Below are 144,179 nucleotides of genomic sequence, written 5' to 3'. Positions count from 1 at the left end.
ATCTATCTTCACTATGTGCCAACATCTGTAGTGCCTTTCTGCACAGAATATTTACTTCCCAGTCCATGGACAAGGCAGCAAACTCCAAGGAAACATTCAATAGGTCTGAAGGACTCCTTTCCTCATAGAACTATTACTATTCTCCAGATTGCTTATTTGGTTTTAGCCAAATACTAAATTCTCTTAAATATTTCAAGGGTCTGAGAGATCTCCACAATTATATACCTCCTCACTTTAAAGGGATGGGTTTGTGGATAGATGCAAAATTAAGTGTTAAATTATATTATATACAGAAGACTTATTAAAGAACCAATCAGTAGGCGATAATTTCTGACAATCACTCCATTATTTTTACATTTCTACAATCTAAAATTAAACTTTTACTTTGAGCCATAACTTCCTGACACAGATGGTTTGTCATATTAACAATTTCTTAAAAACAGAAAATTGTAACTTTATATATGAGCTCATCAGAGATCTTAGAATTAAGTAGCGATGTTGAGGACAGGATATCCTTTTATCAATAAAGTAAGCAATGCCCTGAGGATACTGATATTAATAAAATTATTCTTCCCTTCTGATTGAATCCGAAAACCATGCTGTTTTTCATGAGGTGAATGCACGTCATAAGGCCATAAGGTCTTAAGTGATAGGAGTAGAATTAGGCCATTCAGCCCATCAAGTCTACTTCAATCATGGCTGATCTACCTCTCCGTGCTAACCCCATTCTCCTGCCTTCTCCCCATAACCTCTGACACCTGTACTAATGAACTGCAGCCCCTCCACATCTTTTTGGCTAAACATGTTTCAATGTCACCGGCTTTGGACGAGGCGCTGCTGTGCTCTGAGAAACCTGGTCGTGGGTGTTGGAGAGCCGGGGCGGAGGGGGGGATGGCAGCAGAAGCAGCGGCAGGGGCAGATGCGGATGGGGAGCTGGGACTGGCGAGTATTTGCCGGGCTGGCGAGTCGCTCGCTACAGCTCCGGCCATGGAGCAGCCTCAGTGCAAGAGTCCCGGGCTGTAGGAGGCGGCGGAAGCGTTGCACCGCTGCCGTGAGAATCTCTGCGCCAAATTCGGCCTGGTGACCGCCATAATTCCTGACACCAGTACTAATTAAGAATCTATCAATCTCCACTTTAAAAATATCCATTGACTTGGGCTCCACAGCCTTCTGTGGCACTGAATTCCACAGATTCAAGAGAGAGTCAAGAGTCAAGAGTCAAGAGTCAATTTAATTGTCATTTGGACCCCTGGAGGTCCAAACTAAATGCCGTTTCTGCAGCCATACATTACACACAAATAGACCCCAGACACAACATAATTACATTTAACATAAACATCCATCACATAGCTGTGATGGAAGGCCAAATAAATAAACTTCTCTCTCCACTGCACTCTCCCCCCCCCGATGTCAGAGTCAAAGTCATAGCCCCCGGCTGGCGATGGCGATTGTCCCGCGGCCATTAAAGCCACGCCGGGTGGTGCGAGGTCGCACACCGGGTCTTGGTGTTGGAGCCCCCCATGTGCGCTCGCAGAGTCCGCGGCCATTCCAGCCGCGCGGGGCAGTGGTGTCAGGCCCCGCTCCAGGAGCTCTTCGACCCCGCAACTCGGGCGGGAGAAGTCGCCGCCGCAGAAGCCCCGAAAAGCGGTCTCCCCCCAGGGAGCCGTGGGCTCCCGGCGCCGTCGTCCACAGACCTGTAGAGAGCCTCCGACTCTCCGGCAGCAGCAGCAGCAGCAGCAGCAGCAGCAGCAGCATCAGCAGCAGCAGCAGCAGCAGCAGCAACAGCATCAGCAGCAGCAGCGCTCCTCCACCGCTCCGGACTCGGCCAGCTCCGCGACGGCAACGGTGAGTCGACACCTGAGTCCCTGGTCTCTTCCTGTTGGAGGCCGCTCCTCGTTGCGGCCTCAACGACGACTGAGACCCGACGAGAAAAGGTCGGGTCTCCAGAGCAGGGAGAGATTCAAAAAGTTCCCCCCCCGCACTCCCACCCCACCCCCGCCCCCCCACACACACACCCCAACATAAAATAACAAACACTACATAAAAACACAGACAAAAATAATAAAAACGCGGACAGGCTGCAGAGGCCGCTGCTGACCAGAGCCGCGCCGCCTACAATGTATGGGTGGATAGAAACAAAGAACTGCAGATGCTAGTTTATACCAAAGATTGACACAAAGTGCTGGAGTAACCAAGCAGGTCAGGCAGCATCTCTGGAGAAAAAAGATAAGTGGCCCTGTCCTTTTTCTCCAGACATGATGCCTGACCCGCTGAGTTATGCCTTTGTGTCTATCTCATATATAGGTGTGTGGTAGATTCTAAGGCGAGTTAATGGGAATGTGAAGAGAACAAAATGGGATTAGTGTGGAAATGATGTGGAATGGATGCTTGATGGTAGACATGGACTTCAGTGTGCCAAAGAGCAGGTTTTAAAGAAAATGCTGATGGCACAGTGGTGTAGCTAGTAACCTAGCAACTCCAGTGACCTGGGTTGAATCCTGATCTTCAGTTTTGTCTGTAAGGTGCATGCACATTTTCCCTATGATATGACGGGTTTCCATTCAGTAGTCTGGGTTTCCTCCCATATCCCAAAGATATGTAGGCTAGTCGGCGTATTGGCCAGTTTAGATTGTTTCCTAGATAGCTAGGTGGTAGAATCTGCGGGAGTTGATGTGTACAGTTATGGGGAAAATTAGTGGGGGAATGGGGTAGCTCTGTGAGCCAGGATTGCCTTGGTGGTCCTGCATCACGAGGAAGTATAGATATCAGGACATTACTGAATGTAAACACAATCAAGTGAAACTCAAGTACAATAGGTAGAGAAAAGAGTGGAGCGATTGTATCGGATGATCATGGAAACTCCCCTGGGAAGAACACGCAAAGAATGGTCGCTATCTTCATATATATCTTCAGAATCTATGAATCCTGAAATTACAGTGATCAATGAGCTTAAAGATTATGATACGATACGATACGATCTGATACGATAGAATTTTATTTATCCCAGGAGGGAAATTGATCTGTCAACAGTCATAAAACACAAAATACATGATACATGAAATTAAAGTGACGCGTGGAAAGGATTGGAGTAGTGCAAAGATTGGGGGGGGGGGGGGGGGGGGTTAGTTCATGACATAAGGGGGAGGTGTTGTTCAGTTTGATAGCCACAGGGAAGAAGGATCTAAAATTCATCTGTAGATGGCCATAATGAATTAAAATAATATGTCAGTCTCCAATGCAATCATCACAAAGTTATCCTTCACGGCCAAGTGCCAGTTTGGAAGCTAACTACAGTGTATGTTTTCAGCGGAAACAAAATAAAAGCTAAATGTCAAAGTGTTCAGCAGGTTGGGTACATGTCGCTTATCGGTGAAGCTGTGGGAATATCTAATTTGCATCCAATAGATTCGGGAAGCCAAATCATCTTCCAATTATAGATAAAACACAAAGTGTTGGAGGAACTCAGCGGGACTGGCAGAATCTGCGCAGGGAATGGATAGGTGATGTTTCATGTCGGGACCCATCTTCAGAAACGACCTATCCATGTTGACCTGTTGAGTTACCCTTGCACTATGTGCCTTGCTCGAGATTCCAGCATCTGCATTTTCTTGTGTCTCAAATTATAGGAAGGGAACTAATATTGCATGAAATGAGGATCTAACAAAGGCTTTCTCTCTCAAGGTATTAAGTCCTTGGTGTTTGAGGAAGGGATTCCTACACCTTGACCAAGGGTTTATTAAGGACCATTCTTTACAAAATGACATTTGAATGGTTGTCATATTATTATTTATTCGAATGCCTTTGAGTATTTAGAATTTAGAAAATAGGTGCAGGAGGAGGCCATTTGGCCCTTTGAGCCTGCATCGCCATTCATTGTGATCATGGCTGATCATCTACAATCAGTAACCCATGCCTACCTTCTCCCCATATCCCTTGATTGCACAAATTCACAACTCTCTGAGTGAAAACGTTTTTTACTCATCTCAGTTTTAAATGGCCTCTCCTTTATTCTTAGACTGTGGACCCTGGTTCTGGAGTCCCCCAACATTGGGAAAAAATTTACTGCATCTAGCTTGTCAAGTCCTTTAATAATTTTATACGTTTCTATAAGATCCCCTCTTATCCTTCTAAATTCCAGTGAATACAAGCCTAGTCTTTCCAATCTTTCATCTTGTGACAGTCCCACCATCCCGGGGATTAACCTCATGAAATAACGTTGCACTGCCTCAATAGCAAGGATGTCCTTCCTCAAATTTTGAGACCAAACCTGCACACATTACTCCAGATGTAGTCTCACGAGGGCCCTGTACAATTGCAGGACCTCTTTACTCCTATACTCAAATCCTCTCATTATGAAGGCCAACATGCCATTATCTTTCTTCACTGCCTGCTGTACCTGCATGTTTAATTTCTGTGACTGGTGTACGACACTCAAGTCTCGTTACAATTCCCTTTTTTCTAATCTGACACCATTGAGATAATAATTTGCCTCTTTGTTCTTGCCGTTAAAAGTGGGTAACCTCACATTTATCTACATTATATTGCATCCACCATGCATCTACCCACTCACTCAACCTGTCCAAGTCACCCTGCAACCTCCTAGCATCCTCCTCGCAGTTCACACTGCCACCTAGCTTTGTGTCATCTGCAAATTTGCTAGTTTTACTTTTAATTCAATCATCTAAATCATTAATATATATTGTAAATAGTTGCGGCCCAAGCACCGAGCCTTGCAGCACTCCACTCGCCACTGCCTGCCATTCTAACAGGGACTCGTTTATTCCTACTCTTTGTTTCCTGTCTGTCAACCAATTCTCTATCCATGTCAATACCCTACCCCCAATACCATGCCTTCTTCAAAACGAATTAGATGCTGACAGAGATTAGATATTTTTATGGGGTTTTAGAGAACGTCAATACTGAGCCACTTACAACAGTGCTTTTGTTAGTCAGTCCAGCTGTCATATATAGTTTAACAGGTGCCAGTGCTTGGATCAGGAGGTAAACATTTCTCACACAGAGAGTGGTGAATCTCTGGAATTCTTTGCCACAGAAGGTAGTTAAGGCCAGTTCATTGGCTATATTTAAGAGGGAGTTAGATGTGGCCCTTGTGGCTAAAGGGATCAGAGGGTATGGAGAGAAGGCAGGTACAGGATACTGAGTTGGATGATCAGCCATGATCATATTGAATGGTGGTGCAGGCTCGAAGGGCCGAATGGCCTACTCCTGCACCTATTTTCTATGTTTCTATGTTTCTATGTATTACTATGAGAGCCTATGTTTGTTCTTCAGGATGTTCATGATGACATAACCATGCTCCAAACACTTTGCAAGGAGTGGCAGCCTGTTGGAGTTGGCCTCCTCTTCTCATTCCACGCTGATCGTGCCTTGCCAGAGGGTTGCACCTCCTCCTATCTCGACATTGAAATTGCCCAGGAGATTTAGCTTGTCTCCCTGCAGGATGCAGACCAGGATTTTTTTTCTGAGTTTGAAGTCCACCTTGGCCTCATCGGTAGTTACTGGCAAAGATCCTAGAGGAGCAAGATAGACCACTCCTTCGAAATCCAATGGACTGGCGTGTAGTACGTGACGGAACGTCACGGCCGCCATTTTTCAATGCGACACGCGACTTCCGGTATGCCACCCGCTGTGATCCAAAGCAAAGATTATAGAGCTCCGCTATAATCTTTGATCCAAAGCAAAGATCCTCGAGTATCTTGTAGCGGGAACAGCCCCCTCCTTTGCGTAGTTTCCCTTGCATTGTATTGCTTTAACACACACTGCACAAAATTAAATTTAACGTATACATATTATATATATTTATATGAATGTGTGTCTGTGTGTGAGAGGCAAGTTAGAGATAGTTAAGTTTATTCTCATGGATCAGAAGCAACTTTGATTTAAATAATCACTATTAATTTATTTGTCTTGTAAGATGATATACATAAACCATAAAGGCAATTATATATATAATTATATAGTAATAATATATATATGCATATATATATATATTTATACACACATATATACACATACATATATACACACATACATATATACACATACAAACATACGTATACACATACATATGCACACATACAAATACACACATACATATGGATACATTTATATGCATACATACACATATAAACATATATATACATACATATATACACACATATACATATACATGCATATATACACATACATGCATATATATACACATACATATATATTTATACATATGATTAACATGTAGAGGAACCAACGAGAGAGCAGGCTATTTTAGACTGGGTATTGAGTAATGAGGAAGGGTTAGTTAGCAATCTTGTTGCACGTGCCCCCTTGGGCAAGAGTGACCATAATATGGTTGAGTTCTTCATTAGGCAGGCAGTGACTAGTGGGGTACTGCAAGGCTCAGTGCTGGGACCCCAGCTATTTACAATATATATTAATGATCTGGATGAGGGAATTGAAGGCAATATCTCCAAGTTTGCGGATGACACTAAGCTGGGGGGGGGCAGTGTTAGCTGTGAGGAGGATGCTAGGAGACTGCAAGGTGACTTGGATAGGTTGGGTGAGTGGGCAAATGTTTGGCAGATGCAGTATAATGTGGATAAATGTGAGGTTATCCATTTTGGTGGCAAAAACAGGAAAGCAGACTATTATCTAAATGGCGGCCGACTAGGAAAAGGGGAGATGCAGCGAGACCTGGGTGTCATGGTACACCAGTCATTGAAAGTAGGCATGCAGGTGCAGCAGGCAGTGAAGAAAGCGAATGGTATGTTAGCTTTCATAGCGAAAGGATTTGAGTATAGGAGCAGGGAGGTTCTACTGCAGTTGTACAGGGTCTTGGTGAGACCACACCTGGAGTATTGCGTACAGTTTTGGTCTCCAAATCTGAGGAAGGACATTATTGCCATAGAGGGAGTGCAGAGAAGGTTCACCAGACTGATTCCTGGGATGTCAGGACTGTCTTATGAAGAAAGACTGGATACATTTGGTTTATACTCGCTAGAATTTAGGAGATTGAGAGGGGATCTTATAGAAACTTACAAAATTCTTAAGGGGTTGGACAGACTAGATGCAGGAAGATTGGTCCCGATGTTGGGGAAGTCCAGGACAAGGGGTCACAGCTTAAGGATAAGGGGGAAATCCTTTAAAACTGAGATGAGAAGAACCTTTTTCACACAGAGAGTGGTGAATCTCTGGAACTCTCTGCCGCAGAGGGTAGTCGAGGCCAGTTCATTGGCTATATTTAAGAGGGAGTTAGATGTGGCCCTTGTGGCTAAGGGGATCAGAGGGTATGGAGAGAAGGCAGGTACGGGATACTGAGTTGGATGATCAGCCATGATCATATTGAATGGCGGTGCAGGCTCGAAGGGCCGAATGGCCTACTCCTGCAGCTAATTTCTATGTTTCTATGTTTCTATTATTTTCCAACGATCAATAGATTTACGATCAGTTCCTGTGGATTGGAGGATAGCTAATGCTATCCCACTTTTCAAGAAAGGAGCGAGAGAGAAAACGGGGAATTACAGACCAGTTTGCCTGACTTTGGTGGTGTGAAAGATGCTGGAGTCACTTATTAAAGATGTAATAATGGGGCATTTGGATAGCAGTAAAAGGATTAGTCCAAGTCAACATGGATTTATGATTTTACAATGCATTTAAGCCTCTCCCATTTTTATGAGATGAATTCCTGGAATATGTAGGAAGTTTATTGTAACCTAGTGCTATTTGCCTGAACAATGGATGATATATCACTTAAATGCAATTGTTTTCAGTTGTGTGGAGAGACCTGTATATTGAAAATGCGTTTTGTCTCTAATATGTCAATTTACCTTAAATGTAGAAGAGCTTATTAAAATCTTCTTACAAAGACCATTAAGTATTTTCTATCTATCCTCTTTTGGACCCAAGGCATAGCAGAGCTGCCAACTCTCACGAAGAGGTAAGGGAGGGAGAGATGGAAGGGAGGGAGAGAGGGAAGGGAGGGAGATCGCGAAGAGAGGGGAGAGAGAGAGAGAGAGAGATCGAGAGAAGAGAGGGGAGCGAGAGATCGAGAGGAGGGGAGAGAGAGATCGAGAGAAGAGAGGGAGAAGGGGGGAGAGGGAGAAGGGGGAGGGAGAAGGGGAGAAGGGGGAGGGAGAAGGGGAAAGGGGGGGGGAGAGGGAGAAGGGGGAGGGAGAAGGGGGACAGGGAGAAGGGGGAGAGGGAGAGTGGAACGATAGCACATTATAACGCGCAGCCGTCCCATTCCGACCAAAGATTATAGAGCAGAGCTCCACTAGCATCTTTGATTGCGGCCGCCGCCACCGAACCCCCCGACCCACCATTGCACCCAAAGATGATAGAGCAGAGTTATATAATATTTGATTGCACCCTTCTTCACGGCGGGCTTGTGATCTTTGCTTGTGATGTCTTGTATGTATGTGAGTGTTGTTTGCTATGTCCCTATGTTCGAGGAATATAATGGGTAACAGCCGCCCATTCTCGGACTTGAATCTGAGCTCGAAAAATCTCCTGGTCACTGGACCTAATGTGTCCGCGGGCCATATTGTGGAGACCAATCCCTTACAAAACAAAACCAAAAACGTACAGAAGTGCTAAAATTGTCTTTATTATTGTGGTGAGTAAAGAACTATTAAAAATAAGTCTAATAACTTTCTAATGTACCGACAAACCCAGTTTCCCAATGGCCGTTGATGGGAGAACAGAAAATAACATTTTCACGACAGAATATCGACTGAAAATAATAAAAATATTTTCTCACCTTTCTTTTTTATTGGGGAACCTAAAGAATGACAGGTTGGGTCGTTTAGATTTACGATTAGAATACTTGATAGCAGAGCAGTGAGATGAAATTTAGATAAGGACGCCATGACAGTGTGGGGGAAGCCCAATAAATGCCTCGAAAAATGGCGTCGACGATCACACACGTCATACTACGCGTTTTTCGAGGAGTGGTCTATCTTGCTTCTCTAGGATCTTTAGTTACTGGAGTGGGGGCAATATGCACTGATAATCTTCATCAATTCATTTTTTGTTACGTCTTTCTAAAAGTAATACCAATAACTAGACCAAGGTACATATAGCTATCATATTCAACCATTGCTGCTTTATGCCATTCACATTCTCTGACAATATTCAAAAGCCATTTGCTGGTCAAAAATGATTTACATTTTGCTCCTCTCTTAAAATGTGGGGAAGGTTGAAAAATTCAGTTGATTTGCCAAATGCATGGATTCACGTTAATTCGAAGGCAAAACTGATTACTAGCGGGCATCTCTCATCTTTTTTTGGGAACACCAAACAATAATGAAATGGTTTTGGAACACATTTTTATTAAGACACGTTGTTCTTCTGGCTCTTTAAGGGCTCTGAGGATATCAGATATTCCCCAGTGATCTTGAAAAGCCAATGTTTCTAGCCTTTTAACCAAACTGTATTAAGTGAATGAGGTGCAATGTTCCCTTTGCCACATTGATTTGGGTGTCAATGCAGGAAAGGTGGTTACTTATGTGATGATATTGAGTGTAACCCTTCTAAGATTCTAAGATTGTCAAAAAGCTAAGCCTTATCTGTTGTATCTACAAATGGTCCTCACTTTAGGGAGATTATATAGTATCATCCTATATGTCAAAGACTAATTTACTTTACCACCTTGGTCTCTTTTCCAAATGGGTTTAACTGTTAAAAATTGTTATTTTGAGTGGTGGGCCCCCAATCCCATCTAGGGTGGAGGAGGAGGCACTTCCAGCTAACAAAGCAGTTTCAACACAGTTATACTTTCATATAAAGCGCGTTTAATTTTGAGGAGTAATTGCCACAGTTATAAACACCAGTACATTCCATATAAATTGGAAAGGAATACCAATGAGTTGCACCTATTTTCTATGTTTCTATGATCCTATTTCTATTAGTTACAGGCGCAACTTCTTCAAGTAACATTACTGGCTAATTTGGGGGCAATATTCTGGTACTCGTTAATTAAGCACCAGCAGACAGTATCCTGGTTAGATGGTGTGAATATTCTGCCCATTCTGTCGGCAGCAATAGATCCCTTACTGGTGTGCATTTAATTGATGGAGTTCCTTAGGTGCGCTCTCTGAGCTGCGGTGAAAACATGGGTGTAGTTTTGAATCCAGTTAATGTACGCTTAATCGAGGATACCACTGCAAAATTTAGAGTCATTTGCAATAGTTTATTTTGATGCTGTTCAATCCAACCTTTGTAATAATTTTCTAACCTCTAATTAGCTTTCTCATGGTCAGTGCATTCAGGTTTACCATATGCAGATCAACTGCTTCCAGACTTTTGCCAGAGTCTGTTCAAATTGGGGACTGGACAAACAGCTACTGCCAGTCCCTTCTTTTGACTTTAAGCATGGCTCAGTTTTTCTCCACTTCTAGAAACATAGAAAACATAGGAACAGAGAAAAATAGATGCAGGAGTAGGCCATTCGGCCCTTCGAGCCAACACCACCATTCAATATGATCATGGCTGATCATCTAAAATCAGTACCCCATTTCTGCTTTTCTCCTTATCCCTTGATTCCTTTAGCCCAGTGGTTCCCAACCTTTTTTTGGCCATGCCCCACCTAATCACCTCTAAAATCCTGATGCCCCCCCCCCCCCCCCCCCATGTGGTGATATATAATTCTTATAATTTAAAAAGTGAACTCCGTTTCAGCTGAAGAAGCTTAAAACGCCAATACCTTGGTTTAAACAAGCTTCAAAAGAACATGGCATCCATGAAAAAGAAACATGAAATAAACAAAAGACAGTTAAAGTTCTGAGCAAGAAATTACTAAAAAATTGTAAAAAAAAAAAAGAAAAAAACATTAGGTGGAAATTGCCCCCCTTAAAAATCAAATTTCCCCCCTGTGGGGCGTACGCCCCACGTTGGGAACCACTGCTTTAGCCCTAAGAGCTAACTCTAAATTTGTTCCAAAACACCACATGAAGTTCTTAAAAGTTGAATATTTCAACACATAAATACTTAAATACATATAGATGCATTTGGTGTTGTTCATTTATGTACAAATAGTGCCAAAGTAAACAAATTTGCAGAACAGGACATGCTCTGGTTTGGCAACATGGATTAACAACTGCAAATAAAATGACTGAAAAGTACTTGCAGTGAAAATCTAGATGATTCATTCATGACCTTCAGAGGTGGCATAGTGAGCTTTTGAAATCTTTGGCCTATCTTGTACTTGCCTTGCACTATCTAGTTCTCTCTTACCGCTGAAGTCCTCCAAATAGCAAATCATTCTGGGAATGGAAGAATTTTTTTCAGAATTACACAGGATCTTTGCATTCTTGGAGCTCTGCAGTGGCTTTGTCTTTCCATATAAACATCCCAATGGAATCGTTATATTTAACTTTAAACTTGTTGGCTCTACAGTGGGTGCATGAGAGGGGTCAATCGAGGGAACCCAGCTCAGCAATCCAACAAAGCGCAAGGATGTTCAGAGAACATTTGAAAAATAGTTATTTTTCTTAGTTGATGGATGGTCAAATAGACAGCCTGTCCAGGTACAAGGCAGGGAACCTTCAATGGCTGTGAACCCTGAGAGCAATCCTTTAAAACTCTACCTCTTTCCCAATTGCAATCAGTACTGGGGTTCAGATGAAGGATTTGGGGAATGTGGCTATCTTCAAGTCAAGTCGGGTTTATTGTCAGACGCACAACCGTAAGGGAGTAGTATTGCAGACACATGGACTCAGAAAACAAATAAAAACATAAACATAGAAACATAGACCATAGGTGCAGGAGTAGGCCATTCGACCCTTCGAGCCTGCACCGCCATTCAATATGATCATGGCTGATCATCCAACTCAGTACCCCGTACCTGCCTTCTCTCCATACCCCCTGTTCCCTTTAGCCACAAGGGCCACATCTAACTCCCTCTTAAATATAGCCAATGAACTGGCCTCAACTAACTTCTGTGGCAGAGAGTTCCAGAGATTCACCACTCTCTGTGTGAAAAATGTTTATCTTTATAACAAATTATACATGAATTGCACAAAAATTCTGCAAGAGAATGAAACGAAAGTGACTGTGTAAAACAGGGGTCGGCAACATGAACACGTTTAAGAGAGAACTGCAGATGCTGGAAAAATCGAAGGTGGGCAAAAAATGCTGGAGAAACTCAGCGGGCGAGACATACAAGGATTGCATGAGGCTGCCTCACCCGCTGAGTTTCTCCAGCATTTCTGTCTACCTTCTGTGAACACGTGATTCGATGCCTGCCATCCGGGGTGGGGTGGGGGCGGGATCCATGTATACACATGATAGATGTGGCCCGCCATCCGCTCACAGACATGCGTCCTGGCCCCAATGCAGAGTAAGGTAGCCGACCCCTGGTGTAAAACAAGACGTGCAAAATGACACAATGAGCAAACAAGTTCATGTAGTGCAGGAGATGGTTCGTCGTGTTCCATTGCTGAGGTAGGATGAAGGTTGTGCAGGTCTGGTCAAGAACCTGATAGTGGTAGACCTTTGAACTATCTTTAATTGGATTTTCACAGACTTTATCTAGCACCAAATTTTGTTCCCATTATTTTTTATTTGTGCACTGTAGATGGCTTGATTTTAATCACGTATGGTCTTTTCTTTGACTGGATGGCACACAAATAAAAGCTTCTCACTGAACCTTGGTGAGAGTGACAATAATAAATTAAACTATTGTTTGATACTTTATTATCACATTGGAAATGTCACAGTGAAATTCATTGTTTAGCATACCATACACAAGGTATGTAATAGTCGCCATGTATAGGGAGCCGACAAAGATACAAAGTATTCATTTTAGTCCCCAATGGTCCCTCTTTGTTCTTGATGCCCCCCCCCCCCCCCCCCCCCCCCCCCCCCCCCCCCCCGCGCCAGGTCCCTCTTTGATCTGAGCTAAAGTAGCTGTTCCTGGACCTGGTTGTGTGGAACCTCAGGCTTCTGCCCAACAATAACAGTGAGAAGAGGGCATGGTCCATACCTTGTCATGATATTGGGCTGTTCTGAAATGCTGCTGGTTTTGTCGTTATGGTGATTTTTACACTTTCCCTGATTCAAAGTATATCTGGACTTTTCACTGTCTAGCCCGACAGCAAGACAAGCAAACTCTAGAGAAACTTTAAAGGTTTAGTTTATCTTTTCCTCAGAGGGAATAAACAATATTATGGTGTTGTCATCAGAAAATTTCAAGGGCTTGTTCCAGCTCCAGTTCCATCTACGGCTGTCATCTGCATTGAATTTTTACCAAAAGGTCCTACACTAAATTTAAAGGTAACTCTAGTTCTCGATTCCCCCACTAGGAAAAATACTTTTTCTAGCTATCTATTCTCCTAATGATTTTATACACCTCTATAAAATCACCCCTCAGTTTTCTTGCTATATCTGTGACTCAAACACCCTCAGCCAGCACTAACACCGGCTGTGTCATTCAGTATCTCTTGGCCTCCCCACGACACAAGTTTTTTCTTTTCTCTAAACCTCTTACCCTTCTGTCCCAGGTGAAAATCCAGTGTCCCAATTCCAGATATTCTATTTTTGAACTGCCAATTATGGAATGAATGCATGCTATCACAATTCAGATATTTTTAGGGAATGCCATTTGGTCTTTAAGATCATTTGTTATAAATCTCTTAACACATCTGCTCTGCTGTGAGAAATCATGGCTTCAGCTTCCAAGACTAAACTTTTGATTTCCCATTTAGTTATACCTAATGAAAATAAACCTGCCAAAAAAATCCAACAGCCCATATGGGCTTTCACCTACAAATATGCAGATAATCAAACCCAGAGGTTTTATATCCTACCACCTGAGAAAAATCTTCCTGTACTGTTCAACTCTATGACTAATTTGTCTGTGTTTCTCGCTCTTCATACTGAAGCTAAGAAAATGGAGGAGCAAAGGGAAATTTCAATGTTACAAAAAATCAACCGTGAGAAAGAAATTATCAGCATCCTTCGATACCTGATAAGACTGGGATCATCAATAAGGTCATGTTGACATCAACTATTGCAGTACGAGACTTGTAAACAAGAGTAATACATTGAATAAGAAATGCAATGCACATGCAAAGGATGTGCTTCCTCTCAAGGGTATTAAATAACGTTAGGCAAAATAACACCTTCCTTAATTAATCTGAATCTTGTTTTAATGTGCAAAGTAAATGCTGTCAATTTATTATTATTTTTGAACCATTTTTGTGCAACAGGGAGGCTGCTGAGAGAGCCAAGAAATACAGTGTAAAAGGCATTCTCATTGAGAACTCTACCATCATTTGACTTATTTGTTGCAGCTAAACACAGTTCTACCTGCATGAGGAATAGCCTCTGACCAGAGCAGTAATCAAGGTGTGAAAAGTGTAGGTAGTTCAAGTGGTAAAATAAGCCAAGGCTAATTTATTAAGTGAACTACACTTAGAGTTATACAGCATGGAAACGGGTGCTTCAGCCCAACTTGCACATGCCAACCAAGATGCCGCATCGAAACTAGTCCCACCAGCCCATGTTTGGCCCATGTGCCCTAAACCTTTCCTTACAAATGTACCTGTTCAAATGCCTTTTAAATCCAATTTTAGTAGGGTACTGCCAAATGGACAATTTGCCCAGAAAGGTTATCTTAGGAGCACGGAATTCTGCAAGGTAACAAATTCCAGATTCATGTAGTTTCTTCCCAGCTGTTATTCGGCAACTGAATGGTCCTCTCATCAGCTAGTGTGCGGTCCTGACCTCCCATCTACCTCATACACTGGTATTTCTGGTGTTTCTGAATTAAGGCCAGGAGAGATGACCTGAAGAGTACATGTCTGGTCAATGGGACCTGTTTCTAGGAAATAAGCTACGCAAAATGAAACAAGTATCAACAGGAGAAAATCTAGTGGTCATAATGCCATGCATTTAACATGGACATAGAAAATTCCAGAACAAAATAATTAAATGGAGGAGACACAAGAAACTGCAGATGCTAGAATCTTGAGCAAAGAACAAGGTCCTGGAGGAACTCAACCGCTGAGGCAGCATCTGTGGAAGGAATGGACGAATTATGTTTTTTCGGATTGGGACCCCTGTTCAAACTTAAGGGTCTGAATCCGAAATGTCATCAGTGCATTCCCTCCATAAATGCTGCCAGTCCTGCAAAGTTCCTCCATACTTTTGTTTAATTGTAGAAGGGTCAGTTTCAATGGGGTAAGAACAAGTTTGGTCTGAATAAATTGGAATCAAATCTTGCTGCTGTAACAGTAATTAAACAATGGGAGTCCTTTAAGATGAATATCTTACAATTAGAGTTTAGTTACATTCCCATGAAGAAACATTTCCCTGATTCAATATCGGCTTAGGCCAAAAACTTCTCGGAGAGGACTTGATTGATGCAGTGATAATGTTATCATGAAGGGGGGTAACATTTGGAACAACTTATTGTGGCCTATTTTGTATTGAGCAAGGAATAAAAATAGAAAATGTTGTTAATACTGGGGCAGCACAGTGGTGCAGCAGTAGAATTGTTTTCTTTAGAGCACAAGAGACAAGGGTTCAATCCTGACTACGTGTGCTGTCTGTGCAGAGTTGTATGTTGGCTTGTACAGAATTGCTCCTAGTACGTAGGAAGTAGATGAGAAACTGGGATAACATAGAACTGGTGTATGGATGATCGATGGGCAGTGTGGACTCGGTGAGCCAAAGGGCCTGTTTCCACGGTGTTGCCCTAAGCATAAACATAAATGAATAAGAAAGCATAAGAAAAGCAAACATAAAAGTTAACCCCAAAATATTTTGTGGACATGTGAACAGATTGATTGTTGTAAGAGAAGAGATGGGATTAATCTAAATCTAAATACTTACTAGGCATTGACATGGTGGTGGTACTACATGAATATGTTGACAGCCTATTCTTCCTCTGTAAGATTAATATAGAACTGCAGTAGAGGAAGATGCAGTTGAGATTCCAGTGGGCTAAACATTGATAAAGAGGATGTAACCAAGGGTGTACCTTCACATACCAATCAAGTTTTTGTTTGAATGCACCATTTAAGTGTAGTCTTCCAGTTATATTTTAATTATTCATGAGCATTTAAATCAGTAGAACAGCCAACATTTCATGTCCATCATTAATTGCTCATTGAACTGAATGGTTCTGGGTTGTTTAAGAGGGCAATTGAAAGTCAACGCCAACATGGTTTGGAGTTACAAATGAGCCAGATCAGGTAATGATTTTTCTCAAAACTATAAGTAAAATAGATGAGTGCAATGTGCTTGATTGTTTGACCACAAGTTCCTCGGTTACTTTGGTAGGATTCAAAACCATGTCTCTTGGACAATAAAACTTTAAAGAGAACTACATTGCCCCAAAACATTCAAAATAAATATGCTCTGTAGAGAAGAATTTGAAGGTCAAATTTTATTTGGCCTCTTTAGTAATTTGTGCCTAATCTATTCTAAATTTCTCTGCAATGTTTATTTTGCACAGAAAATATTGCAGTTATCTGCATAAAAATAATGAAATACCAAAGATCAGCAAGTGAATGTAAAGCAAAAATAACATCAAAGCAACTGGAAAAAAGACAGGCCTGAAAATATATGGTAAGAATTAACATCAAAGTGGGATGTAAGTTGACTGCCACCTGGGGGACATTCTTCATTCTGCAGCTACAACTTTTAAAGAATGACTGGTAATTCCACACCATGTAAAAGGACCGATCCTGACTGAATCATTGATGTCTGCCTTCTCTGAGAGGCGGCTTCCCAGATGCAAGAAGTGGTCCATGTTCTCCTTGTGAACCTTTATTAGCTTAGTTTAGTTTAGTTTAGATTTACAGTGTGGAAATAGGTCCATCGGCCCACCGAGTGTAAAAACAGGCCCTTCAGCCCAACTTGCCCACACCAGCTATCATGTCCCAGCTACATTAGTCCCACCTGCCAGCATTTGGTCCATATCCCTCCAAACCTGTCCTATCCGTATACTCTGTGTAAAATCATTTTTTACACAGAGAGTGGTGAATCTGTGGAATTCTCTGCCACAGAAGGTAGTTGAGGCCAGTTCATTGGCTATATTTAAGAGGGAGTTAGATGTGGCCCTTGTGGCTAAAGGGATCAGGGGGTATGGAGAGAAGGCAGGGATGGGATACTGAGTTGGATGATCAGCAATGATCATATCGAATGGCGGTGCAGGCTCGAAGGGCCGAATGGCCTACTCCTGCACCTAATTTCTATGTTTCTATGTTTACCTGTCTAATTGCTTCTTAAATGTTGGGATAGTCCCAGCCTCAACTACCACTTCTGGCAGCTTGTTCCATAAATCCACCACTCTTTGTGTGAAAGAGTTACTCCTCAGATTCCTATTAAATCTTTTCCCTTTCACCTGTTTATTGTGTCCTCTGTATCCTCTGATCCTTGATTCACCTGTATTTTAATTTTAATTGTTATTTATTTTGTAACGAAAATTGAATGGACACTGGTTGAGAAACGTTTTTTTGTTTCCTCTGAGTATGCGAATACTCAGGAAATGACAATAAAGATTTACAATTACAATTACCTACTCTGAGCAAGAGACTCTGTGCATCTACCAGATCTATTCCTCTCATGATTTTGTACACCTATATAAGATCACCCCCTCATCCTCCTGCGCTCCAAGGTATAGAGTCCTAGCCTACTCAACCTCTGCTTATAACTCAGACCCTCTAGTATTTGATTTTTCCATCCTAGGATTTATGCCATTGCTAATCAAGAACCTATCAATCTTCACTTAAAAAATATCCAATGACTTGGCCTCCACAGCCTTCTGTGGCAATAAATTCCACAGATTCACCACCCTCTGGCTAAAGAAATTGCTCCTTATCTACATTCCAAAGGATTGCCCTTTTATTCTGTGGTTATGCTCCCTGGTCCTAGACTCTTCCACTACTGGAAACATCCTTTCCCCATCCACTCTATCCAGGCCTTTCATCAGTTAAGAGTTAACAGTCAAGAGGGTTTTCTCATCATACAATGCGTCCTAAAATGAATACACTGCATAAATCACCTTATCACTGTAACACCATCACTGGATACACCATTACCAAATCCTTGAACAGCTGCCAGAGGTTCCATCTGTTCTATGTTCTATATTCAAATTATGGCCTGTTAATTGACATTCTGTTTAATATTAACTCCAGGATTTGACTCTGGTGTATCCACTGAAGGTGATGCAGTGGCATTTCAAGACAAGTTTTTAGTATCTCTCTTAATATTCAATGTCATTTGTAGCCAATTATCTGCCCATGTCTGAATTATCTAAGTCTTGCTGGAGAAGTGATTAATTAATTCTCTGGGGAGTTGTGAATGAAATTGAAATTGTTCAATCATAGATGAAGCTACTATAGATGATTGGGCTTATAACACTCTCCCGGGGATTTCCTGCGGTAATGTCCTAGGATTGAGATGTTTGACCAGTAGCCACAACCATCTCTCATTGTGGGACGTATGACTTTCCACCATTGAAGTATTTACTCCTTGATGCCCAGTGTCTTTAGATTTACAAGGGCTCTTGGGTGGCACATTCGGCCAAATGCTTACTTGGCGTCACTCTCACTTCACCTCTTCACCAATTCAACTCATATTCATGTCCATGTTTGGACACTGGCTGTGAAGGGATCTGAAACCAGATGATCCTGTTGAAGCTCAAACTGGATATTCATAGGGCAGCTCCTGTGTGGCAACAGTGTTTTTGCGTATCATGGGGTGGACAAATGGTATAGGGGCAACAAAATTTGCTTACAAAATGGCCAAAAAACCTTGAAGACAGCTCAACTATTTCCCCAGTTTAAGCTAACTGCTAACAAACTTTCCAAGAACCTTGAATGTCTTTGGAATTTTCTGACAATCAAAATGTTCAAATGATAGCACTATCAAGGACACCTTATGTCACGTTTCTGATGATTGAAAGTGGACTGATTGGGTGGTAGTTAGCCAGATTAGGTTTTCCCTTCTTATCCAGTTCTTTATAACCAACATTACCCTTCTCTGAAGGGCCAGGCAATGCAGCAAAATGATAATAACATTATAAATAACTATCGAAATGAGGCATCTAGCAAATGTGCCATGAAAATAGTAATAAAAAGATGAGGGAAACAGATAGGTCTGAAAGATGGAAATTACACAAAAATATATGTTTTGTTCTGTTCAGAGTTCTGCTCTAATTCTTTCTTTATTATTAGATCTGTAGACCACTTTCACAAAATGCCCAATAATCTGGTCCACAAGAATTTCAATGGCCAGACAGTAGAAAAGACAACAGCAGAATGGTGCGAGATTGTATTGCAAACTAATATTAAAGTGCAATAACAGTACAGTACAACACAGGAATGCATAATGCCTATGCTGAACATCATGCCAAAATAAAATAATCTAATCTGTTTGCACATGATCCATATTCTCCCATTCCCCGCATATCCATTTGCCTATTTTAAAATCCTCTTAATGCCATTATCCTCTCTGTCTCTATAAAAAGATTAACTGAGATAGAGCTAAGTGCAAAAGCATGTGGCAGCACCTCCAGAAGGGGGCGTCGAAGAGGTGATTGATTCCAGTGTTGGATTGCAGTGAGGAAGAAACTTTTATTAACACAAAAAACTGGATTAATTCAGCGGGACAGGCAGCATCTCTGGAGAGAAGGAACAGGAGCCGTTTTGGGACTAGACCAGTCTGAAGAAGGATGTTGACCCGAAACGTCACTCATTCCTTCTCTCCAAAGATGCTGCCTGTCCCACTGAGTTACTCCAGCTTTTTGGGTCTATCTTCGGTTTAAACCAGCATCTGCAGTTCCTTCCTACAAAAGCTTTTATTAACTTTGGATGCATGAGCTTTCAAATCACTGTATCGTCTCCCATAAGGTGGAAGAGGGAAAAAGGAGCAGCCAGGGTGACAGCATTTTTGATGATTTTTCCAGTCTTTTTTTTAATTTTTTTTATAATCAAAAATATTTATTCAAATATTAAAATAGTATTTACAATACAATAAAACAAAACACCACCATAATACAAGACAAAAAAATATACTAAGCAACTGCTAAACAACTATATTGCAATCCTTGTCCAGGATACATTCAACCCCCCTCGGTGCCCAGCGGTCACGGAACTCCCTCAGGGTGCCCGTAGACAGGGCGTATTCCCTTTCCATCCACACCCGGGCACGGACGTATCCCCGGAAAAGGGGCAGGCAGCCAGCTCGGGTAGAGCCCTCCACCGTCTAGCGCCTTGACTCGCGGATGGCCAGCTTGGCCAGGCCCAGGAGCAACCCAACCAGGACATCTTCAGCCCTACCCTCTCCCCTATGCACAGGGTGTCCAAAGATGAGGATGGTGGGTGAAAAATGCAGCCAGAAGGCAAGGAGCAGCCCCTTTAGGTATTCAAACAGTGGCTGCAGCCTCCAATCTTCTTGGTGTAATGCACCATGTAGATAGACTGGACAAAGTGAAGCAATGAGCCTGTAATGGACTGGGCTGTGTTCACCACTCTCAGTAGGTCAGGCAGTCAAGGGTAGAGCAGTTGCCATACCAGGTTGAAATACATCCCTTCACATTTTCTATTGTTTGAGAGAATTTTCTTGGACATTACACATTTTTTTAGGCACATAAGAAAGTAAATATATTGATTTGCTTTCTGGATCACTACATCAGTGTGAAGGACCAGGTTAGGTTGCTGTTGATATAAATGCCTCGGAACTTGAAGCTGTCAACTATATCCACAGCAGCTCCATTAATGAGGACACAGATGTGTCATTAATTGGATGACGTTTCTGGTCGAGACCCTTCTTCAGACTCGAAGGTCTCGACCTGAAACGTCACCCATTCCTTCTCTCCAGATATGCTCCCTGTGTGTTCATCTCCTTACTTCCTAAGATCATCAACCAACTTTAACCAACCAACTGCTTTGCTGGTGTTAAAGGGTTGGTTAGGTTTAGATTTATGTTTAATGTTGTCACATGCACTGAGGTAGTGAAAACGTTACCAAAAGCTTATCCAAACATATACCGGGTGGCACACTGGTGCAGCGGTAGAGTTGCTACCTTCCAGTGCCAGAGACTCGGGTTCGATCCTGACGACAGGTGCTGCCTGTACATAGAAACATAGAAACATAGAAATTAGGTGCAGGAGTAGGCCATTTGGCCCTTCGAGCCTGCACCGCCATTCAATATGATCATGGCTGATCATCCAACTCAGTATCCCGTACCTGCCTTCTCTCCATACCCCCTGATCCCCTTAGCCACAAGGGCCACATCTAACTCCCTCTTAAATATAGCCAATGAACTGGCCTCAACTACCCTCTGCGGCAGAGAGTTCAAGAGATTCACCACTCTCTGTGTGAAAAAAGTTCTTCTCATCTCGGTTTTAAAGGATTTCCCCCTTATCCTTAAGCTGTGACCCCTTGTCCTAGACTTCCCCAACATCGGGAACAATCTTCCTGCATCTAGCCTGTCCAACCCCTTAAGAATTTTGTAAGTTTCTATAAGATCCCCTCTCAATCTCCTAAATTCTAGAGAGTATAAACCAAGTCTATCCAGTCTTCTTCATAAGACAGTCCTGACATCCCAGGAATCAGTCTGGTGAACCTTCTCTGCACTCCCTCTATGACAGAGAGAATGTACGGAGTTTGTACATTCTCTCTGTGACCACGTGGGTTTTCTCTGGGTGCTCTGGTTTCCTCCCACACTCCAAAGCCGTGCAGGTTTGTAAGTTAATTGGCTTCAGTAAGTTGTAAAATTGTCCCCAGTGTATAGGATAGTGTTACTGTATGGAGTGATTGCTGGTCAATGCGGACTCGGTGAGCCAATGGGCCTGTTTCTGCGTTTAAACAACAAGTCTAAACAAAAGGAACTCTAAAAAGTAAAGATCAGAGAATACCATACATAAATACAACCAAGCAAAACTGACGTACAATAAATAGAGAAAAGGGGAAGATATGAAGTGCAGAATATAGTTCTCAGCATTAAAGCATTGTATAAATAAGCTGCATTTTGAGACATTTCTTGTTTGTACAAATCCCATGCAAAACATCATTTAAAATGAGTTTTGGTGGAATGTCTTCAAACTGAAATCTAAACACTATTTAAAAATGAGCTGCTTGACCTGGTGAATATTCCCAGCCATTTCTGTTCTGTTCATACCTCAGTTACACCAAAAGAGTCCACAGGTTGTCTCTAGACAGGCATTGATACAGACTTTGGAGTCACTGGAAAACCTTGGTTATCCCGTTCAGTCCTTAGGAACGATATCCTCTCTCAAATATGATTTTTACTCACTTTTCAATAATCGTCTGTGCATCTTGCAACACTTCAATTCTCTGGAGAGAAGGAATGGGAGCCGTTTCGGGGTTGGGCTTTCAATTCCATCAGGTTACTCGCATATACGGCACCAAAACATTCAATTCTTCAGCACCAAAAGAAGCTTTCATATGTGGCTCTGTCATAACCTCATCTATGAGAAGCAGTTAAAGCTAGGGCTATATTGTGATCGGATACAATGCTCCCATCTGAGATAAAAAGTTCTCAGGGGTCATCGCTTGTGATAGAGATAGTGTAGAATTGAGCACACTTTGTGACATTAAATAGAACACCAGTTGCAACAATTTGCTTCATTGGGTGACAATGTTTGGTGCAAATATGGAACTGGTAACAGTGGCTGTAAGGAAAATAATTAAATTTTAAGGCTGTTTATTAGAAAATCTTAGTGGGAATATTGTTATCAGATGTACCTCCAACATCAGTTCGCTGAAGGTTCTGTTGTACTCTCAAATTAGGAATGAAGCAGGAACTGCTTGGAGGGATTTCTCAATTATACCTTCTTATAAAAGGAAATGAAACTGAAGAAAAGGAGAAATAAGAGCCTGAATTCTCTGCCTGTGATGACCCATATCTTTGTTGTATGGAATGAATACAGACCAACCTCCTCCAGACCTGCCTTTTTCATTTTCTTGCAAAGTGCCTGAGTGATACTCAATTGCAAGCCCCCTGCTTGTAAATATCCTTGTGAGATACTGGCAGTTGTATTGGGGGCAGTAAGTTCTCACCTAAAATGCCTGAAAAAGCCACAAAAGCAAGCTAAGTAATTTCCCCAGCTTAGCTGTTACCTTGCCTGTCAATATCAAATGACTATGAATGTATCTGACAATCTAACTAGATGCAGGCCAAATGCAGGCAAATGGGATTGATCAACTTGGTTGGCATGGTGGGCTGAAGGGCCTGTTTCTTTCCTGCATTTTTTAAATGATTATAAGTGTTTACACAGAAGGTGGGGGGGTGCGTGGAACATACTGCCAGGGGTTGTGGTGGAGGCAGATACTATAGTGGCATGTGAAGATTGTTGCTAGTCACATGGAGAGAATGGAGGGATATGGATCACTTGTAGGGAGATGAGTTTGGTTTAACTTGGCATCATATCCGGTAGAGGTATTGTGGGATGAAGGTCCTGTTCTGTAATGTTCTGTGTTCTATATTGTATGACTCTGTGATGCAGTGAGGATTTTTATTTTGGAAGATGATCCTTTCTCTGTCTACTCCCAGACTGCTAATTGGCCTTGTCTAAAGAATATTGTCTCTCCTTCTGTTGACAGCTATCACCACATCCCCACATTACTGGTCTTATCTTGTATGGAAATGTCCACGTTCCTATTAAAGGGCCTGTCCCACTATACGAGTTTACCTAAGAGCTCTCCTGAGTTTAAAAAAAAATCAAACTCGTGGTTATTGCGTAGAATGTACATAGTGGGTACGTCGGAGCTCGGGACGTCTCTTAGCGGCTCGTAATGCTAACGGCAGGTAGTCGTGAAACACGGTAAGCTCGGGAAGATTTTTCAAGAGTGCGGAGAGTGTCCACGAGAGTCCCCGAGTACCTACGAACGGCTATTACCGTAATTATCCGAGTTCGAATCAGGTGAAACTCGGGAGAACTCTTGAATTACCTCGTACAGTGGGAGAGGTACTAACAGGACTATACCTTTTCAAGTGATCGTCTTGCTCTGTAAAGTGGTGAAACAAATGTTTAAAATAAATCAAATGTAACATTTGTACAGACGTGACTATTCTTACCTTCAACCAATGAATTTCAAGATCCTTTTCTAAAGAGGAATAGTTGCATCTTTAAAAGTACAATTATAATGTATTGACTGTTCATTTATTTATGCCTTATGCATATCTTTATGTATCTAATACATTTAAATGGAAAGTAAAATGGAAAGCCTGCCAGTAAATGCTGCATCACGAGGAGAGATCTTGGGTTTTGTTACGTTGGGTTGTCATGTTGGCATCATTTATGTTATTACCATTGTAAAGGAGACACCAATTATAAACTGGCCTTGTTGTGTTCTAAATTTAATCAGGTTTTGTTTCAATCAATGTTTTTCCCTTTTGGCAAATTTCCACACTCCTGATTCAAGGTCGGCTGAGGCCAAACACTCTTTGGAGGGGACTCGACTGATGCAGTAATAATATTGTCCTGAAGAGTAATAACATTAGGAACAACTCATTACGTCCCATTTTTACAATGGTGTCAGATTAGGAAAAAGGGAAGTGCAGCGAGACCTGGGTATCCTTGTACACCAGTCACTGAAAGTTAACATGCTTGGCAGTGAAGAAAGCTAATGGCATGTTGGCCTTCACAACGAGAGGATTTGAGTATAGGAGTAAAGAGGTCCTTCTGCAGTTGTGCAGGGCCCTGGTTGACCATATCTGGAGTACTGTGTGCAGTTTTGGTCTCCTAATTTGAGGAAGGACATACTTGTGATTGAGGCAGTGCAGCGTAGGTTCTCGAGATTAATCCCTGGATGGGGCTGTCATATGAGGAAAGATTAGAAAGACAGGGCTTGTATTCACTGTAATTGAAATTGAAGGATGAGGGGGGATTTTATAGAAATGTATAAAATTATTAAAGGACTGGACAAGCTAGATGCAGGATAAATGTTCCCAATGTTGGGGGAGTCCCGCACCAGGGGCCACAGTCTAAGGATAAAGGGGAGGCCATTTAAAACTGAGATGAGAAAAAAAACCTTTTCATCCAGAGAGTTGTGAATTTGTGGAATTCTCTGTCACAGAAGGCAGTTGAGGCCAATTCACTGGATGAATTTAAAACAGAGTTTGATAGAGCTCCAGGGGCTAGCAGAATCAAGGGATATGGGGAGAAGGCAGGCACACGTTACTGATTGTGGATGATCAGCCATGATCACAAGGAATGGCAGTGCAGGCTCGAAGAGCCAAATCGCCTCCTCCTGCACCTATTTTCTATGTTTCTATTTTGTATTGTGCAAGGAATAAAAATAGAAAATGTTATTAATAGCGGGGCGGCACAGTGGCACAGCAATAGAGTCGCGGCCCTTCAGCGCCAGAGACCCAGGTTCAATCCTGACTACGGGTGCTGTCTGTACAGAGTTTGTACGTTCTCCCTGTGACTGCGTCAATTTTCTCTGGGTGTTCTGGTTTCCTCTCGCAATCCAAGGACGTGTAGGTTTGTATCCGTATTTCTCTTCGTTATCACCTCTTCCACAGCTAACAACAGACCATTGTGGGTTTCACCTTTCATTGGTCATCGATGCCGGTTCTGATTTGTTTTGAACCTTTTCCTCCCCCAGACTCTCTGTCTGAAGAAGGGGTTCGACCCAAAACATCACCTATTCCTAATCTCCAGAGATGCTGCATGACCTGCTGAGTTACTCCAGCATATTGTGTCTATCCGGAGGTTTGTAGGTTAATTTTATTCTGTAAAAATTGTTCCTAGTGTGTAGGATAAACATAGAATACAGGTACTCTCTGTAGAGACAGCACCTGTAGTCAGGATCAAACCTGGGTCTCTGGCACTGCACGGCAACAACTCTACCGCTGCACAACTGTGCCGCCCAAAAATGTTGTAGTTGACCACAGTTGTTAAAACTTAGATTAAAGTGTAGGGACCCAAAATGTTGATTCTGTTTCGCTTTTCAGAATTTTGGTATCTTCTGCTTTATTATTTCAATGCGTTTATGTTATTGTGGAAACCTGTGGGAGGGAATCCAAGCAAATAATTCTGTAATGAATTTGTAGAATATTCAAGGAGAAAAGAGAGAGCTTGGAGATGCAGCAGTAGTTTGGAGGATTGAAATGTTAGTTTTGGAGGATTGAAATGTGAGTTTCTCTGCAGAAGGGTTCATTGACAGTTTTGATCAAGGTTCTTAAAGAGAAAGTATCAAAATGCGATAACATGGGAGCCAACAAAGGAAATAAGGTGGCAGCAATTTATTGGAAATATGGTCTTCACTGAATCCTGGGAATCTTTGGCCATCCCTGTTCAAGTGGAGAAGGAGCATGTGAGATGATATTGAGGACTTGATTCTACATGTTCTGAGTGAATGGCTAAACTAGTCGCCCACATCCCACAAAATAATTGAAGGATTATCAGCTGATAACTTTATTGGTGGGTTTCTTGTTAGGTACAAACTGACAACCCTGTCCCTATATTGGAACAGTAAGTAAACTTTAATAACAGATTTAATTTGCTGCAAGTATTTTAGCATGGCTTGTGATAAAACTATGAGATTGACATAGGACAGAAAATCCTAAAATTTGCCCTTGATAATTAAGCCCATTATTTTGCATGGAATTGAAGATTATTTTTGCTGAATAATTTGGTGTAGAAATAATGGAATGTTAAAACACTAAATTATCACGGTTTTTAGATAACAGCAACTGACATATCTCACATTTCAGTGGCTGGACACCATCTGGATCTTTTGTTCAAATCTGTTCTTTTCATGAAGGTCAGGGGACTAATATAGAGATCCCCTAATAAAATCACTTTTTTTTCACCCAAATTAACCCTCCTTTAGGTGAAAACAGCGTGCTTTGTCCACCAATACACACTTCCAGCACAATTACAAACATCTTCTGAGATGTCTGTCCTGCAGAAGGACACTTTAATGAGAGCACGTGTCATTTGGTAACCAATCTTTGTGTTTTGCCCACACATAATCAGTTGTCCTAACCTCTATGCTCCATGCCTTATGTTTTAAATTACTATTTATTTTCTATCTGTTCTTCTCTTGAAACCGTATCTTAGCTTTAAGATTTCAATAGATTCTGTAGATTCATAAAATATGAGGTGAAATAATCTTCTCACTGTCCTATATCTTATAAATTGGATCACATATCCATGCCTCTAGCCATATACCTCTCTATCTATTCCAAATTACTACTTGTTCATTTTAGTTTGGTCTAATTTAGACACGCGACATAGAAACAGGCCCTTTGGCCCACTGAGTTGATGCCGACCATAGTTTTTATGTTATCCCACTTTCTCATCCAGCCCCTTATACATTAGGGCCAATTTCAGAAGCCAATCAATCTGCAAACTCTGTTGGATGTGGGAGAAAACCACAGCATCTGCTGTAAATCAATGTGGTCACAGGGTGAACGTGCCAACTCCACACAGACAGCACCCGAGGTCAGGATCGAACCCTATCTCTGGCGCTATGAGATAGCTGCTCTAGCAGCTGCACCACTGTGCCACTACAATTTTTGTAAAATTATCCTGACAAACACAAATGTAAGGTTTTAAAGGCATCTTCACGTTTGTTTTTCATTAAGATAGATGGCACTTGGCTCTGCAGAGAATCTTCCATTTCTAAATCAGAACATTGTTGGGCAGCTGAATGTTAAATTCAATCACACCAGTAATGAGTCTCGATGCACAATAAACCTACATTGATTCGATCTGGTGCATCAACACGAGAAGTTTGAACAACCTGCTAATTATCATAAATTCAGTATCTGCCCATTGCTGTCAGTAATGAGCAAATTACTTTTGTCTACCTTTGATTTTCCAGCATCTGCAGTTCCTTCTTAAACACGTACAGTGAGGTACAGGTACAACAAAAGTCTTGTTGTCAGGCACAAGACTTAGACAACACGCAAGATTCTGTCGATGGCTCGATTGTAATCACGTATAGTCTTTTCACTAACTGGTTAAGCACACAACAAAAGCTTTTCACTTTACCTCAGTACATGTGACAATAAACTAAACTAAACTAAAACCATAAATTACATATTATACATAAATTACACATCAATTCTATTCGATAGTAAAGAGAAATAACAGTCTGCTCCAGAGCAATCCAGGCAGCAATCATTGTTTGTACACGCCATTAGTCTCTTTTTAAATCAAATTTCGCCTGTCAACATAGCATTCAATAAAGCGTATAGGAAGTGTGCAGATGCTGGTTTAAACAGAAAATTGACACAAAAAGCTGGAGTAACATTTGTTTTTTATCCCTCCACGTCACTGTCTTTAGGGGCTGTCCCACTGCAGCGACTTAATCCGCGAGTTTAGAAGAGTTTGCCCTCGACTCAAACTCGCAGCATGGTTGACATGAGGTCCTAGGAGGTCTTATGAGGTCACTGGAACTCCCCTTCATGCTCAAGGGAAGTTCCCGCATACTCGCAGCACCAGCATGGTCGCGGAAAATGTTTCAGCATGTTGAAAAATTTCCTGCGAGTAAAATTTGGTCGGCTTGGTTCTTTTTAACTCGTTGTGCAGTGGAGTGGGGTCGCTATTTAGTTACAGGCAGTTGAGGGCAGCCGTAGGCAATCTCCTTCGCTGACTGGGCATTTTGATTGGCTCATTGGAGTTTTCAGGACCAGGGAAAACCGGCCGGTAGGTAAAATGCCCGCTAAACTTTATTATACTTCTTAAAAGTGTCTCCACTGCTTCTCCCCCCCTTCTTCCTCCCTTCTTCCCCCATTCTCTCCCCTCCTCTCCACTTCTCTCTCCTTCTCTCTCCTTTTCTTCCCCTCTCCCCCCTTCTCTCCTCTCCCCTTCCCCCCTCCGCGCTCTCAAAAGGACTTACCGTACACTGTGGCAGCCGTCTTTTACCTTTCCCTTCATCGCGGGTGTGAATTTCAGACAGCGCTCCCCTGCTTTCCCTGGCCCCCGCCTTTGCTCTGTGTGTGTGTGTGTGTGTGTGTGTGTGTGTGTGTGTGTGTGTGTGTGTGTGTGTGTGTGTGTGTGTGTGTGTGTGTGTGTGTGTGTGTGTGTGTGTGTGTGTGTGTGTGTGTGTGTGTGTGTGTGTGTGTGTGTGTGTGTGTGTGTGTGTGTGTGTGTGTGTGTGTGTGTGTGTGGCCGGCCCCCCCTCACCTCGCAACCATGCGTCGAGGGAACAGACCCAACGGATCTGCAATTTGTCTAGTATACTTTTAAAACTCTGTGTGTGTGTGTGTGTGTGTGTGGGAGTGTGGGTGTGTCATTTAGCATGTGAAACGCATCTCCTCTAAAACAAGATGCCGAAACAGGGACATAGAAACATAGAAATTAGGTGCAGGAGTAGGCCATTCGGCCCTTCGAGCCTGCACCGCCATTCAATATGATCATGGCTGATCATCCAACTCAGTATCCCGTACCTGCCTTCTCTCCATACCCTCTGATCCCCTTAGCCACAAGGGCCACATCTAACTCCCTCTTAAATATAGCCAATGAACTGGCCTCGACTACCCTCTGCGGCAGAGAGTTCCAGAGATTCACCACTCTCTGTGTGAAAAAAGTTCTTCTCATCTCGGTTTTAAAGGATTTCCCCCTTATCCTTAAGCTGTGACCCCTTGTCCTGGACTTCCCCAACATTGGGAGCAATCTTCCTGCATCTAGCCTGTCCAACCCCTTAAGAATTTTGTAAGTTTCTATAAAATCCCCTCTCAATCTCCTAAATTCTAGAGAGTATAAACCAAGTCTATCCAGTCTTTCTTCATAAGACAGTCCTGACATCCCAGGAATCAGTCTGGTGAACCTTCTCTGCACTCCCTCTATGGCAATAATGTCCTTCCTCAGATTTGGAGACCAAAACTGTATGCAATACTCCAGGTGTGGTCTCACCAAGACCCTGTACAACTGCAGTAGAACCTCCCTGCTCCTATACTCAAATCCTTTTGCTATGAAAGCTAACATACCATTCGCTTTCTTCACTGCCTGCTGCACCTCCATGACTACTTTCAATGACTGGTGTACCATGACACCCAGGTCTCGCTGCATCTCCCCTTTTCCTAGTCGGCCACCATTTAGATAATAGTCTGCTTTCCTGCTTTTGCCACCAAAATGGATAACCTCACATTTATCCACATTATACTGCATCTGCCAAACATTTGCCCACTCACCCAGCCTATCCAAGTCACCTTGCAGTCTCCTAGCATCCTCCTCACAGCTAACACTGCCCCCCAGCTTAGTGTCATCCGCAAACTTGGACATATTGCCTTCAATTCCCTCATCCAGATCATTAATATATATTGTAAATAGCTGGGGTCCCAGCACTGAGCCTTGCGGTACCCCACTAGTCACTGCCTGCCATTGTGAAAAGGACCCATTTACTCCTACTCTTTGCTTCCTGTTTGCCAGCCAGTTCTCTATCCACATCAATACTGAACCCCCAATGCCGTGTATTTTAAGTTTGTATACTAATCTCTTATGTGGGACCTTGTCGAAAGCCTTCTGGAAGTCCAGATACACCACATCCACTGGTTCTCCCCTATCCACGCTACTAGTTACATCCTCGAAAAATTCTATAAGATTCATCAGACATGATTTACCTTTCGTAAATCCATGCTGACTTTGTCCAATGATTTCACCACTTTCCAAATGTGCTGCTATCCCATCTTTAATAACTGACTCTAGCAGTTTCCCCACTACCGATGTTAGACTAACTGGTCTGTAATTCCCCGTTTTCTCTCTTCCTCCCTTCTTAAAAAGTGGGGTTACGTTTGCTACCCGCCAATCCTCAGGAACTACTCCAGAATCTAAAGAGTTTTGAAAGATTATTACTAATGCATCCACTATTTCTGGAGCTACTTCCTTAAGTACTCTGGGATGCAGCCTATCTGGCCCTGGGGATTTATCGGCCTTTAATCCATTCAATTTACCCCACACCACTTCCCGGCTAACCTGGATTTCACTCAATTCCTCCAACTCCTTTGACCCGCGGTCCCCTGCTATTTCCGGCAAATTATTTATGTCTTCCTTAGTGAAGACGGAACCAAAGTAGTTATTCAATTGGTCCGCCATATCCTTGTTCCCCATGATCAACTCACCTGTTTCTGACTGCAAGGGACCTACATTTGTTTTAACTAATCTCTTTCTTTTCACATATCTATAAAAACTTTTGCAGTCAGTTTTTATGTTCCCTGCCAGTTTTCTTTCATAATCTATTTTTCCTTTCCTAATTAAGCCCTTTGTCCTCCTCTGCTGGTCTCTGAATTTCTCCCAGTCCTCCGGTATGCTGCTTTTTCTGGCTAATTTGTACGCATCATCCTTCGCTTTGATACTATCCCTGATTTCCCTTGTTATCCACGGATGTACTACCTTCCCTGATTTATTCTTTTGCCAAACTGGGATGAACAATTTTTGTAGTTCATCCATGCAGTCTTTAAATGTCTTCCATTGCATATCCACCGTCAACCCTTTTAGAATTAATTGCCAGTCAATCTTGGCCAATTCTCGTCTCATACCCTCAAAGTTACCTTTCTTTAAGTTCAGAACCATTGTTTCTGAATTAACAATGTCACTCTCCATCCTAATGAAGAACTCAACCATATTATGGTCACTCTTGCCCAAGGGGGCACGTACAACAAGATTGCTAACTAACCCTTCCTCATTACTCAATACCCAGTCTAAAATAGCCTGCTCTCTCGTTGGTTCCTCTACATGTTGATTTAGATAACTATCCCGCATACATTCCAAGAAATCCTCTTCCTCAGCACCCCTGCCAATTTGATTCACCCAATCTATATGTAGATTGAAGTCACCCATTATAACTGTTTTGCATATTTCAGTAGAGATTTTCCTTGTGAGTTTAGAAATCCACTCCTCTGTACCTTTGGTACATTATTTTCCTGACTTTTTTAATTAAAATTGTTGACCAATCTGACTTTTTTTTAAATCTGACCACTGCCCAGCGGCTGACATTAGAATAACAGAGACATTTTTACATTTTCTGGTAGAAATTTTCCTTATGATTTAAAAAATCCAAAAGTGTGTTTTAAATGTAGTTATAAATGTACCTACCACAATTACTTCCCTTGGCACATATACTTCCTCATTTCATATACCCACCACCTTGTGTGAAAAGGTTGCCACTCAGATTCCTATCGAGTCATCCACCTCACTGGAACCTATGCCTCTAGTTCATGTCAAAGGAGCAGAATTAGTCCATTCAGCCCATCGAGTCTACTATGTCATTCAAACATGGCTGATCTGTCTTTTCCTCTCAACCCCATTCTCCTGCCTTCTCCCCATAACCTTTTTTTCCTTTGACACCCATACTACTCAAGAATCTATCAATCTCTGTTTTAAAATTCTGATTGACTTGGCCTCCACAGATGAATGCCGCAATGAATTCTACAGATTCACCGCCTTCTAACTAATGAAATTCCTCGTCATCTCCTTACTAAAAGTACGTCCCTTTATTCTTTAGATCTATCGCCAACTAGAAACTAATTATTACACTTTCTGTCATAGTTCTGGGCCACTGGTCCAGAGATGTGAGTTCGAATCCCACTACAGCAAAAAGGGATTTAAATTTAAATAATTAAATAAATCTGGAATTTAAGCAATATGAAAGTTTCTGAAAGCTTCTTGTAACAACCATATGTTTTACTAAGTGGAAGGAAATCTGCCACTGTGTTGCTGGTTTTATGTGATTCCAAACCCAACGATGTCTTTGACTTTCACCAGCCTTCTACATGGGCCATTAAAGATGAACTGTAAATACCGGTTTTACCAGTGATGTCCACATCATCTGAATGAATAAATTAAAAATAAATATTACAATGCAGGTGGCCAATTGAGTGCAGGTGTGGCACCTGAATTTGTCGTGCAGAAATCATTGTGCTTCTCTAGTTGTGAATCCCATTTATAGTCCAGTGTTGGAAGGCATAAACTCAGCAATAAAATGTAGGAAGGATAGGATTACATTAGTCTTCAGTCTTTAGAGATACAGCACGGAAACAGGCCATTCAGCCCACAGATTCCCCATAGAGAACCCACGCAGTCACAGAGAGAACAGACACACTCCGTACAGACAGCACCCATAGTCAGGATCAAACCTGAGTCTCTAGTGCTGGAAGATAGCAACTCTACCGCTGCACCACTGTGTCACCCATGATTAGATACCATGCAAAACAAAGCTTTTCACTGTACCTTGAAGTGAAGTGAATTGAATTGAATACATTTTATTAGCTAAGTATGTATATATCCACCGGGTGACGCCCGCAATGACTGCCTCACCAACAGTCTGTCTTGTCCTTTTCCTTCTTTGCTGTTTTTTAGTATGTGTTAAATGTTTTTTGTGTTCTTTAGCTTGTTTTATGTGGGGCTGGGGGTTGAGGGAAACTATTTTTAATCTCTTACCTCAACGGAGATGCAACTTTTTCCGTGTAATATCTCTATCCGCACTGCGGCCTAACATTGAGGAGCTGGTGACCTCTGCTGGGGACCGAGCTTGGGAACTCCAAACGCGGGAGCCTGCAGGACAACATCGTGGAGCTGGCGGCCCCTGTTGGTGATCGACCACGGAAGCTCCAACTGCGGGAGCCTGCAGGCTTTAATATCATGGAGCTCGCGGTCCCTTGGGACCGACTTAGGGAGCTCCAAGCTGCAGGAGCTTTGACCACCCCGATCGCGGGAGCTTCAATCGCTCTGACGGGGGAGAATCGATCGCCGGCTGCGGGAGCTTCGATCACCCCGACTGCAGATGGTTTGACTCCCCCGACCGCGGGAGAATAAAGAGGGAAGAAGACTAGGCTTTATTGCCTTCCATCACAGTGAGGAATGTGGAATCCGCTGTGGTGGATGTTTACGTTAACTTTTATGTAGTTGGGTGTCTTGGTGCTTATTTTAGTATGGCTGTATGGTAATCGAGTTTCACTGTATCTTAAATCGTGCAGTGACAGTAAACAGACCTTGAAACCTGGACTTTGTCGGTGCTTTGCTTATCGCAAGGATAACAACAAGTGCGATATACAGTAGACAATAAAATGGTAAAAACTGTGACTTCCTAGTGTATAGAATAGAAGTGAAATTAGTGTGGGGGTGATCACAACCTGGTCGGCACAAACTCAGTGGGCCAAAGGGTCTGTTTCCATGTTGTATCACTAAAATCTAAAGTCCAAGTGTGGTTTCATCGTCATCTTGTACAATATTGTTATTGACTGATTTTCTCCATTTCAATGTTAACTGGGTGTGTCAAGTATAACAAGGACAAGTGTATGCCATGTGAGATGTGATCAAGCTTGTATTTCTAGGTGCACCTGCACTTCAACTACATTGCCTGAGGTAAGAGTCCTTCCACAGCAGAAAACATTGCATTAAAGCAGAGAAGGACATTCTATCAGCAGAAGTAATAATCCAAATCTGGTCAGAAAGTATTTTTGTTGAATGCTGCTTCAAGTCAAAAGCATCCACCTCTCTTGCCTCCAGAAGCTCCTTCTCAGTTTATTTAACATGAATGAGGTTGATGTGGATAGTAAGAGTGCTTCAAGTTTCAGATAAATCCTCCGCAATAATGACATTAATAAAACTTTAGATTTAGATGAGTTTATTGTTATATACACTGGAGTGCTATAAAATTCCCGATTCACTCAAAGTTGAGAGAGCAAAGAATAAATATAATATGTACATAATTAATACAACGATTAATTCAAGAACAGCAAAATGTTGCAAAGATTCAAGTGCAAACTGAAGTATTTCAAAGAGGAACTAAAGTATAATAGTGGAAAACTGAATGAGGTAGAGTAAAGGGCCTGTCCCACTTGGGCGACCTAATCTGCGAGTTTAGAAGAGTGTCTTTGACCTTCAAAGTTGCAACATGGTCGACACGAGGTCCTATGTGGTCGCTGGAACTCTCCTTCATGCTCAAGGGAAGTTCCCGAATACTCGTAGCCTCAGCTAGGTCGTGGAAACATTTTCAGCATGTTGAAAAGTTTACCGCAAGTAAAATTTGGTCGGCATGGGTCTTTTTAACTCGTAGTGCAGTGGAGTGGGGTCGCTATGTAGTTACAGGCAGTCGAGGGCAGCCGTAGGCAATCTCCTTTGCCGATAGGGCATTGGAGTTTCAGGACCAAGGAAGACCTACCCCTGTAGGTAAAATGCCCGCGAAACTTTATGGAACGTTCTCCACTCCTTCTCTCCCCCCCTTCTCTCCCCTCCTCTAGCCTTCTCCCCCCCCTTCTCCCCGTTCTCTCCCCCCTTCTCTCTCCTTCTCTCTCCTTCTCTCTCCCCTTAGGTGACCCAAGTGAGACGGGCCCTTTAAGAGTGAGAGTACGTGGCAGCACCTGGGAAAGTTGGGCCTAGGGCCTATTTCCACACTGTATCACTCTGAAGGAGGTGACTAGTTCAGAAGCCTGATAGCAATGGGGAGGCTAACCTTGAATTCCTCTTGGTTAGATGCCGACCGTTCTATCTGCCCAGAGAGTTCACCTCCACTGTTGTGACTGCAGTCTATATCCCTCCTGATGCTAATGCCAAGCTTGCAATGAAAGAGCTGCATACTGCCATTAGCAAACAACAGACGCACAACCCCGAGGCAGCCTTCATTGTTGCGGGTGACTTCAATCACTCCAACCTGAAGACTGTACTCCCCAAATTCCACCAACATGTATCCTTCCCCACTAGAGTAGACAAGACACTGGACAAAGTCTACACCAATATGGCTGACGCTTACAAAGCCATCCCCCTCCCCCACCTTGGTCAGTCTGATCACGTCTCATTGTTCCTGCTCCCTAAGTACTACCCACTCATCAGACGGGTTAAACCAACTGTAAGGACAGTTAAAGTCTGGTCAGAGGAAGCGGACTTCACACTTCAGCAGTGTTTTGGAAACACTGACTGGAAGGCGTTTGCAGCCCAGGCCACCCTTGACTCTCACACGGACATTGATTCCTATACATCCTCTGTTCTGGACTTTATAAACTCCACCATCAATAGTGTCACCTCCCTCAAACAGGTGACCATATACCCGAATCAGAAGCCATGGATGAACAGCGAGGTCAGGCTACTGCTGAAAGCACGGGACACCGCTTTCAGGTCAGGCGATGCTCGAGCCTACAGTTCATCCAGGGCTAACCTGAAGAGGGGCATCAGGAAGGCCAAGCACTGCCATAAGCTCAGGATTGAGGAGCACTTCAACAACAACTCCGACCCCCGACGCATGTGGCAAGGCATCCAGGCCATCACGGACTACAGACCCTCCAACATCACCCCCACATCCAGCGACGCCTCCTTCCTTGAGGAGCTTAATCACTTCTATGGCCGCTTCGACAAGGACAATCTAGAGACAGCCATCAAGGCTGTGCTACCTGCCGATCACCAACCCCTCACACTCACCCCCTACGACGTGTACGTGGCACTGAGTAGGACTAACGCACGTAAGGCTGCTGGCCCTGACGGCATCCCCGGGCGCGTGCTCAGTGCCTGTGCTGCGCAGCTGACAGACGTCTGGACTGACATCTTCAACCTGTCACTTGCCCAAGCAGTTGTCCCCACTTGCCTTAAAGCCACCTCCATCGTGCCAGTGCCAAAACACTCCACTGCGGCAAGCCTCAACGACTTCCGCCCAGTTGCACTTACCCCCATCATCACCAACCCTCACCCTGAACACCGGCGTTCCTCAGGGCTGTGTGCTGAGCCCCCTCCTCTACTCCCTCTTCACCTATGACTGCACACCTGTACATGGTACTAACACCATCATCAAGTATGCAGATGATACAACGGTGATTGGCCTCATCAGCAACAACGATGAGCTGGCCTACAGGGAGGAGGTCCAGCACTTAGCAGCATGGTGCGCTGACAACAACCTGGCCCTTAACTCCAAGAAGACCAAGGAGCTCATTGTAGACTTCAGGAAGTCCAGAGGCGGCACGCACACCCCCATCCACATTAACGGGACGGAGGTGGAACGTGTTTCTAGCTTCAGGTTCCTGGGAGTCAACATCTCCGATGACCTCTCTTGGACCCACAATACCTCTACTCTGATCAAGAAGGCTCATCAGCGTCTCTTCTTCCTGAGGAGACTGAAGAAGGTCCATCTGTCTCCTCAGATCCTGGTGAACTTCTACCGCTGCACCATCGAGAGCATCCTTACCAACTGCATCACAGTATGGTATGGCAACTGCTCTGTCTCCGACCGGAAGGCATTGCAGAGGGTGGTGAAAATTGCCCAACGCATCACCGGTTCCACGCTCCCCTCCATTGAGTCTGTCCAAAGCAAGCGCTGTCTTAGGAGGGCGCTCAGCATCGCCAAGGACTGCTCTCACCCCAACCATGGACTATTTACCCTCCTACCATCCGGGAGGCGCTACAGGTTTCTCTGTTGCCGAACCAGCAGGTCGAGGAACAGCTTCTTTCCGGCGGCTGTCACTCTACTAAACAACGTACCTCGGTGACTGCCAATCACCCCCCCCCTGACCCCCCCCCCCCCCCCCACTTACACTTTTTTTTTTTAAATTCAAATCGTTTGCTATGTCGCTCTTCAAGGGAGATGCTAAATGCATTTCATTGTCCCTGTACTGTACACTGACAATGACAATTAAATCTTGAATCTGAATCTGAATCTGAATCTGAATCTGAAGAAGCCGTTCTGAAGACTGGATATCCAGGCTTTCTCATTCCCATATCTTCTCCCAGGAGGAAGAAGAGAGTTAAAGGTCTGTCCCACTATGGCGACCTAATTGGCGAGTTTAGGAGACTGTCGTGCTCTTGTTGAATGGCCGAAAAGTTGGAATCCTACGACCTCCTTCGACTATGTAGAAGACTAGCTTCGACTATCAACGAGCCATTGAAACGAGCAAAGGCGATATACTAACTCTATCTACGACTATCTCGACAGCCTTCGATTACCTACGATAACCTACGATAACATGCCGACCTACTATGACCAATTTCGACTAAACCTATGACTACAAATGTATTGATTTTCTCCATGCTGCCCAATTTTTGGTCGTAAAACATTTTTCAACATGTTGAAAAATTTTCCACGACCATACTGAGGCCGCGAGCAGTAACCACTATGCGGGAACTACTCCCGCCCTTTTGGTTATGTGGCTTTTCGGCATTGCGTCCGTTCGGTTAGTTGGCTTTTCGGCGTTGTGTCCGTTCGGTTATTTGGCTTCCACTTCTTCGCTTTGGCTTCTCATCCTTCGACGCCTCGTCTGCACATGCTGCAGCAGCACCATTGATGAGGACGGGGTTGTATTCACTGCCCCACATCCCTTGCTTCCTTGGGTAACCAACAACCTTTCGTCTGGATGACAAATAATTCCGGAAGTGGTGGCGCTGGTGAACGGCTGCGGCTCGCCTGCAGTCCGTTTGTCTTTACTTTTTTGTGTAGTTTTTTTTCTAGTTAAGTTTTTGGTTTTTAGGTTGTGTTTATGTGGGGGGTGAGGGGTGGGGGGTTGAAACGGGGCTTGCTGTCTCTCCCTTCGGGGGTATGCAACTTTTTTGTCGTATCCCCCTTCTCTGCCTCCGTCTGCGCTGAGGCCTAATGGCGGAGCTGGCGACCTCGATACTCCGGAGGCAGAGCCTGTCAGGACTTGCCCTGGGCTCGCTCCCATGAGGGCGGTCCGGCTCGGGGCTGGAACGGCGCTCCCGTGAGGGGCTGTGACGCTCCCATGAGGGTGGCCTGGCGAGGGGCTGAGATTCTCCCGTGAGGGACTGTGGTGCTCCCGTCGGAGCGGACCAGCTCGAGGGTGGAATGTCGCTCCCGTCGGAGCGGCCCAGCTCGAGGGAGGAACGGCACTCACGTGAGGGCGATCCGGCTCGGGGCTGGAACGGTGCTCCGGTGGCTGGGATGGCGTTCTGGCGGCGGTGACCTGAGTCCTGGGTTCAGCCGCGGGCCAGCGGCTGCGTCCGCTGGACTGGAGGGCGGCAGCTTCGACCACCCCGGGCCGCGGTGTTTGAGCTGGCCCGTTTGCGGGGTTCAGTGAGCCGTGGGACTGTTTGTACCATTGCCCGGTGGGGTATCGCCTCAGCGCAGAGGGAGAAGAGGAGGGAAGATACTGCAGCCCTAAGATTTTTGCCTCCACTACAGTGAGGAGGTGCTTGGAGGACTCACTGTGGTGGATGTTAATTTGTGTTTAGTGTTGTTTATTATTGTATGATTGTATGTATGACTGCAGGCACGTCAATTCAATTCAATTCAATTCAATTCAATTCAATTCAATTCAATTCAATTCAATTCAATTAAGGGCGAGGTTGTTGTCCTGTTACCATGAGACTAGGTTCTCGGTCTCTTTTATTAAATTTCATCTCATCGCTAGTGTTGATCCAGCTGACACCCATGGTGAACTAAAAGATTGAATGGACGCTGTTCACTAGTATCATCTTGACCACACAGTCATGGGTGTACTGGGGGAAGAGCAGGAGACTGAGCACACAATTCTGAGGAGCACCAGCATTGAGGATCAGTGGGGAGCAAATGTTATAACCAAGGTCCAGAAATTTGTAGATAAGCTTCTTTGGTATTATGCATTAACTTGCATTTAATCATGGGCTTCATAGTGTAAACATAAGGCCATCAATGAAAGTACATGAAGCGTATAATCTGAAAATGATGTGCTTGAGAGACACCAGCTTTACTATAGTTGTCAAGTCAGGATACAGGAAGGTTAGCATGTATGTGAGAGATCGAAGAGCCAGTCTCTGTCCTTTGTGACTATAATTCCATTACAGGAAGTAATACAGGAGTTCCTGAAGAGAGCACATAACATGGAGTTTGCTATTTCTGAATCTGAGCATCTCCATGTAGTAGGTGATGTGTTTCCTCAATAGATATTCAACACCTGCTCAAACATTTGGTGGAGAAAATTTTTGAATTTTGCAATGTTCAGCATACAGTAATAATTTAGGATGTTCTAATGGGTGTATATTTTAAACCTCTCCACCAGGTGATCTAAATATCAAAATGTTCACTCCACTAGACTATGTTTTCTCCTGTGATGCATTGTGTTCAATTGCATTATCAATATATCATTTTGAGTTATTAATTCGGCATCTAATTCATTGACAAAGGGCAGGTTGCTTATTCCCATAAGGAATAATTAACATAGATTGATTATAGTCATATTCCGAGCTGTAAACCCATAACCATGTTTACAATTTAGTTTAGAGTGAAACAATATTAGATGTTCTCCATAGAGGGATTTTGTTAAAGATACAGAGTGGAAACAGGCCCTTCAGCCCACCGAGTCCACGCGGCCAGCAATCACCCTACCCTATACACACTAAGGACAATTTACAGAAGCCAATTAACCTACGAATCTGCACATCTTTGGAATGTGGGAGGAAAATGGGGCACCTGGAGAAAACCCACGCGGTCACAGGGAGAACGTACAAACTCCATACGAACAGCACCTGTCGTCAGGATTGAGCCTGGGTCTCTGGCGCTGTAAGGTAGCAACCTCTGTGCCAGGTGGAACCTTGTACAGATCTGAAGCACATCAATGAAATCTAGTTTAAAATTGAATTTTGGTTAAGGCTTTGAGCATAGAAACTTTGGAGTCTTTTATGAAACAGTATTAACGCCACACTTTTCAGTTTTTTATTTGTAAAAAAATTTGAAAACCATGTATCATTTTCCTCCCACTTCACAATTATGCGCCACTTTGTGTTGGTCTATCACATAAAATCTCAATAAAATACATTTACGTTTGTGGTTGTAACGTGACAAAATGTGGAAAAGTTCAAGGGGTATGAATACTTTTGCAAGCCACTGTATCAGGATGTTGCCAGGACTTGAGGGCCGGAGCAATAGGGAGAGGTTACGCAGGCCAGTACCTTATGGCTTGGAGCCCAGGAGGATTAGAGGTGATCTTATAGAGGTGTACAAAATCATCAGAGGAATAGATCGGGTAGATCAGGCGTGTGGAGCCTGCGGCCTTCTAGGCCATTAAGTGCGGCCTTTTGAATGAATCCAAATTTTGTAGAACAAATCCTTTTATTTTTATTTAAGAAGGAATTGCAGATGCTGGAAAATCGAAGGTAGACAAAAATGCTGGAGAAACTCAGTGGGTGAGGCAGCATCTATGGAGCGAAGGAAATAGGGCGAAAAAGGGTTGCCTAAAGGATCTCGACATTTCCAGTCGAGACCCTTCTTCAGACCTGAAGAAGTGTCTCGACCTGAAACGTCGCTTATTTCTTTCGTTCCATAGATTCTGCCTCACCTGCTGAGTTGCTCCAGCATTTTTGTCTACCTTTTATTTTTACTTAATATGTTTTTGTTCATATTTTATTATTTTTATTTTAATCTTCTGAAGGCAATTGGTTAATCTTCTGAAGGCAATTAATTCCAAGATGGCGGCGCTGCCTTAGCAGCTGCGGCTCGCCTGCAGTCCGTCTGTTTTTTTTCTTTTCTGTGTTGTTCTTTTGTCCTGTTTTAGTTAATTTTTGGTTTATTGGGTGTTGATGGAGGGGAGAAACATGTTTTTGGTCTCTTATTTCGGGGGGATGCGACTTCTTTTGTCGTATCCCCCGTCTCCGCCTGCACCGAGGCCTAATAGCGGAACTGGCGGCCTCGGAGCTGGAGCTGCGGCAGTGGCGACCCGACCTCGGAGCGGGCAGTGGCAGTGCCAGCGGCGACCCGACCTCAGAGTGGGCAGCGGGCAACGGCAATGGCGACCCAAACTCGGAGTGGGTAGAGGCAGCGGCGACCCGATCTCGGAGGATCGGCCGCGGGCCCGGTGGACTCGGCCGCGGGCCCAGTGGACGACATCGTCGGGAACTCGCAGGTTGGTGACCTGCTCTCCAGAGCTCCCGCGACAACAGCTGCGTCCTCTGGACTGGAGGGCCGCGGCTCCAGCAGGTTCGACCACCCCGGGCCGTGGAGTTTAACCGGCCCGTTCGCGGAGCTTGGAATCAGCCGCGGGACTGACATTACTTACCATCACCCGGCGGGGTCACAACATCCGAAGCTTAGATCGCCTCAGCGCAGAGGGAGAATAAGAAGGGAAGAGACAAAGACTTAAGACTTTTGCCTTCCACCACAGTGAAGAGATGCGTGGTGAACTCACTATGGTGGATGTTAATTTGTGTTTATTGTGTGTTTTTGTCATTTTTTACTATATGTAGGACTGCAAGGCAACGGAATTTCGTTCAGACAGCAAGGTCTGAATGACAATAAAGGCTACTTTGACTTTGATCTTAAAATGTATTTAAAATACCAAAAGAGTAAAAGAAGATTCAATGAAATGATCCTCCCCAAACTGACGGCCACAATTAAAACATTATTAAGTCATGAGGGCGATTTTAACAAAATAATGTACATTTTGAAGTATACCTGAAGTTTCTTGGATACGGCCTTATTAGATTACAGTCAACTTAGTGCAGCATTCCCTCACCCCTGGGGTGGATGCATAGTCTCTTGCCTACAGAAGGCGATTCGAGAACCAGAGGACAGAAGTTTAAGATGAGGGGGGAAAGATTTAATAGGAATCTGAGGGGTAACTCTTTCACACAAACGGTGGTGGGTGTATGGAACGAGATACCAGAGGATGTTGTTGAGGCAGGTATTATTGCACCATTCAAGAAAGATTTAGATGGGTACATGGATAGGACTGGTTTAGGTGGGACTAATGTAGATTGAACATGTTGGTCGGCATGGGTATGTTGGACCGAAGGACCTGTTTCCACACTGTATCACTCTATGATTCTATAACTCTATCTCCATCTTTACTAAGTGCTCCCCTAATCTGAAATTATCTCCCCATCTCCCCCTTCCAGATTCCCTCAACAAGGGGAAACATTCTCTTTGCACCCACACTATTGAACCCCAAGAACTCTGTTGCTTTGAGAGGATCACCTCCCTTTCTTCCAAACTCCAAACATTATAGATTTCACCTAGAAATCCCTGAAGAAAGATACTTTTTATTGTATTCCCTATATCAGTTGTTTTATAACATTAAACACTTGCCTCTGTGTGAAAATTATAAACATTTAATTGAGAGCTGTGTAATTCACAAATATTGCAATTAAATATGGCAACTATATTCCAATTGCAGTTCATTTGGGGTGATTCACATATATTGTTTATTGGACTTTTAATGAGACATTCCACCTTATTGAGTCACTGTATGATTACTCTTTTATTAATACTGCACACGTTAAAATAGTTGCAGGCATGGTTCCAGTCACAATTCCTCTTTCTCTAGATGTTGCTGCACCCACTGAGTTTCTCCAGCATTTTTGTGTACCTTCCTCTTTCTCAACTGTGATTGAAGAGTAATCTGATACTTCTCTGCCAAACAAGATAGACTGGTTTCCAGAACAGCTGTCTTAATCGGCTAATAGTTGATTCTCTTTTATTACTAAAATATCATTTTGCTTTGCATACTAAACCATCTTCTCAGAAGTCCGGAAACAGCATTTGTTTGTGTTTGGTTTGCAAATGCATCCGGAAATACCTTTGAAGTGATGCATGTGGAAAGCAAACGAATTTTAAAAAATGAAGAAAGAAAGAGCCAAGAGGGAGAAATAGAATGGTATGAAGAAAGAAAGGGAATGAAAGATGAGAGAATGACAGAAAGAAAGCTCGATGTGATGCGTCACATCCACTTGAAATGCTTTGGTTTTGATGGCCCATCTGAACAGGAACAAGGACAAAGTATGATGCTCCCTGAGTGCAGATTACATGCTCAGAAAAATACTTTAAACCACATCCTTTTGACTCAGAGGTGATGGGAGCTGTGTCTGAGCCATGGGTATTAAATTGATACTAATTATCCTTGGCAACTAAGACCAAGGAGAATCCTTTGACATTTCATAAATCTATCAGGAGTAAAAAGGCCAGTGTGAATGGCTCATTTTTATGGACAAAACTATGTTCGGAACTAGGCAGTGTGGGTGGGGCCCTATATGAATATTTATCATCTGCCTTTATTAACTAGGATGACAAAGAAAATAATGAGTTCAGGGAGATATACATGAATAATCTAGAGCAGGGCTGCAAGAATATTTCAGGATTCCTTTTTAACTTTCCTTAAATTATCTCCCGCACAGTTTATATCCCTTGAGAAACTACCTTCGAGGGAGTTAGATGTGGTCCTTGTGGCCAAAGGGATCAGGGGGTATGGAGAGAAGGCAGGTACAGGACGCGATCATATTGAATGGTGGTGCAGGCTCGAAGGGCCGAGTGGCCTTCTCCTGCACCTATTTTCTATGTTTCTATGTTTACCTTATTTCGAAATGCATTATTTTTTAATAGCCTTCAATAGCCTTTGTCTCCTCATGTTCCCTATTCTTGCTGAGTCTGCCTTTTTACCTGCAAAATGTTTTATTTTGTATTCCAGCTTAATCCTTCAATAGCCTTTGTCACCTTATGTTCTCTATTCTTGCTGAGTTTGCCTTTCACTCATCAGATCATGTTTCCCCTCAACTCTTCCTAAAGAGCCTGTCCCACTGCGGGGACTTAATTAGCGAGTTTAGAAGAGTTTGCCCTCGACTCATACTCGCAGCATGGTTGACACGAGGTCCTAGGAGGTCTTTGTAACTCTCCTTCATGCTCGAGAGTAGCCCCCGCGTACTCGAGGCCTCAGTTAGGTCGCGGCGTATTTTTCAACATGCTGAAAAATGCCCGCGAGTAAAAAAAAGTCGCCATGGAAAAAATATAATTTTTTTAACTCGTAGGTTTAGACGAAGTAGGTCGTAGTAGTTCGTCATGTTATTCATAGGTAATCAAAGACGATCAAGGGTAATCGAGGGTAATCGAAGGTAGTCGTAGATAGTCTTCAACATAGTCGAAGGAGGTCAAAGGAGATCGAAGGAGGTCGTCTTCACTCTCCACTATTCGGTGTCAAATTTTCCCAAAGCTGGTCGAAGCTAGTCTTCAACATAGTCGAAGGAGGTCGAAGGTGGTCTTCTACATAGTCGATGGAGGTCTTCAACATGACACTTTTTCAAACTCTCCTAAACTGTTCTAAACTCGCCAATTAGGTCACCCGCAGTGGGACAGCCCCTTAAAGTCTCTTTTAAAAGACATACTTGTCAACAGTTGTTTTACCAGCAAGCACCTGTTCTTAATCAACCATTGCCGGGTGCTCACTTAAGCTACTGAAATCAGCCTTCCCACACTTCAAGAGAAATCTTATCCCTTCCTAGAACTCTCTTGAAGCTTAAAGAGTTATAGCCACAGTTCCCAAAGTATTCCCCCTCGACACTTCCACCAGCTACCCAGTTTCTTCCTAAGATAAAATCAAGTTCTGCCGTGACTCTGGGAACACCTGCATATCGTTTAAAAAAATGGTCCCAAAAATGCACTTAAAGTCTGTCTTTTAAGCTCCTTGCATTGAGGCAATTCCAATCAACATTGCGAATGATAAATCCCCCAGTATTCTTAATCCTATTGCTCTGACATGTTGTAGAAACAAAGAACTGCATATGCTGGTTTATAACAAAGATAGGCCATAAGGCCATGTAATAAGTAATAAGAGTAGAATTAAGCCATTCGGCCCATCAAGTCTACTCCACCATTCAATCATGGCTGATCTATCTCTCCCTCCTAACCCTATTCTCGTGCCTTCTCCCCATATCCTCTGACATCTGTACTAGTCAAAAAGCTATCTATCTCTGCCTTATAAATATCCACTGACTTGGCCCCCACAGCCTTCTGTTGCAAAGAATTCCACAGATTCACCACCACCTGACTAAATAAATCCTCAACTTCTTCCTGAAAGAACGTCCTTTAATTCTGAGGCTATGACCTCTAGTCCTAGACTCTCCCAGTAGTGGAAACATCCTCTCCACATCTACTCTATCCAAGCCTTTCACTGTTCGGAACGTTTCAATGAGGTCCCTCCTCATTCTTCTAAACTCCAGCGAGTACAAGCCCAGTGCCGACAAACGCTCATCATAGGTTAACCTACTCATTCCTGGAATCATTCTTGTAAACCTCCTCTGGACCCTCTCCAGAGCCAGCGCACCCTTCCTCAGATATGGTGCCCAAAATTGCTCACAATATTCCAAATGCGGCCATATTAGCACCTTATAGAGCCTCAGCATTACATCCCTGTTTTTGTATACAAACCCACTTGAAATAAATGCTAGCATTGTGTTTGCTTTCCTTACTACCGATTCAACTTGCAGATTAACTTTTTTGGAATCCAGCACCAACACTCCCATGTCCCTTTGCACCTCCAATTTCTGGATTCTCTCCCCATTTAGAAAATAGTCTAGTGCTTTATTTCTACTACCAAAGTGCATGACTCCACAGTTTGCTACACTATCTTACATTTGCCACTTCTCTGCCCACTCTCCCAACCTGTCCAAGTCCTGCAGAGTCCCTGCATTCTCTGCCCTGCCACCTATTTTCGTATCATCAGCAAACTTGGCCTCAAAGCCCACAATTCTGCTTCCAAATCATTTATATACAATGTAAAGAGTAGCGGCTCCCGCACCAACCCTTGCGGAACTCCGCTAGTCATTGGCAGGAAAAAAGCCCTTTATTGCCACTCTTTGTCTTCTGTCATCCAGCCAACCTGCTATCCATACTAGTATCTGACCTTTGATATCGTGGGCTCATCTTCCTTAGCAGCCTCACGTGTGGCACCTTATCAAAGGCTTTCTGAAAATCGAAGTAAACAGTATCTACTGACTTTCCTTTGTCTGTCCTGCTATTTACTTCTTCTAAGAATTCCAGCAAATCTATCAAGCAAGACCTCCCCTTCACAAAACCATGCTGACCAGCCTATTTTAGTACTCCATAACGTCACCCTCTATAATGGACTCTAAAATCTTACCAACCACCAAAGTTAGACTAACCGGCCTATAGTTCCCACCATTCTGCTTTGCTCCCTTCTTGTGCAGCGGGGTAATATGGGCAATTTTCCAATTATCTGGGACCTCTCCTGTCTCTAGTGATTCTTGAAATATCACTGTCAATGTCTCCATAATCTCTAAATCCACCTCTTTCAGAACCCTAGGGTGTAGTCCATCTGGTCAAGGTGACTTATCCAACTTCAGCCCTTTCAGCTTCCCAAGCACCTTCTTCCTAGTAATAGCCACTCCACTAACTTCCAATTCATGACTCTCTAGAATTTCAGGCACGTTGCTGGTGTCTTCCACTGTTAAAAAACAAGTTATTCAACTCCTCAGCCATTTCTTTATTCCCCATTATCACTTCTCCTGTGTCATTCTCCAGCAGCCCAACTCCACTCTTGCTTCTTTCTTACTCCTTATATAACTGAAGAAACTCTTGCTATCCTCTTTTATAGTATTGGCTACCAGATATCCTGGAAGAATTATCCTAGGAAGCCACGTGAATAGAACCCAGGAATAAAAGAGGGGCAATCACTGTGATTTTACTGTGGGTCTCCCAAATGTCTGAGAATTAGAGGAGTAGTTATATATGTAGGCAGATTATAGAAACGTGTAAGTGCAAAGATAGACACAAAGTTCTGGAGTAACTCAGTGGGTCGGGCAGCATTTCTGGAGAAAAAGGATAGGTGACGTTTCGGGTCGAGACCCTTCTTCAGACTGAGGATAGGTCCCGACCCGGAACGTCATCCATCCTTGTTCTCCAGAGAAGCTGCCTGATCCATTGAGGTACTCCTGCATTTTGTGCCTATCTTTGCACTTTTCCTTGGATAATTCGTCCAGGATATATTTTCCAAATATTCCTTTTATGTTCTCCCTAATCAGTAGTGCAACAGCCCTCTGATCTTTCCCCTCCGTCATGACTGAAACGTTATAACCCCCGAATTTTAACCTGCCAGTCTTGCCGTTCCCTCAGCCATGATTACAATAACATCATAATTCCAAGTGCTAATCTATGCTCTAAACTCCTCTGACTTGGAAGTTTGGAGGTTGGAGGTTTGTGCCAACAAAGATGCCCCATCAAAGTTAGTCCCACCTGCCCACAATTGGGCCACACAGTTCTAAACTTTTTCGATCTATGTACCTGTCCACATGTCTTTTAAATGTTGTTATAGTACTTGCTCAACTACCTCCTCTGGCAGTTCATTCCATATAGTTTCCACCTTCTATGTGACTTGCGTGAGAGGCCCCGTGTATTAAATTAATTTTAGCTGAGCCTGCCAGTTCTCCCAAGCTCCTTAACCTGTTTTTGGCTGCTCTGCTCACTTGATCTATATTGCATTTTTCCTCCCACCACACACCCACTGCTAGTAGCATGAGCAAACGCCTCCTTGCAAGAATGCTTGTTCATCTCCAGGGTGGCCACAATTTCTTCCTCTTTTACTGGCCTCTCCTACCCCAGAAGCAATCCCATTGTTGGTGTTACTTCGTGTCTTTGTTCCATCGACACCCACAATCTGGATGACTAGTTTCAGCAAACCAGCCTCCAGCAAATAACTAAGCAGGACTTCTGAAGAGTTTTTTTCACATCTACTAAAACTGTAGCGAGCACAGAATTTAGGCAGAATCATTCTTAGGACATAAGAACATAAGAAACGGAAGCAGGAGTTGGCCCACCAGCCATTGACAGATTGATAATTTCTTGATTAGTATAGTAAAGTCAAGTCAAGTCAATTTTATTTCTATAGCACATTTAAAAACAACTCTCATTGACCTTACTGCTTTACATTAATGCAGGTAGTAACGTGCTACAAACAGTGGTACATAGACCACCAATACATACATAAATACATACATACAGCGCTCCCTCAGAGGACCTCAAGAAAGGCTTGTGAGTAGAAATAAGTTTTAAGTCTAGACTTCAAAGAGTTGATGGAGGGGGCAGTTCTGATGGGAAGAGGGATGCTGTTCCATAGTCTAGGTGCTGCAACCACAAAAGCGCGGTCGCCCCTGAGCTTATGCCTAGACCGCGGGATGGTCAGTAACCCAAAGTCAGCCGATCTGAGGGACCTGGAGATGGTATGGTGGGAAAGCAGATTTTTGATGTAGGTGGGGGCAAGCCCGTTAAGGGCTTTGTAAACAAAAAGGAGGAGCTTGAAAGGTCTCAAAGGCTACGGGAAGAAGGTAGGAGAATGGAATTGAGAGGGAAAAATAGATCAGCCATGATGGAATGTTAGAATGGTCTCTTTGGGCTGAATGGCCTGATTCAGCTCGTATGTCTTATGGTCATGGCACATTTAATAGGATCATGGTTGATCCTATCTTTCCCATCTCATTCTCCATACTCCATTCACTTGAATCACAAAGTAATCAAAACTTTTCTTCCTGAATGAAATGATGGGATATGGCAAATTATATTTCACAGAAGAATCAAGAGAGTCTTTTATTGTCATATGTACCAAAACGGGACAATGAAACAATAAAACACGTTGACTCTCTCTTGACTCTTGACTTGAAATTCTTACTTGCAGCAGCAGCACAACACGCTTGTAAACACAGTACTCAATAGATAATATATAATAAACAAATGAACAACAAAAAAGTTCAATAAATTAAAAAACCCTATACAGTACAAAGCCCAAAGCCCCTAGTCTAGTGCAACTCAAGCAGATCGTAGTTTAGTTGGAGTTCATGGTGCTCACTAGCCTGATGGTTGTTGGGAAGAAGCTGTTTCCGAACCTGGACGGTACAATTTTCAGATTCCTATACCTTCTTCCCGATGGCAGGAGTGAAATGAGAGCATGGCCAGGGTGTTGTGGGTCCTTGGTGTAGGTCCACTCTTAAAGATCTCTTCAATAGTGGGGAGGTCAGTACCAAACCAAGCACTTTTTGTAATCCACTTAGTTCCTGAGTGTTTGAGTTACCAAACCAGGCTGTGATCCAGCCAGTCAATATACTCTCTGCAATAGACCGGTAGGTTCAAGAGAGTAACCATCGACATACTGAATCTCCTCAGTCTTTTAAGGAAGTAGAGGTGCCTCAGACTACAGTTTCTGGAATATGTAGTAACGACAAGCATAGAACATCTGCTATCTTGATCCATTCCAGATGAAGCATCTCAACCCCGATTATCGACTGTCCATTTCCCTCCACAGATGCTGCCTGACCTGTTGAGTTCTTCCCGAAGCTTGTTTTTTGCTCCAGATTCCAACATCTTCAGTCTCTTGTGTCTCCATTTTACTAGGCCTAGTAAAGCCTCTTTGAGGAATGCCCATTTTCTTCCTCTCTTTGATGGGAGTTCTGTGATACTCTTTCACACTGTTTCCCCGCTGAGATTTTTACTACTCTTCTGGTGTTTCCTGGAACCTATGCTTTCACTACAAGCATTATCAAATTGGATGAAACAATAGATAACAAATGTTATTAGGAACCCTAGTAATTATTGTTCGAGAGCGCGGGCAGTTACAGAGGTTACCGATGAAGGGTGCAAAATGAGACAATAATTCTCTTTTTTTCTTCACACATACTACCTTACCTGCAGAGTGTTTCGGGCAATTTTCTATTTTTGTTTTAGGTTGTGGCAGAGCTGGTTGAGCCTCTGCCACACAGCCCATGTGTGGAGTCTGCCTGTTCTCCCTCCAACCCAGATTTTCTCTGGGTGCTCTGGTTTCCCCCCACATTCTGCATGTGAGTTTGTAATTAAATAACCTCTGTAAAATTGCCCCTAGTATACAGGGAATGGATGTGAAAGTGGAATAGCGTAGATCTTGTGTGAACAGGTGATTGATGGTCGGTGTGGACTTGGTGGGCCTGTTTGCACGCTGTATCTTTCCATCAAGCAATTAAATAATTTCTAACATTTGCAACTATATTGGTTTTCAAAAGTTGAAGTATGAAATTGTTGATTCCGGATCTAATACTCTCTCCCTAGTCTGGTTCAGTAAATCACTGAGTCGAACACTAGAGTCCAAACCTTTATTTATTGGTATACAACACCGCGAGTCCGGCCTCGGATCGACACACTCTAGCCCTCAGCAGCCTCGCGTAAACAGAACAGAAGGAAAGAGAACCGACACGCCCCAAATGAAACGATCGCCCTTATATACCCCTATAGGGTGATTTCACGAAAGGGCACTGGAGCGTAGATCCGCACCCACGTGACCGAAAATCTCAAGTGGAGGACATGCTGTACATCCGGTACATGTTAGTGGATGGGAAAACACGCACTTTCCCACCCGTTAAAAACATAGAAAACGGCCAGGTTTTGATCTGCAATTTATTGTGCCAGTCGGGGTGACTGTGAGGCACAGCTACCTAGATTTACAGTTAAAAAAAAGATGGAAACTAAGGTAAATTAAAGAGGGACCTGAAGGTGCCAATCCAGCGGAAGTGAACAGCGGACATTTGCCGTGGAGATTTAAAGGTCCAAAATATCAGGAATTATCGCGTTTGCTCGCTGAATTTCATCAAAAGTAAGTCAATAATGCCTTACTTTTGATGAAATTCAGCGAGCAAACGCGATTGGCACCTTCAGCTCCCTCTTTAATTTACCTTAGTTTCTATCTTTTTTTTTTACTGTCAATCTAGGTAGCTGTGCCTCACGGTCACCCCGACTGGCACAATAAATTGCAGATCAAAACCTGGCCGTTTTCTATGTTTTTAACGAGTGGGAAAGTGCGTGTTTTCCCATCCACTACATGTACCGGATGTCTAGCATGTCCTCCACTTGAGATTTTCGGTCGCGTGGGTACGAATCTACTCTCCAGTGACCTTTCGTGAAATCACCCTATACAGTGGCGGTAAAACTAACGGTGCGAAAGTACAGGGGGAGGCAACCCCTACAAAACAATCACGGCACCTATTCAGTACATAGAAACAAAGTAAAAACATATTCAGTGAGGTAACCCCTCTAGACCAATCACCAACACGGAACAAGCGTCAGTGTATTGAAACATAACAGAAACCTCTTTAGGAACCCAGACTTGGTGGTGACAGGTGGGTCACATGGGCAGAAGCTTCCTGGAGCTTCTTCAGAGATCCAGACTTACTGGCGACAGCTAGGTCACATGGGTCTCCAGCACCTTGCAATGTATTGTCACTATCAGGGAAGCCCAGTCTTTCACTGACACCTGCCATTTCCTAAAGTACCCAAATCCCTGCATATCCACAAAGTTACAAGGCTTACAGATAGACCACGTGGGTTTGATGAAGAGATGATTTTCAGCGTAAGGAGATTGCAGATATTAGTCGTAAGCACAAGGTAGTGATTGTGGGAGATTTCAATTTTCCACACATAGACTGGGAAACACATTCTGTAAATGGGCTGGATGGGTTGGAGTTTGTAAAATGTGTGCAGGATAGTTTTTTTGCAGCAATACATAGAAGTACCTACTAGAGGAGGGGCGGTGCTGGACCTCCTGTTAGGAAATGAGACGGGTCAGGTGGCAGAGGTATGCATTGGGGAACAGTTCGTGACCAGTGATCACAATACCATTAGTTTCAATATAATTATGGAGAGGGTCAGAACTGGACCTAGGGTTGAGATTTTTGATTGGAGAAAGGCTAACTTTGATGAGATGCGAAAGGATTTAAAAGGAGTAAATTGGGACAGTTTGTTTTATGGGAAAGATGTGGAAGAGAAATGGAGGACATTTAAAGGTGAAATTTTAAGAGTACAGAATCTTTATGTCCCTGTTCGGTTGAAAGAAAATAGTAAAAATTGGAAAGAGCCATGGTTTTCAAGGGAAATTGGACACTTGGTTCGGAAAAAGAGAGAGATCTACAATATTTATAGGCAGCATGGAGTAAAGGAGGTGCTTGAGGAGTATAAAGAATGTACAAAGAATCTCAAGAAAGAAATTAGAAAAGCTAAAAGAAGATATGAGGTTGCTTTGGCAAGTAAGGTGAAAGTAAATCCTAAGGGTTTCTACAGCTATATTAATAGCAAAAGGATAACGAGGGATAAAGTTGGTCCATTAGAGAGTCAGAGTGGACAGCTATCTGCAGAGCCAAAAGAGATGGGGGAGATATTGAACAATTTATTTTCTTCAGTATTCACCAAGGAGAAGGATATTGAATTATGTGAGGTAAGGGAAACAAGTAGAGTAGCTATGGAAACAATGAGGATCAAAGAAGAGGAAGTACTGACACTTTTGAGAAATATAAAAGTGGATAAGTCTCCAGGTCCGGACAGGATATTCCCTAGGACATTGAGGGAAGTTAGTGTAGAAATAGCAGGGGCTATGACAGAAATATTTCAAATGTCATTAGAAACGGGAATAATGCCGGAGGATTGGCATACTGCGCATGTTGTTCCATTGTTTAAAAGAGGGGTCTAAGAGCAAACCTAGCAATTATAGACCTGTTAGTTTGACGTCAGTGGTGGGCAAATTAATGGAAAGGATACTTAGAGATAATATATATAAGCATCTGGATAAACAGGGTCTGATTAGGAACAGTCAACATGGATTTGTGCCTGGAAGGTCATGTTTGACTAATCTTCTTGAATTTTTTGAAGAGGTTACTCGGGAAATTGATGAGGGTAAAGTAGTGGATGTTGTATACATGGACTTCAGTAAGGACTTTGACAAGGTTCCTCACAGAAGGTTGGTTAAGAAGGTTCAATGGTTGGGGATTAATGGAGGAGTACCAAGATGGATTCAACAGTGGCTGAATGGGAGATGACAGAGAGTAATGATGGATGGTTGTTTGTCAGGTTGGAGGCCAGTGACTAGTGGGGTGCCACAGGGATCTGTGTTGGGTCCACTGTTGTTTGTCATGTACATCAATGATCTGGATGATGGTGTGGTGAAATTGGATTAGTAAGTATGCAGATGATACTAAGATAGGTGGGGTTGTGGATAATGAAGTAGATTTTCAAAGTCTACAGAGAGATTTATGCCAGTTGGAAGAGTGGGCTGAAAGATGGCAGATGGAGTTTAATGCTGATAAGTGTGAGGTGCTACATCTTGGCAGGACAAATCAAAATAGGACGTACATGGTGAATGGTAGGGAATTGAAGAATGCAGGTGAACAGAGGGATCTGGGAATAACTGTGCACAGTTCCCTGAAAGTGGAATCTCATGTAGATAGGGTGGTAAAGAAAGCTTTTGGTGTGCTGGCCTTTATAAATCAGAGCATTGAGTATAGAAGTTGGGATGTAATGTTAAAATTGTACAAAGCATTGGTGAGGCCAATTTTGGAGTATGGTGTACAATTTTGGTTGCCTAATTATAGGAAGGATGTCAACAAAATAGAGAGAGTACAGAGTAGGTTTACTAGAATGTTGCCTGGGTTTCAGCAACTAAGTTACAGAGAAAGGTTGAACAAGTTAGGGCTTTATTCTTTGGAGCGCAGAAGGTTAAGGGGGGACTTGATAGAGGTTTTTAAAATGATGAGAGGGATAGACAGAGTTGACGTGGATAAGCTTTTCCCACTGAGAGTAGGGAAGATTCAAACAAGGGGACATGACTTGAGAATTAAGGGACAGAAGTTTAGGGGTAACATGAGTGGGAACTTCTTTACTCAGAGAGTGGTGGCTGTGTGGAATGAGCTTCCAGTGAAGGTGGTGGAGGCAGGTTCGTTTTTATAATTTAAAAATAAATTGGATAGTTATATGGACGGGAAAGGTATGGAGGGTTATGGTCTGAACGCAGGTGTATGGGACTAGGGGAGAATACGTGTTCGGCACGAACTACAAGGGTCGAGATAGCCTGTTTCCGTGCTGTAATTGTTATATGGTTATATGGTTATAATGTCTGAGATCAGCAATTTTCAATCTGAGGAAATAAAATCATAAGTGGTTTTAATGCTAATGGAAGAGCAAAACAGATTCAATGTGTGTAAATCAATAAAGGCTAAAGGAACTAAAAGGCATTCTGAAAGCAAATAAAACTCAGCCTTTCTCTCATGAGGATTGGAATTTAAATGTGGGGAGCTGATGCCAAAACCTATAAGAGATATATTAGCCTTTGAATAGAAGCAGCACAGGTTCAACAGAATATGACCTGGGTTAAAAGGATGATCTCGACATTTGAAAATCAGATTTAGTTAATACAAATAAACTATTTTCTTTTTTGGAAAAATGCAGAAAGGGTTAGGGAATACAATGATAAGTTTGAAAGTACATCTATTAGGAGTGGAATCAGGAAGCACTTACTCATGTGAATGATAATTGAATTTGGAAGTTGCATCTGCAAATGGCAGCCCATATTCTGGGATTGCAAACCTGAAGATCAGATTAAGAAGGAACTGCAGATGCTGGAAAATCGAAGGTAGACAAAAATGCTGGAGAAATCAGCGGGTGAGGCAGCATCTATGGAGCGAAGGAAATAGGCAACGATCAGATTAATAGCATCTTTTTAGGCAACAGTGGCAAATAGTGGATAAAGGGATAGGAAGGAATGCAGATGCTGGTTTACACCGAAGATAGACACAAAATGCTGGAGTAACTCAGTGGAACAGGCAGCATATCTGGAGAGACAGAATGGGTGATGTTTTGGGTCAAGGCCCTTCTTCAGACTGACTCAGGGGAGAGCGAGACATAGAGATATGAAAACGTAAGGTGAAAACACAGATCAAAGGGGAAGATGGTCAAGGAAATGTAGAATGGTACATTGGTAGCTGTGGGGAAGGTGACAACGAGGCATACAATCAGTAATATTTTGATTGAAGACTGAAAAAGGTGAATTTATTATGGGGTACAAGGAAATGGCAGATTAATTGAACAGGCACTTTGGATCCGTCTTCACTAAGGAGGACACAAACAATCTTCCTGATATACCACTAGCCAGAGGATCTGGGGTGACGAAGGAACTGAAGGAAATCCACATTTGGCAGGAAATGGTGTTGGGTAGACTGATGGGACTGAAGGCTGATAAATCCCCTGGATCTGATGGTCTGCATCCCTGGGTACTTAAGGAATTGGCTCTAGAAATCGTGGATGCATTGGTGGTAATTTTCCAATGTTCTATAGATTCAGGATCAGTTCCTGTGGATTGGAGGGTAGCTAATGTTATCCCACTTTTTAAGAAAGGCGAGAGAGAGAAAACAGGGAATTCTAGATCAGTTAGCCTGACATCGGTGTTGGGGAAGATGCTGGAGTCAATGTATACTGTATAAAAGATGAAATAGTGACACATTCGTATAGCAGTAACAGGATTGGTCCGAGTCAGCATGGATTTACGAAGGGGAAATCATGCTTGACGAATCTTCTGGAATCTTTTGAGGATGTAACGAGGAAAATAGACAAGAGAGAGCCAGTGGATGTAGTGTACCTGGACTTTCAGAAAGCATTTGTTAAGGTCCCACATAGGAGATTAGTGGGCAAAATTAGGGCACATGGTATTGGGGGTAGAGTGCTGACGTGGATAGAAAATTGGTTGGCAGACAGGAAATAGAGAGTAGGGATTAACGGGTTCCTTTCAGAATGGCAAGCGGTGACTAGTGGGGTACCGCAAGGCTGGGACCGCAGCTATTTACAATATACATCAATGATTTAGATGAAGGGATTCAAAGTAACATTAGCAAATTTGCAGATGACACAAAGCTGGGTGGCAGTGTGAACTGTGAGGAGGATGCTATGAGAATGCAGGGTGACTTGGACAGGTTGGGTGAGTGGGCAGATGCATGGCAGATCCAGTTTAATGTGGATAAATGTGAGGTTATGCACTTTGGTAGCAAAAACAGGAAGGCAGATTATTATCTAAATGGTGTCAAATTGGGAATCTCCAGGTTTCTTCACACATTCCAAAGGCATGCAGGTTTGCAGGTTAATTGGCTTCTGTAAATTGTCCTTATGGTGTAGGATAGAACTAATATATGGGTGATCATTGATCAGCGCAGACCCGGTGGGCTAAAGGGCCTGTTTCCACACTTGGTTGTTGAAGCTGCACCTATCCAGCACAGTGCACCACTTCACAAATTATCCAACTGTCCACCCCATCAGATGCCCCTTGCACCATCTGCAGAAGAGTCTCTGATCATACACTGACCACCAGAGTGAAAATACATTTCATCATATCGTGTGGGGCCACCGCCATGCTAAATGGGGAAGACTATTAACATATCTAACTTCCCAGGGCTGGGCCGTCAACGGTAATACAGTACAATAGTACTCATTCACAATTAAGCTCTGCACTCCCATCACCATCAAATCAGAGGATCTCTCCTGGTCCAATGGGCAATTAAATGTTAAAATAACCTAATCGGCCTCCTCAGACCTCAGAGAACTGCAGTGTCATGAAATCCTTAGACTGCCTGGGAAGAAGATTTAAAAAAAAAATAAACCAACCTGAGGAAATGTTCTTAATGCGATTTTTTGTTTTAGTTTAGATTAGTTTAATTTAGAGATACAGTCTGGGCACAGGCCCTTTGGGCAACCGAGTCCACATTGACCATCCTTCACCCCTTCACGTCTGGTTACAATGAATAGAGGCAAGTTTAATTACGTCTACTGAACAATTTAACATTGAAATTAGTCAACCTGGATACCAATCTATCCATGTTCTCTCGCGATGCTGCCTGACCCGCTGATAGCTAATTGTTCAATGGTTTTTTTATTGTCACATGTACAATTGATTTCCTTTTTTGTTCCAACCCTCTCAAAATGCTGACCGGTTTGACGTTGTATTGGGCGGTAGGAAGCAAAGATCCTATAGGATCTTTGGTAGGAAGGTTATTAAAATCAGGGGATGGGTGGGAACTGCATTTTGCAGTTGCAGGTACTGCGGGAGATCCACCCATATCCACTCCGGTCGTCTCAGTGAAAGCTGCACAGCAGATTCCTTCCAGAGAAGGCAGGTTTTCCACGCCGTGACGAATTGAGTATAGCGTGCCCCCCGTGGATCGGCCGTCATTATGTCAGGAATGGCATCTAATATCAAGAAGCAGAGGGAGAGAGCGGCCGGGATCGGCTCCTGGCAGCAACCGGTGAAGTTTCTCAATCAAGATTATGAAGCGATCCGGCAGCATTGCTTGGATACTGGAAACTTGTTCTGTGACGAGTCTTTCCCTGCTTGTCCTACATCCCTGGGATTCAAAGAACTCGGACCCGATTCGTACAAAACCAGAGACGTCGAGTGGATTCGCCCGAAGGTATTGATGAACTTCCTTAACAAAAATATATCGTTGTCAATTAATGTTTTAATTTGTTCAGGTTATCTATTCTGCAGCTGACAATGCTACACAACAGGGCGGGCAACTCCAGCTTGTTTGTCGTATTCAATAGAAACTCTTGCGTTAGCGGCACACCCTAGAGTGTTTCCAGGCTGTGTGTGTATGTAAATAGTAGGCGCGATGTTCCCTTCACACCGAACACTGAGATTGAAACTCTGATTGCGCTTTGTTTTAAAAAGCCAAACCCGTTCAAATAGCCCAGTCAAAGATTTAACATAACATCCCAAGTATCGGAAAACATTGCTACGTAAACACTGAAAATGCATTGCAGGATGAGTTCCTGGAAACTGTGACCTAATCTGGCGATCCAACACAACAGGAACTAAACGTAAAAGCCCGAGAGTTGGAGTAACTCAGCGGGCCAGGTAACAGATGTAGGGGAGTGGACCGCCGACGTTTCGGGTTGGGACTCAACTTCAGCGAAACTTATCTCATATAGTGTTAAATGCTTTAATGAGAGACAATAACTATTTTGGAGAGGGGGGCAAATTATAGACACACAGGACTGCAGATGCTGGATTTTGCTAAATATAGACACAAGCGCTGGAGTAACTTGGAGGGTCAGGCAGTATCTCTAGGGGAAAAGGACGAGTGACGTCTTGGGTCGGGGCCCTTCTTCAGACTGAGAGTCGGGGGAAAGGGAGTCCAGAGACATGGGAGGGTCAGATGTGAAAACGATAGATCAAAGCAGACGCTGATAAGGAAATGTAGAATGATTCATTGTAGGGAGAGGAAAGTGACAACGGAGCATACAAGCAGCACAAATTAATCAGGACAGCAAACTAGTTGGAAAACTAGGGCGGGGGAGGAACGGAGAGAGAGGGAAAGCAAGGGTTACTTGAAGTTGGAGAAATCAATATTCATCCCGCTGAGTTGTGAGCTGCCCAAGTGAAATATGAGGTGCTGTTCCTCCAATTTGCGTTTGGCCTCACTCTGACAGTGGAGGAGGCCCTGGACAGAAAGGTCAGTGTGGGAGATAGTGTTTAGCGACCAGGAGATCGCGTAGACCAAGGCGGACTGAGCAAAGGTCTTCACATATGCTGCCTGGCCCGCTGAGTTACTCCAAAACATTGTGTCAACCTTTAGCAATAAACCAGTTGTGTGATTACACGCACTTTCTCGATAAACTGGTGCTAGTTATGATTTTGAAGTGTAGAAACAAGGAATTGTAGATGTTGGCTTATAAAAAAATAACAGAACTTGTTGAAGTAACTCAGCAGGTCAGGCAACATCCCTGCAGAACATGGATAGGTGACGTTTCGGGTTGGGTCCCTCTTATTTTTAAACCAGCATATGCAATTCCTTGGAAGGGTCCCAAACTAAAATGTCACCTATCCATGTTCTCCAGAGAAGCTGCCTGATCCGTTGAGTTACCCCAGCGATTTAGAAACATAGAAACATAGAAATTAGGTGCAGGAGTAGGCCATTCGGCCCTTCGAGCCTGCACCGCCATTCAATATGATCATGGCTGATCATCCAACTCAGTATCCCGTACCTGCCTTCTCTCCATACCCTCTGATCCCCTTAGCCACAAGGGCCACATCTAGCTCCCTCTTAAATATAGCCAATGAACTGACCTCGACTACCCTCTGCGGCAGAGAGTTCCAGAGACTCACCACTCTCTGTGTGAAAAAAGTTCTTCTCATCTCGGTTTTAAAGGATTTCCCCCTTATCCTTAAGCTGTGACCCCTTGTCCTGGACTTCCCCAACATCGGGAACAATCTTCCTGCATCTAGCCTGTCCAACCCCTTAAGAATTTTGTAAGTTTCTATAAGATCCCCTCTCAATCTCCTAAATTCTAGAGAGTATAAACCAAGTCTATCCAGTCTTTCTTCATAAGACAGTCCTGACATCCCAGGAATCAGTCTGGTGAACCTTCTCTGCACTCTATGGCAGATTTGTGGCTTTTTAAAAAATGGTTTTAATTCCACTTTCAAGTCCTGTGTGCCCATTCCCTATTCAAATCACATTTTGTTTATCTTGGAGGATTTTATTAGCTTAAATAAAAATTTTATACAGCCCAGAGGCCTTTTGCTTTATGCTGCTCAATGTAGAGTCATAGTCATGAAGTACGGAAGCAGACCCTTCAGCCCACCAAGTCCATGCTGACCATCACGGCGAGTCTGTCCTCACCTTCTCCATCATGGTCTGGTTTGGTTCAGCCACCAAGCATGACATCAGGAGACTGCAGTGCATTGTTCGATAAGCTGAGAAATTTGTTGGCTGCAACCTTCCCCCCCCCATATCGACGAACTATACACTGCAAGGGCCAGGAAGTGAGTGGGAAAGATCATCTCTGACCCCTCTCACCCTGGCCACAAATTCTTTGAAGCACTTCCCTCTGGAAGGCGACTGCGGGTTGTCAAAGCTGTCACGGCCAGACATAAAAACATTTTTTTCCCACGAGCAGTAGCTCTACTCAACAACCAAAAGTCTGTAGCCTCCTTTTGCTCTGGTATTTTATTTCATTCTTCGCATGTTTGAATTATAATATTTTATTCTTAATTCTTTACTGTATATTGTGTTGTTAATTGCGAGAAAAGCACCAAGGCAAATTCCTTGTATGTATACATACTTGGCTAATAACATTTATACAATGAGGACCCAGCGTGGGGGAACTGTTGGGGGGGGGGGGGGAGGGACAAAAGGAGGAGCCGGTGTGCTTTGCAACTTTGTCAGCACCTATGTCCTTGTAATGTGTGAACCCACACAACACTGGGAGAAACATGTCAATTCTATATGGAGAACATCCAAGGTCAGGATTGATCCACTGCCACCTTCTGTTACATTCACTTGTACTCAATAGAAGTAGTGGACAGGGGCCTTGATAACATTGGATTAAATATTGGACAAAGGTCTTGACAGATTCTTGATTAGTATGGCTTTCAAGGGTTATGAGGAGAAGGCAGAAGAGTGGGGTTGAGAGGGAAAGATAGATCGTTCATGATTGAATGGTGGAGTTGACTGTGCTGAATGGCCTAAGTCTGCTCTTATGATTTATGAACATGGAAGGCCTTTGCCTTTGCTTTAGTCAGACATGGCAGGGGTAATAAAATGCACTATTTTAGCTTTTGTAAAAAGGGCGGGCTACCTTTATTATAATGCAGGGCTGATGATGTGTATGTCCAAACAGGTGTGCAGCTGGTGAATCGCTTGGGCGGTGGTGCCTGATGCTTGCTGACACTTAATGATTTGTTGCACCAACACCTTGTGCACTGCACCTTGCACCAGGCTGTTTTCTGGACTTTCTTTTAGTGGAAGTTAGTCATATTAAGAGCTAATGCATTAAACAAATTCCTGATTCGTTATTAGGAAAGTATCTTTACTTTTTCATAAATTGCCATCAGGTTTTTATTTTTCAAAATACGATTTTAAATGTGGTCTGAGCTTGCAAGCGCACTGATCGATGCACAGATAATTTTATCTACCCTGTGTCTGTGCATTATTGGATTTTGATACTTGGTGACTCAAGAAACTGCTGATGCTGGAATGTTGAACAAAAACATTGCCAGAGGAACTCATCCAGCCTGGCAGATCTTCTGGTGTCTTCCACAGACCTGCTGAGTTTCTCCAAAAGTTTGTTGCTTCTGCTTATGAATTTTGGTGGTTTACTGAGCAAATAAGATATTTGTTTTTCACTTTAAGAAGAAGCAATTGCTGGTAATGGCAGCTTTGATAATGAACTTGCCGAGTGGTTAATTTTTCTGAAAACGTTATTGATATTCAAGGGCACATTAATACACAATGAGTCGGATCATATTAAAACTGCCCCTGCCTTCTATCCTTCCCTTTTTTCCCCCAGCCCAGCTTTCTGACTTGTGGACAAGATGAGGAGGGTTGTTCAAACTGACGTGTAACACAGGCATCTGATGATGTTGTGCATGGTGCAGACCTCAGGACTGACTCCTGCAATTCCCTGATGCTTTAGACTCAAAGTCAATTTTATTCATCACATGCACCCGAAGGTGCAGTGAAATGAATTTGTCAGCAGCGATACACTTAAAAAGAACACACAATACACAATAAAAATGAACACAAACATCCACCACAGCATTCTTCAGTGTGGTGTAAGGCACAAAGTTCAGTCAGTCCTCCTCCTTTGTTCACCCGTGGTCGGGGCCATAAACCCTTCCTAGTCGCCGCTGCGGACGGCCGGATGTACAGGCCCTCCCATCGGGATGAACCAAACTCCGACGTCTGGACGGTCAAACACACTCCGTGGCATAGAGGTCCCGATTCAGCACTTTCCTACTGGAGACCGCGGCTTCAGGATGTTATAGGCTGCAGGCCGGCAGTCGGAGCTCTTCTCCGGTGGTCCCCGGCAAGGGGTCCCAGGGTCCGGATGGTAAGTCCACGTCGCGCCCGCAGCTAGAAGCTCCGCAAACCACAGCCCCACAATGTCAACGTCACCAGGCCAGCGATCGGGGCACTCCTCCCTGGCGACCCTCGGCAAGGGTTCTCCCGCTCCACAATGGAACGGGCGAACCCTTGATGGGCTGAGGGGTCTGTTTCTGAGCTCTACAACTAGTTCTGTATAATTAGTAACCTGCTATCTCGAACTTTCATTTCGCTTTGCTCCAAGGGAAGATGTTGATTTTCTCCACATGTCTACATCATGGGAGGAATAGATAGGGTGATTTTTACCCAGAGTAGGGGAATCAAGAACCAGAGGATTAAGTTTACAGTGAGGAGGGAAAGATTTAATAGGAAACTAGGGGGCAACTTTTTTTACACAAAGGGTGGTGGGTATATGGAATGAGCTGCCAGACAAGATCGTTGAGGCAGGTACTATCGCAATGTTAAAAAAAATGTTTGGACAGGTACATGTATAGGATACGTTTAGAGGGATTTGGGCCAAATACAGGCAGGCTTGGGCCTAGTGTGGATGGGACATGTTAGTCGGTGTGGGCAAGTTGGGCCAAAGGGCTTGTTTCCACACTGTATGACTCTCTCTTTTTTATTATTTTAGGATGTGTGTGGCAACCCTGAATTTATAATTGGTGGAGCATCACGTACTGATATCTGCCAGGGAGCGCTAGGTAAGATACTTTTATAATATAGTAGTTTGAATATATATGTGATGTATGCAGAGTAAAATGCAGAATTAAGCCACATGCACCACCCTGTGTGTCATCGCTTGCACTCTACCCCACCCTACCTCATCAAACCTCAATTTCATAACTGTCCATTGCTTTAAATAGCTTTGCATTAATTGTATTTGAGCTACGCATAGTGGTGGCCTGGCATTGTACAGAAATTGTGCAAGATATAAACAATCCTTAAAGGATGCAAAATGATGGAGTAACTCAACAGCTCAGGCAGCATCTCTAGGGAACATGGATAGGTGACGTTTCATACGTTCCAGGAGCAGAATATGGCTATTCGGCCCATCAAATTCACTCCACCATGTAATCATGGCTGATCTATCTTTCCCTCTCAACCCTCTTCTCCTGCCTTTGCCCGGTAACCCTTGACACCCTTACTAATCAAGAATCTGTCAAACTCCATGTTAAAAATATCCATTGACTTGGCTACTACAGCCGTCTGTGGCAATGAATTCCACAGATTCACCATCCTTTGACTATAGAATTCCTTCACATCTCTTTTCTAAAGGTATGTCCTTTTACTTTGAGGCTATGGCCTCTGGTTTCGGGTCGGGACCTTCTTCAGATGCAAAATATCATCTATCCATGTTCTCCAGAGAGGCTACCTGACTTGCTGAGTTACTCTAGCACAGTGTCCTTTTGTGTATTAATGTGCATCTGCAGTTCCTTGTTTCTACATATAAACAATCCCTTCCCTTTACTGCAAAGTAGGCATACTTTTGGGTAGTTATCATCTGTGCTAAAACTTCTGATTTGGCAAAATCTGGATAGTTGTGCAGGAATGAATGACAACAGTATAGAAAATGTGCAACTGTACTTTATGCTAGTAATCTGTGCTTTAGGGAACCTTTCATTGGTTTCACTCCTATTTGTTACAGTGAGTGAGTGAGTGACAGTGCTACAAATGAGTGATAAAAATATGTACTGAGGAACTGCATTTGTAATATGTGGATCATCTAAGCTGATCTTTCCAAATTTAGCAACTCATTTGTAAATAAAATAGTCAAATTCGAATCGTTGATACAGCTGCAAGCCGTTTCAATTCGTAGCTATAAATTGAAGAATTAGCACAATGGGAAGCGGCACAGCGGTAAAGTTGCACGCCAGAAATCTGGGTTCAATCCTAACTACGGGTGCTGTCTGAACGGGGTTTGTATGTTCGCCCTGTGGCTGCGTGGGTTTTCTCCGGGTGCTCTGGTTTCCTCCTACACTCCAGAGATGTATAAGTTTATAGGTTAATTGGCTTCAGTAAAATTGTAAATTGTCACTAGTTTGTAGGATAATGTTACTGTATGGGGATTGCTGGGCGGCACGGACTTGCTGGGTCGAATGGCCTGTTTCCGTGCTGTACCACTAAATTCAAAAGTAAACACTAAACTTTTTGAACTAATAGAAACATCAGCTCTTAAGAGATTTGGAAACTGCTGCTCATTTCTTGCTAAAAATAGATCCCTAGAATTTGCTAACTGCCAAACTGGAGTTTTCCCACTGCAAAATAAAGTCAGGAATTGTGCTTGAAAGCCATTAATTTTAGATTTTTCAATATCTAACCAATTTGTATATCGTGGAGAGAGGAATAATTTTGATAAGACCTGTAAAGATTAATCCACTTCAATGTGACACTCTTCAAGATTAATCCGCTGTCCATATCTACTATGTATGTTGTGTTGCTATTTTTTTTCACTTCTACTGATCCAAGCATTGGAAACCTAAACATTAGGTTAGATGTACTTTAACTTGTAGACTTCATGGTTGTAAATGTTGTTACTTCAGCTTTGCCTGTAGTTGTTGAAGGAAATTAAACTTTGCATATTCCGCTGCGCTACACTTCATTGTTGAGGGAGTAAACAGGATAACATGGTTGGTAATCCCTGTCATTGCAAAACTGGCCATATAATGTTGTACCAAATGTAGTAAACAACATATCTCACAGCTCTTTTTAACTGACCCCATCACATTAAATTGGCACGTGTTCCATCCAGTATATTTTTCCACCAAATATATTTCAGTAAAAGCACCAAATATTGACCCTGACACCACTAATGTAAACCTGGAGTAAATGGCTGCATTGAGGTTACCAGTTGTTTGCTGTAACTGAAGGTCTCTGATTCCCTTAACAAATCGATCCAAAAGAATTGCAAAACACATTTTCTACCAAAGCGCAATTCTGCAGAGTGCTAGGTTTAAATGCTGATTATTTAATTATAACTTGCATTCTTTTCATGGACCTAATGTGACTCCACTGTGCAAACTTTTAAATGGAGATGCATTTTGATGGCCCTAGCCTGAAAGATAAACAATGAATCTCTTGCAGCTTTCTTTGCCATTTGTTTTCTCCCTGTTAATCCATTGGCTATGGGTGTCAAGGGTTATGGGGAGAAGACAGTAGAATGGGGTTGAGAGAGAACGATAGATCAGCCACGATTGTATGGCGGAGTAGACTTGATGAGCTGAATGGCCTAATTCTGCCCCTATATTTATGAGCAAAGGTCTCAAATTACCCATGCATCTTTAACTTGGAGATAGAACCTTTTGTTTACCTTATTGTGACATAAACAGGGCTCGAAATTAGCGGTTGCCCGAGTGCCAATGGTGACCTACAGTCCCGCCGGGCAACCTAAAAGCCATGCCATTTTGCCCGGCTTGACAAGCAACCGGGACACCAATCGTTCAATTCTGTGCGGGCCCCCCTCTCTCTCGCGCTCTCTCTTGCTCTCTCTCTCCGTCTCTGCCCGCCATCTGTGTCCGTGACCGGGTCTCGACTTCTTCTGAGCACATTATCGCACGCGTCATGCAAGCCGTCTTAAATGACCACCTAAACTGTCATTTGGCAACTTAAAATGCTGCCGAGGTTGCCCGGCTGGCAACAGGGAAAAAAAGTTAAGTGAGAGCCTTGATAAACTCTCAAGGCTCTCACTTAAGGCATGTTATAACTGTAAAGGCTAGGAGAAGAGGGTGGAAAAAATGTTGGAATCCATACAGTCAACATCTAGGACAAATAAATATTTTGGCTGCAAATTATTTTTGCCAAACTGGAAGTAGGATTAGTGGTTAAAATGGATAGTTACATCTCTAAGGTTTCCATTGAACTTGAACAGTAAAGAGAACACTTGCTGAAGACATTTGCCAAGTCTTGTGACCAAGAATCAACTATTGACATTAATTTGTATTTTTAGTTCCCTTGGATCTAATCCCTTGCCAATGGATTTGGATAACCTGCTGTTGAATATTCTGTCGACTTTGTATTCAAAATGTTGCCTACCCTCTTTCCCCAACCAGCACTATTCCATACTTTGTTTCATCTTGGATTTTCAACATCTACTGCACCTCTTTTAGGAAAAAAAAGTGAATTGATTGAAGTGAATGTTCCCAATGTTGGGCGAGTCCAGATCCAGGGGCCACAGTCTTGGAATAAAGGGGAGGCTATTTAAGACTGAGGTGAGAAGGGAGAGTTGTGAATTTGTGGAATTCCCTGCCACAGAGGGCAGTGGAGGCCAAATCGCTGGATGGATTTAAGAGAGAGTTAGATAGAGCTCTAGGGGCCAGTGTAGTCAAGGGAAATGGAGAGAAGGCAGGCATGGGTTATTGATTGGGGTCAATCAGCCATGATCACAATGAATGGTGGTGCTGGCTAGAAGGGCCAAATGGCCTCCTCCTGCACCTATTTTCTATGTTTCTGTGTTTCTATAATGTCCAATTTGTCAATAAACTGCTTTGGCCAATTTGTCAATAAACTGCTTTGGCTGCCACTTTGTTTCGTGACATATACAGGTTCGAACCTGACTGCTGGTGCTGTCTGTACAGAGTTTGTTTGTTCCCCTTGTGACTGGATTTTTTCCAGGTGCTCTTGGTTCCTCACACATTCCAAAGATGTGCAGGTGTGTACGTTAATTGGCTTCTATAAAGGTTGTCCATAGTGCGTACGATAGAACTAGTGTACGGGTGATTGCTGGTCGGCACGAAGGACTGAAGGGCCTGTTTCCACACTATCTCTAAACTAAGCATATCTGACCTTGGGGCCTGGGATCCCTTGACCTTGCACCTAAATGGATTTTTTGACCGGAAATAGAACATAGAACAATACTGCACAGGAATGGGCCCTTCAGCCCACCATGTTTGTGCTGAACATGAAGCCACGTTAAACTGATCGATACATGATCCGGGGATGCCTGATCCATATCCCTCTATTCCCTGAACTTCCATGTGCCTACCCAAAAGCCTCTTAAATGCCACTATCGTATCTACCTCCACCACCCCCCTGATGGAGCTAGGATATTTTGGTTCATCCTATTGCCTTTTTTTGGGTTAGGGATTCAGTTTGGGGGGGAAAAGTTTGGAAGAAGTCATTACGAAATATTGCAAACTGTCTCCTCTGGCTCTGAGCAAGTTGCTCATGTGGGGAAAGGAATAGTTTAGTTTAGCTTGGTGTTGTGTATCGAGGAATTGTGAAAAGCTTTTGTTGCAGAAAGACTACTATTCAATATTCATTTTCAATAGAATATTCAAAGTCAAGAATTTTCAATTTCATTACACCCTTGAATTTTCAAATTGCCATTTGTTTTACTTGTGTTGCTAAGTATGTCCCTGAGCAAAATTCATATCTTAAAGGGGAGTTGTACTCCACTAATGTCCATTTAATTATATGCTGCAAATATACCTGCTGGGCACCTGCTATTTAAAGGCAGTTGGTTGCATTAGTAGTTGAAGGTTGAAGGTTGAGGGTGGGGCTAGGTGGATGTCATAAAACCCTCCCTGCTTTTGTGTCGACAATGAGATTAAATGATAATAATTGGCCTCCACTATTTGAAATTGTGCAAGTGGGTACTTTGTTTGAAATACACACATACCTTGGCATTTACACCCCCCGTCAGGATTGGCAAGTGTAACCATGGAATTCACATTTGCAGGGAAACAGTTTCCAGGCTTGTCCACAGAACAAATGTTTCCTGGTGGATGTCAGTGGCTTGAACCGTAAACCTCCTCAAATGTGGCGTTAGAATTTGGTCTTTAAACCTTGTGGATTTACTGTGACAATGAGTTGATTTTTGGAACAAAGAGCATGCTGACAAGAAGCAGGAGCAACCTATACATTCAGTGCCTTTCAGGATTTTCCAAACTGTATTCTTTTGTAACATTGCTTCAAAAGAAATTTGCTTTGGTAGCTCCAACAATGTGTCCCAATTCAATCGAGTGTATACAAGATACCGTAGAAGGAGTATCATGTTTGGAAAGTGTTTAGACTAAGGGGAGGGTTCAATGACAGAGCCTGCAATGTGGATTATGTGTGGTTCTATTTAATTAAATCTAGTTTCTCCCAACCCTTTCCTGCCAAATATTTGCTCACATCTACATATTGTTTTGTTTCCATAATCCAAGCCATGAATGTCAATTGTGAACAGCAGTGGTTCGTGGATCACCCCACCCAGTGCAAGTGGTGATTGTTCACTCCATTCTTTGACATTCAACCAATAGTCCATTCTGCGACTAGTTCCTTGGCTCTGTAGTCCCTGATTTTTGGAACCTGCAAGGAAAGGACTCCAACTATGTAGAGTCCATAAGACCTTAGGAGGAAAGTTAGGCAATTTAGCCCATTGACTCTGCTCTGCTGTTGGAACATGGCTGGCCTATTTTTCCCTCTCAACCCCATTCTCCTGCCCACTCCCAGTAACATGTGACACCCTTACTAATCAAGATCCTATCAAACTCTGCTTTAAATATACCCAGTGTATTGGCCTCCGCAGCAAAAAAATCACAGATTCACCACCCACTGGTTAAAGAAATGTCTCCTTGTCTCCATTCGTAGTCTTTGTAAAAGGACTCAAATACTTATCTAAGTCATTTTATAAATATTATTAGAAGCTTTGTCTCTGACACTTATGGTAAATATTCTATCTTGTTAATACTTCTTGTGTTTAAGTGGAAATATTTGGGATACATCTCTTATTAGTGTTGAATTGCGTTTGTTCACTGCTTGATTGTAAACAACTGCTAGTAAACTATTCCTCATAGCACGGGATGAATTATTTCCACTTAGCAAAGATAATTTCTGCAATTATTGTTTCAGACCCCCCCACCCTACCTCATCTGCCCACTCATCTCCCAACCCTCCCCATTTCAAGTCTCCCATTTTAATTTTTTTATTTTCCACTCCAACTCCCCCTCCCAGTTCCATTCTACCCGCTATCCCTCCCTCTGCTTTCACATTTCATCCCCATCTTAACACAAGATTACACCTTGTTGTCTTCTCTTCATATTGCCTCCAATCTTTGAGACTATCTCCACCTTTCTCTTCTCCACCTGACCATCTGTCAAATAACCTATTCTCGCATGGATCTACCTATAATTTGCTCGCTCTAGACTCGCCCCTTCCCCTCACCTCTCTCTACCAGCTATCTTCCCTCTACTCTATTGGTTTGAAGAAGGGTCCTGATCCAAAATGTCCTCTTCCCAGTTTCCATCCACAGATGTTGCCTGACCCTCCAAGCTGCTCCAGCATTTTGCTTTATTTTTAAGATGCCTTAAAATGAAATGGTGTGGTCCAAAGTTAGTAAGGATTTATGTCCCTTTTTATAGTTGGCTTGCATTCTAGCTGTGGTGGAATTCGCTGCAACAAGAAAGATGTTGTCAAGCTGGGAAGAGTACAGAGATGGTTTGTGAGGATGCTGCCAGGACACGGAGGCTTGAGCTCTGGGAGAGGCTAAGCAGGCCAGGTCCCTATTCCTTGTAGCGCAGGAGGATGAGCGGTGATCTTTTAGAGGTGTTCAAAATTATGAGAGGAATAGATCTCTTGCCCAGTCGGGGAATCGAGAACCAGAGGACATAGGTTTAAGATGAGGGGGAAAGATTTAATTGGAACCCAAGGTGGAGCTTTTTCACACAGAGGGTGTTGGGTGTATGGAACGAGCTGCCAGAGGATGTAGTTGAGGCACGAGGTAGAGCAACCTTTAAGAAACATTTGGACAGGTACATGGCGAGGACAGATTTAGAGGGATATGGGTCAAACGCAGGCAGGTGGGACTAGTATAGATGGAACATGTTGGTCGGTGTGGGAAACTTGGGCCGAAGGGCCTGTTTCCACACTTTATGGCTCTAATTGGGCTCTAATAGAATGCATGGGAAAGCCGGTCGTTAAAGTGTCATTACTGCCCATCCTTAATGTTTCAACAGAAGGTGCTATGTACTTTTCTGGGCGTTGCTGATCATTTTTGGGTGTTGCTGACAGCACATGTGAGCATCAGTGAAACCCTTTGCATGCCTGGGGCAGGTAATGTTCGCTCAGGAGCCTGGATGGAAGGTGGGAGTGTGTGTGGGAACATGAGTTGAGACCCGAACTCCAGACTTTGAACTACGTTGGCATTTAAAAAAAAAATCAACTTTCTTTGGCTCACTGAAGCAAGCTATACCTGCAGTTAGTGGATATAGTCCGTGTCATTGCAGCATCCTGCCAGGAATGCCCCACTAACCCTGAAGGCTTCCTTTTGTTTTAGAGATACAGCATGGAACTGATCCCTTAAGCCCACTGAGTTTGCACTGAACAACGATCACTCATTCACACTGATTCCATGTCAGGCCAATTGTGCATCCTACACACTAGGGGCAATTTGCAGAAACTGATCAACCTACACTTCTTTGGAATGTGGTAGGAAACCAGAGCGCCTGGTGAAACCTCTATATCTTTGGTATGAGGGAGAAAACCAGAGCACCCGTAGAAAACCTGCACATCTTTCGAATGTGGGAGGAAACTGAAGCACCTGGAGAAAACCCATGTAGTGACAGGGAGAACGTACAAGCTCCATACGGACAGCACCCATAGTCGTGATCGAACCTGTAAGGCAGCAACTCTACCGCTGCACCACTGTGCCACCCTTTCTGTGGACATGACTTGTGATTACTGTACTTTACCAGACAACCCTTGCACCATTCGCTGAGTAGCAATATTTCTTGTAGCCGGAAGAGTGCTGCTTGTATTGATGCAAGAGCCGGCTGCAAATTCCTCACCTGAGCCCAAGGAGAAATTGGCAACATGTCTACATGGAAACGCTTTGCTGAAACCAACAACATCAGTTTCTGTGTGGCTTTATGGAGGGAAACTTGCACTGGTGCACTATGATCCTCATTATTGAAGAACTTGCGCCTCTAACCCTGACATAGTATCAAATTAAGTTTTCAACTGCTGCGACTGATATTTTAATTTAGAGTTATAGCATGCAAACAGGCCCTTCGGCCCACTGTGTCTGCGCAGACCAACAATCACCCCTACATTAGTTCTATCCTTCACACTAGGGACCATTTACACAAAACAACCCGGGTCTCTGACACCATGAGATAGCAATTCTACTGCTGTCTAACTATCAATAGACAATAGGTGCAGGAGTAGGCCATTCGGCCCTTCGAGCCAGCACCGCCATTCAATGTGATCATGGCTGATCATCCCCAATCAGTACCCCGTTCCTGCCCTCTCCCCATGTCCCCTGACTCCGCTATCTTTAAGAGCCCTATCTAGCTCTCTCTTGAAAGTATCCAAAGAACCGGCCTCCACCGCCCTCTGAGGCAGAGAATTCCACACTGATATATGTTCAATAAGCTCCCTTTGCCTGTTCTATGCAATTAAGATCTTATTTAAGCACATTTTCATTCAGGGTGTTTCTGTAGGTAGCTACCTCCTACACATATCCTCGGGTAGTCATGAAATGATCCAGAGGATAGGCGAGGCTCCAAGTAGTAAACTAGACTGTTGTCCTGAAAGGGATGTGGCAAGTTTAATTTAATCTTCAAAGCTAAAAAATCTCAAAATACAGAACCAGGCTATTCTAAATACTGCAGGAAATAATCCCTTTTATCATATGTTTTTTATATGAGAAGACGGCACGGTGGCGTAATGGTAGAGTTGCTGCCTTATAGCATCAGAGACCCGTGTTTGATCCTGATGAAGGGTGTTGTCTGTACTGAGTTTGTACATTCTCCCTGTGACCAGCGTGGGTTTTCTCCGGGATCTCCGGTTTCCCCCCCATACTCCGAAGACATATAGGTTTGTAGGTTAATTGGCTTGGTATAATTGTAAATTGTCCTTGGTGAGTGTAGGGTGCGGGGATCGCTGGTCGGAATGGACTCGTTGGGCCAAAGGGCCTGTTTCCACACTGTACCTCTAAATTTAGCTAAAGTTCATGAGTCATAGAAGCAGATTTCGGCCATTTGGCCCACCGAGTCTACTCCGCCATTCAATCATGGCTGATTTATTTTTCCCTCTCAACCCCATTCTCCTGCCTTCTCCCCATAACCCTTGGCACCCGTACTAATCGAGTACAATCTCTGCCTTAAAAATACCAAATGACTTGGCATATGAGGATATGTAATTAATTGAAAGACACTGCATGGAAACCGGCCCTTCGGTCCACCTGGTCCACGCCGACCATCGATCACCCATTCATATTGATTCAATGTTATCCCTCTTTCATGTCCTCTCCCAACACACGAGGGTCAATTTACAAAGGCCAATTACTTACAAACCCGCAGGTGCTTGGGATGTGGGAGTGCTCCGAGGGGAACTCCATGCGGTCACAGGGAGAATCCCACAACGCGCAGAGAGAAGGTGTAAACTCCACACCACATTACCCGAGGTCACCATCAAACCTGGATTTATGGTGCTGTGAAACAGCAAGTGTACTAGCTGTGCCACCTTAAATATTGCATTACATTAAGAAAATGGCCAGAGAGAGCAGTCAATTTATGATGGTTCAATTACAAATCGTGTTGAAACTTCAAAGGTTAAGTCTCATGAATTATCCTTATCTTAGCGTAATCCTCTACTTTGTTGTATGAAGTCGGTTTAATTACTCAATAAGTGGAAGCTATTGAGCCGTGCAGCCTGTTCTTTCATTTAATGATAATGGTGGAACAGTGATGTACATTAATGCATCCATCTTTTCACCTTAGCCCTTGATATTTTTAGGCTAATAAATATATATTTGTCTGATTTTTAAATCTAACCACTGCCCTAGCATTGCTTGTGACAATGTAGAAGAGTCTAAAAACCCACCCACTGTTTTGACCAGTGATGGGGTTTTTTTTTTCCTGTACACTCTATTACTTTGCTTAATCTTGTTAAACTAGGAATAACATTTGTTTCATAACATGGGCAGAACAGTGGTGTGGTGGTGGAGTTGCTGCCTTACAGTGCCACAGGCACTGCTTTGCTCCTGCCAGTGCTGTCTGTTTGGAGTTTGTCCGTTCTCCCTGTGACCGTGTGGGTTTTCTTTGGGTGCTCCGGTTTCCTCCAGTGCTCAAGTCGTACAAGTTTGTAGGTTAATTGGCTTCGGTAACAATTGTAAATTGTCCTTGGTGTGTAGGGTGGCGTTAGTATACGGCGGTGATCGCTGGTCGGCATGGACTCGTGTGGACTGAAGGGCCTGTTTCCGTGCTATATCTTTAAACTAAAAGTAAATTCTGCCCGACCAGAATAAGCATCATGAATGCAAGTGCAGTTTCTGATTAATTTACCAATATACAAAATGCAAAAATAATTTTATGTTAATTTTATGAACATGTCTAAACAGGCTACCTGTAATTGAGATGGGCCCATTGGATTTGCAAAATGAGTGGATTAAGGGAGATGGCTGGAAACTTGATGGGTGTGGGGTTATTTTCTCTATGATTCAGATTATCCAGTGGTGTAACTTCTTCCGCTGCTTGGATAACAATCATCACTGAGTCAATGCATGCCTTAAACAGAGGAATGGTTAGTAATCCTGGAACATTGGGATCACGGGAATTCCAGTGTATTTGAAAAGCTTGAGTGAGGGAACCATCTCTGCAGATGAGATGAAGTAGAGAATGGAAAAAGATTTGAACTGAAAATTAAAATTAAAGATAATTTGCAGATATTGGAAATCAGAAAACAAACTGTAAACTCAACAGGTCAATCAGGACACAAAGTGCTGGAGTAACAGAGGGACAGGCAGCAACTCTGGAGAGAAGGAATGGGTGACATTTTGGGTCGAGACCCTTCTTCATCTCTGGAGAACACGGACATGTTTTGGATCAGGATCCTTCTTCAGACTTACTTTGAAGAAGTTCTTTGAAGTTCATTCTTTGTTTCTACAGGTCAGTCAGCGTGTAAAAAGGGAAATAAAATGGTGTTTCAGATTTTGAGAAGACACCACTGGAAATGGTTTTCATCACAAAAGCATCTATCAACTGTTACTATCCTGGCATTAAACCAATTTTGGACAAATTCCCTACACTCCCTTTGTTGCCCTATACTTACTCTTGACCAGTCTTCCATGCAGGACCTTGTCAAGCCTTGCTAAAAATTGTTCAGATTCAATTTGATGCTCTCATCAAACTTCCCTTTTACTCCTTCAAAGACTTAAATTGTGTTAATCATTATGCATGCATTTTCAAAGAGACTACTCCCTTATATACTTCCTTCTCTGTTTGCCTGATCCAGTATTTCTTGCACGTTCACCTTTAATGTTATTTAAAAAAAATTGAAATGCTTCACAATATAATAATGTAAGCTAAATGCCCAAAGGAACGGGTGAACAATAGTTGGGAAATTTTGATTGCCAAATTGGCTTGTTGTTCATCTGTGAATCCAAATGAGTCAGTTATAATTAGTTCCAGTTTTTTGTTTGGAGGAAGGTGGAAAATGTGGTTACCATGTGGATTGTATCAAGGGTTCCTGTAATTGTGGAGGAAGATGGAACAGGAGATATGATTGTGATGGAAGTTTGCGTATTCTTGATGGACATGAAGTTTAAAGGGACAGGTGTGAGTCAAGCAAAATCTTAATGTTTCTTGTAGTCTAGTTCACATTTAATACCTCTAACATTTAAACCTCTCTGGCTTAAACTCTACTGGAGACCAATCCTTGCAGTTTCTACTTATTGATTAAATATGATTATTTGCAGAGTGGGTATGTGGGAAAACCCCCTGAACCAAAGTGCGAATAAATACAAATAAATAGAGAATGGAAGGGAATGATCATTTAAAAAGTGTAGACACAAGGAACTGCAGTTGCTGGAATCGTAAGCAAAACAAAGTGCTGGAGGAACTCAGCAGGTCAAGCTTCATCTGTGGAGGGAAATGTACAGGCTATAGTTTGCATTGGGATATTTCTTCAGACTGATTAGAAAGTAGAACTGCTTTTCGTAATGAAACGGTCAAAATATTGGCTGAAATCAGGCCAGGATGGATTACCTATGATCCCACAAATAGATTTAATTCATCAACATGATTGGGTCTTGTAAATTACAGGAGAAAAATAGCAGTTAAAAAAATCAGGTTAATACATGTATCTCCCCATATCCCCTGACTGCACTATCTTTAAGAGTTCTATCTAGCTTCTCTTGAAAGTATCCAGAGAACTGGCCTCTAGCCCTTCGAGGCAGAGAATTCCACAGACTCGCAACTCTGTGGAAAAAGTGTTTCCTCATCTCCGTTCTGAATGGCTTACCCCTTAGTCTTAAACTGTGGCCCCTGGTTTTGGACTCCCCCTACATCGGAAATATGTTTTCGGCCTCTAGTGTGTCCAAACCCTTAATACTTTTATATGTTTCAATAAGATCCACTCTCATCCTTCTAAATTTCGGAGTATATAAGCTCAGCCGTTCCATTCCCTCCCCACCATCCTGGGAATTAACTTTGTGAACCTACGCAGCACTCTCTGAATAGCAAGAATGTCCTTCCTAAAATTTGGAGACCAAAACTGCACACCATACTCCAGGTGTGGTCTCACTAGGGCACTGTACAACTGCAGAAGGACCTCTCTGCTCCTATACTCAACTATACTCAACTTATTATGAAGGCCAACATGCCATTCACTTTCTTCACTGCCTGCAATACCTGCATGCTTACTTACTGGACTACACGTCTTCCCACCCTGCCCCCTGTAAAGACTCCATCCCCTACTCCCAATTCCTCCGCCTACGCCGCATCTGTTCCCAGGATGAGACGTTCCACACCAGGGCATCGGAAATGTCCTTGTTCTTCAGGGAACGGGGATTCCCCTCCACCACCATAGATGAGGCTCGCACCAGAGTCTCATCCATACCCCGCAACACTGCTCTCTCTCCCCATCCCCGTACTCGCAACAAGGGCAGAGTCCCCCTAGTCCTCACCTTTCACCCCACCAGCCGGCAAATACAACAAATAATCCTCCGCCATTTCCGCCACCTCCAACGTGACCCCACCACTCGCCACATCTTCCCATCTCCCCCTATGCCTGCCTTCCGCAAAGACCGCTCCCTCCGCAACTCCCTTGTCAATTCTTCCCTTCCCTCCCATACCACCCCCTCCCCGGGCACTTTCCATTGCAACCGCAAGAAATGCAACACCAGTCCCTTCACCTCCCCCCTCGACTCCATTCAAGGACCCAAGCAGTCATTCCAGGTGCGACAAAGGTTCACCTGTATCTCCTCCAACCTCATCTACTGCATCCGCTGCTCTAGATGTCAGCTGATTTACATCGGTGAGACTAAGCGGAGGTTGGGCGATCGTTTCGCCGAACACCTCCGCTCAGTCTGCAATAACCTACCTGAACTCCCGGTGGCTCAGCACTTCAACTCCCCCTCCCATTCCAAATCCGACCTCTCTGTCCTGGGTCTCCTCCATTGCCAGAGTGAGCAACACCAGAAATTGGAGGAACAGCACCTCATATTCCGCCTGGGTTGCTTTCGTCCGAATGGCATGAATATTGAATTCTCCCAATTTTGCTAGCCCTTGCTGTCTCCTCCCCTTCCTTAACCCTCGAGCTGTCTCCTCCCATCCCCCCCGCCCTCGGGCTCCTCCTCCTCCCTTTTTCCTTCCTTCTCCCCCCCCACCCCCCCCATCAGTCTGAAGAAGGGTTTTGGCCCGAAACGTCGCCTATTTCCTTTGCTCCATAGATGCTGCTGCACCCGCTGAGTTTCTCCAGCATTTTTGTGTACCTTTGCTTACTTTCATTGACTGATGAACAAGGACACCCAGATCCCGTTGTATTTCCCCTTATCCCAACTTGACACCATTTAGATAATAAGCAAACAGCTCCCACAGTCGTTTTACCTGATGGAAATTGCCAATTAGATTGTTGAATGGCACAAGCTGATTACAGTGGCAGAAAGAAGGAAGTTCAATCAAGAAAGGGTAGCAAGTATGCAAGTCTATAGAGAAGCTTACATTGACTGTAGTTTCAAATGTTTTTTTTATTTTTTTATTTTTTTAAATTTTTATTAGAAGCAATTGTACAAAGATAAAACATTCGGCATCTAAAATTATACAATTATTGTACAGCTTCATTTTTAACCTTATGAAATTAAATTATGAAAATGAAAAAAGAAAAGAAAGAGAAAACAAGAAAGAAAAGAAGTAGAAAGGTAAAAGGTCGATTGAAGAAGAACAAAAGAAAGTCCCTAAACTACCAAAGCAGTGTAGCAGAAAGATATAGGATTTTTTTTTTTTTTAAGTGGAGATATACCTAACCCCTCATTTCTGCCCCCCCACTACACCTCACCCAACCCAGCATCGGTTTTAAATTTAAATTTGTGTTGCACCATACTATTGTTTAAATTTGTGTTGCACCATACTATTGTTGTAAGATTCAAGATTCAATTTATTTGTCATTTTTTAAAGAAATTGATCTGGTTTTTCCGCCAAGACAAGCCCAATGTTTTCCAAATGTAGTGTCTCGGACATATCTGTGATCCACATCTTCACTGTAGGGACTGTTGTATGTTTCCAAAATTTGAGTATTAATTTTTTCACCTTTATTAGGCCATAGTTAAGGAAACGTCTTTGAAATATCGTTAGCTTAGAACGGGCCTCTGACATACTTAGTGTGATCAGTTTTATATCGGCATCCAATTTATTTTTAAGTATTTTGGAAAAGATATCAAAAATTCCCCTCCAGAAGTTTTGCAATTTTTTGCAAGAAACAAAAGAATGGATTATAGTCGGTTCTTGGAGGAGACATTTATCACAAATAGGAGAGACATTTGGGAAGATCATGTTCAATTTGGACTCTGAATTGTATTAGGGAGTGCCTGACATTAAGAGGACAGTAATGTATATATAAAATACTTTCCTCCCAACTATCCTTTGAAATTGTTAAACCCAATTCATCTTCCCATGCTCGCCTAATTGTTTCCGACGACGGGACATGTACATTTAAAAGGGTATTGTAGAAATAGGATATTAACTTACTTGTATCCGCCTTTCTGTTCATGCATTTGTCTAATATATCTGGGCCCATATTGTGACAATCTTGCGTCACATAGTCTCGTATTTGTAGATATCTAAAGATTCCTTTCAAAAGATATTTCACCTTTCAAATATGTTAAATGCAGGTCTTTTTGAAGGTTTATTCCTACAGTGATGGCTTCTGTTTTTTCCTTAAAAGCACAGTGCCCTTGGGATGTTGCAGAAACTCTGCTGGATATTTCTCACCTGAAGTTTGAAGAGATAGTAGATTTAACATTAAACTCATTGTATCACGCCCAAACCATCCCTGACTTGATGTATAATTTGCAAACCTGAATGTAATTCATAAAGTGTGCTGTAGCAACTCAACAGGTCAGGCAGCATCTATGGAGAACACGGGGAGGCGATATTTCGGGTTGAATCCCCTTCCTTGGGCAAATAGTAGTATGGGAGGGGTATGAGAACGCTGGAAGGGAGGTGGGGGACAAGTGATATGTGCATGGGTTTTCTTACTGGCAGATGGTTGGACAAAGGCCAAAGATGAAGACTAAAGGTGTGAAATAAGATGGAGAACATGGATAGATGACATCTTAATGCATTGCCAAAGATGCTGCCTGACCTACTGAGTTACTCCAGCACTGTCTTTTTTTTTGTAAACTGGCATCTGCAGTTCCATATGTCTGTCATTTCCCCACAACCAGATCTTTAAAGCCAGTGAGCGTTATTAGAATTAGATTTTCTTTTTTGTCACTTTTTTTTGTAGTTTTCCATATTATAATGATGTTGACATTATTTGTTTTCAAATAAATTAAATACAGACCACTGGGTGGCACAATGTTGCAGCTGGTAGGGCTGCTGCCTCCGTGCCAGAGAGCAGGGTTTGATCCTGACCAGGGGTGCTGTCTGTGTGGAGTTTGCATGTTCTCCCAGTTCTTCCTGCTGCTCCGTTCTCTGCTCACATCACAAAGACGTGCAGTTTTGTAGGTTAATCGGCTTCTGTAAAATTGCCCCTAATGTGTAGGGAGTGCATGAGATAGTGGGATAACATAGAACTAGTTGATAGATGGTTGGCATGGACTCTGTGGGCCAAAGGACTTGTTTCCAAGTGGTATCGCTCTACTAAACCATTTGAAAGTTTAGCCTTTAATTAATTTATATGGCTCGCATGCCTCGAATACATAATTATGTCTCGATCCTGACAGAATCTATTTTACAGCAGGTTAGCTCAATATAAACTTTCAAAATAAATGGAGACATCAATTTTTTTTGTATCAATGAACAATCTTTCACTCTGTTTCATTCTGGTATGTTTTTCAGCATGGGATAGGGAGTCCGTTCAGTCCTATTTCTTTGAACAGCAGTTTAATTTGAGCTGTTTGCTTGTATTGGACGACGCCAGGCTTGCTGGATGAGACACTGGATTCATTTATAAAAGGAGCCATTTTTTGCACTCCATCCATCCCCTTCATCAGAGTTTCCTCTTCATTAGAGATAGAGATTTTAGTTCCTTCAGTCTGACTCTCAGCAGTTCTGACCCGAAATCTATTGATCAGCCACCTCCAAAAATCCATATCTTTGTTCAACTATACTTCTACTTCATCCCCTCCTTTATCTCTTCTGCACAACGTTCTCTTTCACCCACTCACTCACTCCACTAATACCCTCCATGGTTGGATATCTGCTGTGCTTAGCAAATGTGGCCCAAATTTGACACCAAGGATAGATGAGAAACTGCAAACATAAGAAAATGGAATCTTGAGCAAAACACAAAGCGCTGGAGTAATTCAGCGGGTCATGTAGCATCTATGGATGGAACGGACAGGTGATGTATTGTGTCGAGTCCCTTCTTCAGCCCGATTGTTGCAGAGGGGAGAGAGCTGGGGGTGAGACAAAACCTGGCATGAGTTAGGTGGGTACAGGTTAGAGGGGGGGGGGGGATTGATTGGCAGAATGGAGGAGTAAATAACAATGGCTAGAGATGAAAAGGAAGTCAGATAAGGAGAGAGGAGGACTGAAATGTGAAGCTAGAGGGAGAGATATGGGTGGAAGAGAAAGACGGGGGGAAAAAGTAAACTGACAGATATCGATCCTTCTGTTCTCATTTTGAGAAACAAAGATTGAGTACATTGAAAATAGAGTAGATTTGTCAAAATCTAGGGAAATGGAGTTGATGCAGAAAAATAGCACAGGCAAAGATCATCCATGATCTCTGAATACTGCAGTAATTTTAGGTTTAATATTGTCACATGTACTGGGATGCAATGAAAAGCTTTGTGTTGCATGCTATCTGATCAAAGTTCGATAATACTATATGTAAATACATTCAAGCCAAACTCGAGTACAACGGGTAGAACGAAGGGAAAGATACAGAGTGTGGAATATAGGTCTCAGCATTGTAGTACAACAATTCCAGAGACAAAGTCCTTATGTTTGCAATGGGGTAGAGGAGACTTGGACTGTACCCTAGCTTATGGAAGGACCATTCAGAAGCCTGTTACCAGAAGGATAGAAGTATTCCTGAGTCTGGTGGTGCGTGCATTTGAATGATTTATTAATTGTGCTCTAATTAGGAGCATCTTTGCAAAGTCTTTAATTATAGTTTTTGGCATGCAAACCCTTCCCTTTATTCTCAGCCCTAACCCCAACCTTGCACTACCGGTTCTCCCACTTCAGTCAACCGTGGATACATAGAATCAGAAACACTAGTGTTTTGCGCAGGGATATTTCTGGAGTAGTTGGATAAATAAACCTGACACATGAAAGTGTGCATTTTCATTGATTATGGAACATAACATTGCCTCTGTTTTTTCTTTGTAGGTGACTGCTGGCTATTGGCTGCTATTGCATCACTAACCCTAAACAATGAGGTTCTAAACAGAGTGGTTCCCTGTGAACAAGACTTTGGCTCTGATTATGCAGGAATCTTCCATTTCCGGGTAAGTCAAATCACGATGACCTTTACATTTCATTGTAAGGGAGCAGGATGCCAAAATGTGAATTGGAGGCGGCTCCTTAATGAGGATCAAAGAGCTACCTGGAGTTTTGTCCCTTCCAAGTATGGTGAAGATGATGGGTTGAAATGTGTTTATTTTTCAATGCAAGGAGTATTTTAGGAAAAGCAGATGAACTTGGAGCCTGATTTGGTGGTGTGGCCATTGTAAAAACATGGTTGCACGAGGGACACACTGCGGCTCAAAGTTCCAGGGTTTCACTGTTTCAGATGTGATAGAGAGGAAGGGAAAAGAGGTGAAGGAGTTGCGCTACTTTAGTCTAGGGGATACAGTGTGCAAACAGGCCCTTCGGTCCACCATATCCGTGCTGACCATCACTCACCCGTTCACACTAGTTCTATGTTATCCCACTTTTCCATCCACTCCCCGCACACCAGGGTTAATTTACAAATGCCAACTATCCTATCAACCCACACGGGTGGGAAGAAACTGGAGCACCGGGAGGAAACCCATGCAGTCACAGGGAAAATGTGTAAACTCCACACAGACAGCACCCGATGTCAGGTTTGAACCCGGGTCTCTGGTGCTGTGAGGCAGCAACTCTGTCAGGGTTACCACTCTGCCTCCCAATCTAATACTAAGCTCGAGACTGTCACAGTGGCACTCGGAGAGGACATACTGAGGCAATATAGGTGAAGCTTAAACATAAGAAAGGTACAGGCTCTCTGATGGGATCCACAATAGCCAGTGGGAGAGAGAAACAGATATAGAGACAGATTACCAAAAGATGCCAAAGCAACAGTCGGCTGGCTTCATGGGTATCTTTAACTTGTCCGATATTGACTGGGACTTGCTCAGTGACAAAGGCATGCATGGAAAAGAATTTGTATTCAGCAGAGTTTCTTGAAACAGTATGTAGATAGTGGAACCTGAGAAGAGAGCATACTGAACCTTACGTTGAGAAACGTGCCTGGCTTGGTTACTGGGGTTACTGGGGTTACAGTGGAAGAGCATTTTAGGGAGAGTGATCATAAGTCTACAAGTTTTGAATGGGGAAAAGGTTTAACCTTGTGGGAAGATACTAAATTGGTATAAAGCAGACAACATTATTGGGCAGGAGATTGCGAGCAGTTGTTACTGGGTAAGCCCACATCTGTTATGTTACTCCTCATTACCCCGCAGATCTGCTCTTGCTCCCTCCCCCTCCCCCCCAGTCGCAACAGGGACAAAATTCCCCTGGACCTCTCCTTTCACCCCATCAGCCATCGCATACAGCACATAATCCTCCGACATTTTCGCCACCTCCAACAGGATCCCACCTTCCCATCCCCACCCATTTCTGCTTTCCGCAGAGACCATTCCCTACACAACTCCCTTACTTTTTCACACAGTTGCGAGTCTGTAGAATTCTCTGCCGGTGGAGGCTGGTTTGGATACTATCAAGAGAGAGCTAGATAGGGCTCTTAATGGAGTCAGTTGATATGGGGAGAAGGCAGGAACAGGGTACTGATTGGGGATGGTCAGCCATGATCACATTGACTGGCGGTGCTAACTCGAAGGGCCGAATGGCCTACTCCTGCACCTATTGTCTATTGTTATCATCCCTTCCCACCCAAACCATCCCCGCCACAGGTACCTTCCCCAGCTACCGCAGGAGATGCAACAGATGTCCTTGTACTTCCTCCCTTAACTCTGTCCAGGGACGCTGGCAGTCCTTTCAGATGAGGCAGAGGTTCACTTGCACCTCCTCCAACCTCTCAGGCAAGGTCCCGGAGGATTGGAGAATAGCCAAGGTTGTTTCCATCTTTAAGAGAAGTAGAAAGAATCCAGGGAAGGATGAGGCTGATGAGTCGCATGTCAGTGAAAGGGAAACAATTGGAGAGGATTCTCCTGGATAGAATTTACTTCCATTTAGAAGAGAATGGATTAATTAGGGAGACTTTGCATTCAGCAGATCACGTTTTACTGACTTGATTTATTTGTTTTGAAGAGGTGACAAAGGCGATTGATGAAGGTAGGATGGTGGATGTTGTCTGCATTAATTTTAGTAAGACATTTTATAAAGTTCCCCATGGCAGGCTGATCAAGAAGATTAAGATACATGGGATTAACAATGATTTGATCGTGTGTGTATATGTATATGTATATGTGTGTATATATATATAGATATATAGATATATATATAACTGGTTTACTGATAGAAGACAGAGAGAGGGTTGTTGTTGAAGGATAATATTCAGGCTGGACTTTATCTTGCACTAAACGTTATACCATTTGTACATTGTGGACGGCTTGATTCTAATCATGTGTTGTCTTTCTGCTGTGGTTAGCATGCAACAAAAAAACTTTTCACTGTACCTCAGTACACGAGACAATAGTAATAAACTAATCTAAACTATGATAAACTTAAGCAGAGTGTTGCTGAAGTGATGAAGGTTGTGAATGGAGACCTGGCTTAAAAAATAAATCTGAATTTATTTAAAATTCATATTGTTGGTCCTTCTCGGAATTGCGTAAGACCCCTGTACTGATATAATCTCTTGATGTTCTTCTATAGTTCTGGCAGTATGGAGAGTGGGTGGATGTGGTGATCGATGACAGGTTGCCCACAAAGGATAATGAGCTGATGTTTGTGCACTCGGCTTCAGGAAATGAGTTCTGGAGTGCTCTGCTGGAGAAAGCCTATTCAAAGTAAGTCTGCAATTTTTGACACGAAGATAGTATTGTCAGCCATGACATTTTTTACTTTATTTAGTTTGGCTTTTGATGTCTGCATACTTAATTTGGTACAAATCTTACCACTGTCAGATCTGTGAATTAATTTCCCAGAGAGTTCATAGGAGCGGAATTAGGCCATTGGGCCCATCAAGTCTACTCTGCCATTCAATCATGGCTGTTCTATCCCATTCTCCTGCCTTCTCCCCAAACTCCTGACACCCAGTTGAGCCCAAGAATCTATTTGATGCTGCACTGTAGGACTGAGCTGGTACTGCACTGTCAGGTAGTGTTTGAAGGAGTTGTTAAAGCAAGCCAAGTCTGCTCTCGTATGAAAGATCGTCACAAAGTGCCGGAGTAACTCAGCGGAGATGCTGCCAGACCGGCTGAGTTAATCCAGCACTTTGTGCCCATCCTTGGTATAAACCAGCTTTTGCAGTTCTTTGATTCTATATTTCTGCCCCCATATGTGACTGATAATGATTTAATGTAGAACCATTTCCTTGGCTAACTTTGCCCTGTCAAATAGGCAGTCTATGATTAGAAAAGATAATCTGGTTATTTGTGGAAGCTTTCAGTGTAAATATTGGTGCTAGATTCCTTGCATTTTCCCACTTCCAAAATGTTTGGGGTATCCCAAGCTCATGAAATTTACTTCATTCACCACACAGAATAATCATTCCATCCATCCCCAGCCTTTCGTATTTCATCTCTATGATTTACTACTGCAAGAAAGTTCGAGAGCAGCACCCCACCAGGTCCATCGAGCCCGCACCGCCATTCGCTCATGGCTGAACACTAAACAGACACACTTACCCACAAACAGTAGACACAAGACAAGAAGGATTTGCATTAACCCCTGTTACCCAGGCCTAAAAAAAAAACTTCTTCGTCTCCACTCTGAAAGCCAGGAGATCACTCAGGTCTTACTATATGCCTGTAGCCCCTTGGCAGCAAAAAAACCTCAATTCTGACCAATATTTCAAAGTTTCTGCTTCCTCAGTCAGAAATTACCACCCTTGGGTTTCTGATACCCCCCCTTATTCTGGTCCCCTAGTTCTAGGCTTGCAAATGAAATAGAACATAGAGCAACACAGAACCTGAGCAGGCCCTTCAGCACAAAATGTCTGTGCTGAACATGGTGCCAAGTTAAACTGATCTCATCTACCTGTACATGATCCATATCCCTCCATTTACTGCATTTCCACATGCCTATCTAAAAGCCTCTTAAACGGCACTATCGTATTGCCTCAACCACCACTAGTGCAATGCGTCCCAGGCACCCACTATGTATATCCGCCTTGCACATCTCCATTAAACTTTCCACCTCTCACCTTATAGCTATGCCCTCTAATGTTGAACATTTCCCTCTGGGGGAAAAAGGTTCTGCCTCTCTAGGCTATCTATGCCTGTCATCATTTTATATACTTCTATCAAGTCTCCCCTCAACCTCTGACATTCCAGAGAAAATACTTGGTCTTAAGTAGCTGGAGTAGAAGGGGAGATGAGACCAGGGTCATGATCATGTTGAATGGCAGGGCAGACTTAAAGGCCCAATGGCCACCTCCTTGCCTCTGTTTTAATATATTTGTGTTCTTATGAAGGATTAATTTTGATGTATTCATTTCCCAGGTTAAATGGGTCCTATGAAGCATTGTCTGGGGGATCTACAACTGAAGGCTTTGAGGATTTTACAGGGGGGATTTCAGAGTGGTATGAATTAAATGAAGCACCAAGCAACCTCTTTAAGATCATACGAAAGGCATTAAAAGCTGGGTCACTACTTGGCTGTTCCATTAATGTAAGTATTATCTTAATCCAGAACTCTTCCTGGATTAATTATTTAGTTTAAAATGTTGCTTACTCCAATAACAATCTATCAAATAGGGCTAATTGAGAGAATTAGATCATTGATGTTTACCAAAATTAAACCTTATTCATATAGTCGTGCTCACACGTCAGCTATAGGTCATAGAGCATGGAAACAGACCCTTCAGTCCAATTTGCCCAAGATCGGGCAACCGACCATGATCCCCCACTCGTCCCACCTGCCCGCGTTTGCCTATATCCCCCTAGACCTTTTCCATCCATATACCTGTCCAAATGTCTTCTGTTAAATGTTGTTACTGTACCTGCCTCAGCTGAACCATGTTTTGCCAGCCGTAATAAGCTAGCACTGTTCTGCATATTTAGCACCGGAGATCTGGAGTGAGATGCCAACAAATTACATAAAGTACTGGGGTAACTCAGTGGGTCTGCCAGCATATCTGTAGAACATGGGGTAGGTGACGTTTTGGGTCGAGACCCTTCCTCAGACGCTGTCACAACTTGTGTTCAGACCACCCCAGTGATGGTCAAAAGATATTGTCGAGGTGAACTGCGGTACTAAATTTACCTTTAGATGCTTTATATCCAATAAGGAAATCTATTTTACAGGTGCAATAGAAATTATGCAGATGGTGGGATAGACTCTACTGCCTAGAAGAGTTGATTGTGACCAATTATATTTTCTCTATAAAACTCATGAGGTTTTCGCTGAATGAAAATGTGTAATTTGTCTCGATTTGAGGCGATGAAGAATTAAATTTATGCAGTCAGAGAATGATTGGAGAATAAAGGAGTTATTTGGCATTTACAGGCATTGCTCTGTTAAAAGGATACACATTTGTTTTCTATACATCAACGTCTAGGACTTCAATTTCGTTTTGTGTAGAGATATAACGTTGAAACAGGCCCTTCGGTCCATGCCGTCCATTGACCACTATTGTATCTACTCCCAGCGCAGTAGGGGTAATTTCTAGAAGCCCCATTTACAAACCTGCACATCTTTGGGAGAAAACTGGAGCACCAGGAGAAAACCCATGTAGTCACAGGAAGACCATGCATACTCTGCACAGACAGTACCCATGGTCCGAATCAAACTCGTCCTTTTGGGCTATGATGCGACAACTCTGCCATTGCGCCACTGTACCGCCCACTAAAGGATTCCTGACGATATTTACATAATTTATGTTGGCATCGGTATAGACAGAGTGCAGTTATTGCATTGTTTTATCACACTATTTTGTGTATAATTATTTTCTAAGGTTCCTTGTTGGTTTTACCCTTCCCTTCACAATCCAATTTTCAAACCTTTAAGGCTTGTATTTAAATCGGATGACCATTTTTCAGTTTATCTGACAGTATTGAAATGTAATATGTATTTTCACTATTTGGCTAAAACAACCTATATTGAATAAAGTTTCACATAATGATAAAGTAGCATGGTGTTGTGTGACTTATAAATTCAAGTAACTGACCTGCATGATAAATAATAGTTGATTGTTTAATGGATTATTGTTTTGTGCATTAGATCACCAGCTCAGCAGATTCAGAGGCAATTACTTCACAGAAGCTGGTCAAAGGTCATGCTTATTCTTTAACTGGAGCGGAAACAGTAAGTCTAAAATAAAGTTTTTTTAATAAAATAATCTTTACTCTACCAGTGCATTTTGTATCTCCTGAAAGGGTGCGACACTATTACTCTGCGGTTTCGCAAATCCTACTTTGAAAGGAGCCGAGCTTTACTCCCTTCCCCTTTTAATGGTTGTGACTCATGCTAAATAAAACAAGTTATACAGGTACAACAAACAAATGTCATTTGATCTCTTGCCCTAAGCTGCCAGGCATAGCCCTCATTTCAAACTCTCTCACCCGTCCAGCCTTTGACTCTCTATGCTCAAGTATGTCCTACAGCTGAATTTTAGATCCTTCTTGGACCCCAAGTTTCCCTGCCTAGTAAATCATTCTTGCAACATATCTTTGGAACAGACCTGAATATACTTGTTGATAGTTCTAGCTGGACCACATTCTAGGATTATCCTCTGGAACGAAATGTAAGAGCAGCCACCTTACCTCTGCCATCAAACACCTTGCCTGTGGTAACCTATACTCTACCTGTCAGCTGCCTTTCAGTTTGTACCACCTGCGAATAAATCAAAAGATTGTGGAATTAAATGACACTCTATAGATTGGAGCTCAAAATTCTGACTGATGTTTCTGTGCAATGCCGAGGAAACAAAACACTGTCAGGGTGCTGTCTTTAAGATGAACTAGACTCCGTGCAGACTTGTTGGGTCTGCTCCCCCAACGCAATATTCCACCACTCACCCATAGCCCTAACTGTTCAGGCGCAGCTCATTTCTCCTCATCCCCCAGCACTCCCTCCACCTCCTCTTCATCCTCCCTCGTCTTTTCCCTCTCCTCCTCCACTCCCCCAATCCCTTCCTCACCTCTCCCTCCCTCTCCTTTCCCCTATCCAGAGTCACTCACTCACTCCATAACTCATCTCCCCTCCCTACCCCACTCCTATCCCTCTATCCCACACCTCCCCCACTCCCATTATTGCACCCCACTATCCCTCCTGAGCTCCCCCCCACTTCCCTCCTCGCCCTCTATTCCGCACTCCCTACCTCCCCCACAACCCCTCTCTCTCCCTCTTTTCCACCTCATCTCTTACTCTCCTTGCTCACCTCTCCCTCCCTACCCCACCTCTCCTTCCCTCTCCTTTCCCCAACCCACCTCTCCTTCCCTCTCCTTTCCCCCCACAGTCACTCCTACCCCTCCCTCCTGCCTCCTTTTTATTCCCCACTCCCCCCTCCTCGTCCTCTATTCCCCCACTCTCCCTCCTTGCCTCCCTCACCTACCCAGGATCTCGAGGTTGCTGCTCCTCTGCGTTCCCGCAGCAGCAGCAGCAGCCGTCGGCCTCTGCGCCAAGGCGGCGGATCCCCATGGGTCCGGATGAGAGCCAGCCACAGAGCCCAGGCCTTGGATCATCGCGTGGTCTGTCCCCGTTCCCGGGAGCTGGTCGGGCGAGGTGGGCGCCGCCTTTCCCTTTCATGTCGGAATATTCTCCTTGCTGCGGGCTGCGTTTACGCAGATTGGTCTCCTCTCCTGTCAGTCACCGTCGGCCAATCAGTGCTGTGATGGTGCAGGAAGGGGAGTCAGCCGTCCTGGCCATGACGGAGACTGACAGGAGAGAAGACCAATCTGTGTTGCGGTGACTGATAGGAGAGACCAATCTGTGCATGCAATGTTTGAAAGATTTTTAAACCTCAATAACTTTTAAAATATACCACCAATTGCAACAAAACTTGTTACACTTGCAACACAGAAGAATGGTAAGGTGGTGAAAAATCGTAGCACTATCATGTACCGTTTTTGCGCAAATAGAAAAACCGCGCAAACCGGAAGATAACAAGATCAGAGTTTTAGTTATGTACTAGACCAAGGGGGACCCGTAGGGTCCCGTTCCCTCAACGCGCGGGGGGGATGGGGAGAGAAAAAGTGGGGAGGGGGAGGGCGAGGGCGAGAGAGGGAGGAGGGGGGGAATGGATGGGTAGGGGAGGGAGGGAGGAGGGGGGGGGAGAGGGGAGGGAAAGAGGGGAGGGAGGGGGGGAGGGGGGAGAGGGGGGGGAGGTGGAGAGGGGAAAGGGGGGGAGTGGGGGGAGTGGGTGGAGAGAGAGGGGGAAGGGGTGGGAGAGGGGAGGGGGGGAGTGGGGGGGGGAGTGCGTGAGGGGGGGGAGGCAGAGGAGAGGAGGGGGGGGGGGGAGAGTGCGTGAGGGGGGAGGGAGCGGGGGGGGGGGTGAGAGTGAGGGAAGGGGGGAAGAGTTTGAGTGGTTGGGGAGGGGCGCATCGTCAGAGGTGAGGGCTGGTTCTTGAACGCAATAATCACTCACTCCCCTCGCTGCATGAAGACACCGTGTTTTTTTTCAAAGGCCTTGCGAGAGACACGACTGGCAGCGTGTGCGATTAGCAGCAGGAGGGAGGGGCGGGGTAGGCTCCCGGCTGCAGGCCGCCAGATTCAGGCTTCAGGGCCCGATGGGGGGGGGGGGGGGGGAGAGGTAAGGAGAGAGGAGGAAGGGGGGGGGAGAGAGGAGGAAGGGATCGGAGGGGGAGAGGGGGGGGGAGAAGAGAAGGGGGGGAAGAGTAGGTGGAGGGGGGAGAGGAGGAAGTGAGCGGGCGGGCAGCGGGGCGCGCGTCAACCAAACTTCAGCGCCCTCAATCGAGACTCCGGAGTGGGGGGATGAGGTCATCCGAGCACTCCCGCAGGCGGCTCCCGGCTGCAGGATTCAGGCTTCAGTGCCAGAGTTGGTGGGGGGGGGAGAGTGGTCATGGGGAAAGAGGTGGGGGGAAGAGGAGGAGGAGGGGGGAGGAGGAAGAGAGCGAGGAGTGGGGAGCGTAACTGTCTGCGCATTGAAAGTCTGCGCAGCTGGTGGCGAGCAGCAAAAGCATTGTGACGTCAGCAGCTGGCCAGCAGCGATATTTGATAAAAAAAGTCAGCTTGGTGAACAATTTTAGTGAAAATATCAGGAAATAATTGTCCAAATTTACAGAGGAGTGGATTTCTAAAATCATAAGGTAAATCGCCACTGAAATACGCAGGATGTGGTATAGCCGGATGATTACGGGGAAAAAAATCTGCCTGTGGGCAGGATGATTTTGGGTTACGGGCCGCATTCAGCCCGGGGGCCGTAGGATGCCGACCCCGGCCTAAGGTTTCCTGCTTCCGCTCTCCTTCCTTTTTTTGCATAAAGGCGTTACATTTGCTACTTTTCAACTTAATGGTATCTTCCCCAAATCTAGGGAATGTTGGAAAATTACACCCAATGCATCAACATCCAGTTTTAAAACCCAAGTTATTAAGTCCACCAAAAAACCTGCGCTGTAATCCTTATCCCATGCCATGTTTTATGTGCCGAAATTCTCGCAAAGTACCTTGGGCAATTTGATGTATTAAAGGTGCTTTATAAATGCAGAGTTTTGCTGTGTATGCATTGAATATCCTTTAAGACAACAGAAAAAGGAGACGTTATGTTTTCTTGTCACTTAATCCTGTAGGTGGACTATCAAGGCAACGCGGAGCAATTGGTCCGCGTCCGTAATCCATGGGGTCAAGTGGAGTGGACTGGAAGCTGGTCCGACAAGTAGGTGTTTTGGTGGAATTTTGTTACATTGGCTATCAAATGTTTATGATCTTTAACACACTCTTCCGAATTCTGGTGCCCCATATCAATAGATGTTTATCAGGTGACACGTCGTGACCCTTCTTGGGTAGAGTGGATGTGGCGAGGATGTTTCCACTAGTGGAAGAGTCTAGGACTAGAGGTCATAGCCTCAGAATTAAAGGACATTCTTTAAGGAAGGAGGTGAGGAGGAATTTCTTTAGAGGGTGGTGAATTTATTGAATTATTTGCCACTGAAGGCTGTGGAGGCCAAGTGAGTGGATATTTTTAGGGCACAAATGGATAGATTCTTGATTAGTAAGGGTGTCGGAGGTTATAGGGTGAAAGTAGGAAAATGGGGTTGAGAGGGAAAGATAGATCAGCCATGATTGAATGGCGGAGTCGACTTGATGGGCCGAATGGCCTGAATCTACTCCTTTTCCTTATGACCTTCTGACCTCTTCCCAAATGCCATGAGACCATTGAGCCATTCAATGTACAATGCAGCTGATGAGTCAAACAATGTACTTGCCTCAAGCAATGTACTTCACTGCTCTTGTTTAGTTTAGTTTATTAGTCTCACGTGTACCAAGCTACAATGAAAAGCTTTTTTCTTGCGTGTTAAAGTCACGGTAAAGACTGTATGTGATTGCAATCAAGCCGTCCACAGGATATAGATACAGCATAAAGGGTATTTATCAAGGGTATAGGAGGTTATCAAGAACTTCAATAGTACTGTGGTTCAATGATACTTTATTGTACCTTGTACAGTGATTTTAAAAAAATACAGTCATTTAACATATTACTATACACACGCACAATCCTATAAAAGGACAAGATCGTAGGAGTTGTAGATTACACAGAGTCGGTACATAGGAGTGCCACATTTCCCGTGCCATCTTTTATCCTTCAAGTTCAAAATTCTTTAAAATGTAGTCTTGACATGGCCTCAAAGGCCTGTTTTTGGTGTTTCGGAGAGAATATCTGGGAGTCAGATGGACATTCTGGATGACATAACTTCCAAAACCTCTATGGCAGACATTTTCCAGACATTCACCTAGCGACGTTACAAAACTTACCTTCAGCGGCGCTGCAGTTCTGCCACTGGTCATGTGCACGACTTTGGTGCCTTTGAAATGGGGGGGGGGCGGGATTAAAATCCATTTTCCTCCTGCCTGTCCGAGATGGATTTCCTCGGCCTGCCAGCTGATGCAAAAAAATTGTTCCGACTTCCATTCTCGGAAGTTTAAAAAAAAATTGCGGGACAATTTAATCGCTGGAGTAAAATTTAAAAAAAAAAGCTACTTCTAACGCCCTCAACGCCTACAACAGGACGGATCTCATGTAGGGGACAAAACACGGGGTAAGTCATCTATTTTACATATAAACTTGCTTCTTAGGATGACTTTAATCCAAATTTCCTTGGCGAAAATGTGATTTTGGCCCCATACGAACCGGCAGTGTTTTTCCTGCCGATATGGGGTTAAAATTCACTGCAACTGCAACAATCCAATCGATCCAAAAACCCACTTGCAAGGTGATTTAAAAGCCCATTAATTTACGGGAATTAAATATTAAACTCCTTCCATTTGGCCTATAAATTCATGACTGAGATTTAAAAATCATGTTATATTGTGAATTCTTGTGTGAATGTTATTTGGACACAGGCTATTTAAAAATGTTAACCATTTCTTAAGAAATGGATAGATGTTTAGATCTAGTAATTGAATTTTTTAATTAGCTACAATTAGGTAACTAACTAATTATATGCTTTAATTTCAGGTCATCCAAGTAATATTTTTTCTTATTTGCTTCAGAATGCTTCAATCTATAATAACTGAAAATTTCTTTCAGTTCTCTTAATTTATAAGAAAGTTATGGGCTTTTGACTGTCCTCGATCACAGCTTTTGTGCTAAGTCAATGGAAAAGCAATAGGGAACAAGATGAAAATTGCCATAACTTTTTTTAATACTGAAGATATGAAAGTGAATTAGGTGTCAAATTAAACTTCTTTTTGTGCTTTATCTGATGGGATAAATTGCAGACTTGATTTTTGAAATCTCAACATTTTGTAACTTTGCTAATTCAACAACCTTAGGCCAAAAATAAGGGTGACTAAACACTGGCATAAACTGAGTGCATCATTGTCTGAATACCTTTAAGCTGCATGAATAAGGAAGTACACAAACACATAAACACCAAAATGAATAGCTGCAAACTTATTTACTCACCCAACCATGTTCTCCAGGGATGCTGCGTGACCTGCTGAGTTACTCAGCACTTTGTCCTTTTGTGTATTAACCAGCATCTGCAGTTTTTTTTCTACATATTCATTTGTTTCTAAGTATGGCTTTTTCCTTTGAGTGTTTCTCCCAGGTACAAACTGGGAAATTGCCATTGAATGGCATTTACAAAAAATTACACATCTTTAAGATGTTTTTGAAATTGCAGTAAAACTTTATAACCAAACAAAACTCTGAATCTTGGCTTTAAAAGGAGCTAAGTGTATTACCAAGATTACTCCAAGAGCTAAGTGTATTACCAAGATTGACTATGTTGTTCCAATGTCTTTAAGATAATATGAATAGCAGCAGATCAATTTGGGTTAGAGAGTCATAGTCATACAGTGTGGAAACAGGCCCTTCAGCCGAACTTGCCCACACCGGTCAACATGTCCCATCTACACAAGCTGCTTTTGGTCCATATCCCTCTAGACTTGTCCTATAGATGTACCTGTCTAAATATTTCTTAAATGTTGTGATAATACCTGCCTCAACTACCTCCACCAGCAGCTCGTTCCATACACCCACCACCCTTTGTGTGAAAAAGTCACCCTTCGGGTTCCTATTAAATCTTTCCACCCTCACTTTAAACTCGATTCCCCTACTCTGGGCAAGAGACTCTGTGCCTCTACCTTATCTATTCCTCTCATGGATTTTGTACATCTCTATAAGACCCCTCATCCTCCTACCGTCTAAGGAATAATTCTTAGTGTTCTTGGATAATAATGGACCTCCCTCAGATGAAAGGCGATGTTCATGTACATGAGACACTCCGGTAACTAGTGGCAGCATAATTGCCTTATAAAATGTTCCTCATCTCTTCCAGTGCACCAGAGTGGGAATGCGTTCCTGAAGAAGAAAAAGATCGCCTATGTGACCAATCAGAGAATGGCGAATTCTGGTAAAAATTGATTCCGTCCTCTGGCCAGCCTTGATCTTATGACGTGTTTAGTGGCAGTCAGAGTAAATTGGTAGCATGAAATTTAAAGTAAAACCAAAAACGTTCTAACTTCTCAGTTGGCTTGTGGAGTTTGGGGTACGTCTGGCAGAACTGCTGATGGGTTAACAGGGAGATATCAAGCTCAGCATGTGCAGGACAACAGCTTTTGCTGTGTAAAATGAAATGTGAGAGATTTGGAACCGGGATCTAAAGAAACTGGATTAGATAAGTTGTTTTTGGCATGGTGTTTGGCAAAGGCATTGTGGACCTGTTCTTGTGCTGTACTGTTCAAGGTTTCTAAGCCACAGGCTGTGAGGGTTGGAAACTGAATCAATGGCTTCTGTACTTTATCATCGTTCAAGCAAAGAGTTGCAGATGCCGGAAACATGAAACAAAAATAAAACTGTATGGAAGTATTCCACGTGTCAGGTAGCAGCCTTGGGAAGAAACATCAGAGTCATCGTCTTGGGTCAAGGTGCCTTCATCAGAACTTGCATGGTCCCACGTGGTAGGCAGGTCCAAAATGTCACATTAAAAACAAAAAGTAACCAGGTAGAAGGTAGGACCGCACACGGATAAAAGAAGGAATTTCTGCTTTGAGTCGGGGGATATAGGCCGAGGTACTTTACTCCTGGTCAGTACTTTACATCTGTTGTCATCAAGGAGAAGGAAATGGAGGATAGTGAGTGAGATTGGTGATATGCTAAGGTAGTTTGAGATCAAGAAGAAGACGATGTTGGGTTTCTTGAGGAACATTCAGATGGATAAATCCTTGCGGCCTGATGATATCTATGCCAGGTTATTGAGAGAGGCAAGAGAGGAGATTGCAGAGGCCATGACGGGATGCTTCCTGGTCACAGGCAAGGTCCCGACGATCTGGTGAGTAGCCAGCATTGTCCGTTTATTTAAGAAGAAAAGTCGGGATAATCCACATCATTCCACAACTACCCTCTGCCTACTTTCACTAAGCCAATTAGCCAGCTTATCTTGGATCCACTGTGCCCAGCAAGTTTCTGTTTGTTTACCCTATCTGTCTCCCATAATTTGATATAGTTCTATCGGAACTCCCCTCAACCTCCAACGATGCAAGATTGTCTGACCTTTCCTTCCAACTAACACCCTCTAATCCAGACAGTGTTCTGGAAAGCCTCTTCTCCACCCTCTCCAAAGCCAGAGAAGATGATGGATGCCAAGCCAAGAGGTCAAGAAACAGAGAATTGAACAATTAAACAGAGAACTCGCTGCCACTACCTGTGGAATTCCCTACCACAGAGGGCAGTGGAGGCCAAGTCACTGGATGGATTTAAGAGAGAGTTAGATAGAGCTCTAGTGGCTAGTGGAGTCGAGGGATATGGGGAGAAGGCAGGCATGGGTTATTGATTGAGGACGATCAGCCATGATCACAATGAATGGCGGTGCTGGCTCGAAGGGCCGAATGGCCAACTCCTGCACCTATTTTCTATGTTTCTACGTCAACAAGGAATTAAAGCTACTGCTTATGTTAAGAATAAGTGCTCCACCAGTCGGGTGAAATGCCAGTCTGCCATGTTACAATTTATGTTCACTAATATAACAAACGTCCATTGACAAATGACTGCAGCTTACACAAATAAACTATTTATCCATTGTTTAGAGAATGCTAAGCATTTTTTTTTCTTGTGAGGGTATTAGTTTAATTTTGTTATTCTTTCACATTACAGGATGTCATTTTCCGAATTTCTTAGTAATTTCTCTCGAGTGGAAATCTGCAATCTCACCCCCGACACACTTAGCAATGATGAGGTTCACAAGTGGAACATGGCTGTCTACAATGGGTCCTGGAGGAAAGGATCTTCTGCGGGAGGATGTCGAAACTATATAAGTACAAAACCGCAATTTTCCCTATGTTTACCATTTTGTCTTGTAGAATCTAATCTGTCCTCTGCTAACGCTGCACTGGTGCAACACTATTGCAGGGTCTTCTGCTCTGTTAATGTGTCAAGTCTTCTCCTCTGCCAATGTGCCATGAAGTTCTGGAGACACAAGGAGCCGCAAATGTTGGAATCTTGAGAAAACACAAAGTGCTGGATGAACTCAGCGGGTCGGGCAACATGGGCGGTCACAGTGGCGCAACGGTAGAGTTGCTGCTTTACAGCAAATGCAGGGCCGGAGGCCTGGGTTCGATCCCGACTAAGGGTGCTGCCTGTACAGAGTTTGTACGTTCTCCCCATCACCTGCGTGGGTTTTCTCCGAGATCTTCGGTTTCCTCCTACACTTAAAAGACGTACAGGTTTGTAGGTTAATTGGCTTGGTAAAAGTAAAAATTGTCCCTAGTAGGTGTAAGAGTGGTAATGTGCGGGGATTGCTGGTTGGCATGGATCCGGTGGGCTGAAGGGCCTGTTTCCGCACTGTATCTCTAATCTACACTAAAAACATCTGTGGAGGGAATGGAAAGGTGACATCTCGGGCTGAGATCTTTCTTCAGACTTATCCTTCTTTAGACGTATCTGAAGGGTTGGTGTGAAGAAGGGTCAATACCTGAAACGTAATCTGTCCATTCCTCCAGCACTTGGCATTTCGCTGTGAAGTTCTCTTAGCTTCAAGTCAAAGATACCTTAGTATCAGGACGATCTAATTCTCTTTCTGTGGTTTGTGCTTCAAGACCAGATTTGGCTGGTTTGCAGTTTTGACAGAGTTGAATCTGTATTACTCACTTCATTTATAGATACATCAATCGCAAGTTTTATTCAATAACATTCCCATTTACCCCATTTTCACATCAGTAATGACAATATCTTTATTCTATCATTACCTCTATCATTTTATTTTCCACTGGCCACGGCCAGTGCAGGTGTTAACCATTTAAAATTATAGGATTATGCTGGTGTCAAAATTGCAGATCTTGCAATGGTATAACATACTATGTTTACTTCCATTTCTTTGTTATTCATTCATAGGATTAGGATGTTGAGATGTGGGCATTGTTGACAAATGATAGTGTGAAAACAGGCCCTTCGATGCAACTTGCCCACACCCGCCAACATGTCCCAGCTACGCTACCTGCTTTTGGTCCATACCTCCAAACCAGTCCTATCCATGTATCGGTCTAACTGTTTCTTAAATGTTGGGATGATCCCTGCCTCAAATACCTCCTCTGGCAGCTTGTTCCATACACCCACCACCCTTTGTGTGGAAAAAGTTACCCCTTAAAAAGTTACCTCTTAAAAATACTTCATACAAAAAACATTGAAATCATACTTCTACAATGCACCAAAACATGATTTGAATACATCAAATTTCAAAAAGTCCCTACCCTGGGAGGGGGGACACCCCCCCCCCCTTCCACACCCTCTCCCCACTCGTTTGCTCCACTCCCTCGCCAGGTACCCCCAAGGCCAGTCCAGTGATCGCTCAGACTCCCCACTTTCAAAAACGCTCCACGGCCCCTGTTTCAGACGGAGAACACTACCAGATGTGAGCGGGGAACTGAGGCTAGTTGTCCGTGATGCCTGGATCCCAATGCTCAGCGCTTCATGTTTCGGAGTTGGCTAATGTTATTGATTTGTAATTAGCCTGGTTTGTAATTAGTTGACAAAACCTTAATTTTTTAATCCAGAATATCCAGGGGGATGGGATAAGTGTAATATTAAAAGGACATGCAAGGTGTCAGGCTGTCTGTCACAACATACAACCCCGATAACCCATTATTTCCTTCAGTTAAATATTGGGAAGGTAGCACTATTGTCATTTGCCCCCCTTGATTTAAGAGCTTGTTCAAAGAAGGGGCATTTTTTAAAGGAATGACAGAGATACTTGCAGGGAAATGTGTGAGGGGATTATTATTTGTCATTATTTTTAGCTTGAACCAGGACATCTGAAGATTCAAAGTTTAATATAGTAATTGTGCTGATACTGACCCCAACCAAACACGTAATGAATATCATCCATTACGGAGGTTTTAATTTTATGATGCCATTTAAACTTCACTTGGATTTCAATCACTTCAATATAAAAGTAATTGGGAATGGGGAGCATTGGAACAAAAAATTGCCCTCGGTACATATTAACTGTAATATAATAATGTATGCATGTTGGTAGGTGCAATCAAAACAAATATATTTTTATCATTGTTGTGTTATGAATACTACAGAAAATATTATGTAATCTCAAGATCACATTTAATAGAATAACATTGCTTAAATATATAGTTATTGGACTTTGCATTTTGGAAAAGTCCCAGCTGAGAGGAAGACAGCAAAATACTGAAAATATTGGGGGTGAAAATGACCAGGACAGTTTGTTAGGAAAATGAAAGAAATGGTAACAAAATACTTATACAGCGGAGCAAGTATAATTTTATGGATGAGAAATTGTTTTCAACCAATTGATGTCTTCTTTGACAAAGTAACTAGCCTGTTAGATAACAAGGAACCAAATGGATGTAGCAAATTTTGTTATACATAATTTGGTCTGTGAAGTGCCCTGTAAAAGATTACCGCATTAGATAAGCACCTGTGGACTTGAACGTAATAGGTTAAGTCCAGGGGGTCAGATATGGGGCTTTACGTGTGGGTCAGATATATTGTCAGTGCAGAGGGGCTAGGTGCAAGGCCAAGTGGGCATCCAGAGTCAAAGTCTGGAATAGTACTAGGTGTGCAGTCAAAGCTGAGACCAGGGGAGTGTTCAACACTGGGAACCTAAGCAGGTAAGCAGCTATGATCGGGGTAGAATAGGGGGCCAGTGGTAAGGCTGGAATCGGGGTCAGGAATGAGAGAATGTTTGCAACTGGAGTCAGGGTCAGGAGTACTAACAAGTGTACAGTGAGGTCCAGGTTGGTCAACATGGGCCAAGTGTTTGATAATAATCTGATTTCCATACATGAATATAATATATACTAAGATCATTCACGTGCTGCATGTGTTGATCAGAGCCTGGGCTCTACTGTGGAATGTAATTAGGAATGTAATTTAGTCTAACCTTATTCACAGCCAATCCAATTTAAAGCATATATATTGCATTCAAGTGTAAGTTAAAAGACTTGCTACAGTATGTACCATATTGCACAATTTCAAGCTGAAAAATGCAGAAGCTCCATACCAATGGGAGGGGGGACATCCCCCCCCCCCCCCCCCCCCGGTCGCTACGGTCCCCCGGGCTAGGTCTCTCGCAATTTCTCACTCCCAACTCTCGCCCAATATTGGCAGCCCTGTTAATAATACATACTAACTAGTATGACACTTGGTGGTGTTTTTCGCATTAGTTTGGGCTGTAGGTTGCCGAACCCTGATCCAACACAAATGAATATTTACAGGTTTTTACCAAAGCCAATTAACCCTCAAACCTGTACTTCTTTGGCGTGTGGGAGGAAACCGGAGCATCCGGAGAAAATCCATGTGGTTACAAGGAGAACGTAGAAACTCTGTACAGCACCCTTATCAGGATCGAACCCAGGTCTCTGGCGCTGTAATGGGCTTGTCCCACTTTTGCGACTTTTCAGGCGACTGTCAGAGTGGAACACACTGCCTGAAAAACCAGCAACTGGAGCAGCGACTGTCAGAGTGGAACACACACACACACACACACACACACACACGGTGCAAAGCCAAGGTGATATGGACACACACCCCAATGAACAGGAAGGTTAGCGCTGTAATTAAGAAGGCTACAGCATAGTGTACGGTTAGTCCTTTAAAAGAAGGGGGGAGAAGGAGTGGAGACAACTTTTAACAAGCCAGAGATACACAGCTGTGAAGCTCGGCGGACATTTAACATTACCAGTCGGTTATCCTTGGTTCTGAAAACTACATTTTCTTCCCAATGAGCTAATGAAATTCACCAGTCAGCACTGGCTAAAACCTATGAGAACCTTCGACCTCCTGGCAACCCACTAGGACCTCCTAGCGAACCACCTGCGGCACGAGAAATCACACTACTCTCCATGGCGGCTTCATTCTGGTCAAACTACAGTGGGGAAATGAAGCTAGTTTGAAGTGATTTGTCCAGAATGATGTGGACATTAATCTGTTGTTAAATACCTTAACTCATTAACATCCATGGCTTTCCATCCACAGGAACATTTTGGCAAAATCCTCAATTTAAGATTGATTTGAGGGAGGCAGATGAAGATCCTGATGACGATGATGAGAAATGCAGTTTTCTGGTCGGGGTTATTCAGAGGAATCGTAGAAATAAAAGGAAAATGGGCGAGGACATGCATACTATTGGCTTTGCTGTCTATGAGGCAAGTTTTAACATTTCACTTACTTTTTCCTGCTGTACAAACAAAAATGTGAAATTAATAAAATAAAACCTCTTTTCATGTTTGCACAGCAGAAACAAAATTATCACACAAAGGTATTGGTGTCGTTGGTGTCATGATCCTATTTAATAACAGCAGACTCAAGGTCCAGTGGCTTCCACCTGCATGTGATTTGTGTGTTTATATTTTATGTGTGGTGAAGTTTTTCATTCAAAGTCTTTGAGTCTAAATTGTGATGTTGAATTAAGGGCCTGTCCCACTAAGGTCGCCGAAAAAGTGACTGAACCCCCCTACGACAATGTCTACAACAAGCTACAACACCTACCATCTAGTCGATGTCAAGCTACGGTAAGCTACCAACAACCGGCGACCCATTAGGACCACACCTACGACACCCTACGACCACACAGGCGACAACCGAAGTCAACATACGTCCACCAACACCAAGCTATGACCCTGTCAGCGACAACTGAAGACAATTCAGTCGCCGGTACCTGTCGCATGGTTGACGTAGGTAGTCGCCAATGGAATTCACCAAAGTCAGCACCTGCGACAACCAACGTCACCTGGCGACAACCTGCGTCATCCTGGCGACAACCTACGACAGCACCTACGACAGGCGAAGATAAGCTACGTCAAGACCACCGTCGCCGAAAAGTTTTGAACATTTCAAAATCCAGCGGCAAACCAGAAAAACGTTACGACACTTTAGGGGACTTGAGGAGACTACTCACAACCATACAGGCGTCACCCCGTGACCATGTAGCAACAGCCTAGTCGCCTGTATTCGCCGAAAAAAATCGCATAAGTGAGACAGGGGCTTTGGTCTCATCACTTCTCTGGTCTGTATGTGATGAAATAGCATCACCCTGCCTTCACTGTTTGAAGAGCAGTGTTCTCTGTCTAATGTTGTTGGCTCTGCTGGTTCAGCGATGAAGCATGAACAGTCTGGGATCCGCTTTAGTCACTGGACTTATAAATACATAAGCTTGGCATAATTCAGCACAGCTGATCAGCTGTATTTGGTACTCAAGAGTCATAGAGTGAAACAGTGTGGAAACAGGCCCTTCGGCCCAACTTGCCCATACCGGCCAACAATGTCCCAGCTACATGAGTCGCACTTGCCTGTGCTTGGTCCACATCCCACCAAACCTATCCAATCCATGTACCTGTCTAACTGTTTCTTAAACAATGGGATAATCCCAACCTCAACTACCTCCTCTGACAGCTTGTTCCATACACCCACCATCCTTTGTGTGATAGTTACCCCTCGGATTCCTATTAAATCTTTTCCCTTTCACCTAGAATCTATGTCCTCTGGTCCTCGATTCCTCTACTCTGGGCAAGAGACTCTGTGCATCTACCCAATCTATTCCCCTCATGATTTTGTTTACTTCTATAAGATCCCCCCTCATCTCCTGCTCTCCATGAAATAGAGAACCAGCCTACTCAACCTCTCCCTATAGCTCACGCCCTCTGGCAACATCCTCATAAATCTTTCCTGAAACCTATCAAGCTTGACAATATCCTTCCTATAACATAGTGCCCAGAACTTAACACAATATTCTAAATACAGTCTCACCAACGTCTTATACAACTGCAACATGACCTCCCAACGTCTATAGTCAATACTCTGACTGATGAAGGCCAAAGTGCCAAAAGCCTTTTTGACCACCTTATCTACCTGTGACTCGACTTTCAAGGAACCATGCACCTGTATTCCTAGATCCCTCTGCTCTACAACACTACCCAGAGGCCTACCATTTACTGTGTAGGTCCTGCCCTTGTTTAATGTCCCAAAATGCAACACCTCACACTTATCTGTATTAAATTCCATCAACCATGTCTCAGTCCACCTGGTCAATCGATCCAAATCCTGCTGCAATCTTTCATAACCATCTTCACTATCTGCAAAACCACTCACTTTTATATCATCAGAAAACTTGCTAATCTTGCCCTTTATGTTCTCATCCAAATCATTGATGCAGACAGTAACGGGCCTAGCACCGAACCCCGAGGTACACCACTAATCACAGGCCTCCAGTCCGAGAAACAACCTTCCATCATCACCCTCTGCTTTCTTCCATGGAGCCAATTTGCTATCCATTCAGCTATCTCTCCTTGGATCCCATGTGATCTAACCTTCCAGAACCTACCATGCGGAACCTTGTTGAATGTCTTGCTGAAATCCAATTACACAACATCTACAGATCTGCCCTCATTGACCTTTTTGGTCAGGTCTTAAAAAAAATCTATCAGTAAATACAGAGGAGAAATACTCATTGAGGACCTTGCCCATCTCCTGTGGCTCCATACAGAGGTGACCGCTTTGATTCCTGAGAGGTCCCACTCGCTCTCTAGTTACCCTCCCCCCCCATATGTATTTATAAAATCTTTTGGGATTGTCCTTAATGCTACCTGCCAGAGCCTACCTCCTGGCCACTTTTTGCCCTTCTGATTTCCTTTTTCAGTTTACTCCATGGTTCCTAAAACTCCTCCAGGGATGCACTTGATCCCAGCTGCCTATACCTGTCCCTTGCATCCTTCTTGTTTTTGACCAACGTCTCAATTTCCCTCGTCAGCCAAGCTTCCTTACCTTTGCTTGCTTTGCCCTTCATTCTAACGGGGACGTACACATCCCACTTGGCCGATGTTCCTTTCTCCTCAAATAGCCTGTTCCAGTCAACTTGAACGAGACATTCTCTCATACTCTTAATGTTGGCCTTACCCCTGTTGAGCATTTTAATACGTGGACCCTCTCCGTCCCTATCCATAACTATCTTAAACCTAATGGAACTGTGGTCACTGGTCCCACAAGGCTCCTCCACAAACACTTCATTAACTTGCCTTTCCCAATTTCCCAATACTAGATCCAGCGTTGCCCTCACGTGTGGGCACCTCTACATAATGCTTAAGAAAACTCTCCTGAACACTTTTGAGGTATTGCACCCCATTTGAACCCTTCACACTATGATTTTTCCCAGTCTACATTTGGAAAGTTAAAATCCCCTTCAACAACCTTATTTGACCTGCATCTGTCTGCAATCTAATGGCATATTTGTTCTTCGAATTCCCATTGACTATTCGGGGGTCTGGTACACCCCCAACAAAGTGACCATCGCTCTATTGTTTGTCAGCTCCACCCACATAGCCTCACTAGACGAACCGTTCGTAATGTCACCTCTGATCACTGCCTTGACATCCTCCTTAACCAACAATGCACCCCCCCCCCCCCCCCCCCCCCTTACCCTCTGTTTCCCTCACCCATGTTTCTCCTGAAGCTCCTGTACCCCGGAACATTGAGCTGCCAGTCCTGCCCCTTCCTTAACTAGGTTTCAGTCAAGGCTACAACCTCCCAGTCGCTCATAACTATCCATGAAGAGTGGATTCATAGTTACATTGTAGAGAAACAAGCCCTTCCACCAACTAGGTCTGCCCTGGCCTTTTGAGTACCTATAAATATTAACCCCATTTCCAAACTTCCCAACACTTGATTCACAGCCTTCTATGCTGTCGTTTGTCGAGTGCTCATCTAAATGTTACTTTATTAGTAATTAACCCTTTAGATTAGTTAAATTATACAATCGGCTTACTGGAGATAAAAGTACTAATAAATAGTTGCTTTCAAGGCATTGTTTTCAATCTGAAGAAGGGTTCTGATCGGAAGCATCACCTATACATGTTATCCAGAGGTGCTGCCTGACCTGCTGAGCTACTCCAGCACTTTGTCTTTTTTGTAAACCAGCATCTATTTCTTGTTTCTTGAATTAACTATCTTTGGCAGGTAATGAGACGGTGTAATATTGGTTGTACAGAAGTATTGAGATTATAATCCACTACAGAAAGTTGTGACACTAAAAAATAATCTGCACAACTCTGGACTGGCTATTCTGTCCACTCTTGGTCACCAGCACCTGCACACATGGTGCTTGGGAGACCAGTGGGATGGAGGAGGAGAATTTGCTGACATGTCCAGGTGCCAACCCCCCCCCTCCCTCCACCCCACCTGTCCATCCCCAAGGTTGAACCAAGCAGAGATGTGAGCACTCAGAGCTCCCTTGGATTTTGAAGCAACAGCAACAACGAGAAGCAGGAGAAAGCACTGATTGGCTCTAGCCCGAGTGCGAGGAGAGTTAGAAGTGAGTCAGAGAGGGAAAACAGTTGAAAAGGAGAGGCAAAGCACAGGCAGGTTTAACTCAAGAGCTCCCGTGGATTTTGAAGCAACGGCAACAAAGAGAAGCAGGAGAAAGCACCGATTGGAATTATAGACCGGTTAGCCTAACATCGGTGGTGGGGAAAATGCTGGAGTCAATTCTAAAATATGAGGTAGCCTCACATTTGGATAGCAGTAATAGGAGCGGTCTGAGTCAGCATGGATTTACGAAGGGGAAATCATGCTTAACTAATCTTCTGGAATTTTTTGAAGATGCAACTAGGAAAATGGACAAAGGAGAGCCAGTGTACCTGGACTTTCAGAAAGCATTTGATAAGGTCCCACATAGGAGATTAATGGGCAAAATTAGGGCACATGGTATTGGGGGTAGAGTGCTGATATAGATAGATCAGTGGTTGGCAGACAGATAACAAAGAGTAGGGATTAACGGGTCCCTTTCAGAATGGCAGGCAGTGACTAGTGGGTACCGCAAGGCTCGGTGCTGGGACCTCAGCTATTTACAATATACATCAACGATTTGGATGAAGGGATTCAAAGTAACATTAGTAAATTTTCAGATGACCCAAAACTGGGTGGCAGTGTGAACAGTGAGGAGGATGCTATGAGAATGCAGGATGACCTGGATAGGTTGGGGGAGTGGGCAGATGCATGGCAAATGCGGATAAATGTGAGGTTATCCACTTTGGTAGCAAAAACAGGAAGGCAGATTACTATCTAAATGCCGTTGTTGGGAAAAGGGGAATTACAACGGGGTCTGGGGGCCCTTGTACATCAGTCTATGAAGGTAAGCATGCAGGTACAGCAGGCAGTGAAGAAAACGAATGGCATGTTGGCCTTTACAACAAGAGTAATCAAATATAGGAGCAAAGAGGTACTTCTACAGTTGTACAGAGCCCTAGTGAGACCACACCTGGAGTATTGTGTGCAGTTTCGGTCCCCTAATTTGAGGAAGGCCATTCTTGCTATTGAGGGAGTGCAGCGTAGGTTTACAAGGTTAATTCCCGAGTGGCAGGACTAGCTTATACTGAGGGAATGGAGCAGCTGGGCTTGTACACTCTGGAGTTTAGAAGGATGAGAGGAGATCTCATTGAAACATATAAGATTGTTAAGGGCTTGGCCATGCTACTAGTGCAGGAAACATGTTCCCGATATTGGGGAAGTCCCGAACCAGGGGTCACAGTTTAAGAATAAGGAGTAAGCTATTTAGAACGGAGACGAGGAAACACTTTTTCTCACAGAGAGTGGTGAGTCTGGAATTCTCTGCCTCAGAGGGCAGTGGAGGCAGGTTCTCTGGATGCTTTCAAGAGGGCTCTTAAAAATCGCGGAGTCAAGGGATATGGGGAGAAGGCAGGGACGGGGTACTGATTGGGGATGATCACAATGAATGGCGGTGCTGGCTCGAAGGGCTGAATGGCCTACTGCTGCACCTATTGTCTATTGTCATTGAGCGAACTCACCCACTCGCTCTCTGAGCCAGTGAGGTTGAGGCTGACTGTTGGGCACTCTTCCTCCCCTTGCATGCTTTCTCCGCACAGCTCTTTCTATGAGCTTCTTCCTCTACCATTCTATTCACTTCAGACTCATGAGCACCTCTCAGGAAAAGAATCCCATTGTAGCGGGAACTAAGCGTGACTTAGAAAATTGTCCTTCTGAGACAATTTTGTACGTGGAGGTTAAGGGTCTTATGTACAACGTCCAGCAGCAGTTGAAATTGCCCTTTCCATTTCCATTTGTTCTGAATATATGTATGTTGACATTTAGTGTTTTAGTGATTTTATTTTTAAATCAACGTAAATAACATTTTGACACCGACTCTGTCCTAGTATTATAAAGAAGTCTATGTGGGTTTCAATGCTGTACTTGAAAACAAGACATTACTGTAGTTGTGATTGGATTACACTGTTCATGCTGTTTTTTAGCGGTCTTGTGAAAGCCCTTATGCTTATGTTGTTTTATTTTTATTTTGTAGGTCCCTGAAGAGGTACGTTGGATCATGATCCAAGAATACACATTTGATCAGATTTTTACATGGCAGCAGTATTAAGCCAGCTTATAATAACCCATTGAATATTACACAATTAATCTTCATTAGTTCAAGGAAGGAAACTAAAGAAAGAGCAAGGTTTTTTGATTATTATTATTATGCTTCTTGTTACGCCTCAACCATTGGGATGGAGAATCAGGTAACAAGCTCTATCCAGTAATACTTGTGCCATCAGCCACAAAATGATGTACCAGGATGAACCTGACGATAAGTATCTATTTCTGTAAGTGCTGTGTGGATGTAATGATGAATTTTAACGTGGGATATTATGGCCATGAACTTGCAACTTGTATCCTTTGAAGAGCACTTAGGAAACTAGTGAGTTGGTTTCCTATGTTAATCTGATAAAGCACCGTCTACCTCTATGCTTTAGTTCCAAAGTTCCAGAATATCCAGAAATTACTATGGTCTGGAAGTTTGCTTTGAACAGAATTATGCCAATGGAACCTGAAAGGACAGCCGTAAAACTCGCTGTTTTGCATTGACATCCAATTTCTGTTCTGCATTAAAGATTTCACTTTGTGGCTTTCTTGAAGCAGTGTTACTAATTTTGCTGTGATTTTTGAAGCTTTATTGAACTCAGAACTTGGTGTTTCTTTAAATTATATCACAGCCTCTTCCCTGTGTTACCATGGTGACTACAATTCAAAATGATTTTGTAATCTAATTGTTTTGAGATGTCCTGATGCAATAAAAGTTGCTTTATAAATGACACATTTTTCTTTTTATCCATTATTCCACAGTAAAAGCTCACTCTTTGATTGCTGTGAAGCTCGTGCTAAGCCAGTTCAATACATGCATTAGATGATTTTTTTTTTCAATCCTAATAAAACTTTCCAATGCTACTCAAGCAGTCTAAACAGTTAAAGTTATGAGGAAATGGCCAGTATTCTGTGTTCGGGCTGCTTGCCTAAAGGGCATCACAGTAACGCAGCGGTAAAGTCACTGCCTTACAGCCAGAGACCCAGATTCCATCCCAAATACAGGTGCTGTCTGTACTTAGTTTATACATTTTCCCTGTGATCGCATGGGTTTTCTCCTGGTACTCCAATTTCCTCCCACACTCCGAAAGAAGTGCAGGTTCATAGTTTAAATGGCTTCAGTAAATTGCCCCTGGTGTGTAGGATAGAACTGGCATATGGGTGACATTGGTCGGCGTAGACTTGGTGGGCCGAAGGGCCTGTTTACAAGCTGTATCTCTAGACTAAACTAATGTCAGTAGTATCATTGTGACTGTATTAATTGATGACTTGCCCATGTCTTGGATGTTAAATGCTTTACATGATGTGTTGAAATAGCATTTTGAAAATGTAAAAATGGGCAGCACAATGGCGCAGCTGGTAGAGCTGCTACCTCACACCACCACAGATCTGGTTTGATCCGGACCTCGGGTGTTGTCTTGTGTGGAGTTTGCACATTCTTCCCGTGACCGCATGGGTTTCTTTCCACATCCCAAAGATGTATGGGGTTTTTAGATTAATTGGCCACTGTAAAATTTGCATAGTGTAGAGAGGCGATGAGAAAGAGGTGTAACATAGAACTAATGTGAATGCTTGATCAGTGGTCGGTGTGTACTTAGTGGGCCTCAGGGCTTTGTTTCCATGCTGTATCTCTAAACTAAACAAAATAACTCTTTTTGTTTCTATGAATTAGTACCACGACCACAAGAATATTCAACTCAGGAGAGATTTTTTCACAACTCATGCATCCCAAGCAAAATCAGAAACCTTCATCAATCTGCGAGAAGTCATGAGCAGGCTTGCACTTGAACCTGGACAATATTTTGTAATACCATCCACCTTTGAGCCGAATAAAGATGGGGATTTTGCAATCCGCTTGTTTACAGAGAAGGCAGCCAATGTAGAGTAAGTAGTAAAAGTACAAGTAAAGGAATTGGAAATTAACAGATGCTGTAATGGATAATAATCAATGATAGTCATTTTTCTTTAAAATAAGTTTGGGAACTGATGCTATGATTTTGTTTATCATCATGTAAGCCTATCTATCACACAACAATTTATAATCCAGTTTGGACTTGTGGATGGTAATGCCATCTTCATAAAATACAAAAACAGGCTCTTCGGCCTATGCTAACCAAGATGGCCTGTATCTCCCTATATTATTCCGACCCATGTACCTGTCCAAGTGTCTTTTAAATGTTGTTTCTCATACCTGCCTCAACTACCTCCTCTGGTAGTACGTTCCATATACCCACCACCCTCTGAGTGGAAAAGTTGCTCCTCAGGTTCCTTTTAAATCTTTCCCCTCGCACCTTAAACCTACGTTTTAGTAAATGCACAGTTAAAAACATTCAAGAATGCAAACAGGTCTTTTTTTTTAAATGCCTAGGATAGAATTGAATTTCATACAAGAAATCCATTTGGTCAAATTTCCACCCATTGCTATCCCAATGCAGAGTTGCAATTGATAACATAGGAATTTTAAGGTGAGGAATATTCCTATTCTTTGCTGAATTAATCACTCTCGACAGGATAGGCTTTATAGTTGAACTCTGAAGCCATAATGTAATCAAACATTGGAATAGGCTTCTTTTCTGATTAATATCTCATATCCCCGCAGGACTGGACATGCCTGAATTACTATACAGGCAATTTCTGAGAAATAACTGTTTTTGAATTGTTAGTGGTTATGGACATAGATTCCCAGCATTTGTGAGTGCAAACTTTAAAGTTGGAGAGAGTGAAAAAGTAAATAAATGCAAAAAATAATTGAATGTTGTATTATAATGTATTACTGATGCACCTCTGGACATGTAATTGAAATATGTTTCATGGAACATCCTGTTGCCTGAATGTGCAACGCACATTGTTTTCCTATTACAGAGCGATAGATGTTGTAGTTGATGCAATAATTGAAGACGAGGAGGTATGTGAATAATTTTCCATCTGCTCACTTTACAAGGCTTGTCATTGTCACAATCCCCAGGTCCCATCTTTCAGCAGAAAGAATTGGAATGATCATGAGGACTTTGTGTCTGTCTCTCCCTCCAGAATCTAGTCCTTAAGGATATTTAATCTCTTTAAATGCTGGGTGCCTCTACAGATGGCATAGTTTGCAGTTCTAAATTTGGAGATTTCGATGTTCGTACTGTAGGTTGCAAGCTACCTAAGCAGAATGAGGTGCTGTTCTTCCAGTTTGCGTGTGGGCTCGCTCTGGTAATGGAGGAGGCCCAGGACAGCAAGGTCAGTGTGGGAATGGGAAGGGGAGTTAAAATGGTTAACAACCAGGAGATCCAGTAGACCTTTGGGGACCTATGGCAAGTGTTCGGCAAAACCGATGGCAAGTGTCAGCGAGTCAACGTTTGATCTCGCCGATGTACAGGAGTCCAGATTGAGAACATCAGATGCAGTAGATGAGGTTAGAGGAGGTGCACGTGAACCCCTGTCTCGCCTGGAATAGCTGCTGGGGTCCCTTGATGTAGGAGGCATAGGAACAGGTGGTACATCTCCTGCTGTTGCAAGGAAAAATACATGTGGAGGGGGTGGTTTGAGTGGGAAGAGATAAGTGAACCAAGGAGTTGCAGAGCGAGCGATCTCTGCGGAGTGTAGAAAGGGGTGGGGATGGGAAGATGTAACTGGTGGTGAGGATCTTGTTGGAGGTGATGGAAATGTCGTGTTTTAATTGTATTTTGTGAGTATGTTAAAATAAGTTCAAATTAGTTAAATATTTCTAAGGTCCTCAAACATTTTGATAATTCTGGCTAAGTGAGGTGTGGCCATCTGAAATATTTTGTTGGCAGAGCTTGTTTGGAAACTTCTATGGGACAGTGTGATCTCTTGTAATGCAGGTATTTGCCACATAATATCCTCTTGGCAGGAAGATGTACCAATGGCAGGTTATTATTTCCAGCCTCCCGTTCCTTGAAGTCTAGCCAAAAGGCACCAATAAATGTAACCAAATGTAACCCCTTCCGAGGTTACATTGCAGATGGTGCCAGGGTGTTAGACATATCTGGACATCCTGCTGCCGAGGAACACCATTTTGTGCATGTAACACTGTAAATAATGTTATTTTAATGTTTTGTGCTATTGGATTGTAAAATATATTCCCTGACCTGCAATACTGTGGTGCATACCTGTTAATCTCTCGATATATTGGTTTATAAATGCATTTAATTATTTTATTTTCTGAAAAAAAAATCCTAAAGGTCGACGAGGATGACATTAGTGCCAGCTTTGAGAATTTGTTTGAATATATAGCAGGGGAGGTAAGAAATTTGCATTACTACTAATGTTGACTTTTGTGACTAATCTTGCATGAAAACATGATCTGAATTAAGGGAGACAAATGTGTTTGCAAAAACAGAAGGGGTTTTTGTATTTTAGTCTAGCGTCCTTTATTACAAATATGGTAAAGATACCGAACAATTGCAGGAGATGCTGCTTATTATTGGTGATCTAAAAGACGTACAAGTTTGCAGGAAAATTGGCTTAGGTAAAATTATAAATTATGCTTAGTGTGTAGAATAGTGCTAGTGGATGGGTTGATCGCTGTTCGGTGCAGACTCTTTAGGAAGAACTGCCTGTTTTGGTGCTGTATCTTGAAAGTGTAATAGTCTAAAGTAAAGATCAAGATGGGATGGAATGACAAGTTTAGGATTATAATCAAACTTTTAAATGATCATGATTTAACAAAAAATGAACCATTTTAAATAGCTTAAACAAGACCAACTGATAGCAAGTCAAATATGAAAAAGAATAGTAAAATACATTGTTAGTAAAGTGGTTTAGGGTGGCAATGTGGTGCAGCACCAGAGACCCAGATTCAATCTAAGGCTACTTGTGTGTACCAAGTGTACACTTTCTCCGTAACTGCCTGCGTTTTCTCCATGTGCTCCGGTTTCATCCCACGTCCCAAAGACATGCAGGTTTATTGGTTAATTGGCTTCTGAAATTGTCCCTAATGTGTTGGATAGAACTAGAGATTTTACAGATTAAAATTGGAAACATTTGTATAAATATACTCTGATACTTGGTTGAAACCTCAGGTATTGAAATTAGAAAACATTTTTATTCCAGCTACTTGGGGCAAATGGTTGATCTTGACATTGAGATAGCAGCAAGTTTTCTGGCAAACTGACCCTTGAATTATCTTTAAATTGTACTTTATCTTGCACTAAACACGATTCCCTTTATTCTGCATCGGTACACTGGATGGCTTGATTGTAATCGTATAGTCTTTCCGCTGACTGGATAGTGCACTGCATGCAACCATAAAGCTTTTTACTGTACCTCAGTACATGTGACAAACTAAACTTGGATTCTCTTTGCTTCTTGAAATTCAGGATGCAGAGATTTCTTGCTTTGAGCTGCAAAGAATACTGAACAGAATTGTAGGCAACCGTGAGTAAATGAATGCACCCATTATTTTGACACCTGGCACTGTCTGACGATACCAGTGTGCTCAAATTTGAAATTGTTAACTGCATGCCAGGTAGTTTAGACAAAGGTACCCTTGCACCCAAACTTCTCATGGTGACATAGAAAACAAATCTTGCTGTACCCATAAGTTTTGATTCAACCCATGGTCAGTGTTACATTTGCTGATCTCAGATGGATTAGAAGTAGAAGAACCAGCTTTGCCATGGAGGATTCAAGTTGGGGAGTGGGGCCTCAAAAGGCCAGGATTCCTGGTATGGTCCTTGTATACGTCAGAACCATTTTAACATTGGAAAGACAAATTGGGGTTTCCTTTCATCAGTAAGGCCAGTAAAATTTTCCTTTTCAACCAAACAGGAAAAAAAACCCCGCAGCCTGGGAATATTAAACTCTTTTCCCCAAAATTTGTCCTTTCAGATTTATGGATTAGTGCAATTCAGCAAGCGTTAAGAGGACCCAGATGATTAAATCAATTTCATAATGGTGATCAAAGATACAAACACACGCAAGGATTTTAGTTTCTTCCACTGTGTGATATTGGCATGGAGGAAATGAGTGTTTGGGAATACACGGTGCCTGTGGCTTTAACAAAAACATATTTTACCCCATGATCCTGCATTTTACTGAAAGGATGCGTGTTTGCAAGTTACTTGGATGGAAAAAAAGGGTTGAATCTGCTTGGTATAAATATTGTTACTTTAAATATATATTCTCTAAGCCTCTTTCTGGAATGTTTTCTCTTTCAGGTGAAGACATTAAAACTGATGGTTTTAGTTTGGAGACCTGTCGAAATGTAATCAGTCTAATGGATGTATCCTTTTAAAGTACACACAAAGAACTGCAGGTGCTAATTTACACAAAATAAAATCCTTTTAATTTTAATGACTACAGGTGAGACATATCTGCTGCCACAGGTTACCTCGTCATTCAAAACTTTACATGGAGTTTTCAAACTGAAAACTTTTAATATTCTGCTTAGCAGGTGTTACATCTAATCAGTAGTCATGCACTGATGAATGGAATAGCTTGTTCTGATTTCTGGGGAAGTTCATTTTGTTTACTTGCTGCCCATTTCAGACATAACCATGTATACAATGAAGTGATTGCAAGAGGAATTATGCCACCTGCTAATGAATCATCATATTCGGGCTTCTCTCATTTCCAAATACCAAACAGATCAACCAAAATTGGATTGTCAGTGCTGCTGCTTCACCGCGCCAGACGTTGGGTTCAATCCTAACCTTGGATGCTGTGTCTGGGCCGAATTTGCACAATCTGCCTGTGACCGCGTGGGTTTCTTCTGGGTGCTCCAGATTCCACATTAATTGGCTGCTGTAAAATGGCCCTAGTGCATAGGGAGTGGATGTGAAAGTGGAATAACAGAACTAGCGTGAACGGGTGGATTGGTGGTCAACATGGACTTGGTGGGCCAAAGGACCTGTTTCTATGTAATTTCTTTCAATCATAATGAATATGGTCTTGATCCAGATTGATCTAAATAGATTAGCATTCACCCAGAATTAACATTGACATTAAATGTTGGGGTGCTGGTATAGATAAAAAACAAAAAACAAAGTGGTTTTCTGAATGAAAATGATAAAACAGAAGGATGGATCTGGAAAAATTGGATTAGTGGAATTCAAGCTATTTTGGAACAAGTTGCAGAAGATGCTGGTAAGCGTTATTTTTTACAAACTCCTGATCAAGATTGATCTCTGATTTTTCCTCTTGATAGTTGCTTTGAATACACTTCCTCTAACAACGGGCCCCACAATGACTTAGAGGCTGGGGTTAGTTTTAATAAGCATTAAAATGAATAGCCATTGATTAATTAGCTTCATGTCTCTACAGTATGTGAATATGTAACCTCTTGGTAATTAAGTAACTAAGCTAGGCAAATTCAAATGTAAATGAAGGAAAGATGCAAGGCAAATGAAGTGCATGCGAGAAGATCCTCACCCCTCTCCTTTAGGCACACCTTCTTTACCACTGTATGCTTAAATATAATGTTTGTTCCATTTAGAAAATCTTCAAGAGGGTAGATGCTGATGAATCTGGTACCATGGGTTCATGTGAAATACAAGTGGCACTCGAAGAAGCAGGTAAACTTAGAATATTCTTACAGCCCAGGCAAACAGACCTTTACAAGATTCATTGCAAAGTTATTTATTTCCCCAGCAAATAACATGCTCAATATCATTTAGCTGTCATTATCAAGGTTTTAGAAACAGTATTTTCTGTACAGGATATGCTCGCATTAATAAATACCTACCATTTGATTCAACCACTGGTGTTTATGCTTCACTCAGTATGTTAAATAAAGATAAGATGTCTGCAAGTTATTGGGACTAGATTTTTCATTAAAAATATATACATTATGCCTCTTATTTTTCTATAGACTATCAAATTGTATAAATATAATCATACCAATAAATCTCCTTTAAGCTTTTGCTAACTAGTCTTAGCCAACATTCCTTTTGAACTCAAATTTCAAAAGTATTCTTGCAAGTGGGAGGGTAGAGTGAATCCTCAGTGTTTTGGTTTAATAATTTAGCCCAAAACTGAAGGGTCACATGGCAGGTGTGACAGAACATTGTTTTTTTAAACATAAGGCAGTGCAAGTATCAATTGCAACAATATAATTTGGATGCTACCTTTTCTTAGTCATAGAACGTGGAAATAGGCCATTCGGCCCAATTTGCCCATTCCGACCAACATGTCCCATCTGCCTGTGTTTGGCCCATAATCCCTCTAAACCTGTACTTGTCTAAATGTTTCTTAAATGTTGCGATAGTAGCTGCCTCATCTACCCGTTCCATACACCCAACACCCTTTGTGTGGAAAAGGTTACCCCTCGGGTTCCTGCTAAATCTTTTCTCCCTCACCTTAAACCTATGTCCTCGGGATCTCGATTCCCCAACTCTGGGTAAGAGACTGCGCGTTTATCCAATCTATTCTTCTCATGATTTTGTACACCTCTATAAGATTACCCCTCATCTTCCCGTGTTCCAATGAAGAGCCTGAGCCTGCCCAACTTCTCCCTTAAACTTGGGTCAAGTCCTGGCAACAATCTTATCAATCTTCTCTGCACTCTTTCCAGCTTGACAAAACCTTTCCTGTAACATGGTGCCGAGAATTGAACACAAGACTCGAAATACGGTCTCACAAATATCTTGTATAACTGCAACATGACCTCCCACCTGCTATACTCATTACTCTGACTGATGAAGACCAATGTGCCAAAAACTTGCTTGACCATTCCTCAGCCCACTAGCCTAATGATCAAGATCCTTCTGTAATTTTTGACAACCATCTCACTAACTACAATACCACCCACTTTTGTGCAAAAAAATTTCAGTTCACTATTCCAGAGACTGGCATCTTTGACAAAACAACAAAAATACAGCATCATCACAAACATCATTGCCACACATTTCTGCACTATTAACTATCATTCTTTTTATAATTATCAGGTACATATTGATTATGTTGACAAATCAATGCAATATGCCCAACAATTTTAATGTAATAAGTAGGCCACATGTTGAATGAGTTGTCAATACAATTATGTGTTTTCCTTCCCAGGTTTCACTCTGAACACTGCATTGATTCAGAACATTGTTGCCCGTTATGCAAACTCCGACCTTCTCATCGACTTTGATAACTTTGTTGGCTGTTTGATCCGATTGGAAACCATGTTCAGTAAGTTATTTTTTTAATGACTTTTACATTAACAGCCTATTTTCCAATCAATACAATGAGACCCAAATTCCATATAACCATATAACTATTACAGCACGGAAACAGGCCATCTCGGCCCTACAAGTCCGTGCCGAACAATTATTTTCCCTTAGTCCCACCTGCCTGCACTCATACCATAACCCTCCATTCCCTTCTCATCCATACGCCTATCCAATTTATTTTTAAATGATACCAACGAACCTGCCTCCACCACTTCCACTGGAAGCTCATTCCACACCGCTACCACTCTCTGAGTAAAGAAGTTCCCCCTCATGTTACCCCTAAACTTCTGTCCCTTAATTCTAAAGTCGTGTCCTCTTGTTTGAATCTTCCCTACTCTCAAAGGGAAAAGCTTGTCCACATCAACTCTGTCTATCCCTCTCATCATTTTAAAGACCTCTATCAAGTCCCCCCTTAACCTTCTGCGCTCCAGAGAATAAAGACCTAACTTATTCAACCTTTCTCTGTAACTTAGTTGTTGAAACCCAGGCAACATTCTAGTAAATCTCCTCTGTACTCTCTCTATTTTTGACATCCTTCCTATAATTTGGCGACCAAAATTGTACACCATACTCCATGTTTGGTCTCACCAATGCCTTGTACAATTTTAACATTACATCCCCAACTTCTATACTCAATGCTCTGATTTATAAAGGCTAGCATACCAAAATCTTCCTTTACCACCGTATCTATATGAGATTCCACCTTCAAGGAACTATGCACGGTTATTCCCAGATCCCTCTGTTCAACTGCATTCTTCAATTCCCTACCATTTACCATGTACGTCCTATTTTGATTTGTCCTGCCAAGGTGTAGCACCTCACATTTATAGTAAGATTAAACGAGTACTTACCAGTATGAAGTTTGATCTGTATTTTATGAGGAGTTACGGTGAGGTATTACGTGAAGATCCCAGCTCAGTGCGCAGGTGCGGCATACTTCGAAGCAGCGGTGTGAAATCACAGGATAGACACAATATTTGAAGTAAGATAGTAAAGATCATGAGACATCAGTTTATTAGTTTGATCTATATATTGAGGGTGGGAGCGGAGGGCACGTAATACCTCACCGTAACTCCTCATAAAATACAGATCAAACTTCATACTGGTAAGTACTCGTTTAATCTTACTATTTTACTTCGGAGTCACGTGAGTGATTCCGTGAAGACTTCAAAGGTCTGTGATTTCAAACCGTGTAACAGTTTTTATTTCACTCACTGCCGAAGTTTTTGAGGGAGGAAGTGTTATCGTAATCAACCAGTGGATCTGCTTTCACAAGAAACAGAAGGTATTTGTTAACAATAACAACATAAAGAGCTCCCCTGAGCTTAAATTAATATTGCAGTTTGTAATATTCTTTCTGCAATTAAATCAGGTTTATCAACGGTTTACAATAAAAAATGTTCTGAACGTCGTTCCCTTGACCGTTCTGCCGTATTGAGAATGTGGTCAACCGGGATGTCCATTCGTTCAGCCGCTGATATCAATGCTGCCCTAGTGGAATGGGATTAAAATGTATTATTATCTATTCCGGCAGCTTTCAGTACCTGTTTGAGCCACCTTGGAGTGGTTTGGCTCGTACCCCGTCTTGGGGTTTCTGTGGTTGACCCATAGGCTTTCCTCTCCCTCTAAGATTGTGGGTTGTGTCTATATATTGTAGTAGATGGGTCACCACACTCAACCTGGACTCTGGTGGGTAGGCCCGGAATCCCACCAGTGAATTGGGCGTTCCTGGTCCATATAGCCATATAACGATTACAGCACGGAAAACACAGGCGATCTCGACCCTACTAGTCCGTGCCGAACTCATAATCTCGCCTAGTCCCATATACCGGCGAGTTAGATTTTTACCAGACCTAGAATATGAACGTGATGCGTCTGGGGTAATCACCATGTTATCCAGTCTAGTTTTATGGAGTGACTGGACTCTGTGAGCGTGTACGAGAGCCATAAGCATGAGCGTTTTTAACATAGATTGAGCAAGCTGAGGGATCTGGCTGGTGCCATTCTCTGAGATATGTCAATATCACACCAATATCCCATACATGGGTATATACCTGGGTTTTTGGGGCTTATTATTATAGTTGCCCTTCATAAGTTTACCTTCAGTGGATGGGATCCCATGCTCTGCTGTCATGCTGTTTTAGATAAGCAGATAAGGCGCTCCATGCTGTATTTACGGCACTGTAACTCACCTTTTAGTCATGGTGTAGATGTTCCAGGAACTCCAATACGTCAGTGGTTGAATAGTTTGGTATGTTGTCCCTGCGTCATGGCAGTATTTTACCCATGTTAGCTTTTGGTGACTGTTCGCAGGGATGCCGACATGGTGGTAATGGTTCCTTTGGATAATCCCAGTCCCTGGTAAGGTCTATTCAAAACCTGCACCCAGGAGTTTGATGTTTTTCTGGCATGGGTGGCTTGTGCCTGATACTGGGTTGAGTCAGCAACCATGGTCCACTAGGGAAATCCATAGGTGACTCGCCCACCGTGTCGTGATGAACTGGGAACCATGGCTGTGTAGGCCGGTCGGGCACGTTCAATACCTCGGAGACAGATCCCATCTGTATTGCGAAGTGCCCGTCTGATGAGGCAGAAGGGAGGAAGGCAAAGCAGAAATTCCCCCTTCCAGCGTGTAGGCATCTATCGCTGCTGCCTCTAATCTGGTTCCTAAGTCACATACATAGGTTACTGGTGATTCCGTCTTGTGCAACCAAATTGATATCTGGCTTTCAAACTGCTTAATACCTTTAGCAGATATCTTGGGTTTGACATCTATTCAATGTTATCATAAATTTTACCCCGTGACATGGTGTCTCCCACTGTGTTCTAGCTTCCTAGGACATAGGCAGCTGATAGTTAAAATGTCTTTTGACACACCATTGCCAGATTTGTTTGACCAATTTGTTGCACAATAATGATTATTATGCTCCCCATATGGTTGATATAAGCCACCACCATAGTATTATCAATCCGTAACCACATATGTACGTGCTGCATTTGAAATGCATATGCTTTTTAGCCCAATAGGCGATCACCAATCCCAAGTAGTTGATGCCCGGTGTGTGTAGTAACGATGTTTGTGAATCGGTCCATCTGTTACCTGTGCTGGATATGGAGTTTAGTTGCTCCCCAGCCTAAAGTACTGGCATCGGTTTTTAATAACCAAGTTGGGATTGGTGATGATAATAGGGCTGAAAACTATGCCAAATATATGTCTGCCCACCACCGTAATTGTGATATAGCTTCAGTGGGTACATTCATGATTTGATTATAGTGACCCAAGTACCTTGGCAAAGTAACAGTCATATGGACGGAATTGTTATTGAAGCCCAGATAATCCATGGTAGTTAACGCTTCAATTCTGGTTTATCTGGGCGTGGGATAACCTCAGAGCTTTAGGGAGCTGTTTCGTAGCTAGAACTGCTGCCACAGCTAATTCCTTTGTTTCCTAATATGAGGATATCATCCAATATATGCCATGATTATGCTTGTTTTCTTAATATTCATGGCCATTTTTTAAATATTTATAATAGTTTAGGGCTGAGGTTAGACCATAGGGAATGCTCTATGCTCCCATAGTTGCCCTAACCGGGATATCCATTATCCAGGTAAGAAAATTTTTTAGGTATCTATAATGATCCTAGTGTATGGGTATAAGATAGTTAGCATCTTCCATATCAATGCTCCCCATAGGTATCCTTTGGAGATCAGATGTCTGGCAGTGACAAAAAACCCGTCTCCATCTTAAAGTGTATATACTCAACAGATTTATTTAGTGATATTAGATCAATGATGATGCTACATTCACCATCTTTTGTAGTTTTGGTGAATATATTCGATACAAATTCCAATGGTTCATGTTTACTCCCATGATCCGTTTAGTAATGAGCCTTTCTAGTTCAGCTTGACCTTCTCACTTCTCTTTCTTAGAGGGAGAAAATGCCCTTTGGGCGCATTGCTGAACTGGCGGTAATATGCCCAATTTGAATTCGTTTTTATCCACTAATACTGTTGAGTATATTTTAGTTATTTGTGACAGCATCCCATGCTTTATCAACAAGTGTAAATGCCCCCCCACGCAGTTAGTAGAACACCCTTATTTAGTGTAAACTGGGAGGAACCAGACTACCTACCTCCATGTTTATTGTTTTTTCATGAAGGCCTAGTTTGCTGGTATGCTGGTGCTGTCGGTGGGGCGGCGCATTTTCCCACGGCTCCGCTCTGGGCCCCTGTCTAAAAAGAACTTTGGGGGTAATGTGAAGCGGTCGCCAGGCTTTCACCAGTCCTTGTTTGATATTGCTGGTGGATGCCGAGGGGTGCTGCCAGCTGGGTGTTGGATGCGATGTCCTGCTCGTTCCATGGCCTGCCCTCATGAGGCGCACAGGTTTAGCTGCCTCTCTTCCCGCAGCAGCGGTTTGCATAGCCCCGTATATTTGGGGTTGCGGGCAGGTCTTATATGCACCAATGTCAGTCGAGTATCCCAAATTTGGGAACATCTTAGGCGTCAGCACCCTCGTAGTGCAACGGGATAGTCTCATCCTGGGAGAACCACCTTGGTGATCATGGCGTCTCGCCTGCCAGGTGAGTATGATCCGTAGAAAACGAGCAAAGGCGGTGACATCTTGACCCTTCTGTTAGGAGCTTCAGAATTCGCTGCTTTTAGCTCTTGTCTGCGAGTCTGCTGACCCAGCTGCCTGCGGATTTGCCTCTAGAAAGGCCTGCTCCTGCAGGGCTTTGTTGGGAAGATGGTCGCGTGGAGGAGGCATGTAGTGGCCCACGACACCCAGTAGCTCTTCCTGATCCCCTGGCATACTGCTGTTCTCGTCCGCCTGCCCAGCGTTTAAGCCAGCCCAGCCCTGGCCTCCTTAGCTAGCCTCAAAAGAGGGAGCAAAAGGGTGTGCTATGAATTGGAGGAGGCATAGCTCAAACTCCGCTGTTGCATCAATCCCTCGACAAGGGAGATGGCTAGTGCAATAGCACTGGGGTAGGAGTGTCAGCTCCCTTGGCATTCAGCCAGTGCCCCTTTTTTCCTGGAGGTTTTGAACTCCATGACCTCCTCTGGCTTGGGGAGACAGACATACTTATTTTTGCTGTCTCCAACCTGTTCCTGTGTTGGAGGAAGTTGATTCCTATAGAACCTGTAATTTTGGTAAGATTTTTGTCTTACCTGTATGTAGAGGCTGCCTGCCGTTTTCCAGGCAGCATTGTAGCGGTTGCCGGGCGGCGATTCTCCGTGTCAGGAGTCTGCAGGGCTGCCGGTCGGGTTTTTAAATTTCCCGCCGGTCCGCTGCTGTTAACCAAACAGCTGTTCAGCGGACCAGCATCAGCGCAGCTCCCTGCAGCGGTCCGCAGTGTGTGCGGTCCCGTTTGCGCCTTTCCCCCTCCACTGTCGGCTCCTTCGCTAGAGTCGAACGGGGGCCGCTTCCTCTGCTGCTTTGCTCCCCCTGGAGCAAAAAACCACAAGGCCCGATTAAGGTAAGTACTTACCTCACGTCCTTGGTTTGCGGGAGCGCCCGACTCCCGCTGGCCGCAGTTTGCACAGCTGTGCGATAATGCCGCACCTGCGCACTGAGCTGGGATCTTCACGGAATCACTCACGTGACTCCGAAGTAAAATCAGTATTAAACTCCATCTGCCATCTTTCAGCCCATTCTTCCAAATGGCCTAAATCACTCTGTGGACTTTGGAAATCCTCTTCATTATCCACAACACCCCCTATCTTGGTATCATCTGCATACTTACTAATCCAATTTACCACACCTTCATCCAGACCATTGATGTCCCTGAGGCACCCCACTAGTCACCTGCCTCCAACCCGACAAACAGCCATCCACCATTACCCTCTGGCTTCTCCCATTCAGCCACCGTTGAATCCATCTTGCTACTCCTGCATTAATACCCAACAGTTGAACCTTCTTAACCAACCTTCCATGAGGAACCTTGTCAAAGGCCTTAATAAAGTCCATATAGACAACATCCACTGCTTTACCATCGTCAATTTCCCTAGTAACCTCTTCAAAGAATTCAAGAAGATTAGTCAAACATGACCTTCCAGGCACAAATCCATGTTGACTGTTCCTAATCAGACCCTGTTTATCCAGATGCTTATATATATTATCTCTAAGTATGTTTTCCATTAATTTGCCCACCACTGAAATCAAACTAACAGGTCTATAATTGCTAGGTTTACTCTTAGAACCCTTTTTAAACAATGGAACAACATGTGCAGTATGCCAATCCTCGGGGACTATTCCCGTTTCTAATGACATTTGAAATATTTCTGTCATAGTCCCGGCTATTTCTACACTAACTTCTCTCATGTCCTAGGGAATATCCTGTCAGGACCTGGAGACTTATCCACTTTTATATTTTTCAAAAGTGTCAGTACTTCTTTTACTTTGAACCTCATAGTATCCATAGCTACTCTACTAGTTTCCCTTACCTCACATAATTCAATATCCTTCTCCGTGGTGAATACCGAAGAAATGAAATTGTCCACTCTGTCTCTCCAATGGACCAATTTTATCCCTCGTTTTCCTTTTGCTATTAATATAGCTGTAGAAACCCTTTGGATTTACTTTCACCTTACTTGCCAAAGCAACCTCATATCTTCTTTTAGCTTTTCTAATTTATTTCTTAAGATTCTTTTTACATTCCTTATACTCCTCAAGCACCTCATTTACTTCATGCTGCCTATAATTATTGTAGATCTCCCTCTTTTTCCGAACAAGATGTCTAATTTCCCTTGAAAACCAGGGCTCCTTCCAATTTTTACTGTTTCCTTTCAACCGAACAGGAACATAAAGATTCTGTACTCTTAAAATTTCCCCTTTAAATGTCCTCCATTTCTCTTCTACATCCTTCCCATAAAACAAAATGTCCCAGTTCACTCATTTTAAATCATTTCGCGTCTCATCAAAGTTAGCCTTTCTCCAATCAAAAATCTCAACCCTAGGTCCAGTTCTAACCCTCTCCATAATTATATTGAAACTAATGGTATTGTGATCACTGGACCCGAAGTGCTCCCCAACGCATACCTCCGCCACCTGTCCCATCTCATTTCCTAATAGGAGGTCCAGCACTGCCCCATCTCTAGTAGGTACCTCTATGTATTGCTGCAAAAAACTATCCTGCACACATTTTACAAACTCCAAACCATCCAGCCCATTTACAGAATGTGTTTCCCAGTCTATGTGTGGAAAGTTGAAATCTCCCACAATCACTACCTTGTGCTTACTACTAATATCTGCTATCTGCTTACATATTTGCTCTTCCAATTCTCGATCCCCATTTGGCGGTCTATAATACACCCCTATAAGTGTTGCTACACCTTTCCCACTTCTCAGTTCTACCCAAATAGCCTCCCTAGATGAGCCCTCCAATCTATCCTGCCAAAGCACTGCTGTAATATCTTCCCTGACTAGCAATGCAACACCTCCACCTCTTGCCCCTCCAATTCTATCACACCTGAAGCAACAAAATCCTGAAATATTTAGTTTCCCATCACAGCCCTCCTGCAACCACGTTTCACTGATCGCCACAACATCATACTTCCAGGTGTCTATCCAGACTCTAAGCTCATCCACCTTTCTTACAATGTTCCTAGCATAAAATATGCACATTTAAGAAACCCCCCACCTCTTATTCTCTGTTTATTTCCTTTTTCTTCTTTCTCCTCTTGTGTCCGAGTGCTTCCCTATTCTGCTTTCTGCCTCCCATTCTGTCTACTAGCTTTCTCTATTTGAGTCCCTCGCCCTAACCATTCTAGTTTAAAGTCTCCCCAGTAGCCCTTGCAAATTTCCCCGCCAGGATATTGGTCCCCCTCGGGTTCAAGTGCAACCCATCCTTTCTGTACAGGTCCCACCTTCCCCAAAAGAAGTCCCAATGATCCAGAAACTTGAATCCCTGCCCTCTGCACCAGTCTTTCAGCCACGCATTTATCCTCCACCTCGCTCCATTCCTACTCTCACTGTCGCGTGGCACAGGCAGTAATCCTGAGATTGTTACCTGTTTGGTCCTTTTCCTTAACTCTCCTCCCAACTCCCTAAATCCTCCCTTCATTGAACCATGGGCTACAGACAAAGTGCAGCAGAGCGAAATGTCTATCTGCTCCATTCTGTTGTAGTTCTCGTCCCAGGACAGGGATTTGGCCCTCTAGAATCCTCGCAATTTTCTGATCAGTTTCTAAACAATTGAAAAATCCAAAGAAAATATTAAACATGTTGATGGAAATTGGAATGGATTGCCAAGTTACTGTTTTATTCACAATGCAAATTTGTGGGGCACTTATTTTGATTCAGTGCAATAGACAGGCGCTGACCTTTGAAATTAAGTGGTGTTGCTTTATTATTCAGATGGCACCAGTAAACCACCCAAGTAATTTGCCTAATTTAAAATTATCAGCTTAAATTTGGCTACAGATTTGGGTGAAAGCTTTCATTTCAGATTAATTTCCCGAAGGACATTTTACCCTGCATTGCCAATGCATGTAATTACAGATGTTAGAGAGGATATTATTCCCAAACTAGGTTAAAATATTTGGATGTTTAGAGAAAACAATGTTTAAGTTTTCCAATCTAGCAAGCAAAAAGATAAATGGCTATGCTTAAAGTTTTATGTTCCTGCTTTTTCAGGAATATTTAAAGCACTAGAAGTCGATGATGAGGGATCGGCAGAGTTGGATATATTTCAGGTAGGTATCCGATACCGCACTTTTTTTTGTTTTTGTTTATTTTATTAGAAGTTAATACAGTACAAAACAGTACAGTGGAACCTAATTTTAGGTGCCAACTATGTCATACCGTAATCTATTCTATGTACAACCTCTAGTTTTATGTTTTGAGAAGGATATATACTGTAATTTCTGGAGGTGTGGGTGGATGGGAGAAAGAAGAGAAGTTGACTGCCCCCTTGCATTGGAAATTCTGGAGCTATTTATCTTTAATACTTTAAATATTGCAGTTATCCATTTCTCCCACTATTCAGATTCTGCCCACATTTTCACCAGTCTACTGCAACAGAATCAAAGTTAACAAGACCAGCATTTGTGTGTTGGTTAACTCAATTTTGAACTCTCCATGGGCCTGTGAAACTCAAAAACTGGAGAGGGTAATGGAGAAAAGGTTTCCTTTTAAATATTTTAGAATCCTTCATCACAAAGTTATGACATTGTTATGCTGTAGAGCTGCAATTATAGAGCTGAACCCATTCCACCTGCATAGCCAATGTCTGAACTTAAATTCCCACTCACAGGGGCTTCCTGTGGCATTGAGTGCAAGCTGGAGCCATTGCTTCCTGTCCTTAGCATTTGATGCCAATGAGTGTTACTTACTCTGCCAGCACTTTCTACAATGGTTCAATCTAAATTTTCCTGATTTGTCTGGAAGAGAAAAAACACAAAAGATGTGTTGCATTAAGTTATCTGAAAAACATTGTGTTCAGTTGCCAATCCATTTTATACCCTTATCTGCCTGGGGGAAGATTTTGTTTCTGACCTAGAGCAAAATGTGAAATTGGAAAAACGCGGGTAGAAATACTACAACAAAATTCAGAAAGTCTCTATCTGATAGAAAATTTGCTTTCACTCGACTGCAGTAGTTTGCCAACCTCATTTTTTGGTTCTTTTCCTTTCCAAAAAATTTTTTTTTTTTAATCCCTTGATGTAGCTCCCCTTAAATTATCCTTATCCCTTTAGAACTGTTTTTTCTTTCCAAAAATCAATTCTCTAAATTTGAAATAAACAAGCTGTACCACTTCAGAAAGAGAAATAAGTCAACATCTGGTTTGGCCTGCAACATTAATTCTGTCCCTTTCGGACCTATTTTTCTAGCATCTGAAGTAATGCTGTCACTCAAAGTTGATTTTTTAAAAAAGCCTGTTTTTAATCTGACTAAAACCTTCCCATTTTGATATTTGCAATTAGTTGATTGTTACTTCAAAATAAAGGTTTACATTTTTATGTGGATTTAGTATTTTTAGATAAGAGGCAAAAGTTGTGTTTGTGCACAATTATGATCTCCTGCTCTGCAAAGTTTATTGTATACTTTCACTTTTGTTGGCTCAAGCAAGCTATTTGCAAATGAATTGCAAGAGTTCACTTACACTGGATTGTCTAATTCTCTTTCAACAGTGGTTGGGTCTGGTACTGGGCTAAAATATTGCTCTGCTGCAAGCCAAGCTTTGACCAATCAACAGATGCAGAAAAGAACATCTCAAAACTACGAAAGGAACATGAACCCTAATATTTAATTTAATGGGCATCATGAATGGGTATAGAGTGAGGGGAGTAGGGTTTGTTTTTAAATGCTTCGCTGTACAATCTTTTATACAGAAATTTGGGTGATATTTGATCAGAACTGTGTCTCAATCAGTATCATACTGTGCACCGATATTACCAAAAGACATCTTAAATCATAATTACCATGTTACACAATTTATATGGCCCACATTGAAGATAATAAATGGGACACATTTGTTCTGCAATGTTAAAAGATACAAAATTTAACAAATTTGTTATTTTACCTCCGTCTACAAATGTGGGCACAGGTAAATCACAAAAATTATACCAGGAGAATCATGATTTGGAATTTAAAGGGCCTGTCCCACTTAGGCAATTTTTTAGGCGACTGCCGAAAAATTTTCAACATGTTGAAAAATTTGCACCGACAGTGGCGACAATTTGGGCTGTCGTAGGTTCTCACCGGTGCTGACCGGTGAATTCCATTGTCCTAGTCGCTGGCAGTCACCTAAAAAATTGCCAAAGTGGGACAGGCCCTTCAGTTTATAATGCAATTATAGTTTTCTGACTGAATTGGCCTTTAAATGAAGAAAAAAAAACTTGCTTTTGCTCTACAGCCAATTCCATAAATGTTTTTGACCGATCGGAACAGTAAAACTAATTATTATTAAATAGCTGGTGTTTTTATTGTATGTTTACTGAATGCTTTTGGTACAGGTGTTTAGTATAAATAAGTATGTTTTATTAAGAACTGCTTTTACTTGCACAACTATCTAAAATTAAATTCTGAACATGGGTGACTTTGATTCCTTTGTCTCTGTTACTGACTTTGGCCTTTAGTAAACAAAATAACAAATATTCTCCATGTCAGTGGGCATTCAACATAGGACTAATCTTAGCAAAAAAAAAATCCAGTCTCTCCATGCACTTCCAGGTAATATATTTCCAAATATGAACAATAACCATCAGAGGGAAATAGGACTGAAATCCAGCTCACATTACATAAATAGTAGCACCAGGAAGTGCATCAATTTTAAGCAAAATACGACTACTACGAACAATGTGGGTGTTAGAAGCTGTATATCCTGATGTTTCTACTTGAAAAACAGCACCAAGAAAACCTGAAGCAAAGAGCTTTTCCCTCTCAAATTAAGGATGCTTCTACTATTGTCATAGAAGTTATCAGAATTATTTTCTAAAGCACCAGAATATCTTAAAAATGGAATTCAATTTATGTGCAAGCTAACCGCCTTCATATTATACTGAATTGCCTCAAGCACTTGCACTGGAAAGCAAGTATCCTTGAACCTACCATGAGTTGTGCTGCAAGAGACCCAACAGTCATTTAATTGTGGATGCACAACTTATTGCCATTAAGACTCTTCTTTCATTCTTGCTTTTTTCTGTGATACTCATTAAGCTAAATTTACCTTATAACCATATAACATATAACAATTTACAGCACGGAAACAGGCCATCTCGACCCTTCTAGTCCATGCCGAACACATAATCTCCCCTAGTCCCATATACCTGCGCTCAGACCATAACCTTCCATTCCCATCCCGTCCATATAACTATCCAATTTATTTTTAAAAGATAAAAACGAACCTGCCTCCACCACCTTCACTGGAAGCTCATTCCTTAGCGCAGTATTTCTCTTCTTAACGGTTTTCCCAAGTATGTGGTGCTGTTGTGATAATCAGCATCTTCTGCTAGACCATTAACATCAGACCTATATATCTCAAATGCAAACTTTTCCTTTAAACATATAGCACTTGGTCCTTCATTCAATGGCATATAATCTCATAGATTAACGGTCTTGTCATAATAGGATTATATTTCATCTTCCAGCAGGTCTCTTATAATGCACACTGAGCATAAAGTTACTGTCATACTTGGTGTTTTGATACTTTTACACTAAAATAAAAGCATGAACATTGCATTAATTTTATTTACATTGCAGAGGTGCATAATTCAAAAAATCTTAAAATTGAAAGTGTATTGTCACTATTCTATCTCATTTGGAGAGTCCTGACGAATGACCTTATTTAAAACTAAAAACATATTTTAAAACTGCAAAAGCAGCATTGAAAAATACTATTATACAACAATCACTTTGAAGTTAATGGAACTGGATTTTGAGAGTGGAGTGGTAAAGCCACTAATTTGATGTACAGGAACATTGAGGAGAAAATTCCATGATATCACACCCATGCACACATTACTGTCCACAGTGTTAAAGTGCTACTCAACGATTACCACTAACTTTTATTGAAATTGATGCTAGTACTGGCCTTTTATGCCTTCATTTCTCTATACACAACAATGGAAATCAAATGATTCAACAAGTAACTCTGGCACAAGAGCAAATGACACATCTTTTGCCGGTTGATTTTTTTGGGTCATAATGCATGCAGATAATTTTGTCAATTAAACAGTCAATGGCCTAACTTGTTTATTTCTGACATGGCAAAAGTACTAAAACAAAAAGCTGTCAACTTACAAGATAAGATAAAATGGAGCAATTTCTAGCTTTCTTGATTGCCATTTTTAATTAATTCAATAATTGCTTAATCTACCCCCAATAATAATCACTGCTTTATATAGTTGGGATTCATAGCTTTTAATGTGGGAAAACTGATGTAATATAATTCAATAAAACAGTTAAATAATTAGATACATGCCTGAACATTGTTATTACTAATTATTGTGCCCTAGCTAACTTCAAGAGGCATTTTTCAATACATACAAATAAATACACATGGTTCCAGTAACACGATCAATACCATGACCATCTATTATTATATTACCAAAACTCACATCTTATTTGTTTGTGTGTATGCGCAATATTCAAAAACCCCGCCAAATTGGTACACAATAGCGCAACAATTTTTGGCCCACCTTATTCACCATTGTCCTGTGATGTAAAAGAAACTAAAGTTTCGTTCAGATTTATTTTACAAGTTATTGACATTTTAAACTTTACAAAAAACACTTTTCAAACCATTTTTCCACTTGGCCTGCACATCAGCCATGTTTGACATCACAATGACGTCACAATGGGATCCCGAATCTCATTTACATAAATTACAATTTTCTAAAAAAACTCAGTTTTAATCCAATTCTTGGGGGACGGTTTCATGAAAATAAAACACTGTGATTTTCATTGTGGGGGGGTGGGGGGTGGGATAGGGGGGAGGTGAGTGGGGGAGCAGGGGGCGAGAAGGAATGGAGGGGGTAGGGAGGGGAAAGTGGGGGAAGGCGAGGGAGAGTAGGGGAGTGGGATGGGGGAGTGGGAGAGGGGGGAGGGTCTCCAACCGAACACAATTATTGGATGGATCGGAAGTGTAGCGGAGCCGGAGATGTCGGCCAAATCGGAAAGCGGAGAATCTGATCCCGATGAAGGAGAGCGACCAGTTACTGATCCGCCTGCTGTGATCTCCATCGCACCACCCCCCAGCGCCAGCCTCTTCCCCTCTGGTTCCCCTCACTGGCTCCTGCCCCCCTCCCCCATGATACCCCCCCCCCCCTCTCCCCATGACTCTTACCCCGTCGTTTCTCCAAGCCCCCTCTCCCCACTCACATTCCTTCCTGCCCACTATTTCTCCTCCCCCCGTGTGACTGGGACCCAACGGGTCTCACCTAGTCTAGTACTGAATTACATTTCAAAAAACATTTGAAAGCAACTCAAAGAACAGTCCCCAGAGATATGGCAGAGCACCATTAGCTTCCAGTACTGGACATCGATCAACAACCTTTCTGAACACGACATATTTTTAGAAAATCCACCAATCAACAATGTGATCATTTCCTTACAACAAATATATTTTTGAGATGAACCTCTCACCTAAAATTCACAACACACATTCCTGTTCATGCTCATTGATTTCAATATGGAAACATGAAGTAACAAAAAATAACAAAACATGTCACTTTACATCCTAATTAAAAGATTCTGATGCCAGCGTGCAAAATAAAATTATTGGTTTTACTTTGCTCTTTGTGGGGTGGGGGGGTAATCATTATTTGTAGTAAAATGAGATTGTGCTAAATTATTGTCCAGAATAAGGGTGATGCAGGTGCAGCATGCAGCTTGTAAGATTTTTGCTGCAGAAATCAGCATGTTTTACATGTATTTAAAAAGTAGACAGTAATAATATTAAGTCCATTTGTTAAAATTTGTCTTTGTCATCCTTAAGCTCCTTTGAACACATGAAAAAAAAATCACAATTAACGTAATGGAACAGTTTTACAAAATTAGTTCCTAGTGAGTGCAATGAAAGGCAAGTATGACTGACTCGGGATTCCTCAGACTGCCAAATGAAGGCAGGGCAGAAAAACATTAATACAACCCACTGAAGCCCAAAAACCAATCAAATCTGCTTAACCTTATCCACTGCCTCGAGGATATAAAGTGTTGGATGGCCTAGACATTTCTCCAACTAAACGAGAGTAAGTCTGAGGTCATCCTTCTCGGCCCCTCGGACTCAATCAAAATGATAGCAGGCAGCCTTGGAAACCTTACCCCACTACTCAAACCTCGCATCAAAAACCTTGGTGTGATATTTGACTCAGCATTGAAATTTGACAAACAAGTCAATGCCGTGGTAAAAGCTAGCTTCTTTCAGTTTCGGAAGATAGCTAAAATAAAACAATTCCTCCAGTTTGATGACCTCGAAAAGGTCATCCACACATCTCCTCCCGCCTAGATTACTGCAACTCCCTGTACACTGGCATCAGCCAATCTTCCGTCCTGCCAGTAACTGGTCCAAAACACCGCAGTGAGACACCCGACGGGCACCCGAAAAAGGGACCACATCACCCCGATCCTGGTCTCTCTCCACTAGCTCCCTGTGCGGTTCCGAATATATTTCAAGATCCTCCTTTGTTTACAAAGCCCTCAATGGGATTGCCCCCACCTACATCAAAAGTGCTTACCCACCACACAACCTCTAGGTCCGTCAGATTGGCCGACTTGGGGTTACTGAACATCCCGCGGTCCAGGCATAAGCTCAGGGGCGACCGCGCCTTTGCGGTTGCAGCTCCTAGACTGTGGAACAGCATCCCTCTTCCCATCAGAACTGCCCCCTCCATCGACTCCTTAAAGTCGAGACTTAAAACTCATCTCCCAAGCCTTTCTTGACGTCCTCTGAGCGAGGGCTATGTGTATGTAGTGATGTTTGTTTTTAATCTATGAACCACTGTTGTTTTTTATACTATTCTTATACCAATGTAAAGCACTTTGGCCAGAGTTGTTTTTCAAATGTGCTATATAAATAAAAGTGACTTGACTTGACTACAACCAAAATGAGCAATAGTACCCCCACCTTCTGTAGACTATTCATTCCTCCCCACACTGTTGGTAAATGAGGCAGGTTTGCAGATTTACAAACAATGCCAACATGTCTCGAAGACTCAGGAAGACGGAGTTCAATACAATACAATACCCTCACATGAGGTTCAAACAAAATTTTTTGTTTCTGCAGCCATACAAAAAAAGAACCAAGACACACACCAACACATTTTACACAAACATCCATCACAGTGAATCTCCTCCTCACTGTGATGGAAGACAAAGTCTTGTCTCTCCCATGCTCTCCGTTCTTCTTCCGATGTCAAAGTCAAAGGCTAGCAAGTCCGCGGCCATTTAAAGCCGCACCAGGCGATGTAAGGCCCCGCTCCAGGTCACTCTCAACCCCGCAATTCGAGCGGGAGACGTCGCCATTGCCCGTGCCCCGCAAAGCAGTCTCCCACCGGGGACCTGCGAGCTCCCAGTGTCACCATCCACCGGACTCTGGTCGCAGCAGCGCACCACCGCAGCTCTCCACGCTCCGAAGCCGGCCAGCTCCACGGTGGTAGGTCCGCCGGCTCCGCCTGCTCCGTGACTTGAGCCCCCAGGTCGTTCCAGTTGGCGGCCGCTCCACTGTGCTAGGCCCCAACGACAACTGAGACCCGACAAGGAAAAGGTCGGGTCCCCATACAGGAAAGAGATTTAAAAGTTTCCCCTACCACCCCCCACATACACATTTAAAAGCCCACTACAAACTATACCCTCAACGGGACAAAAAAAACAAACCAGACAGACTGCAGAGGCCGCTGCAATGTCGGTCGCGCCGATTCTGAGCATTGCACCGCAAACAGGGCATGATAGCGTTGGAAGGACTGTCAGAAAGAAACCAGACTTTAGGGAAAAGGCTGGATTACAATTTGCAAGATCCAATTGCATGGTCTAGATTTGTACTCTCTACAATATAGAATGCAATGGGATGACATGCTCTAGGTGTTTAAAACAATTATAGGATTAGACAGTGTAAATAAAACTATTTTTTCTCTACTTCACATCGGTTTAGAGGCCATGCAGCATTTCTTGAATCGTGCATATCTTTTAGTCTTTCACCAAAATGATGTTCAGCCCAAATCAATGAAGAGCCTCAAAACTGAGACTGCGAGTTTTTGATGAGTCTGAAGAAGGGTCCTGATCCGAAACATCACCTACCCATGTTGTCCAAAATTGCTGTCTGACCTGCTGAGTTATTCCAGCACTGTCTTTTTTTTTTGGAAAACCAGCTTTTGTAGATCGTGTTAAAGTATGTATAATTGTTTAATGGTTAATAGATGCACTCAAAGCAGGCAATTGGAATAGAGGGTCGACACAAAATGTCCGAGTAACTCAGCGTGACAGGCAGCATCTCTGGAGAGAATTGGTACAGAGGTGCCATGCCTATCAACTATTATTTGAATGATTTAACCGGGTTGAGGAGCTGAATGACATACCCAACAAATATAAACTGCAAAATGTTTACATTTTTGATATATATTAACGACTTTTCTGCAATGAATTTTCATGGCATGGTTCCTTGCTGCAGTGGTCATCATACTAGTTTTCTTTCAATCTTATTTAGCTGTCCTTTAAAAAAAAAAAGTGCTTCACCTTTGTCTTGAAATTTTTTAAAGAAATAGGTTAAAACCTAAAATTCATAGTTTTTATTCAGGTATAGCTGTCAGCTTCCAAGAAAGAAAATTAACATGCTTGAATCTGTAGCTCAATTATTTAGTGTTAGGCAAAATACAGGAGGTGACACATTAAGTAATGAATCACTCTACAGTGGTACAGGAGTGTGGGGCAAAATGTAGTTGTTGTCGGCACAAGATTTAATACATCTTACATAAACATTATTAAACAGGTAACATCACAGATCTCTTGAAAATGGGCAAACAAAAGTTGTCCAACACACAATGGCATGGGTGTTTCATAGAGTTTACAGATCTATACAAGGAATTAAACTCCCAGTAATAAAATACTTATCGTTAATGTTCAGTAATTCTTAAACATATTAATACATACAATGTTAATAGTTTTGGACCATACTAAGTAGATACTCGACTATTTCTCATGGGCGGAAGAGAAGTGGAAAATAATTTAAAACCATAACATTACATTTATCATATTGAAAAAGACTGCACTTAATTTTATCCTCATATTGGGTTTATTGAGAAATACAAAATATTACTTCTGCAATTATCATAATATATAGAAATCAGAACAATACATGAAATTCTTCATTAATAAAGGCGACACATAGTAGCCCGTGCTAAAAAGAGTTAAAAGGGACAAACTAGAGTCATCCTCAAAGTAATTTTATGCTTCATCCGATAGACCGTCTGGGAAAGTATCAAAAATGTTTTGATTTTTTTTGAACTACCCTCAAAACCCTATCTGCATGTTTTGCAATGCTTCATATTCAAGAGTAAAATATCAAGATGAAAATGTTGGAATACTACAAAGCCGAAGGCATCGACTTTCTGTAGCCTGGCTTGTATCTGTTAAAACTAACGCATATTTGCTGACTAAATATTCTACTTTATATTTCCTCTACAGATTTCAATTAAAAAGAGAAATTACAGTTATTATACAACTTCTGGATAACATCCTCCAAATATAACAAATGCAATAACAAATACTTTGATTTTAAAAATAGCGATCATGGGGAGACAAAATAAGCTTGATTTTTTCACCAAACCATCTTTACTGCCTGCATAGACATTTAAAATATTCTAAGCTAATATTATTGTCCATTAAAATACACACTTTTCAAAAAAACCCTGTTCACCCTTTGTATTAGGTGATCATTAACACTGAACAGAAATAGCTAACTTCATTATAGAAGCATATTTAGTGTAAATTGAATTGTCCTTCATGTAAGTCTGGAGATCAGCATTTTATTGCAAACATTCTGTTGGATCCGGATTGCTACAACTACCTTAAAAAAACATACAAAGTTTTATAGTAGTTATCTGTAATGTTTTCTGGTATTTATTTCATGCCAGGCTTCGCTGTCTTGGTTTAATTCTTGGATAAAGCTGTAAAATACAAAGCAAATTGTGAGATTAGAATTGCAGGAGAATACACTAACAGACCACCCTCCCAGACCTACAAAATCTACGACAAGGAAAATGGTAGCTGGTGCATGGGAATATCAAAATTCTAATTTATAGAAGATTTTCTGGAATTATGAGAAAATTGGGCGTTTATAATATGTTTTACCCAACAGCATTCATACATGATGGGGAAAGTCAACATAGTGAAGGTAACTTAAAGGTAATTGGAGAGGCAATAACTAGTTTCAGGAGGTGTTTAGATTACAAAGCTACGTTAAGATGAGAATGATAATCATTGGAGATTGTAGACCAGACAGGGCAATTAAACTGCTCAGGAAATAAGATGTCATTTTATTGCACCCAATGGGAGAATGGTTTCTTAAACAACGAGGAAAGTTAAAGGTTAACTTTAGGAGGGAGTAAACAAAGAGGAAAGACAACAAAGCATCATTGATCACTGATTAACTATTTACAAAAGCTAAAGTCTGTATCTAACCATTGAGATCCAAAATATAAAATGACTGGCTACTGTGAGTCAGTGAAGCACTGGGTTCTCTCACAGAATATATACCAATGAGGCCTTGAATAAACTGACTCGTCTGCGAAATTCACCACTGCTCTCCGAGATTGTTTTTGTGCGCTGTCTCGATCCGAGTTGTAATTAATAGAGGTTTGACAGGGCTCCATGTGAAAGCCCACTTTAAGGTACAGGAAGGAGACACAATTCCCTCCAAACTCCACAAGATACATATCACCCTCATTTAGAAATATATCATAATTCTTTCACCACCATTGGATATGAACCATTGGACACTCTTACCCAACTTCCTTTGCCATCATTTTGTTTACAAAGGTATTTGGAACCTGATATTAATTACCGGTTTAGTCAGTGACAGACACACAAGGTAAAAATTAACAGTCAATTTCTTGAGGAAAAGGACACACAGTGCTGGAGTAACTCAGCAGGTCAGGCAGCATCACTGGAGAACATGGATAGGTGACGTTTCCGGTTGAGACCCTTCTTGAGGCTAAAGAAGGATCTTGACCTGAAACGTCACCTCTCCATGTTCTCCAGAGATGTTGCCCGACCTGCTGAGTTACTCCAGCAGTGTGTCCATTTGTGTATTTACCAACATCTGCAGTTCTTTGTTTCTACAATTTCCTGAGGAACCTGCCAATCTGTTTCCCAGTTACTATTCTGCCTCCATTAATGAATATTTAATAATACCCAAATACAGAGATTTTATTTTCTCAGAAAATATGTGTACGAGCTAATTATTTAATTCACATGATGACATTTTTTTTGCATTTATTCCAGCATCAGCAGTCTTTTGTATCTCCACTCTCATTTAATAATTCATTGTTATCATTGCTAAAAACTTACCCCAAGTAAGTTGCGAGCTACATAGCCTTCAGCTTCGTTTAGCCGTGCCCACCACCATTCAATTTCCTTCTCATCCTCTCGTCGGATGACTGACATACAATCACCTTCTGTAAAGGATAATTCATCTTCAGATTGGGACTCATAATCCCATAGAGCATATACTATGCCTCTGTTCATTATACCCATCTTCTCTTGCACGCCTGAAGGAAAAAAAAAAAACTATTTCAGTAATCTCCCACTTCCAGCAGAAATTGTTCCAACTTTTCTTATGATCTCAAATAATTAATAGATTTATGTAACAAAGGCAACAACTGGACACCTTCAAGCACAATAGTTCAAAGAGTACTCTGCTCACAACCAAAAAACATTTTTTAAATAATCGGATAACCAAAGGTTACTTGAAATCTTCAGTCTGCTCCCCACTCCACTGAGGCTGCCTGACTTACTGCACATTTCTGGCATTTGTTAGATTTCAGATTTCTTTTTCAGACCCAACATATTCAAAAGACCAAATCAGAACATACTTCTTTGCATGTTAATAGATATGGAAGGGATTGAAGGAAAGCCTGCAGGCATTGGAAATAGGGAACAATCCCGAAGTCATGTTGGAAGTGGCGAATCATTGCTTCGCTGGGTTGTCAGGATGGCCTCCAGACAATCAATGAAAAACAATGATGAGGAAGTAGCTAGGAGTCGATCCCAGGGAACTGGATGTGGCACCAAAGCATTTCAACGATTTGTCATGCATGTCAAGGTCAGACATTCCTTCAATTGTCACATCTCCCCCAACTACCTTTCTCTGACACTGATCAAAACACAATACCCTTACTCAGTCACACACATGACAATCAAACAGAGTTCATGTTTCCAAGTTCACGTGCTCCCTGGGTGCTGTGCACTGATGCAAATCTCAAACCCACACATGTTCTATAGCTTAATAGCTGGATGTAAATAGACACCAATACATATTCAGAACACCAATTAAATGCATTTGCCTCCGTTGTAAGACAACATGGTGTCTCAATCAGTTAGCAAAGGCTAAATGGCTTTAGGGTACCTAGCAATTCATGTACATGTCTATGAAAAAGACTGGCATCACTGGAGCAGCCCATGTTGAGCACAACAACTGGGCTGAAGTAAATTAAAATAATGGTATTCTCCTATCTAATCTACTTATTTCTATTTTTTTTAAACGCACTCTCTTTCTCAGGATGTCAGCACATTGGACCTCCCTCCCAAGCCTCCATCGTCTTTGCTGAGGGCAGGTCGCTTAAACTACTGCCGCTTATGGTGAAACGGTGAAACTAACAGCTATTTGCTTCCAATGACTGGAGCTGCTCATATTCATATTCCAATGTCATCAGCAGTTTCCGCCATTTAAAACATGCGTAAAGCTGCAACCCTTGGGTAACATTAAATAGGAATAGTAAATATTAGGGAAATGCATAAAAGTGATTCATTAAACTTGCCAAGCCATTTGCAAGCTTTGATTTAGAAATCTGGTCTGGACAGGTTCATTTTATATCATAGAACATAAAGCACAGAAACAGGCCCTTCGGCCCACATTGTTCGCACCGAACAAGATGTCAAGTTAAACTAATCTCCTTTGCCTGCGTGTGATCCACATCACTCCATTCGTTGCATTTCCATGTGCCTATCTAAAGGGCTCTTTGAATGCCACTGTTATAAGTGCCTCTACCATCAAACCTGGCAGTGTGTTGCAGACTCCCACCACTGTGTTCAAAATCTAGGCCTGCGCATCTCCTTTAAACTTTGCCCCTCTTACTTTAAAGCTATGTCCTCTAGTATTTTGTCCTGCTATTTTATTTTGCTATTGTATAGACATGCACATACCGTACAGAAATTGTGAGCATTGGATGTATCCCTCTTCCATCTCTTCACATTTATCAGCAGCAGTCTGCAGGTCACTGTAGGTTGTGGCAAACACTGCAGCCCCAGATTCAACTAGGAACTTGCAAACTTGTACATTATTACAGGAGGCTGCACAGTGCAATGGAGTCCTAATAAGGAAAAGAGAGAAATGGGCAACATTTACAAATGATTTATCATCTCCTTTGCAGTCTTGTGTCTGCAACAAGCTTCTCCATGTAAACATGTAAGCATGAACTTCCAAGTATATGTTCACCATGTCTTCAGTTGAGACAATGTCCATATCAGGCATCCCTAATCATTGAATGCTCCAGATAGGATGAACGATTGGCAAATCATCAACTGAAGTTTTCTAATCTGATTTCTTCCTCATAATGTAAAACTAAATAACTTCATGTGTTTCTCCAATTCGCTTTTAATTTTTCCTGTCGTATTTTAGGCAGTATATTCCAGCTCACAACTGTTCCACCCAAAAATGCATATGTCACTTCTGGATATTTTGATAAATTATATCAGGATCCCTGCTGCTCTGGTCTCTCCACACAAGCTTTGTGTCGTCCACAAACTTTAAAAATAATACTTCAATTACCCAAATCTAGAGTCAGGTGAATGAATATCAAACTGGAAAAAGCAGATGTTAGATATCTGAAGTAAAAATAAAATGCTGTAAACAGCCAACAGGTCAAGCAGCATTTCAGGAAAGAGAAACATGGTTAATGTTTCACATCCTGGACCCTTTGTTAGAACTGGGAGAAAACACTTCTGGAAAAGGGCATTAGACCTGAAATGTTAACTTACCAGATACTACCCAACCTGCTGAACATTACAGCATTTGCTCTTATGCCAGGCCATGGAATATGCTCAAACTGATCTGATATTTTCAATATTGCATGCGGTAGCTCTTCAGATATCTAGTCAGATGACACAAAATTATGTGGGATTGTAGACAGTGAAGATGGTTGTCAAAAATTGCAGCAGGATCTTGATCAGTTGGACTGAGGAATGGTTGATAGAATTTAATACAGAGAAATGTGAGGTGTTTAATTTGGGAGCACTGACATGGGCAGAACCTACACAGAGAACGGTAGGGCTCTGGAGAGTGTTGTAGAGCATCGGTATCTAGGAGTACAGGTACATCGTTTGTTTAAAATGGCGTAACAGGTAGATTAGGTGGTCAAAAAGGCTTTTGGCATATTGGCCTTCATCAGTCAGGGCATTGTATAAAGGATGGGAGGTCATGTGCAGTTGACGTTAGCCAGGCCGCATTTAGAGTTTTGTGTTCAGTTTTGGGCACCTTGTTATAGGAAAGATGTTGTCCAGCCGGAAAGGGTGCAGAGAAGATTTGCAATGCCAGGACTTGAGGGCCTGAGCTATAGGGAGAGGTTGAGCAGGTTAGGAGGATGAAGCTTGGTCTTACAGAGGTGTACAAAGAAATGAGAGGAATAGATTGGGTAAACTCACAGAGTTTGTTGCCTAGAGTAATGGAATAAAGAACCCGAGGACATCATTTAAACTAAGGGGGGGAAAGATTTAACAGGAACCCAAGGGGTAACTTCTTCACACAAAGCGTGGTGGGTATATAGAACGCGCTGCTGGAGGAGGTAGTTGAGGCAGGTACTATTGCGATATTTAAGAAACATTTAGACAGGTACATGGATAGGACAGGTTTTGAGGGATATGGGTCAATCGCAGGCAGGTGGGATGAGTGTAGATGGAACATGTTGACCGGTGTGGGCAATTTGGGCCAATGTGCCTGTTTCCATGCTGCATGACTTCCATCATTTGCTCAAAAGTGTCCCTTATTGTTTGCTCCATCCTGCAATCCTAACTCTGTAAATGCAGCATCACCACACATCACAGACAATAGACAATAGACAATAGGTGCAGCAGTAGGCCATTCGGCCCTTCAAGCCAGCACCGCCATTCAATGTGATGATGGCTAATCATCCACAATCAGTACCCCGTTCCTGTCTTCTCCCCGTATCTCCTGATTCCACTATCTTTAAGAGCCCTATCTAGCTCTCTCTTGAAAGTATCACTAAAATTATTTTTGGAAACTATCCTATTTATTATTAGTTGTGGGAAACAGGGGTTGTAGTACTTGTATACAAAAGGTGACAAGCTCCAAGCCTCGAGATATTCCAACAATTCAGCTTTCAATAACAATCTGCCTCAGTTTTCCACTGTGCCACTAGGTGGAGTAGTATCATAACACATCATTAAAAAAAATATATCAGGAGGAACCGTACATACAAAAAGCTTCACACTGCTCTCGAACAAAGAAGGTTCAATGTTACAACCCTGAAAAATATGAACAACATCATCCCATGTGGGAGGAAACTTGAGCACCTGGAGAAAACCCACACAGTCACAGAGAGAACGTACAAACTCCGTACAGAAAGCAGGATCCATGGTCAGGATCGAAATCGGGTCTCTGGCGCTGTAAGGCAGCAGCAACTCTATGCTGTGCCACCCCTGTGCCCAGTGTATTGTGGGCAGTAGAAACACGAGGAGTAATCTTGATCACATAAGCAGGTTCAGGTGAGGCCATGGAAATAACATCAAAGCAATAAAAAGATGGGGAGTTAAGAATTAGCATTCATAGCAAAAGTATTTGAGTATAGGAGCAGGGAGGTTCTACTGCAGTTGTACAGGGTCTTGGTGAGACCACACCTGGAGTATTGTGTACAGTTTTGGTCTCCTAACCTGAGGAAAGACATTCTTGCCATAGAGGGAATACAGAGAAGGTTCACCAGACTGATTCCTGGGATGTCAGGACTTTTATACGAAGAAAGACTGAATAGACTCGGCTTGTACTCGCTAGAATTTAGAAGATTGAGGGGGGATCTTACAGAAACTTACAAAATTCTTAAGCGGTTGGACAGGCTAGATGCAGGAAGATTGTTCCCGATGTTGGGGAAGTCCAGAACAAGGGGTCACAGTTTAAGGATAAGGGGGAAATCTTTTAGGACTGAGATGAGAAAAACATTTTTCACACAGAGAGTGGTGAATCTCTGGAATTCTCTGCCACAGAAGGTAGTTGCGGCCAGTTCATTGGCTATATTTAAGAGCGAGATGTGGCCTTTGTGGCTAAATGGATCAGGGGGTATGGAGAGAAGGCAGGTACAGGATACCGAGTTGGATGATCAGCCATGATCACATTGAATGGCGTTGCAGGCTCGAAGGGCCGAATGGCCTACACCTGCACCTATTTTCTATGTTTCTATCTAAGAGCAATCCAGATCAGACTATTGTGAAAATTGAAATCAAAATAATGTCGGAAACTGTGAAGAATAACAGCAAACCCCAGATGATGAATACAACTTAAGATAAATATTTCATGATTTAGGAAATTAAGAAAATAATAAAATTAAAATGCAACAAAATTAGATTATAGGATTAAAAAATAATTCTCTCCTGTGCTGTGAAAGCATTTGCAACAGCATTTTGTATAAAGTTTGGTAGATTTGGAATGCAAAAGTACAACAGACGACAAACATAATTGTTGTATAACTTACCACCCATCACTATCTGCTGCATTAACATTTACTCCAAACTGTACCAAGAACTTCACTATTTCTGTGTGGCCTGCACACACAGCATTATGTAGTGCTGTTATTCCCTCATCGTTTGGTTGGCTGGGGTCCTCCACCTATAAAAACATTCAAGTTACAAGGCAAAAAAAAAAGCTTCATGATGCAAATGTTCAAGCTGTTGCATCAAAATTCATTGTTATTATAAGCATGGTAAGCTGGATAACTTAAATGATTCAATTAGGAATTGGGAAGCATGAAATTTTCAGGAACATTATTCTTGAATGTACTTGGTATAAAATAATGCAAACTGGAAGTTATCAGTACAATTGTAAATGGCCCCCTTGCTTCTGGACAATGGCCCATTGTTTAAGGATATTAAGCTTCTTGTTAAGAGGTACAAGAGATTGCAGATGGTGGAACCTGGAGCAAGAAACAATATGCTGGGAGAACTCTGAGCTGATGCAGGGTTTCAACCCGAAAGATCAACTATTCTCTGACCCACCCACCAAGTTCCTCCAGAATTTAGTTTGCTGTTCTTGCTCTATGATAGTTTAACACAGTATTCACGTTAGAAAACGATTCAAGAAAAATCAAATTAAAATAATGTAATTTAGTTCATTCAGGGTCTTTTGGGTTTGAACTGCAAACAGTGTGTTATTTTGGCCTGCCAAGTAATGCAGATTCATTCACGTAATAAACGATTTGGACGAAAAGACATGATTTGGCGCACAAATGATTAAAAAAAGATATTGTTTTTTGTACGCTTAATCTATCAGGACACACATCATTTATATATATATATAACAGCATATAACAATTACAGCACGTAAACAGGCCATCTCGGCCCTACAAGTCCGTGCCGAACAAGTTTTTATATTTAAAAACTATCCAGCAAGGTCAGTAAAACTAGACAATGATGCAGAAAGGCTAGATATTAAGTTACATTAAAGGTTTGAACGTACCTCATAGATAATACGTTGGACTAAATCAAATTCACCTTCCAGGGAAGAATCAAGCAGCAGGGCAAGAGGATTGAACTTCACTCTCATACCATGACCTATGCGCTCTGACCCCAACTTCTTCAAATTCGTTCTCTTTCCCTAAAGCAACAAAATGTAAATAAATATTAGGATGTGAGCTGCTAAATAATCTGTTCAGAACTAACCAGTAATGTTTATCATAACAAAAGTAATAAAAGCCATATCAAATGCAAAGTATTAAAAATTCTTTAAGGAACCAATGCACTAGAAAGGTGGGCGAGAATGACATTTGAGCAATTCAACTATATAGGTCAGGAAGGTGCCGGGTTTGATTCTTGACTTTGGTAGGGCAACAGAAGATGCCCCAGTGTCCCAGATGTATGTTATGCAGTAACATACTGTAGCTCCTTCCTGTAGCTCCTTCTCTAAAGGTCTTTGAAAGGCCAAATACACCACAACCATTGTTCACTCTTGCCGCTCTGTGAGTTTTAACCTCGGAAGATTGTCAAACACACTCTCCCTTTCATAAATTCATGATGACTCTGGCCTATCATATTGTTTTCTAAATGCACTGTTACTGTTCATTCAACACCAAATTCCCATATTTTCCCATCTTCTGATGCCAGCCTATTGGTCTATATTTCCCCATTTTCTCCCTCCCGTATACAGCCATAGTCATATAACCTGGAAACAGGGCCTTTGGTGTGACATGCTGACCGAGATGTTTATCTATGCAAGTCTTATTTGCCAATATTTGACCCATGTCCCTCTAAACCTTTCCTGTCTCTTAATCAATCACGGTCCACCTTCACAAGCATTAAGGAAACAATCCAGAGAGTAACATAATTCTCAAATAATTAGGTCCACTTTGGTCCATTTTTGACGGTGGAAGTTACAAGAATTATCCCATATGGCGAGAGGATGGAAAGTAATCCATGCTAATTCCGTCCTGGATCCTAGCCATCGGTGGGCGGGAAGAAGAAAGGAAAAAGGAGGAGGAGCCCGAGGGCTGAGGGAGAGCTGGGAAGGGGAGGAGACAGTAAGGGCTAACAGAATTGTGAGAATTCAATGTTCATGCCACCAGGATGCAGATTCCCCAAGTGGAATATGAGGTGCTGTTCCTCCAATTTCCGGCGGTGCTCACTCTGGCAATGGAGGAGGCCCAGGACAGAGAGGTCGGATACGGAATGGGAGGGGGAGTTGAAGTGCTGAGCAACAGGGAGGTCAGGTTGGTTAATGCGGACCGAGTGGAGGTGTTCGGCGAAATGATCGCCAAGCCTACGCTTGGTCACACCGATGTAGATCAGCTGACATCTAGAGCAGTGGATGCAATAGATGAGGTTGGAGGAGATTGAGGTGAACCTGTGTCGCTCCTGGAACGACTGCTTGGGTCCTTGAATGGAGTCGAAGGGGGAGGTAAAGCGACAAGTGTAGAATCTCTTGCGGTTGCAAGGGAAAGTGCCCAGGGAGGGGGTGGCGCGGGAGGGAAGGGAAGAATTGACAAGGGAGTTACGGAGGGAGCGGTCTTTGCGGAAGGCAGACAGGGGGGAGAGATGGGAAGATGTGGCGAGTGGTGGGGTCACGTTGGAGGTGGCGAAACTGACGGAGGACTATTTGTTGTACGTGACGGCTGGTGGGGTGAAAGGTGAGGACTAGGGGGACTCTGCCCTTGTTGCGAGTGGGGGGGATGGGGAGAGAGAGCAGTGTTATGGGGTATGGAAGAGACCCTGGACCTCTATAGTAGGGGAGGGGAACCCCTGTTCCCTGAAGAATGAGGACATTTCAGATGCCCTGGTGTGGAACCCTCATCCTGGGAGTAGATGCGGCGTAAACGGAGGAATTGGGAGTAGGGAATGGAGTCCTTACAGGAAGCAGGGTGGGAAGAAGAGTAGTCTAGATAGCCATGGGAGTCATTGGGTTTATAGTGGATGTCGGTCAGAAGTCTATCACTTGCGATGGAGATAGTGAGGTCATGGAATGGTAGGGAAATTTCGCAAATGGTCCAGGTGTATTTGAATGCCGGATGGAAGATAGTGGTGAAGCGGATGAAGTCAGTCAGTTGTGTGTGGGTGCAG

General features: G+C 42.7%; 2 protein-coding genes across 2 annotated transcripts in view; one reads left to right on the top strand and one right to left on the bottom strand.

Annotated features, from left to right (window-relative positions):
* Positions 1–57,496: 57,496 nt before the first annotated feature.
* LOC129699624 (calpain-2 catalytic subunit-like) lies at positions 57,497–126,741 on the top strand. The gene is made up of 21 exons (XM_055639587.1): positions 57,497–57,868; positions 62,919–62,988; positions 81,046–81,164; positions 83,737–83,870; positions 85,527–85,695; positions 87,247–87,330; positions 90,774–90,859; positions 93,987–94,061; positions 95,801–95,961; positions 100,151–100,320; positions 106,482–106,493; positions 108,210–108,421; positions 109,400–109,442; positions 110,725–110,784; positions 111,862–111,919; positions 112,702–112,766; positions 113,561–113,629; positions 113,979–114,057; positions 115,541–115,657; positions 124,332–124,390; positions 125,828–126,741. The coding sequence occupies exons 1-21, from the start codon at positions 57,632–57,634 to the stop codon at positions 125,849–125,851; spliced, it is 2,103 nt and encodes a 700-aa protein (XP_055495562.1). The 5' UTR covers positions 57,497–57,631; the 3' UTR covers positions 125,852–126,741.
* Positions 126,742–132,896: 6,155 nt separating this feature from the next.
* Positions 132,897–144,179, bottom strand: part of LOC129699623 (apoptosis-stimulating of p53 protein 2-like) — a 68,047-nt gene continuing 56,764 nt past the window's right edge. Inside the window, exons 14-18 of the mRNA XM_055639586.1 lie at positions 142,087–142,224; positions 141,107–141,240; positions 137,553–137,719; positions 135,699–135,898; positions 132,897–134,296 (exon numbers count right to left, since the gene is read on the bottom strand). Coding sequence (XP_055495561.1) covers positions 134,255–134,296; positions 135,699–135,898; positions 137,553–137,719; positions 141,107–141,240; positions 142,087–142,224 — 681 coding nt within the window. The 3' untranslated portion in view covers positions 132,897–134,254. The remainder of the gene's footprint in view (positions 134,297–135,698; positions 135,899–137,552; positions 137,720–141,106; positions 141,241–142,086; positions 142,225–144,179) is intronic.

The sequence above is a fragment of the Leucoraja erinacea genome, chromosome 8 (assembly GCF_028641065.1).
Source record: "Leucoraja erinacea ecotype New England chromosome 8, Leri_hhj_1, whole genome shotgun sequence".
NCBI classification, from domain to species: domain Eukaryota; kingdom Metazoa; phylum Chordata; class Chondrichthyes; order Rajiformes; family Rajidae; genus Leucoraja; species Leucoraja erinaceus.
The sequence above is the reverse complement of the archived record's forward strand: the minus strand, read 5'-3'. Positions and strand labels throughout refer to the sequence as shown.

Coding starts and splice junctions, on each gene's coding strand:
- LOC129699624 (XM_055639587.1), top strand. CDS start 57,632: ATGTCAGGAATGGCATCTAATATCAAGAAGCAGAGGGAGAGAGCGGCC. Junction 62,989..81,045: donor TATCTGCCAGGGAGCGCTAG/GTAAGATACTTT, acceptor TTTTCTTTGTAG/GTGACTGCTGGCTATTGGCT. Junction 90,860..93,986: donor ACTGGAAGCTGGTCCGACAA/GTAGGTGTTTTG, acceptor CATCTCTTCCAG/TGCACCAGAGTGGGAATGCG.